The sequence below is a fragment of the Zingiber officinale genome, chromosome 3A (assembly GCF_018446385.1).
Source record: "Zingiber officinale cultivar Zhangliang chromosome 3A, Zo_v1.1, whole genome shotgun sequence".
Classification (NCBI taxonomy): domain Eukaryota; kingdom Viridiplantae; phylum Streptophyta; class Magnoliopsida; order Zingiberales; family Zingiberaceae; genus Zingiber; species Zingiber officinale.
Window position 1 is genome coordinate 6842354 of NC_055990.1, and position 144179 is coordinate 6986532.

Here is a 144179-nt window from a genome sequence, read left to right on the forward strand (position 1 = left end):
AAGCACTTTTGTCATCTTAATCAGATGGTTGTGATGAACCCTGAACATCACTGAAGTGCAGTAATCCTCATCACCAAGGGAATGTATGGGGTGAGAGAGTCTCGAACTCTCGACCTCAGGATGACTCATCAAGCTATGAGACCTACGCGCTAGCCAACTGCGCCACCACCCCCGTTGAAATTATGTAAAATATTTAAATATATATTTTGTTAAATTAAGGCACATATACATTAAATTTTAGCCGGTGGGATAAAGGACCCTTTTTATATAATTTTAGATTTTACTTATTTAAATGTTTAATGAGTTAGTGGTTTTGATCTAAACTTTTGTTTTATCTAATACTCTGTGATGGAGCTGACTAATAAGAATAGGGTAAATTATCTGTCAAATAAAAATATCCTTTTAAATTTTTTAACTCAGATTAGTAATATTATTAAATTAAAATAGAGTTCAACAACTAATAAAATAAAAGAGATAAAAAATTACTTGATTACAATTGTTAGCAAATGAAAAGCACTAGAAATTTTTTTTTTTTAAAGATAGAGAAGCATCCTTAGAAATAAATTAGAAAATTAATACAAGAGTTGTTGAATATTTACTAACTCTTTTTATAGGTTTTGGAAAATATTATTCGTAACTTTATCGAAGTTAAAATTGTTTGATAATTTTTTTAAAATAATAATTAAAATAAAATATATATTAATAGTATTATAATAATTTATTACTCGTTACCAAATTAGTTAACATAAAGTGACATTGGTATAAGATAAAGTTATTTCAACATGACTTAATTGGTCATCGTTTTCAATTGTAAAAATAATCATTAACAATATATGAAATTATCTTTTTAAATTTTACTAATAAAATTAAATATTGTCCAGGGCATGGTTGAGTTTGATTATTGTGGATGAGCAAGGGGTTGAATTTCAAAAAAGTCAAGAAAAATATTATTCCCGCAGTGATCAATTACAGTTTCACGATTTACCTTTTCATAGATGGTCACGAGACCTGCTATGTGAATCGATAGGATGACAAATTTCATCTTTTGCTACAACTAATAAGATTTTTAATATTTATTTTTTAAAAAAAAATTAAAACTCACTTTTTTCCTGTCTAGGAACTCAAGAATAATTGAGACGCCCTTGGGTGTGAAGTTTGGGTTCGGCAGCTGCCTCAAGTCTGCCTTAGTCATATATATATATATATATATATATATCTCCTTTCCGTTGGATCAAAATTTGAGAATTTTCTTTCCGTGCTTCTTCATCCTTGACCTCCTTAACTAATCCACGCATTGTGCAACTGATTGGAAACGATAAGGCTTCCATTTTTCCTGATCATATTTGAGTGGGATCAGCGAACAAGGCTGATGACAGCCGAGGTAGTGGATGTGAGAGACCCATTTAATCTCTATAAAAATTTTCATCAGCAATTACCAGGGGCGTAAAATTCTCAAAAGATCATTTAACTTTTAGATTTTCTATATACACTTATTTATTATTCTGCCACCCTTTCAGTTACTATGTCATTTTAAAGGATAACATTAGTACGACGTTGGATTTTAAAAAATCAACACATAATAATTATAGAATTTATGCAGACTAAATTGGTGCTAATTTTTAAAATGGGAACTATCTCTTCAGAGATTATAAAAGATATTACATTAAAAATATTCTTATTATTGGTTGACTTATATTTCTTCTAAAGTGGATCTAGCTTTGATAATTTTAAAGTGGATCCTGTTCTAATAACTCTAAATAAATTCAATATATGCATTAAGATACGAAGACTTCTTATTTAACGATACCGAATGCACTTCAATTGAAAAAGAAAATATTTCATACTAACGGATTCAGGTTCATAACCATGGATTCCAATGCACGAGATCTTACATCACTTATTGGGTTCTTGAAAATCCATTATATATATATAATCTATAATAAAATTTACATCTATATCCTTAATTAAATCTCGTTCAGTATAAAATGTCTTTCAAAAAAAAAACTCTCTTTATTTTATTGGGAAGATCTTCCCATTTTTCATTGCTAAAAAAAACTCCGCTCAATAGTGGCGGTAGAAACAAGTAATGTCAAAACAAGATGAATCAACCTAATCAATATAACATAAACATTTGATCATTCACTTTTAGTCAATTCTAACACAACTCAACAAGTGTAGAAGCTTTCAAATTATGCATTACATCAAGTTTATAATGTACCAATTCATATTCTAAAGTAACGATGTCTCAATCTATGAAATTTTCAGGATAAAACTTTATTGAAAACTTGCAAATATAATCATGGTTAATTAGTCAAATGAATTTTTAGGATCTAAAGTTGCACTAAGACAAAAAGTTCTACTGATGACTTATTGAAACAAGTATTTAACTCCATCAAGATAAAATCTATAGTCGCATTAAAAATATCAAATTGGTAACGATGCTCAATTGTAGCTTGCTGACAGAAATGATTGACTTATATAGGCAATCAAGGTTATACACATCAATTTCATTTCTCAAATAAAAATTTTTCACTTCATGAAAAGAAAAATCTTCTTATCTGTAATCTCTAGTTCTTGAAGGATAATTTTGATAGTAGATATACATTTAATAATAGTCAAAATGTCTTCAAATTTTCAACATAGAATATATGTCGTTCTCATAATTTTATTCATTAAGTGCAAAATTAAATGAACACAAATTTAAAACTTGACATATTTCTATAAATCCCTCTAACTTCAACCTTATCTCTTCCATTAGGAGAATGATCACAAAGAACTTCAAAATATTTACGAATTGCAGTGTACACTGGAAAGAGTAAAACAAGAAATAGAGGGGGTATTATTGTAGATAGTTTGTTAAAGGATGAAGTTGTAGGAGTAGTTAGAAAAGGGGATAGAATTATAGCCCTTAAGATAATAGTAGCGAAAGAAACTATGAACATAATTAGCGTATATGCACCACAAGTAGGATTAGATGAAGCTACCAAATTAAGGTTTTGGGAGGACTTAGATGAAATATTACAAAATATTTCACCAAATGAAAGGATTTTAATAGGAGGTGATCTAAATGGGCATGTTGGAGTGAAAAATGAGGAATATGAGAGAGTACATGGGAGCTATGGGTTTGGAACGAGGAATGAGGAAGGGAAAACTATATTAGATTTTGCGATAGCATATGACCTTATATTAGCTAATACGTTTTTTTTAAAAAAAAAAAACACTTAGTCACATTCAAAAGTGGGAATAATAAATCGCAAATTGACTTTCTTATGGTTAGGAAGAAGGATAGAAAGATTTGTAAAGATTGCAAAGTCATCCCTAGAGAAAGCTTAACTACTCAACATAGGGTAGTAGTGTTGGATATGTAAGACCGTGAGATTCGATAGAGGGGGGGTGAATATCGATTCGAAAATCTCGAGTTAAGACGCAGCGGAAAAGTAAAGAAGTAAAGAGATGAACACTGTTGATTTTTACTTCGTTCGGAGCCTGTGACGACTCCTACTCGAAGGCCCGTACTCCTTGAGTACTTTCGTTGGGCAATTCACTAGCAATTCGGATAATTACAATTTACGTACAAATATTGCTAATGAAAAGAAAGAAAACAAAGCTAACCGACAAACAATGAATTAAAAAGAGAGCCGGAGTGAGTCGTCGGAGCTTTGTGAACGTTGTTGGAGCGCAGAGCAGTAAAGTGATTGGACTCAGAGTTCTCAGAAGACTCATTTCTTGAAGCTCCTGCCTGGGGCTTCTTTTATATGCTGCTCTGGGCACCTGGATCCCTTCCGGGCGCCTGGAGTGTGACGTAACACTCCCAACCAGCATGCTCCAAGTGTCAACGTCGTCCTGGGGATAAAATTTGCCTCTGGGCGCCTGGATCCCTTCCGGGCGCCCGGACTTCCGGGCGCCTGGAGCCATTCCGGGCGCCCGGACCCTCACTGTTCCCTACCTGCAAAACAGTGTTAGTCCGAGGCAAATAAACCCTGCAGCACAGTTTGTTAGCACATTTTTACAGATACGCTAAGTAGTAAAAATTAGCATCAAGAGTATGACTTAGATTCCGTCTTTCCGAGACCGGAATCTAGTCACGATCTCGACTTAGATATCCGAAATGGATCTAAGCCGGATCGACGCCTAATGTCCCGCGCGGGATCCTCACGGTCACTCCCTCCGCGACTTCACCTCATGGCCGAGGGCGTGGTCGCCCGTCGGCCGATCGGCATGGACCAGCGCTTCGAGCCCGTCGACCCGCTTGGACTTCTCGCCAGCTATCCGGTCAGCCCGTCGACCTAGCTGGACTTCTCGCCAAGCGTCCGGTCAGCCCGTCGACCCGCTTGGACTTCTCGCCAGCTATCCGGTCAGCCCGTCGACCTAGCTGGACTTTTCCTGCACACTTGATCAAAGTGTCAGACAACAACACAACTAACTTAACCTATTTGTCATTCATCAAAACCTGGGTTAGACCGTTAGTGCTGCACCAACAATCTCCCCTTTTGATGGAATGACAACCTGGTTAAGTTAGTGAAAGCATATGTATGAAACAACATGCATTTGTGTGGTTTTAAAGTCAGTTTGTGTTTTCAAATTGGTTTAGCTAACTTAACCACCTAACCCTTCTCCCCCTTTGGCATTCATCAAAAAGTAAGCAGGGGTAAACAAGCAAAGTGTAGAGTAATAAAAAGTTTGCATAAAAAAATTCAAAGATATTGATAAAATTCACAGCAAAAAAATAGTCAAGTTGACTTGGGGGAGTTTAAGCTTTTGAAAATTTGTTTAAAGCATTAGCTTTTAGCTTTTAGAAAGCTAGCTAAGTTTTCATTTTCAAACACAAGTTTTCAAAAACCAGAATTCCAAAACTAAGTTTGAAAATTTTATTTTTCAACACTAAGTTTGTAAACGATTTAATTTAAAACTTAAGTTTTGACAGTGATTTAAGTTTGAAAAAATCTAACTTTCATAATTTTTAACACTTGATAGAGTAAAATAATTAAATCTAATTTTCAAAAATCAAAATTTTAAAGTTCAAAAGTACTAGTTTCAAAACCATTGTTTAAAATACTTGAAAAGTTGAGTTTTCAAAAACTAAGAAAAATGGATAAAAGGTTTGTGATTTAAAAGAAACAATTTTGAGTTGATTTAAAAAATTTTCACAATTTTAAGCAAGTTGATTTTGAAAATTGATTTTTAAACTTTGATTTTCAAAACTAAGTTAAATCTAATTTTCAAAATCAATTTTCAATAAAAAGTAAAACTCAATTCTTAAAAGCAACTTAGTTTTATAAGAGTTAGTTTTCAAAAGTAGGTTTAAGAAATTTTTAAGAGAACATTTTTCAAACGAAATTTAAAATATTTTATATAAAGGAAAATTTTTAATTAATTCCTCCCCCTGAACCTGACATAACTTTAACCAGCTGTCTAACCAATTAGGTACTAACTAACTATCAGAAGATAGTAGCTTTCACTTGGTTAGTCAGATTAAGTTAATTACAACCAGTCAGTGTTTGACTTGACTGATGAACTTTAATCTGATTAATATCTGAATTGTATTTAACGTCCAGACTTATGTTGATGCACTGAAATTAGCATCTTAAGTCCAGACAGTTGGCCTATGCATCTCACCCCTTTCTATATTTATCAAACACAAGCAAGGTAAACCTAAGGTGTTGGTGAGATGCTCAAGAACTAGACCTATGGGCACATGCATTCTAAGGATTCAAAACTAGTCTAAGGCCAAAACTGTTTTTGAAAAATCTAAAAATGGAAAGTTTTGAAAACAAACAATTTTAGCCTATAAGTTGGTAAAATCATTTTTGAAAGTATTTTTGAAAGATTCTAGCCTATTAAGATAGAACATATTCAATGTAAGTTTGAAATGCTACTAGATAAATCCAAAATATTTTACAAGTAGTGTAGCTACAGACATAGGTCATCACTAAGGCTACTGAGATGATGAAGGGGGTGGTCCAGATCCCAAGGATCGAAGAAGTGTCATCAGCTCAGTGTGTCGGGTGACTCCGGCAGCTCGTAACTCGGCAACCTCTCGCCGCATGTCCCGATGAAAGTCAGAGTTCTCCTGTTGGAGACTCGCCATAGCTCTCTCTAGTCCGGTCATACGGTCGGCTAGAGTGCGGGGAGCGTGTCGTGGTGCTCGAGCTGGGGGTGGTGGTGGAGCCAGTGCGGCTTCCTCTGGAAATAGTGCAAGCATGAATTCGTCCACCTGTGCGTCTGGATCGGGCTGGTGCTGTGCCCCCCTCCGCCAAGACATAGTCCCGTCATCTCTATCTATGTGGATGCCGGCTAGAGAAAAGTTTCGAGCGGCTATAACATCAAACTCGGTCATATGGGCAACGTCTCCCCTAGTGACATCAATGTGCAGCGAGGACATATAGGCTGTCAGAACGTGACCAAATGGTATATGGACTCGACTGTCAGTCACAAATCCAGCTGAATGGATAATGGTGGAGAAGATGTGAAGGCTAATGTCAATGTCTAACCTATGAATCAGGGCATAAAGTAAGAACGAATGGAATGGGCGCATCACAGCGATGTCCCGAGTAGTCAGTGGTAAAATGCAAAGGACTACAACCCTATAAAGAGCGTAGTCCTGGACTCGCAGTTCTACTGACCTAAACTGTGTCACCGTGGGATCTCTCTCTCCCCCGAAAAAATACGAATAGATCGTATCGAGAGTAATATGTGAGTAGGGATCGTCGAACGGTAGATCTCTCGGAGGATAGCACAAAAAGGAGCAAGTAGATGGACGCAACTCTAAAAACTCTCGGATAGTCGTAGGGGAAAATACGATATCAGTGCCTGCTGCCCTAGTGGTATAGGTGAAATCGTCTACTTTTACTAGGTTATTGCAAAATTCGGCACATAGACTTATGTTTATTGGACTGGTACATTCGACAAGGTTCCTTAAATTATAGTGGCCTATAACCTCTAAAGCAGAGGGACATGACCTAAGGAAGAACGCTCTATCTATGCAGGTAGTCCTAATGGCCTTATAAATGGTGGACTCAAATTTAATCCTAAGTTCGTCTGTGGGAAACCTAGGGTCTGTACTAGCATTGGAGGGTCCAGTATTTGTTCGTTTCCTACGTATATAAAGAATATTAGAAAAAATTTAGAAGAAAAAAAATTTTGAGAGGGGAAAGAATTTTTACCGAAGGAGCCATCGAAAAATATAGATTTGACGACCTCGGTTGAATCGCAACAGCGTCTTCACCGCAAGAAAATTTTGATTTAGAGTACTTTCGCACTGAGGTTCAAAGTGAACCTTGGCAAAAGTGAGAATGAGTGGGGCAGAGGTTGGGGGCGCCTGCTGCCCCTTATTTATAGGGGACTCCGGGCGCCCGGATTCCTTCCGGGCGCCGGGGTTGATTTAGGGCGGGGCGCCCGGATCCCCTCCGGGCGCCCCGGAGGGGAATACCAGGGGCGCCCGCCCCTGGTTTTGGACTGACAAATTTTTTTTTTTTTTTTGGGTTTTAGGTTTTGGAGTTAAGTTTTAAAATTAAAATTTTGAAATTAATTTAAGTTTTAAAATTAAAATTTTGAAATTAATTTAAGTTTTTAAAATTTTGAAATTAATTTAAGTTTTAAAATTGAAATTTTGAAATTAATTTAAGTTTTAAAATTGAAATTTTAAAATTAATTTAAGTTTTAAAATTTTGAAATTAATTTAAGTTTTAAAATTGAAATTTTGAAATTAATTTTTAAATTTTAAAATTAATTTTTTGAAATTAATTTAAGTTTTTAAATTAAAATTTTGAAATTAATTTAAGTTTTAAAATTAAAATTTTGAAATTAATTTAAGTTTTAAAATTGAAATTTTGAAATTAATTTTTGAATTTAAAATTGAAATTTTGAAATTAATTTAAGTTTTAAAATTAAAATTTTGAAATTAATTTAAGTTTTAAAATTGAAATTTTGAAATTAATTTAAGTTTTAAAATTTAAAATTTTGAAATTAATTTAAGTTTTAAAATTAAAATTTTGAAATTAATTTTTAAATTTAAAATTGAAATTTTGAAATTAATTTAAGTTTTAAGATTAAAATTTTGAAACTAATTTAAGTTTTAGAATTAAAATTTTGAAATTAATTTAAGTTTTAAAATTGAAATTTTGAAATTAATTTAAAAATTAAAATTTTGAAATTAATTTAAGTTTTGAAATTGAAATTTTGAAATTAATTTAAGTTTTAAAATTGAAATTTTGAAATTAATTTAAGTTTTAAAATTAACATTTTGAAATTAATTTAAGTTTTAAAATTGAAATTTTGAAATTAATTTTTAAATTTTAAAATTAAAATTTTGAAATTAATTTAAGTTTTTAAATTAAAATTTTGAAATTAATTTAAGTTTTAAAATTAAAATTTTGAAATTAATTTAAGTTTTAAAATTGAAATTTTGAAATTAATTTTTGAATTTAAAATTGAAATTTTGAAATTAATTTAAGTTTTAAAATTAAAATTTTGAAATTAATTTAAGTTTTAAAATTAAAATTTTGAAATTAATTTAAGTTTTAAAATTAAAATTTTGAAATTAATTTAAGTTTAAAATTGAAATTTTGAAATTAATTTTTAAATTTAAAATTGAAATTTTGAAATTAATTTAAGTTTTAAGATTAAAATTTTGAAATTAATTTAAGTTTTAAAATTGAAATTTTGAAATTACTTTAAGTTTTAAATTTGAAAATTTGAAATTAATTTAAGTTTTAAAATTAAAATTTTGAAATTAATTTAAGTTTTAAAATTAAAATTTTGAATTTAATTTAAGTTTTGAAATTGAAATTTTGAAATTAATTTAAGTTTTATTCATCTCACCCGATCTATATTATCAATCAAGGAATCCTATGATTTTGTGAGATGAAATTAGTTTGATTACAGAGTTTTGTTTTAACTTGTGTTAGATTCAGATTTAGTTTTGGTTTCCACAAATAGGCATTCTTCGGATAAATTTCTAAGCTTGGTGAGTCACATGGACATCATTAGAAGTAACCAACCTTTCGAAGTTTTCCGAATAGTCCTATCCACGGAACTTAGTACTAAATCTTTGTCTAACTGGTTAGGATTCGTTTAAGGGTAGCTTCGGTCAGTTCCACTTGGCCAAATGCACCAGATCGAAGCCATATCTTTCTAGACATGCGATGCCCAAGCTTCCCTAACGTACTATCATCCAAAAATTTCACCAGTACCATGAGTTAAGTTAAACTTGGTCTCTTTTTAACTAATCCTAATTACCCTGCCGGGTTAGTTTGTTTTGGGTTACCCTGTCGGGTAGGTTAGTTTTGGATGTGCCAGCTATTCTGGAGCCTCCCCCTGAATTATTGGTCATTAATTTAGATTTTGGGTTTGTGTCGATTCTTTTTGTAGTTATAATCAACTTGGTGATAATCTAAATTTTGTTGAGTTTTGAATTTTGATTTTAATTTAGATTTATATTTTAGTTTTTGATCTGATTTATTTAAGTTTATATAATGTATTTTATCTTTAGGTATATAGAATTGATTAAGTCCTACTTGCGTGGTTAAGCACGCTTTCGGGACCCAAGCTTGTTTAGTTGCTTTGTGTTGGGTTAATAATGATTTAAAGGTTTTGTTTGAATTTGACTTATATCCAAGTCCGGTTTTATTATAGCATGCCTTTTGGTTATTTAGAATTAAATCTAAATTTTTAGATCTTGTTGTGAATTTTTCCAACAATTCTTTTAACTTATTAATTTCATTTTTTAATGATAAATTCTCCTCCTCAAGTGTTCGATCTTGAGTTGGATTCGAATTTTTTAATTGTTCCTTGAGGTTTTGATTTTCCTCAAGAAGCGATTTATTTTTATTTTCCAATTTAACTAATTTTTTATTTAAACACGAGATAATTCTAAAGAATTTACGATTTAAGTTTAGGTATACCTCTTCGGAACCTTCGGAAACGAGTGCGGACTCGTGGCTCGATTCGGGTTCGGACTCATCTTCCAATTCCTCTTATTCGTCTTCCGTTTCAGCTTCGCGAGCCATCAGCGCGAGGTGACTTTGGTTCTTTTGCCTTTCTCCCTCCGATTCGTCTGAGGAGGAATCGTCCCATGTTGCTTTGAGGGCTTTCTTCTTTGTTGACTTTGGTTTGTCAAGTTTCAATCTTGGGCATTCGTTCTTGTAGTGCCCCTTTTTGTTACATCCGAAACATGTGACATTTCTTGAGTCGGCTGGCGAACTGATCTTCTGAAGATCCTGTTTGCTGAAGCTTCTCTTTTTCCTGGTGAACATTTTCCTTACCAGGTTCACCAGGTGTTCTTCGTGATTCGGGCTTGTTCTTCTTTTCTTTAGAGGAACCTGCAAATAAAGCTACACCTTTCTCGACCCCGGCGTTAGTTTGCTCATGAAGTTCTAATTCACAAAAGAGTTCATCCAATTTTAATTTAGATAAATTTTTTGAAATTTTGTAGGCATCTACGATTGATGCCCACAAATTGTTTCGCGGAAAGGCATTTAACGCGTACCTGATTAAGTCTCGGTTCTCCATTTGGTGGCCTATCGCGTGGAGACCGTTGAGGATATCTTTGACCCTCGCGTGGAGCTGACTTGCCGTTTCTCCTTCCTGTATTTTTATATTAAAAATTTTATTTAACAGCAAATCTCTTTTTGTTACCTTCGCGTCGCTTGTTCCTTCGTGCAGCTCGATTAGTTTATCCCAAAGCTCCTTAGCGTTTTGATGCGGTCCGACCCGGTTCAGTTCTTCTCGTGTTAGTCCGCAGTGTAGAGTATTGATGGCTTTGTTTTCAATTGATGCCTTTTTCTTTATATCATTTGTCCAGTCTTCAGGGTCTACTATGTTCCCGGAGTTGTCTACTGGAATTTTGTAAGCCCTTGTGACGCTCATCCATTGGTCGTAGTCTGTCTTCATGTAGACCTCCATTCTCCTCTTCCAGTACGAAAAGTCATCCCCGTTGAATAGGGGAGGACGTACTGTGCTGAAGCCTTCTTGTTGAGACATCTTATCCTGCACACACTAAATTAACTGGAAAACAAAATCCCAAGACTTCGTCTTGGATTAGCAGTGCGGGAGAAATAGAAACTCTAAGTTGGTGTTGTACCAATTTAGATTTTAAATGCAACGAGAAAAAAAATCTTCCAAAAAGATAATAATATCAGTTTTGAATTGTTAAAAAAAATGATTTCACCCCTTGGTGGTTGCACCAAATCAGAGCGGTACCGGCTCTGATACCACTTGTAAAACCGTTAGATTCGATAGAGGGGGGGGGTGAATATCGATTCGAAAATCTCGAGTTAAGACGCAGCGGAAAAGTAAAGAAGTAAAGAGATGAACACTGTTGATTTTTACTTCGTTCGGACGACTCCTACTCGAAGGCCCGTACTCCTTGAGTACTTTCGTTGGGCAATTCACTAGCAATTCGGATAATTACAATTTACGTACAAATATTGCTAATGAAAGAAAGAAAACAAAGCTAACCGACAAACAATGAATTAAAAGAGAGCCGGAGTGAGTCGTCAAGCTTTGTGAGCGTTGTTGGAGCGCAGAGCAGAGAGTGATTGGACTCGAGTTCTCGAAGACTCATTTCTTGAAGCTCCTGCCTGGGCTTCTTTTATATCTTTTAGATGCTGGATCCCGGGCGCCTGGAATGTGACGTAACTCTCCCAACCGGCATGCTCCAAGTGTCAGCGTCGTCACGGGATAAAATTTGCCTCGGGCGCTGGATCCTTCCGGCGCTGGATCCTCCGGCGCGGACTTCGCCTGGAGCCAGCACCGGACCCTCATTCCTACAAGCAGTGTTAGTCAGGCAAATAAACCTGCGACAGGTTTGTTAGCACATTTTCTGAGATACGCTAAGTAGTAAAAATTAGCATCAAGAGTATGACTTAGATTCCGTCTTTCCGAGACCGGAATCTAGTCACGATCTCGACTTAGATATCCGAAATGGATCTAAGCCGGATCGACGCCTAATGTCCCCTTCCCGGGAACGCGTCCTCACAGTCACTCCCCTCCAGTGACTTACCTCACTTACCTGCCAGACGTCCGGTCAGCCCGTCGACCCGTCTGGACTTCTCGCCAAGCGTCCGGTCAGCCCGTCGACCCGCTTGGACTTCTCGCCAGCTATCCGGTCAGCCCGTCGACCTAGCTGGACTTCTCGCCAAGCGTTCGGTCAGCCCGTCGACCCGCTTGGACTTCTCGCCAGCTATCCGGTCAGCCCGTCGACCTAGCTGGACTTTTCCTGCACACTTGATCAAAGTGTCAGACAACAACACAACTAACTTAACCTATTTGTCATTCATCAAAACCTGGGTTAGACCGTTAGTGCTACCCGCACCAACAGGATATACGCCTTAAACATAGTATCAATAGAAAGAAAATATATACAATTCCTAGAATTAAGTGGTGGAAGTTAAAGGATGGGAAGCAACATATATTTAAGGAGAAGATAGAAGTACAAGCATTAGGTGAAATATATGATGACTCTAATACAACATGAGATAAGATGGTATCAAAGTTAAAAATAGTAGCTAAGAGTGTCCTCGGTGAGTCAAAGGGGCATGCACCGCTAAGTAAAGAATCTTGGTGGTGGAATGAGAAAGTACAAGAGAAAGTGAAGGAAAACGAATAGCTTATAAGGAATTATATATTTGTAAGAATGAGGAAAACTTAAAAAAATATACAATAGCCAAGAAAGAAGCTAAGAAAGTGGTGAGTGAAGCAAAAAATGAAACTTTTGAATGGTTATATCAAAAATTGGATACAAAAGAAGGGGAAAGAGACATTTATAGAATAGCTAAAGTGAGAGAAAGAAAAACAAGAGATCTTAGTCAAATAAAATGTATTAAAGATGAATGTAATAGGGTATTAGTAAGCGATGGAGAAATAAAAGAGCGGTGGAAGAGGTATTTTCATCAACTTTTTAATGAAGGTTTAGGAAACCAACTTAACTTGGGTAATTTAATTAGGTCAAATGAGCATCGAAATTTTAATTTTTATCGTAGAATTCAAACTTCAAAAGTAAAACAAACTTTAAATGAGATGCACAATGGAAAAGCCGTTGGACCAGATGATATTCCGATAGAGGTGTGGAAGTGCTTAGGGAAACAAGGTATTGAATGGCTTACAAAATTATTTAACATGATATTGAAAACGAAAAAAATGCCTGATCAATGGAGGATAAGTACTCTAGTTCCCTTATATAAGAATAAGGGAGACGTACAAAATTGTGCAAACTATAGGGGTATTAAACTAATGAGTCATACTATGAAACTTTGGGAAAAAGTAATAGAAAAAAGATTAAGGAAGGAGACCACAGTGACAAAAAATCAATTTGGGTTTATGCCTGGAAGGTCGACAATAGAAGCTATACATCTTCTTAGACAATTAATTAAAAAATATCGGGAGCAAAAACAAGATCTACACATGGTATTCATTGACTTAGAAAAAGCGTATGATAGAGTCCCAAGAGAAATTATATAGCGAATTTTAGAAAAGAGAGGTGTTAGCGTAACATATATTGAACTAATTAAGGATATGTACGAGGATGTAACGACCAGAGTAAAGACTTCAGGCGGAGTAACTGAAGCATTTTCAATAAAGATAAGGTTACATCAAGGATCAGCTCTAAGTCTCTATCTTTTTACACTAATTATGGATGAACTCACTACGCACATTCAAGACACAGTACCGTGGTGCATGTTGTTTGCAGATGATATTATTTTGGTAGATGAGACACGTGAAGGAGTAAATGCTAAGCTAGAATTTTGGAGGGAAATACTAGAAGGGAAAGGTTTTAAGCTTGGTAGATTAAAGACAGAATATATGGAATTTAAGTTTAGCAATATTAGAAGTAATGAAACAATTGTTAAGATAGGAGAGGACGAGTTGCCTGGAACCGAGCGATTTAAATATTTAGGATCATTTTTACAAAATGATGGAGGGATTGAGAGAGATGTCTTACATAGAATACAAGCAGGATTGGTGAAATGGAGGGGAGCGTCGAGTGTTTTATGTGACCGTAAAGTACCCCTTAAACTTAAAGGTAAGTTCTATAAAACCGCAGTTAGACCTGCTATGTTATATGGAGCTGAATGTTGGGCTATGACTCGAGCACACGAGCAGAAGATGAGAGTTGCAGAGATGAGGATGTTAAGGTGGATGTGTGGACATACGAAGATGGACAAAATAAGAAATGAGAGCATTAGAGAGAAAGTCGGAGTTGCATCTATTGAGGGAAAACTCCGAGCGACACGTTTAAGATGGTACGGACATGTACTTAGACGACCAATAAATGCTCCAGTTAGGCGATGTGAAACTATGATAAATATGCATATCAAACGAGGAAGAGGAAGACCAAAAAAGACTTGGTTAGCAACAATAAAACAAGATAAAATTTATTTAAATATAGATGATGATATAATAGGAGATAGAGCTCAATGGCGTAAAAGGATTCATACAGCCGACCCCACCTAGTGGGAAAAGGCTTGGATGTTGTTGTTGTTAGTGTATATACCTATCAAACTTTTTTATTGAATCATAATTAGAAACCCTAAACTCCAACAAGTAGGTCTTATTTATTGTAAATTAGCAATCTAATTTTCTCCACTTCCAGAATCACATTCTCCAATTACCAATATATATTCAATTTCATTTCTCTATACAGTATGTAATTCAACAATGCGCTTGTAGAAAAAGTGACAATATTGTCTAAATGAGAAAAGAATTCTTAAATAACATTTTTGGCTGAGAACCCAATGTCAATTATAATTGATGGGCAAAAAAATGTACATAATATGCATAGGGATAATCTTTGAGAAAAAATATATAAAGTTTATTCCATGCGCCACACATATTACTATAACATCATCATATCCTTGGTCTCTTATTTTCTTAACTTGGAGGTCGAGATTAATAAGAATATTTTATATCTCTTTTTTTAAATTTAACGAGGTAATGTCACTAGCACTTTTAATGGTAAAAAAAAAATCTGTCAAAATCTCATGATTGCTCACAAACCTCAAGATAATAGTCATTTGGCTCTCGTTTGAATATATCTTGTGCTTCATCAATAAGAATACATAAGCATTGACCTCTAACTTCTCACAAACTATCAGTTGTATTTTATTGGTCATAATATATAAAATATCTTTTTGAATTTCTAGAGTGATATATTGAAATTTTTTTAGAGCATTCTCAAGTACAATTTCATCAATTTTTGTACTCATTTTTGTAAAAGTCTTTGCCAATTTAAGAAAATTCTCACGATTAAATGAAGATAGAAATTCATTGTTACCTTTAAAGGCACAACCTTAAAATGTTAGTCAGCAAACAGTACAAATGAGGACCTCAAACGCAAATGATTTTTCTTCTTTTCCTCTTTAGATTGGGCATGCATCACATTATCAATAGGGATACAAACGAGCTGAACCGAGTCAAATAGTATTAGGCTCGAGCTCGGCTCAAGCTTGGCTCGAGCTCGAATCGAGCTTTTATCACAAGGCTGGAGCTCAGCTCGTTTTAGAATTATCAAGCTCGCGAACAGTTCGAGCTCGGCTCGTTATTAGCTCGATTATCAAAGTTAACAAGTCTAACTCGTTAAGCGAGCTCGGGCTCGTTTTCAGGTTCGTTTTTGGCTCGTTTTAAAGCTCATTTTAAAACTTATTTTAAGGCTCGTTTTAGAGCTCGTTTTTTTGACTCGTTTTAGAGCTCGTTTTTTAGGCTCGTTTTAAAGCTCATTTTTTTTTACTCACGAGCCTATAAACGAACATGTTCGCGAGCTCACGAGCCGAATATCCGTAAGCTCGAGCTTGGCTCGATAAAACTGTTGAACTCGACTCGATAAGATAAACGAACGAACTCGAACGAGCTTTTTACCGAATCGAGCTTTTTTCCGAATAGCTCGCGAACCGTTTGGTTCATTTACATCCCTAATTATCAATATATTATGAGGGTCTCATCAAATTTTCAATCCTTCTCTCATATATAGTATGAGGCGAAGAAGTTGCAGAATCAATATGAGCAAGAAATGCACATATTTCCAATTGTTGAGATATTAGATGAATTAGCATCATTCAAAAAAAAGAAAAAAAATAATAACAAAATACCTTATTTGTTGAAGGTGAATATTACAACAAACGAAATTTCTAAAATCATTTTTTCTGAAATCGACGATTCTGACTTCCAAATTTTGTATTTGGATACTCCAATATATTTGGTTAATAAAGCCTTATTGATGATCAATTAAACAATGCGAAGAGAATGATGACCAAGTCGGGCACACCAAGTTAGTTTATTTGTGCGTTCACTAATAGAAGCTTTGATTGAAGAATTTTGAAGATAATAAAGAATATTTTTTATTCCCCATAAACACAGTGGTATTTATTTCTCTATCTTTTATAAAATAATGATTACGATGAAATTCAAAAAAGACATTGTTATCAAGATAAAACTAACATGTGAAGAGCAAATATTCAGTAATAATAGATGAAATCTAAAAAATGTTGTGCTTGTGAAAAGTATGATTTGATAAATGAATGTATATCTTTCCCGGATTAGTAATTTATAAATATGAGTCATCGCCTACGTGTATCATATTCGAGCTATAATACGACATTATTTCTATACAAATATTATAGTTTGAAGTGACATGATAAATTGTTCAAGTATCAATATATCATTTAATAAATGAAAGCTATGATAGTTTATCGAGAGTAAGTATGGACGAGTGTATTTTATGATGTACTTATTAGATAGTTAATTATCTTAAAACTAAATTACCACTGGTAAAATTTGTATTAAATTATCTAAGAGATTGAGTACTAATATGTCTGACTCTAAGATAAATTTTAGTATAGCAAAAGATTAAAAAAATGGCTAAGAGAGAATGAATGAAAAAATTAAAAGGAAAAAAAATTTGGTGGAAAAATGTCGTTAGTAGAAAATCTTGTGCAAATGGCAGAAGAGACCAAAACAATCTTGTGCGTGCAAGAGAAAGAAATCTTGTGCGTGCAAGAAGAGACCAAAACAATCCAAAAGCCAAGAAAGTTGAATAAACGGCAGTGATGATGATGCGAGACGTTGGTGGTGGCCACAAGATCGGATGCAAATGGCAGCATGAGTCTATCTCTTGAGCCGTTACAAGATAGCTGTCGATCGTGTTTTATATTCTAAAAAGAATAATGAAAAAGAAACCATGTAAAATATTATACCGGATTAATATCATTTCAAATAAAATCCCTACTTTTTCATATTTTATATTAAATTGAATCGGATTAATATCTATTTTTTTATTGGTAACATAGTCCTATTTTAAAAATCACTACTTTCACCTTTACACACAAGAATATAAAAAAGTTTATTTAATAAAGCAACAAATATAATTTTATTTTATAATAAAATTAAAATGTTTTTTTATTATTTTTAATATTCCTCCATCTATATATTTCCCTTCGTATTTTTATATCATCATATATGATTATTTATCCATCGTGAAATGTAAGGCTGGTCCTGGACTCGGAAGGATCCGGTGCAAAAAAAAAAAATCTTTTAAATTTTGTGAATGTCAATAAATGCATAATGACAAGGATACAAGAAATGTCATTGAACTACCATTTCAAAGTAGAGCAATAATCTGGTTCACCAACCATAACATTTTTTGAATTTAATCATAAGTTATCATTTTTGTTGCAACCTTAAACTTTTACCATGAGGTCTGCATATCTACAAGGTGTCAAACAGTGAGACTTCATGAAAGTTTGCTAGTTGCTATGAATAAATTTTCTCAAGAGCGGTAATTAAAGTATATGGTCAAAATGAATTCCACCAAAATATTGGATTACTAACCAACTGTATTACTATGTTTGTGTAATATATCTTGTAATACCTAAATCACATATTCATGGATATTCTATCCTTGTCCGTTTTCCCTATAATGGCACAATGCCTAGCCTTTATTACCCATCTTAATTACTAGAAATCCAAAAACCATATATTTTATAGAATAAAATACTTTAATTTGATGTTGGACCGACAATCAATGGAAAGTATAATCCAACCAAATATATTTAAGCAAAACAATAGATGCATAAGTAGAAATAGAAACCTGATACGCCAACTTGATGCTACGATAGTGGCCACGAAGCCTAAAGGTGACTGAATTTGTGATGATGGCGCTCGAGATCACTAGGGTTCTTGACTTCGCGTGACCAGCGCGTTGTCTACACCCAATAAAGCATGTCAAGCCTTCAGCGTCGACGTCGATGTGGCCGAAAGGTTCAAAGAGCAAAAGGCGACAAATTAGGTTTAGCCGTTTACGGAAATAGAAGATGGTGGAGGAAGAAAATGTCCTGGATACTTTTATAAAAAGAAGACCATAACAATTTGTAATTCATAACTACATCATTTTTAATTAAATTTTTTTCACTGATACAAGATTGTTTGTTAATATTAAAAAAATATATAAAAACTTTATTTAAAAATAAATAAATGGGGCCACCAAGAGATGGGGCCATGTGCGGTGGCCCCACATTGACCACCTCTAGGCCGGCACTAGTGAAATGGATATCTAAAAAATCAATTACATTAAGTATTCGTGCAGCATAAGGTGAACAATATATTAAAACTATATATGATATGCTACTCCCCTTACGTCGTACACTCCATGAGCACCCAATGTAATTGATTTTGTTTTTATTTTTTTTTTAAGCTCTCGGTTATCTCAATCAGATTTTGCTTTTATGATTTAGGGGTTGTGTTATAATATTAAGTGCAAAAAATTTAAGTATACATAGGATATACAACTTAAGATAGGTAACATATTAAAACGTTGTATATATAATTTTAAATGCACATCTCATGTGCAAAGTTAGGGCATTTCCAATGGTCAAACCTATTAATAAGTTTTTTTGTAGTTCCTAATATATCATATCAATGTCACATCGTAAGTATAAAAATCTCATAGAGCATTTCTAATGGTTAAACCTCTCAATGAGCTTGTTTGTAATTTCCACATTATAAATCACATATTTTTATTTATTATTTTTTCATTTAATATCTCTATATGATTTTCATTTCGTATTTTAATTCATTATGATCTTTAATTTAATTTATTTATAATTAATTAATTTATAACTTTTATTTAATATTTAATTAACTTATCAATTTAATTTAATTATAATCATTTGTATATTTTCTAACTTATCTCAAATATATTTATTTTTTTTTTAAAATGTCACTTTAATTATTACTAACTATTTATGAAATGAAACATTATAATTAAATGTTTCATCAAATATATATATTTTTTAATTATTTAGAAAGAGTCAATCGTGCACATTAATTATTGGCTTAGTCTTCGAGAGAAAAAAATAAATTTGAAAACTCAAACCTGCTCTTGAATTAAAAACCCCAAACCTCACCTACACAGTCATAAAAGTTTTTTTTGTTGAGATTTTTCAATTTTACAAACCTTTAACAAAACTTGCATTGGAGATTGATATCCTGCACATCTTTATATAAGCGGATCTGACGCTGCCAAAATTAATTTTTTTTAATCCCCCTCTCATATGCATGCAACTCTCTTCTCTCTCCTACATGCAAGACGGTACTGATTTTTATAAACTAACACTAAGGTGGAACTGGTAGTACCAACACATTTGCACCCAGCACTAACTGTGGTGTTGATTTGTAGCCAGCTCTAACATTGGAGTTGGTTTGTAAAAACTAATAGAAACCAACTCCAATTGTGGTGTTGGTTTGTAGCTAGCACCAATACAAACCAGTTTCAACTATGGTATCGGTTTGTACAAATCAATATCACTGTGGAGCTGGTTTACAGAAACCAATTCCAATATGTTGGTACTGGTCTTTAAAGACTAACTCCACCTTGGTGCTGGTTTATAAAAATCAACATCATTTTATATACAAGAAAAAGAAAAGAGTTACACATGCAGATAAGAAAGATTAAAAATTTTAATTTTGATCATGTCAGATTACTCAATCGCTCACATTAATGAGTTATATATATAGGGCCACTAAAGCACTACAAAATTTTGAGATTTTTCATTAATTTTCTTCGTTGGGTTTGCGACGCAATTTAGAAAATTGATATTAATTTTCTAGTGAATTTTAATCCTTCGATGGGATCACATTACTCAAGTTGGCATTTATGTCTTTACATGACCATGCTCATATTATTCCCAATAACTTTGTTCCCAATATTTATTCATTGAATAAAGTAGCATACAATACAATCTACTCGTAAAATGCTTATCCATGCTCTTATTCAATCAATTAGTTACGAAAATTAATTTTCAATCATCCCTACATTAATGAAAATTTTAGAAAGTTTTGACAAATCTCACATAGAGTTCTATCTGAAAAGCTATTGCATTAGAAATGATAGCTTATGAGTTAATGTAGATGAGGCAATATCCTATCCAAGATAATCTCGTATATTAGGACGACATATAATTATAGTAAGGGGAGCCATCAGAGATCAAGTGTCCAAGTATTTCTATTCTTCATTTCTCTAGAGGTGATCGGCTCAGTCTTACTAAAATTTATCATTGGCCACCAGAGTAAATTCGAGAAGTGCAAATGAGTCATGAGGGCAGCCAAACCATGAGTAATTTGAGTGTTACAAACATTTATTTATATTGTGTGGGCACTCGTTACTTGGAAAACTAGTTCTTCCGTTTTACCATCACACCAAACTCTAAGGGGCAAAGGAGCCATCTAGAGTGAACAGCGTTAACTTAGCATTTGGACTTAGGAAGATAATTAGTGATTAAAGCTCCAGAGAGAGCTTCATGAGTCCAAGGAATGAATGCTTGGGATATTAATTGTTCATAGGATATGTCAATATGGTTAAGAATGAGTAGAGGATTCAATCCTAGGAAATTAGCACATTTATTTCAAGTATGTTAACACTGGAGTATATTTCCATGAGGCATGAAATGAGATCCAATTATATGAGATATCAAATAAACTAATACAATTGGTGCATTTTAGTTTGGCATATACAACCAAACAAAGTTTTTTTACCAAACCATATAAGTTTCTAAAATTACTAAATCACGTAGGTTAGTTTTAAAATTATCAAATCACGTACTCACTTCTTATTTTGCCCTTAATCAATTGACTGATAAAAAAAATCAATCGAAGTGATTTCTATTTAAAAATTAGTTGACTGATTTTTAATACCAATCGAATCAATTTCTCTTTGTGCTGATGTTTTGAGCAAATCAGTCAACTGATAATGAAAATTAGTTGAATCAATTTGCTTATGTATCAAAGTTGATTTTGGACAAAATTAGTTGATAGACTAACGATCTCAGATTGACATGAAATTAGTTGTTCTATGTTTGGCTAGTCCTCCTGATTGTATTCATACTCTCAAACGTCAATTTGACCCAATATATTGAGAGTGTTAGGACCAAAAGAATTCAGTTATCTCCATAATGATATGATATTGTCCACTTTGGGCTTAAGCTATCATGGTTTTACTCTTGGGCTCTACCTAAAATGTCTCATACTAATGGAGATATCTTTTTCTTATACACATGTTTACAACCTTGCAACCCCATGATCGAAATGCACATGCGAGGAGGGGTGAATCACGCGGTTTTAATATCTTTTTTATTTTACAAACAAGAGTACGTAACGGAAAAGAAGTAGACAGAAATGAAAAAGACACGAACACAAGAATTTTTACTCGGTTTGGAGCCTTCGACGACTCCTGCTCCAAGACCTAGGTCTCGCGAACCTATCGATAGGTAATCCACTAAATACCTCTTCCAGAATCGTCGGAAGAGGGGATCGAGTAGAAAAGAGTCAGAGAAGTGCAACACACTACACTTCCCGTTTGTAGAAATTAAGTACAGAAATTAATTCGTTACCAAATACTATTTGTAGTTGGTCGGCTTCAGCTCGGTGTTTGGGCAGCTTTTCGGTGGCAGTCAAGCGTAGCAAAGTAGTAGCAGACAGCAGCAGCAAGCCGGAGCAGTTGGAAAGTCATTCAGATGCATAGAAGCTCGTGTAGAAGTTGATGATGATGTTTTGGGAGAAACATCCTTTTATTGAGCATGGAAGGCGCCTTCCATAGCTTTGAAGGTGCCTCCAATGTAAGAAATCTGATCCCGAACCACTAGCTCCTTATCTGCGACAAAGTCTGAATTTTATCTTGCAGAATGCGTCTTTCATGGCACTAAAGGCACCTTCCATGAACAGTGCGAAGGCATCTTCCATACCATAGAAGGCGCTTCGGGCATTGTTCACCCGAGGCCTTTTGTGCTTCTTTTGTCCTGCAACAAGTGTTAGTCCAATAACCTGCAAGATAATGTTAGCACAATAATAAATAAGAAGTAGTAATTAGATCTTGTCTCCTCGAGACTAGGATCTAGTTAGAGTCTCAATTTAGGTTTCCGAAATGGATCTAAATTAAACTGATGTCTACTATCCCTTCAAATAGGGGTGCGCCCTCACTTAGTCACTTTCTTCCAGTAACTTACCTCTACTTACTAAGTGTAGAGTTACTTCCAGAATCACACATCCAGACTTCGGGAATTAAATATCCCGACCCACCAGAATCGCACATTTGGTCTTATCTAATCGAGAATCGCACATTCCAACCTACCAGAATCGTACATCCAGTTTTCTCCAATTGAGGTCGCACATCCCACGCTAGAATCCCACATATGGACTTCAACTTGTCGGGAATTGAATATCCCAACTTGTTGGAATCACACACCCGGTCTTCAACCAATCAGGAATTGAACATCCTGACTGGGTTTAGTCAACCCTACACACTTGATAACAAGGTTAGACTATGACAACACCTAACTTTACTCGCTTGTCATTCATCAAAACCTGAGTTAGACCGTTAATGTAAATTGCACCAACACCCCCCCCCCAAACAAAGGACCACAGGGTCCTCCTTAAGCATCGAGCTACTCTTAACTTTCTCAGAGCCTCCTCTCGAGCATCGGGTCACTCTTGACATGCTCAGGGTCTTCCCTCAAGCATTAGGTCATTAACCTGCTCAGGGTCCCCCCTACTTCGTTCACGATTTCACCCACATAGTTCAATCTTGGATCATGGCTCTGGCTCATGCTTCTTCCGACGGTTAGTCCGATGAAGAGTGACTCGACTCTTATACCAATTGTTAGGACCAAAAGAATTTAAATATCTCTACAATGGTATGATATTGTCTACTTTTGGCCTAAGTCCTCATAGTTTTGCTCTTAGGCTCTACCCAAAAGGGTTCATACCAATGGAGATATCTTTTTCTTATAAACTCATGACTTTCACATGTGTTTTCAATGTTGGATTATGTTTGCAACCTTGCAACCCCAACAGAGAGCAATGATTTTTTAAATACAAATATGTTTGAAAAATCTAATTTGTGTTTAAAAAATACTGCTCTTAATATATTTGGTTAAATTAATGTTTAAAGGAATGAATATAATAAGAAGAACTAAAAGAACACATATTAACTAGTTCGTGTCAATCTGAGAATGTTTGGTCTATCAGCAAAATTGGCTGATGGACCAAATATCCTCGGATCGACATGAAACTAGTTCTCATGTGTTTCGATAGTTCTCCTGATTATATCTATGCTCTCAAAATTAATTTGATCTAATATGTTGAGAGCAGTGATTTTTTGAACATGAATATGTTTGAAAAATACAATTAATATTCAAAAATACTACTTTCAATATATTGGGTCAAATTGATATTTAAGAGCATGGATATAATAAAGAGACCTAAAACAAATACATAGGAATTAGTTTCATGTCAATCCGAAACATTTGGTCCATCAACCAGTTTTGCCCAAAATCGACTGATGGACCAAACATTCTCAGATTGACATAAAACTAGTTCCTATGTGTTCATTTAGTTCCCCTTATTATATTCATGCCCTCAAATATCAATTTGACTCAATATACTGACAGTAGTGATTTTTTTCAACACAAATTAGGTTTTTCGAATATATTTGTGTTCAAAAAATTATTGCTCTCAATATATTAGATCAAATTAATGTTTGAAAGCATGGATATAATCAGGAGAACTAAACAAACACATAGAAATTAGTTTTATATCATTTTGAGTTGTCTAGGTCCATCAAACATCTATTTGATCCAATATATAGAGAGTAGTGATTTTTTTTAACACGAATTAGATATTTTGAACATATTCATATTAAAAACATCATTGCTATAAATATATTAGGCTAAATTAATATTTGCGAGAATAGATATAATCAGAAGAAGTATACGAATACATAGAAGCTAGTTTCATGTCAATTTGAGGTCGTTTGTGATGGTCCTAGTTTGGCCGACATGAGGAGGTGAATTGCATGTAAGTTTGAATTTAAAGCTTCTATTGCTTGTAAGGGACACAAGGAATTTATTTGGTTTGCAATATGGGTGGTTGCTAATCTAAGGAAAAATTGAGATCACTAAAAGTTCCCTTCCTTGGAGGCGAAGAAGCCCCTTACATCATTGAAAGAACAAACAATTAAAAATGAAGATTACAGAAGTAGTGTGTCGTTTTGAATTCCAAGGACTAGGGCTCTATTTATAGTCCATATGTCGAAATAGCCATTTTGATGATGTGGCACTCCCAAGCGCCTAGACCCGATCCTGGCGCCCCCAGCGGTGCAAATTTATCAGCTTTGCAATGGCTTGGGGATAAAATTTCATCCCCGCCCGAGCGCCTAGATTGGTCCAGACTCCTAGAGTGTTGCTGATGTGGATCCAAGACCTATCCACACTGCAATGGTTTCTAAAAGGCAACTTGATCGGTACCAGGGTGGTCTGGGTGCCTAGAGTTCGGGCACCCAGACCTAGTCCAAGCGTCTAGATAAGTTAACTTTGCGCTAACTTGTCCGGCTTCTGCTCTAGTAGCTTAGGTAATTCTCCAGCCATCCAGAGTTGAGCTCACCATAATCTAATTCAGGCCTTCTCTCCTCGAGCAGTCTTCCGCTTCGGCTTCTCGTCTCTCGGAAGCACCACATGTGTCCTTCTCACTCTACCGGTATACTTTTCCACAGCTTCTCCTTGCTCGGATGCACCGAGCCTTTTGACTCGCTTCCCATATCATCCTTCTCGCTCACTATGTCTTCTGCTCGACTTATTGTGTTTCTAAGTTCTTTCACACTTAGATACAAGGATTAAAATCCAACAAGACTTAACTTGACTTGGTTGACCACATCAAAACCAACCCTGAGTACTTACAGTTTGGTCCATCAACCAATTTTGGTCAACGACCTCAAATTGACATGAAACTAACTCCTATATGTTCGTCTACTTTTCCTGATTATATTCATGCCCGTAAACATCAATTTGACCAAATATATTGAGAATAGTGATTTTTTGAACATGAATGTATTTGAAAAATCACTGCTCTCAATATATTGGTCAAATTGATGTTTGAGGACATAAATATAATAAGGAGAACTAAACAAACACATAGAAACTAGTTTCATATCAATCCAAGGGTGTTTGGTCCATCAGCTAATTTTGGACAAAATCAACTGATGGATCAACAACCTAGAATTGATATGAAACTATCTCCTATGTATTCGGCTAGTTCTCATGATTATATTCACATCCTCAAACATCAATTTGACTCTATATTGAGAGCAGTTATTTTTTGAACACGAATTAGATTTTTTAAATATATTCATGTTCAAAAAATTACCACTTTCAATATATTTGGTCAAATTGACATTTGAGTGCATGAATATAATCAAGAGAAGTAGACGAACACATTGAAGCTAATTTTATTTCAATCCAAAGTCATTTGGTCAATCAGTCGATTTTATTAACATCTACTCGGTAAAATAAATTTTATCCAAAAATTTTATGAAAATCCATTTTAGATTATTTTTCAAAAAAGAAAATAAATGGTTCAATGAATCTTCAGCTCTTTACCGAACTAGTTGATAAGTTTTTGAAATTATTAAATCGCATAGGTTAATTTCAAATTATCAAATCACATACCTACTTTCTATTTTAGCCCTAATTAGTCGACTAATAAAAAAATGAGTCGAATTGATTACTGTTTGAAAATCAGTCGACTGATTTTTAACACCAGTTGAATCCATTTCTCTCTGTGTCGAAGTTTTGAACAAATCAGTCGATTGATAATGAAAATCAATCATATCGATTTGCTTCTGTATCAAAGTCATTTTTGGGCAAAAACTGATTGATGAATCAAACGTCCTTAAATTGACATGAAACTAGTTCTTATGTCTTTGAATTTTTTGAATACAAATTAAATTTTTCGAACACATTTATATTCAAAAAATCACTGCTCTTAAGATATTAGGTCAAATTGATGTTTAAGGACATCGATATAATCAAGAGAACTAGTCGAACACATAGAAACTAATTGTATATCAATCTGAGGTTGTTTATTCCATCAACCGATTTTATTCAAACCCGACTTTGATACAGAAGCAAATTGATTCAACTGATAATCATTATCAATCAATTTATTTACTCGAAACATCGACATAGAGAGAAATTGATTCGACTAGTGTTAAAAATCAGTTGACTGATTTTCAAATAAAAATTAATTCTATTGATTGTTTTATCAATCAACTGATTAAGGGTAAAACAGAAAATGAGTACGTGATTTGTAGGGTTGTAAATGAACCAAACGTTCGTGAACAAGTTTGGTGTTCGGCTTGGTAAGAGTTTGTTTATGTTCGTTCAATATACATAAGATTAATTAAACAAACATGCTTGAACAACTCGTTAAGCTAAACAAATAAGCTTGAACACATATGTATTCAACTCGTTAACGTTCGTGAACAACGTTCATGAACCATATTCATTAATAAAACTCTTTTCAATATGCTAAATAAACAATAAAATAAAATAAATAAAATAAATAAATTTAAATTATCAAGCTCAATAACCAATCAAACAATTAAGTTTCAAACAATCAAACAAGCTTGAATTGAGAGTTTGATAATATCTAAACGAACCAAGCTCAAGCTAAACAAATAAGCTTGAACCTGAGGCGACCGACTGCAAGGCCTTTGACGCTGCCAGCGGACACTTCAACAACCACACCGGTCGCTCTGATCGCACCGTATCCAACGGGATCCCACCATCATCCTCCATCACCAAAGAAACCGATGGATCACAGAAGCGGAAGACAGAGAATTTGCCTCTCTTTGTAATTTAAAGTGTTAGCTGAGACTTATTCAAATCTTATCGCCCGGATGAGGGACGACGGGGAAGGCGTCCGATTCGGTATCTTAACATTTATGGCATAAAAAGTTACTATATTTATTTAATTATAACTAAACAGGAAAAGTGTAATAAATATTTAATCAGTTAATTAGGAATATTAATAATAAATATTAACCGCAATTAATATTGACTTAACGTATTTAATTAAACAAACAAGTTTGAACATCTCATTAAGCTAAACAAATAAGCTTGAACACATATGTATTCAACTCGTTAACGTTTGCGAACAATGTTCGTGAACAACATTTATGAACCATATTCATTAATAAAACTCTTTTCAATATGCTAAATAAACAATAAAAATAAATAAATAAATAAATTTAAATTATCAAGCTCAATAACCAATCAAATAATTAAAAGTTTAAAATAATCAAACAAACTTGAATTAAAAGCTTGATAACATCTAAACGAACCAAGCTCAAGCCAAGCTCGAACCAAACTTAAGCCAAGCTTGAATTGAGAACTTGATAATATCTAAACGAACCAAGCTCAAGCCAAGCTTTAAACAAGCTCAAGCTCATAAAAAATAAATCAAGCCAAGCTTAAACACTGATTTCAAAAGCTTGGTTCATTTTAAGCTCGGCTCGGCTTAATTACCTTATCAAATAAGCTTGAACTCGCCAAAACTTGACTCGACTCGGCTTGTTTACCGCACTAGTGATTTGATAAGTTTAAAATTAACCATTTAGTAATTTTAAACTTATCTATATGATTCAGTTAAAAGTTGAAGATTTATTGAACCATTTTTACTTGTTTTTGAAAAATTATCTAAAATCGAATCTGATAGATTTTTTGGATAAAATTTATTTTCCCGAGTAGATGTTAGTAAAACAAACTCTTTGCAAAATTTAGAAATTCGCAAAGGTTTGTTAAATTTTGATGAATTTTAAAAATTGGCACGGCTGAGAGATAGCCTAAATCAGGTCCCATGATATCCATTTTATTTGCGTTCATTTGACTTATCATGTCCCCGGTAATCCTGTGCAACTTTGAATTTTGATATTTGGATAAAAAATTTAAGTTAAGCCTTGCATTATTATGATGCGTGCGGGGAACTTGTAAGAATATAAGTTGGAACTTGGATAGCTAAAGAAGTCAAGCAATGATATGGATGATAAAAAGTGGTTGTGCTCGTCTCTTATATCCCCGTCAATTTTTTTCAGGAGTAATATGGAGAATGTAATTCATGGGTGACTATTAGTCCTTGCAATAGTACTAACATATGAGGGAGACATTTACTTCGGTTATACCGAAATTTGAACCCTAGACCTTAAATTAATAACATCTCATGTGCTAATCACTAAATCATCCTGAGAGGACAACTCAAATGATTTGGCATGATCAATGGTGGCAAAAGACGAATATGTTTACCCCCAGCGCTCCCGCCAATCCGTCCCAAGACCAATACAAAGAAAATAAATCACGGACGACAACTAACTTTTGGAATAGTGACTAGCACATAAGGGAATGATTTGACGTGACTAAGATGACACATTTAGTGGCTTGAAGGTCAGTAAGTGATCAGAAAGAGTCGTATAAGGCAATGGAGGAACCGCAGGATGAGACATGCTGAGATGTTGGAGCAACTCTAGAACATGACTTGATGCAACCAAGTTGAAACTGTAATGGATCGAGATTCAAATTATATAAAGGATGGTATAAAACAGAAGGAATCGAAAAAGGAAGAGCATCAAGGCTGCAAGAATAACAATCGATGGAGATGCATTACATAGGCGAAGACGTAAAGAATGACATTTGAAGACAAGCCGAGGGCTTTTGTGCATCAAGGAACTAAAAAACCTGAAGGGAGAAGGCTGAGGGGAGCACACGAAGGTAAACCTTCATGGGTGAGCTACAAGAGTTGAGTGACATATATATGCATGGAGGAATGATAGAAGTCAACTTTGACAGACTAGATCATTATGATGATATGATGATCATAATTGAGAATTCAATCGATTGAACTAGTTGATGAATTAATTGATTTGGCAAGTTAGTCCAATACAGGGAGCACCACATCCAATATATGTTTTGATATATGATCGGTTTAAAGTTAGATTATCTTTTGATCTGACAAATATCTCAAGTGTACGGATAACTTGACAAAGGAAAAAAGTTTTGATAGATCAAATGATCGAAAACCAAGTAAATACTGAAAAGTCTTAGTGGATACTAAATGACAGATCTGGTAGGAACCAAATAGTAAGTCCTAGGGGTACTAGATAGTAGAAGTCCTAATAGATACTGGACCGTGGAAATCTTAGTGGATACTAAACAGTAAAAGTCCTAGTCAATATTGGAAATCTTAATGGATACTAAACAGTAAAAGTCCTAGTCAATATTAGACAGTGAAAGTCATAGTGAATCAGGTAACCAGCACAAGACAGTGAAAGTCCCAATAAATCAACATAGAGCTAAACACTTGACAAAGGTAAAAAGTCCTAGAAGTACCAAGCAAGGTAAGTTGAGTTTTGAGCAACAAATGTTATCAAAACTTACAAATTGTGTTAGTACATTTTATGCACTAACTTCGTCGCAGAAATCTACTTGGTATTTCAGATGACCGTAATGAGTATGATTCGCTATACAAATTCAAACAATCAAGTTTAGGTACATTGGCAATGACAATTGGCCTTCCTAATAAATAACAAGGCAGAATTTTAGGCTTTAAACTTGTACAGTGTAAAACTTTTCAAATAATTTTCTAAATCATCATCCCTCTATACAATTTGAATTTTTCAAATATTATTGAATAACTAAAATATGTACAGTGTGTTCTTCACAAGGTAGTTCCTTTTTTTTCAATATTCCTATTTCCATACCTTGATTGCACCATCTCTGCTACTTGAGATCAAAACCCTTTGGCTCAACTTGAGAGATGCTAACGAAAGCACAGAGTCACGGTGACACCCAGCAGAATCAGTGGCTGCCGTGGAAAGGAATGTCTTCTGAGTCAACTTAGTCGACCGCTTGTTCATCTCCTGCTAGACATTTAAGAAAAGATTTAGCAATTTACTTGAACAATCAGGCAAAGCTCAAGCCACGCATCAGCACCAGGAGTTCCTTATCACCCAAGAAAAGAACCATTAATTATAAACTTAAATTTTTAGTACCAAGAAACTTCATAATCACATTAGTTATTCTTCTGACGTGGTAATCCACAGGACAAATTTAATAACCAAACTTGGGATCTACTATGGTCTTTATCCCCTTGCACAATGCAGATGTAAAATTAGTATTCCCTCTAGTTTTGCATCAAATATACAATGTGGATCAACAAATCAGCCTAAATGCTTGCACCATATCAGCATATGTGCCAGCGAAGTTGATCTCCCTTGATACAGTGATTCTTTTCCTATTGGATTACATGCATATTGTCAGGTAAGCAACTTTTATTGGCAATATGCATAGAAGCACAAATGGTCCAGAGAAACAACTTGGAAATAAAAGCCAATCTTCAAATACAATGCTACTGCATCCCATGAAATAAGATTTAGTTATAGTCAAATTTCAACATAATAAAATTCCTAAGATTTAAGTATTTCAGATATTTTACTTGAAAAAGAGAGAATGAACCATTCATGAAACTTGACTGTTCATCTAAAATACTGCAGTAATCAGAAGTTAATGGTAAGTGAAGTTGATGTATAAATAATACTTACTGAAATGTCCAGGAAAGAAGTACAAAGAAACAACATAAACTCGAAAATTACCTGAACAATTTGCACACCAAAGCTAGACCTAATATCATAGTACCCATCATTTCCTACGCCTTTTGTCCATGGACCACAGACACAATAACTATGCTCAGGACTGCAAATCATGAAAAAGAATAATGTAAAACAAAAATAAAAAAATTCACACAGGAACAAGAAAACCCAATGGATTTATTTGAGAACCGTGTATGATCCCAGTAACGTATTGTCAAATCTGCACATCCAGTCAACAGATCTCCCCCAGGTAATGGAAGCAATGATCGAATACCCTGAAGACGAGGGGCTGGTTCATTCAACTCGTCAATCCTATATTTGGAATTGATATTTCTTTTCCCATATAATTGAGAACTTTGCTTTCTAGAAGGCCTCTCTGTCGCTAGAGAAAAATGGGTTGATTCACCTTCGTGCTCACCACTGGCTACTCTCAACACCTGCAAATTTATTTGAAATACAATTATTCGTAAATGCAGCAAATTTTCTTCATTTAACCATCAGGAAGTTTACTATATCATAACTTTTTTTTTTGCACAGGGCAAGTGATACCACATTGTAACTTGCCAACAGATAACAAGGACAAGCAACTCTACACCATTTTTAGGGAAAAAGAAAGAAGGCAAATATCTAGAGACTAATGTTTACATGAGGAATATGAACAAGATCTGGAAAAATATCTAGTCCTTCCAAAGGGTACAGAACTCCAAAAGCCATATGAGGAATCATCCTCTTGTCATATTCCTATAATTATACAGCTGTTTCATTTTAGCAATATGGACCAGCTACAATTTACTCTGATTGATCTGACTGGCATTCTTTTGTACAGGTAATAGATTGGTTCAGGCACCTAGAACCAACCTAAGATTATGAGTTGCATAAAATAGTCTAATTGTGCCAATGTAGGATTGATTGGCATAAAATATTCCATCTCCAATCAAATGGTGAGGAGGGTGGATGTCTGAGGTTGGGCTCCATAGGGGTACAGGCTATCATTTTATTTTGTTTGGATGAGGGATAAAAATCATTGTGCAACTACATCCTAGAACCTCAGTGCCTATATTCTGCTTCTAATTGTAGTGATCCAACCATATCTAAAGCCCTTAATATGGTATTCATTTGTGTAAATACTAGACTAATGAGAACTTCTAGTATGGAGGTATTCTGCAGTAAAGCTGGGTCTACTTGGGTGGGGAAAGGGGAGGAAAGTAACATAGAAATGTATATCAATGATTCATGTACCATATGCAATTCGGTGAGCCTAAAAAGAAATAGTCTAAAACAAAAGCTTGATATACCATACTCAAAGAAGACGGGTTGGTGGGTGTCTCAAGTTTCTATCCACAAAAGTGAGTCAACTATCGTTTATCATGTTTAGGTGAAAATCGATGAGAAACTTTATCTTAGAAAGCTTAGGGTGCATTTGGTTTGTGCATTTTCCATTTTCATTTTTTGAAAAACGCGTGTTTTCTAAAAAATAGAAAATGACTTTTTGACATTTTCTATTTTTTCAGAAAATGCTATCTATTTTTTTAGAAAACAGACATAGAAAATGTAAACCAAACAAAATTTTTCATAAACACGCATTTTCCAAAAAATGAAAATGGAAAACGTACAAACCAAACGCACCCTTAGTGCTTACACTGCATCTGATGGTAATATCAAATGAAGGTTTCTACAATAATTCATTTAGAAATTAGTGCATTCAGCTTTTACATGGTAAACAAGGACTAGTAATGCTTATAAACAAAGTAGAAGCTACTGAAAAACCAGTAACAAATACAAAGTAGTACTGATAAATATAGTAGTGCTAGTGGATAATTAATATTTTTTTAAAAAAAAAACAAATGTTAGAAATCGACACTTCAGATAGAAAAAGTCAAGAAGTAACTTCTAAAAGGAACATGAAGCTTTATTGTGTGTTGCAATGCATGGTCAAGATTCTAATGTAGAATTGCAGCACTTGTTTACTTTGACATACCACAGAGGAAAAGTGAGTGGTCTTAAATACCTGATGACAACTTCCGTTCTCAGCATTCCAGAGGGAGACTTCATTACTTCCAGCAGCAACATAAACTAATGGCCTTGTCACAGCAGACACTGAGTTCAATGGTGGAATTAGTAAGCATAGCTTCTCCACAGGGCAAACCATGGGATATTGCCATGAGTTCACTGGCAGAAGGAACCTGAGATCCCAGAGTGTCAGAACACCTCTAGAAGAACCAGATACAAACCAGTTTCCACATTGACCCATTACAAGAGATGAGACATATCCTTCATCTGGAACAGCTTTAAATGTCCAGGCATCAGAATTTGCCCTTATATCCCAGAGATGAACTCCACATCTCTGGGTGGTGAATAAAACAGTCTGACTAATGCTACTATCTATACTAGAGCAGTTCAACACACTAAGAATCGCACCTTCACCAATTTTTCTGTTCTGGATATCAGCAATACCAGAATACTTTTCTATTACATTACCGAACCCTCTACTTATGTAATTTACAGAAAATAAATGAATCGTTCCATCGCTTGCACCAACAACCACTTGGGCAGTGCCTCGAAGCATAGCTGTACATAAAGCTCGACAACCATCTAGAGAATATGTTAACCTAGACCTAAAAGAGATGTCCTTTTCCAATTTCCTAGTATCCCATATCTTAACAGTCGAATCATCAGATGCACTTATGAAAAAAGTGTGGTCATTTGATACAGTTACATCGTTCACAGAAGATTTGTGCTCCTGGAGATGTGCAACCAGAACTCCACGTGGTTTCCATCCTATATCAGGAACTGAAGATGCTCTTGCAAAGGTAGATAATCCACTTAACTCGGACTGTGAGGCGTCATTCAATGAGCTTCCCTTCAAAGCATCATAAACAGTTATATCCTGAAACTTACTGGTAAGAAGTGCAGATTGCTCAGAGTCCCGGGATACAACATCAGCTTGTTTTTGAACTTGTTTGATGTTGGTGCTGATATTTAAAAAAGAGCTTGAAACCAGTTTGGGTGGAACTGAATTAGATAAGCCAAATGGCTTGTCGAGAGGTTCCAACCGCATGCTTGAAGCAGCGACACCTTTAGGGTTCCATTGACATGAAGATTCAGGACCAATACCAGATGCAAGTTTATCGAGACTAACATAGTACAAGGGAATGCCATCACTAGGCCCATCACAAAGAGAAGTATTAGCTGCTGTTACCTGTGGAGATGTGAATGTAGAAAATTGTGTTTTTTCCGAATAAACAGAATCTCTTATATCCATTGAGCCAGAGATCTGAAAAGATGTCCCTGTTCTTACAGCAACATCCTCCACGACAGGTAAAGATGCATTCAGTGTTGTACTGTTGGCATATTTTCCACTTTGTAAATCTGATTCTCTTTTGACAGAAATATTATTGGATTTCACTTCTCCTGAAACCTTCCTAGTGTGTTCAATAGTTTCCAACTGATTTGAATATGTTGATGAATTATACCATATCCTCCTTTGTCTTTCCAACATGTCAGAACTCCTTGCATTTTCCAGAACTTGATGGTATATTACTTTAGAGACTGGAGGCTTCAGGCATGAAAGTAGAGATGTTTCAGAAGATAAAGAAGTTGGCACCCTATCTAAAAAAGGGAGTAAGACTGGAGAAAGATAAACATGGGAATCTACTGGCCCCAAACTCTTGCTACTAGCAGCAATGAAAGTAACGGCTGATCTTCTAACCCAATAGATTGGATAACATAACAAGGGGAAAACTTTCTCAATCAACCCAAGAAGCATCCTTTTTCGTAGGAAACCACTTTTGCATAATATGGACAAACAATCCAAACCATTCACAATTACAACCTCCATTTCATCACTTAAAGCCTGCTCAATGTATGGTAAAAGATATTCCTCAACACTCACTTGGCCAACAAAATAGCAGAAAAAAATTATATGTTTATAGAAAGCTGATTGAAGCTGCTCATCTCGATCATTGAGAAATGCTGGAAGAATGGGCAATAGGAAATCATTACTATGCTTCTGACCGAAGAAGTAACATAGATGGCCAATATCCTGCATAAGAGCTCGACGGACATTTGGAGTTTGCTTTGGACCCATTACCAGCTCTTGCACAATTTCAGCTAACAATCTCCTTAATTGCATAAGCTGACTGTCAATTCTGTAGCCTCGTTGCTTACTCGGTGATTCCATAATAAGAGGTTGTGATTTTTGTGCTATAGTTGGTTTACCTAGAGGCCCTCCACCAGCTATAGTCTCAGCCTGAATTAAAAATCTATAAGAAGACAACGCAATCTTAGAAATATTACTAGCATAACAAATTCTAACACTCTCCTCTGGATCATCAGGAAGCATGGAAAGCATTGGAAATATATACTCAGGAAAAATCATTGCATCACTAGGAGGGAAATCTTGGACAAGAGTTAAAATGTCACACAATGTTTCAAGAGCAGCACAGCGAACAATAGCAGCTGGATCAGAAAGCATTGCAATAACATATGGAAGGACATGTTGTAGACGATCTTCATCATCAGTGTACAAGGAAGTGGTCTTCAGTAGGAGGAGACCAGCCCTTCTGAGTTGTGGCTGTTTCACACTTCTTATGCAAGAACATACTAATGATGCAATCAGGACCATGCCATCGCAACTGTTTTTGTCACCTGACTGTGGAAAAGATGGCATGCGGTATGTATCTGTCTGGCTATCATAAACATCGATCAAAGAGTCCAGATCACCTTTCAAGATGTTTCTTAGAAATAGAAAATCTTTCTGCTTGTGCCCTTGGAGATCATTTGATGGCTGATCCTTCAAGGTCCTTGATTGCTTAGAAAATCTAGTGCAGTCAGTCTCAGAATCATTAGTAGACAAGATTGTAGCATTCTTCTGTGTTACATCACTGTGCACAGAATGATTTATTTGTTCTACATCCCTCAAGAGTGAAGTGATATCTCCAACAAGCTGAACCTGGCCTGGAATTGTACTCTTCCTTGATCTGCTTCTTGCATCCCCTCTAGCCAAAAGCATACTTTGAGTCACACCTTTAATATTTTGAAAACCTTCTTCGTCTGTGAGTTTGGGAGATGCAGATGAGTCAAGAATGACATCATCTGATGACCTGACACTCATCATTTGTGCATGAATCTTATGGAATGCTCTTTCAATTGCTGCAACCTATGGAAGAACCAAATGGCATCTTTTTACTAGAATGAAATTTAAAATAGATTGCAATTACAGTCAATGGAGGAGGCTTTCTCACCCTTGCATCTGAATCAAGCGGAACCAAATAAGAGAAGAATTTGTGAAGGGATGGTGAGAAATAGCTTGGAAATATTGAAGATGCATAATTTTGCAAGTAACTTTGACTTGATAACCTTGCATTTGGATTTAACTGAATCATATGAAGTATCATTTTCTGAATACCTTCATCTTGTATCTACAATAGTTATAAATCAGATAAGTTCTAGTCAAGAAATGTTAAATTATTTAACCGTATGCAAGCTATTAAAACAAATAGATGATATTAAGAGGAACGCACTTTGAAGCAAAAAAAAAAATCACAAATGGAAATCAACTCAGAGTCCAATTTTTTTATAAAAAGAAAGGAAATAGTACATAAAATGGAGGGAAACCTTAATAACTTGAATGGATGCCTAAAGGTGTACCTTTTCTAGGCACTGACAAGGGTCATATTGCCCTCGCCGATATGCCAGTAGCTGGGATAACTCAAATAATGGTTGTCCCTCCAAAAAAAGTTCAGCAATAACACATCTGAAAGCAAAATACAACAGAAAATCTCATTGCCCATTTACAGGATTGAGTTAATTGTTTGTCCATTTAAATCATTTAACTAGAAAAGGAGATTACAGCCCAGTGGAGGTGATAGATATATTCAGTACGCAGCTAAAGTGACAACCACCTTATACCAGAAATTTATACTACATCAGCATGTGATACATTTAATTTAATGTCTACAGATCATTCTTACCTAGGCATCCTAGATTAAACTTACACCAAACTCACCTATCAGATTGAAACATGGCTTCATTGAAAACTTGGCTGCAACATACAAAATCCTACACTTATCTCATATAGAATAGTCATCCTACTTTTACTTTTTTAAAAATTTAAAAAATAAAGAAATACAAAAACAAGATTATTGATTTTCTCATCATCCTATTTTGCTGGTTAATAATTACCAGGACTAAGCCTTAGAGGGACCATTTAAAAGTTTCCTTTATCTACATCCACAATCAAGATCAAGTTTTCCTGTTGTAGGATGAACTAAATAAAGTTCTCATATAATCTGTAGATAATGAAAAAGGTCATTGAACCACTCACTATCTCTGAGAATTGTATACAAGTGACAAAATTGTTCAAATGAGGCCAAATCCATCAGTAAATTGGTAATTGAGACAAAGTGATAGCACCGACATAATTATGCCCTAGAACCATGGGGGGAGCACTAGTGGGCACAAAAAAAAAGGTCTTGGTAAGAGAAGTACGTGAAGTCATTGTACTTTATGATAGAACCAAACTATCTTTATAGCATACAAAAAAAAGGAAAGAAATTTGCATTACATTCATTCAAATTTGTTCCTATTTATCCCAGATCACCTCCTACAATTGCTAAAATAGATCAGCCTAAAATATTTAAGAATAGGTGCTTGTTCATAAGATAATTAAAAGGTCATTCCAACTCTTCACTTCATTTCACATAGGTTCCTATGAAGCTAGAATTCTTAGAATCCTAAGAATAGGTACCACGTGCTGGTGCAGCTTGGCTCCAGCGATATGAAACAACAACTATTGAATGTGTATAGAAAGAAAAATGGGGAAAAAACCCAAAGAAAATGATTAGAGATAAAGAGTCCCTGAACCATGCAATAGTTCCCATGGCTTAAAATCTCAACTCATATCGGAGTTTCAGTTCATGACCGGAACTATATGGTTTTAGTACCGTATCATGCTGTGCCGATATGGTTTCGGTATTTTTTAAATATAAAATATATTGATTAAAAAATAATCTAAATGTTAAAAAATATAAAATATAAAATAATAAAATAATTTTTAAAAAATGGAATTGCGGCGCCTCCATATGGTAAATAAATAATTTATTATATATTTTTAGAATTAAAACAAATATATATATAAATGTTACCCTGCTCACCCATCTATACCAACCCATGGCCACCTAGAGTTAAATTATTTTTTTAAAAAAAATTAGGGTTTAGTGTTTAGGCTAAAGGAAGTGAAAATTAAAAAAAAAACACTAAATGCCCACGGGTTGCCCATAGATGGGTGAACATGGTAACAAAACATTCTCTCTCTCTCTCTCTCTCTCTCTCTCTCTCTCTCTCTCTATATATATATATATATATATATATATATAATGGGATAGTTTTATTAGGGTTTAATTAAGCATGTTTAGATTCTCCTATTTATACCTAGGAGTTGATTAAAATTATTAACCTAAGGTTTAATAATGGTGCATCCCATGCTCGTCCCCACTACGACCCGTGAAGGTCGTGGTGGCCTTTGCTACCTCCGGCAGCCCGCAATGCTAGTGCCGGGCAGGAATGCCAAACCCGTTTCACCCAGCACATAACAAAATTTTAAACCATGATAATTCCATTTTATCTTTTCTTCATCACTCCAACCCCTCTTTACTTTTTTCAGCCTCCTCTAGCTTTTTCTTACTGTTCCTGCATCCAATCATCCCTATTTAGAATATGCCTATATATAGGGATCAAGACTACTCTATAGAGAAGAAATTCAATCTATGGACCACTCTAGGTCTTAATAGTGATCATAGATGAAACCCTTGTGCAAGAGACTTCTCATCTCTTTTCTTCATCATCATTATACACCTCTCATCTTATTCTACCCTTTTCTTTCCTTCCCAAAATCCCAACAACTCCAAGCCCTCATGTGAAAGAAACTTGTATCCTCTCTTTAGATAAAAGAACAATAAACCTAAATGTATGATCTAGTAGGTCAGTGAGGACCATTGTAGAATTGAAACATGAAAACTGGATTAGTCAAAAGCATAGTATAAGGTGCCGACATGACTGAAAAATAATGTAGACATCAACTAAAATAATTACCATGCCAGCATAGGCAAAATGTAGATAATCTGCATCAACAAATTAATATAATATACCTTCAATACAACACTGTAATATCGCAAATGATTTCATAACGAAAATGGGGTTTCAAAGTTGATAAGTAGTATCATGACTTCAGTTAGCTATCCTCAGATTAACCTCACATCTAATAAAAGAAAATAAAGACATATGTTGACTTTAGGAATTTCTTGAAGGTATAATGTTTTCGTGAATTACAAAAACTGAAATGGTAGTCTGACAGCTATGTTGTGGCTTACCGCCACCACTATGCCTTTGGGAACTCAATTAATGTATACAACTCTAATGGAATTAATTTATACAACACAGCTGAGATGATGCAACTAACTTGAAGAAAATAAAGATAGTGTATTAAGTGAAAAACACACATACCCCAAGGAGAAAATGTCCATCGATGGTTTTAATGGTGCATCTGGTACAACAGGTGACTCACCTCCATGATCATAAAACCTCTAAAAGAAGAATAACAGATGTACATTTCTCTCTTATAGAAGATTTAAACAATAAATGTAAAAATTTATAAATATGAAATGAAAAATAGGACCATAGGAAGTACTTCTATCGATTCTTGGGAGTTCAGTCATGAAACTTAAGAAAATTTTGAATCTCCAAGAAGACAGACATGAACATGCCCACTCATACATTACAGAGAGCTAAGTTATTAAAAGGTACTTCATCAGATTTAGAACACTAACATAGATGTTAAATTGATGTCTTTTTTTGCTTTGGTGTCTTATTCTCAAGTATCATCCCCAAAAAGAAAATTGTGATCTTTTCATGCACGTAATGAGAGATACGAACAAGGAATCTCTTCTTCATATAAACATTATTTCATAAGTTCATTAATATAGGTAGTTCTCACAATGCTTTAATTATCCATGTAGCCACTACATCTTCTCCAAAAACTACGAGTATAATAGGAAATTCATATAATAGTGCCATCCTGAGATTCTCATATGCTCTTATGCATCGCATGTCCAGTTTTTAAAGGATGATTTCATTGTCAATACTGGTCAAAAAGAAAAAACTTTATATGAATGTATAGGACCACATGATATTCATCAAATCAACTTGTTATAATGTACAGCAATTAGCTTAGTACATTAAGCAGCCTTCACTTTCTTTCATCCTTCTAGAAACTTCCGACATGTCTCCGACAAAGGATTGAACTAATGGTGCATAGATCCTATGGGTGTTGTGCAGTCCTACAATGGGAACATCAATTGACAAAAGGGTTAGTTCTCTCCTTCAAAGACCGAAGTTACAGGGTGCATACATTGACAAACAGGTCATCCTAAGACCATCCTCTTTCTGATTTGCTTATGCAGGCATGTTTATATGATTTTTTCAAGGATGGTTTCATCAATAATATCAATCACTAAAAAGGGATCTTAGATTAGTTGATAAAAACTATATGGAATTTCATGCAGCATCTTGTTACAGTGCATGACAATTCGGTCTAGTACATTCATCACCTTACCCTTCCCTTTCAATTTTGACCAAACCTGCAAACTGTTTCATTCTCAAGGCTATAATGAGAAATCACCTAATACTCAAGCCTCAAAATATCTTGATAAAATAAGTGTATGGTCCAACTATCTCTAGGCCAACAGCATCCCCTCTTTCAACATCTGAGCCTCTCTGCTCTTCTCACTCACAAATTATCGCATTCCTCTTCATCATCATTAACCTCAAATTTAGACTAATTTGAATCATCATTGTTGTCTACTGCTACCACAGCACAACTTCCTCCCCATAGTCACTTAGGAAATCATGATCTTCATGTACTCTAATTTTAACTTGGCTAAGACAGCCACATAAAGACCCTTCATGGCCTCTAACATGTCCATCCCTACCTATCTCCTCTGGCTTTGCTAAAGTCTGCAACTGACTTGTTAAAACAATTATTTTACTTAAAAGGCCTTACTTAATTCTTCAAATTTTAAGGCACTTGGAGGCCTCTTGAGCTTGTTTGGATCCTTATAGAACTTCGATTTCGATGGTTTCCCAGTCATTTTTTCTGATTCATCTCGATACTTCATCAAAAGCTCGGAATCAACTTTTTTGGGTGCCAGCCTTAGAATTCTCCCTCTTCATCTTGAGGGATTGAAATCAGGGTTTCAAAAGGGGTAAGGAGAAGCAAAGACCTAAAGACCCCAGATTATCTCTGCCCTAGTGTTGTGATCAGGTTGACACCCACATGGATGCTCCACAAATTCTCCAAGAGGAAAAAAAAAGGTCTGAGCTCATAAGCCCACAGGTATAATTCAAAAAAAAATTCAGACGATATTATCCATTAATCTATCCATTAAGTACACACATGGATACTTCATCAATCTATCCATTATCTTCTATGATCTTCCAATCAAATAAATTTAAATAATGAAAGAAAAATAAATAAATTATTTTTTAACTTAATTAAATAAATTTTTATTTAATCAAAGTGTCGCATCAAATTTAATTGTTTCTTGACATTTGAACCAAGCTAAGAAAAGATACAAAAGATAAAAAGTTTGGCACAATCTTACCGAATCATAGTTTTCCCATTGCTTGCTTGCATAATCTTTTGACATCATAAAAGTCAAAAAAAAAAAAAAACTGCGTGAATGTTTGATATCAAATTTTATCCTCTTTTTTTTTGCATTTTAAGATAATTTTTTAAAAGTTTTTAGATACTAATTAAGCTATGTTAAAGTAATATTTAAGGTTCACAGGTTGAATGGAAATCAAAAAAAAAGGTTAGGTGGAGTCCATCAAGTAAACATGTGGATTAGGAATAAGTGGAGACTCAAAAACACTCTCCTCCCTTCTGTCCCTCGATCTCTCTTTTGTATATTTCATCAATTCCTATGCTAAATCCAATGTCGTGCCGATTGGCAAGGGGAACGACAAATTCTACCTATGCCGACTGACACAGCACTTCAAACCATGATACTATCTTTAATTTAAGAGGTGCTGAGAAAGAAATCCATACAGACCATTCTAAAGATTCTCGCCAATTTTGTCTTTTAAAGATAGACTCTCTTACAGATAGGCATCAAATTCAATCCAAGTGTTGCATCATTAAAGTTTCAAAGACATTGTAATAGTATTATGTCTTTGTGATTCCTATCAAGCATCTTTTTGGTTTTTTTACTTATGGGATTGTGTTTTTCATGTAGAAAGGCAAGCATAGATATTTGGGCATAAGAGTTAATAATTCTATATTAAAGTGTTATTGGACATAAGAGTTAATAATTCTATATTATAGTCTATGATTTGTCCACGTGTTTTATTTAGTTATTGGGTGTTATATATAATAATTCACTTTCATGAATACAAAAATACAATATTCTTTCACAATTCATTACTCTAAGAGCCTAGCTAGCCGTATCAATCTATAACAATTTTTTATTTTAGCCTAAGAGGACTCAAAAAGTACTCCCATTTTGCCCACTCAATCTTTGTTCCATGCATGATACATTCATCAATATCTACTCCTATGAAATATACTTGATGACACTACTCCATTTTTCCTTACAAGTATAATATAGTTTAAAGACTATGATTGTTTTTCACAACTCACTTGTTCTTATCCTAAACCCAAACCTCCACGTTCATTACACCCTTTGATAAATTCAAATCTGTCTTTTAATACCATTTGATGAAACTTTTAATCACAAAGATCGAAGATGCTAAAAAAGCATCAGAGTAGTACATAACTAACCTCAGGTGCAAGATAACATCGCCTTCTCCCACCCGTGTCAAAGAAGAATGAAAAATCAGAAGGGTCATCATCTGGTATATATGTTGGCTTGAAAGACGCAAAGTCAGCAAGATATAACCAATTCCAAGAGGTGACTAGGACATTCTCACACTTGATGTCACCTATTATTAACAAAACACCTCATTTATGAATATTTCCAACATGGGATTTTCAGAGCAAGACATTTTCCTTCCGGCAAAAAGAATTGTTCTCACCATGGCAAACTCCTTTATTGTGACTCTGCTCCACTGCACAAAGTAACTGCACATGCAAATAAGCTAGGTTCAGACCCATATTTAGAAAGGAAAGTGGCACACTCAAGGTAAAAATGGATCAAAAAGCGAGCATAAAATTTCATAAAGCTATCAATTTTCAGGTGGGAGAAGAAATTTTATCTCAACAAAAATGTATTAATAAAGATGATTAATCACTTCATGATGAATGACAAATTAAGAGATACCTGAAATGCAAGCCATTTTTTCTCAATAAGGCTGAGGAAGGGTCTGGTACTCAACCGATCATGAAGGTTGCTGAAGAAGTATTGCCTCAAAAGATAAGCCGCCTTGTCAGTTTCCAGCCAGAACTATATGCCAACTTGGAAGCTTAGAAACAATGTTGAAAGAGAACCAAAAAAAATTTAAAAAAAATAAAAACTAGAAGGAAGAAGAAGCATAAGGCTGCATGAAAACATTTATAAGGCTTAACTAGGCAAGCAACTATTTTCTGCAATAGAAATGAAAAAATTCTTCATTTGTTCACCCAATAAGTATTAATTTCCTCATACAGGTGATTAGACAATGTGAGAATTCTATATCTATATATAGGCAGAAAATATTTTATAGACCGAGATACGATAGAGTAGCTAGTTTCTAATAAAAATTAAGAGAGTGTTTGGCTGAGCTTATAAGCTCTCTAAAACAGCTTATAAGTTGTTTTGGAGCTTATAAACTCTTTAAATTTGTTTGGTAAAATTTTTTTCAAACAGCTTATAAGCTGTCAAAATAAGCTATTTTGAAGCTTATAAGCTGTTTTTAAAAAAGTATAGAAGACCCTACTTTTTAAAAAAAGATCTTATTTTAATAATTTTCTTCTCCAAAATATCCTTATATAATTTCATAAATCTTCATTTTATCCTCCATAAATTTTTATAAACCTAATATCTCTCTATCTCCGTTGACTTCTCTTCCAGCGTCGTGTCATCTTCTCCGCCAACGCCTCTTTCCAATTTTCTCTCCCCCAGTGCAGAAATTCACCCAAAACCCTCTATTAATAAAAAGCCCAAAATCCTCTATTAATAGTATTACACCCTTTTTGATAATTTTATTAATAAAAAGATCTTATAATACCAAACACATCAATACCTTTAAATTGATTGTAGTAAGTACACCCAAACACTTTAACAGCTTATTTTTAAAATAAGACCTAACAACTTATAAGCTCCTAAAACAACTTATAAGTTGTACGAGCTTATAAGCTGTTTTTAATAAGTTAGCCAAACACCCTCTAAATCGAGATATGATAGAGTAGGTAATTTCCAATAAAAAAATTTTTTAGGGTTTTTATTAGAGAAGTCTATTATTTTACAAAGAATAAGTCGTGATATCAATAATCAATCTATAAAAAATCTCATGCATTAGACAAGCTTTTAAATTAAAACAATTTTCAATTTCAACATGGTATCAAAACTGTAATCTCTTTTCTTTCTCTCTCCAACTCCATCTTTTAAAATCTCTTTTCTTTTATTCTTGCCAATTATAGGCTTTTCCCTTTTTTCTCTTCTTCTATTTTTTTTCCTTTTCCATGTGATGCCTTTAGCCAAAACCTTAAAGCTGCAAACTCATAATTCCTCTTCTTCTCTTCTCCTTCTCTCCTTATCAGAGCTCATAATTATTTTGCTCTCGTACTTGATGGTTTTAATCCTCTCGTATGTTTAAATTCATCTTTATATCATGTTTTACAAGTAAGGATCTATTTTGAGTTCATTACAATTTTTCCTTCATTTATGGCATTATTTCTTAAAATGTGAACTTAGTTTTGTAGGAAATCAAGATGAGCCATGGACTCGAGCCGAATTGAACCAATCTTAGCCCAAGGCTAGGGTTAAGGAGAGAGTTTGCTCAAGATTAAAAGAGATCTGGCTCAATTGAGGGGTTCACCTCCTCAAGTAATCAATGGTTCAATCAATCAACGGTTCACAACTTGGTTCAATTTGGAGGGGCCCACAATTAAAAGCCGATTCAATTTAGAGTCTGGTTCAAGATCGAGGGTTGGTTCAAGTGTTGAAGGGGTTCATCAAGGAAGAGATTCGGTTCATCATCCAAAGGTGGTTCACAACTTGAGAGGGTTGGCTCAATCGGAGTTGGTTCATCTTGGTTCAGTTCACTTGGAGAAAGGAGGTCAGTTCAATTGAAGCAAATCCAGTTCATCTCATGGAGAACTCACACAGCCCCCTCATCCGGAGAGGTCACGCATGCCTCCTCCATCCAAGCTCACGCACCTCATCTCCCTCATCAACTGAACGCCATCACTCTCCTCTTCCATCCCATCTCACAAGGAAAATCGCATCTCCACCCCATCTCTAGCGGCCACCTTCCTCCACATCAAGCTCTCGACCCAATTGGGAAAGGCTCCATCGTCATCCACCTCCGGCCACGCCATCTCCACATCAAGCCCTCGGCCCGATTGGGAGAGGTGCCACCACCTCATCCACCGGAGCTCTCGACCATATTGGGAGAGACTCCATCATCGTGCACCGCCGTCGGCAACTACATCTCCATCAACCGGAGCTCTCAACCCGATTGGGAGAGGCCCCATCATCATCCACCTCTGGCCACGCCATCTCCACAAGCCCTTGACCCAATTGAGAGAGGAACCACCGTTCCACATCTCCGACCATCCATCATCCGCAATCCCAAGACTCCTCCACAAGCTTCTTCCAATACTTAGAGATCTCTAGTGCTTGGTTTTCCATTTAGTTTTTTGATTGTAATGTGTTTGGTTTAATTCCCCTTATATTACTTTCATTTCAGTCAATGCATTTTAATTCATTTAATTCCAACAATGATTTAGTTCATTTGAATGTTATTGATGTTTGTTATTTGGTAGGAATGCAAGTAGGTTAGATTAGATTAGATTGCAATGTTTTCATTACTTTCACTATGATTATAGTTTAGTGTTCATGTTTGTAGTTTAGTGAATTTACATACTTGTCAATTGCATTTATTTCTCTTTACTGCCCCTAGCTTTAGCATCTGAAACACAGACCCCCATTAAAACTTGATCATGAGATTATCATACACCACTGCATTTTGAGTTGCCCTATATTGCACTAGAATAGAATGTTGGGTATTGAATTTTACTGTATCATGACAATACAATTATTCAGATAACAAGTGTTATCATCCTCCTTTAAAGAATTCTCTATGTCGGCATGCGTTACTTTAAATACACAAGCATCTTACTTCACCACACCTTATTTAAAATTTAATACTAGAAGATAAGGATAGAGAATTTCATACTCAGACATTCCTTCCAATCTTTAAGTTAGTATCCAAATTTATATTAAATCCTGTGTCTGAATTATGTAAAACCCTATGTCTGAACTTGTGTTTAAATCAATGCATGAAAATTCCAATTTTGTCATTGAAACAGTAAAACTTAATTTGAGGAAGAAGATGGTTATCTCTAAACTAATGGAAGTCTAAGAATCTAACCCAGATCATAAGAATGAGTTTGATGTCAAGAATGCATTTTTGCATGGAGAATTAGAGTAAGAAATTTATATGGAGGTATGAACAGAATCTGAAAATAATTTGGAAGTTCAAATAATATAAAAGTCTTGTATGGATTTAAGCAATCACCAATCGCATGATTTGCAAAGTTATAATCATCATGGAGTATAGAAAGAGCCAAGGGAATCACCCTTTGTTTATTAAATACTATTTTTCAAAGGGAGTCACAACGCTTAGCATATGTTGATAATATAATTGATCCTGTCTGAAATCTGCGAAGACGTGCGCTGGCTTCGGTGAACGATGCTCCTCGCTGAAGATAGCATGCTGGAAATATGGAAGAAGCCCTCCGCGACCCTACGCACAACGAGACAAACCAACAAAGCGTTAGTGACCTAAGACCGGGGTGGGGATCCCTGGCTAGGCCCTCCGACGCTCAAGTCAGTTTCTCTCTCAAAGGTGGAAGAAAGGAAGAAGAACAGTAACTAAAGTGAAATAGAGTTTAGATGCTAGAACTTGCGTACCTTGCCAACGGAGAGGATGAGGATCCCCCTTTTTATACTACCTCATGTGACCTCCATAGTCGTGAAATAGTCCCCGGTTCGTTAGGGTTTGTTAGGAGATGAAGTCATCTTCTATACTTCGTGCAATAATCCCTTAAAGAATCATTTTTGTACCCCAGATATACCTCTTTTGTCGTTTGTGACTTATATTTGTGATGGGGACACGTCATTATAATTGAAGAAGCTTCTAGAAGATATTTCCCGCCAAATATGCTAGGTTGTTATATTTTCAGTCGGTCCTTTAAACCGGTCGCATATATAATAAGAATATCATTTGTTAGGTGTGTCTCGACCGGTCGTTCAAGTCGGTCGCATATGTTAAGAATATCTCTTGTTGGTCATGTCTCGGTCGATCGTTAAGACCAGCCGCATATATGAGCTCATGAGTACATGCTTGTTAAGAACCATATATAAAACTAAGTGTCTTTATGCTCGGACGGGCTTTGCTCGGCCGAGCATATATGAGCATGTGGGTGCTCGCTCGATCTTCAATCGACCGATGATATGTTGAAACTATGCATAAGGATAAGTGTCTTTATGCTCGGGCAGGTTTTGCCCAACCGAGCATATATGAGCATGTGGGTGCTCGTTCGGTCTTCAATCGGCCAATAACATGCTGAGAACCATATATAAGGCTAAATACTTTTATGCTTGGGCGGGCTTTGTCCGGTCGAGCCGAGCATATATGAGCACTTGGGTGCTCGCTCGGCCTTCGATCGACCGGTAATATACTAGAAGTAATACATAAGAAGTGCCTTCACGCTCGGGCAGGCTTTGCACGGTCGAGCATATATGAGCATATGAGTGCTCGCTCGGCCTTCGGTTGGTCCGTAACCTATTGAGAATCATATATATATGGCTAAATGTCTTTATGCTCAGGCGGGCTTTGCCCGACCGAGCGTATATGCTGGGAACCATATATAAGACTAAATGTCTTTATGTTCGAGCGGACTTTGCTCGGTCGAGCATATACGAACACGTGAGTGCTCGCTTGGTCTTCGGTCGGCCGGTAATATACTGAGAATCATATATAAGACTAAATGCCTTTATGCTCAGGCGAGCTTTGCTCGGTCGAGCATATACGAGCACGTGGGTGCTTGCTCGGCCTTCGGTCAGCCGGTAATGTACTAGAAGTAATACATAAGGCTAAGTGCCTTAAGCCCGCCCAAGTGTATATGAGCACATGGATGCTTGCTCGACCTTCGGTCGACCGATAATATGCTGAGAATCATATATAAGGTTAAATGCCTTTATGCTCGGGCGAACTTTGCTCGGTCGAGCATGTATGAGCACGTGGGTGCTCGCTCGTCCTTCACTCAACCGGGTATGTATCTTTCCTATCTTTCTCGACCTTGACCCCTCCTTCACTCTCCAGGCCAACCTATCATAACCCGTATCAATAATAATGGCAGAAAATGAGGTGACACATTCTAAACAAGACATTTTTATCTTCCAATATAAATATATTACAAATCTCCTTGAAGAAAAAGGTAATGCACCATGCAAGTCAGCAAGTAGTGCAATAGACTTGGAATGGCATAAAAAGTAGTAGTAGATAAGGAAACGTATCAATGCCCAGTAGAGAAAAATTATTGATCTAGCTCATGCACAACCGGACATACATAGTTGAAGTAATTAGTCAATTCATCCATAACCCAAGAGAGGTTCATCTGCAAGTAGCCCACCAAGTATTGTAACACTCAAAGGAACACCATGAAAGGGATTCTAAGGATATTTTGTTTAAAAGAAATGAAGGTGCTAGAGGTATATACGGATACTAATTATGCTAGGTCAATGGTTGACAGCAGGTCAACCACAGAATATTGCACCTTTCTTGGTGGTAACCTTATGACATGGAGGAGCAAGAAACAATATGTTGTAGCGTCGTCTAGTGCAGGGGCATAATTCTGAATAATGGTTCATGATGTGTGAACTACTTTGGTTAAAAATCACCTTAGTAGACTGGAAGATCAAGTAGAATAGCCAATGAGACTTTATTGTGACAACAAAATTGTGAGTAGCATAGCTCACAATCCAATACAACATGATCGAATGAAGCACATTAAAATCAACAGATGCTTCATCGAGGAGACTAGGGAGAGAGTTGATTTGTACCTCTTACATAACTACACATGGACCACCTGCAGATATAATTACTAAAGGGTTAAATAGCTCAATGTTTCAAAGTATTGTATCTAAGCTAGGAATTATAAATATCTATTTCCTAACTTGAGGGGGAGTGTAGAAAATCATCATTTTATAATCATATATAGGTTGACAAAATTCCATAAATTATGGGATATGATAGGTGTAGCCAGTTTCCATATAAATTGTTTAGTTTGTTTTACAAAAGTCTATTAGAGTTTTTAATGATTTTATCAGAAAAGGGATGAGGATCCCATGTAGTAGACAAGTTTTAAAGTTAATAAATTTTCAATTTCGACAAGCAACTGCACTAAATAAAGAATGAGTTCTTGGTAAAATTCTAAAATACAAGTAACTGAAAGTCAAAACTTCCTACTGTCTAGTGTTATGCTATGCTACAGAGATAAATTCCAGAAAGTTGGCACATATTGACAAGAAATTGAGTAGTTAACCATTGAGAAAACAATGCTCACTTGGAATGGCCAAACATGAGGATGCTGCACGGATTGGAAGATATCCCTAATCTGAGCCAACCTCCTCTCGTATTCCTAAAAAATCAGGCGCATCAAGTAGCTCGCTTTGAACAACAAGCTCAGTAAAACAACGAGAGAACGTGAGGGAAAGAAACCCTGAGGTCGAGGGGTTCGCCGCGCTTGAAATAGACCTTGACGAGGACTAGGCCCTCGTCGTGCTTGCAGAGTATGGATTTGAAGAAGCGTCCACGGCCTAGGAGCTCCACTAGCACCAGATTATAACTGGAAGGAAGGTCGTGGAGGTAATACTCCGACGCGGACACCTGGGTCGTCCTTGCGATCTTATTCCCCATGGCTCCACCACCTACCGAAAAAGCAGCTCGGACCCTCCGCGCCGCTCCTTTCTCCTCCTCCTAGTTGTTTCTATCTGACGGGCATTGAGCATGGATCCCCAGACGATGCGAGAATGGAGTGGATTAGGGTTCTGGCACGCGGGTTGATTCTTAATTTCAATCAATGCACCAGAAGCAGGAGCAATTGTTAGAGAATCCGTGCCGCTCTCCCATCCACCACGTCGGCGTCGCGTCGGCGTCGCCGCTGCTCCGGCGGCTTCTCCCAGCCTTAATGGAAGGAACGACCCGGGGCCCTCTCAACCTGGATCCTTTGGCAACAAGTTACGTCTTGTTCAACAGGTATCCAAATACGGATGGCACTCGATGAACCAGGTAACAGTGGACCGACTGATCGCGCCGTAGTTAGATCGAACGCGGATACCTAGTGACGCCATCCCAGGAGGCAGTTGTATGGCACTCGATTACGTTCATCCCAACGCCCTCATAAATTTATCTCAGGTCAACTAAAACACAGACGACTATTAGTCTTTGGAATAATGACTAACACATAAGGGAGATATTTATCTCGACTTTGCTGAGATTCGAATTCCAGATCTCATTATGATAACACTTCATGCGCTAGTCACTAGACTCATCCGAGATGAGTTGTATTGCACTCGAGCAAGTATGACGGTAGAACGGATCTTCAGGGTTTAGGGCAATAAATGAAGCGGATTTTAGGTTAAGCAAAGTTCAAACTTCGTTTTCTTTAATTATTTTATTTAAATTATAAAGATAAAAATATGTTAAGTAAGTTCAATAAAAAAAAAATATTTATCCAAACTTAATGAAATTTTTTAATATAAATTAAATTGAACATTCGTACAAATATGATAATATTTACACCAAATGTCTTTTATCTTCTGTGTCTCACTGTGATATAAAAGAGGTAAATTAGTTACATCTAAAGGGAGAGGGTTATTTATCATTTGAACTATTGTTTATTGATATAAATTTATTATTTGAAAACTAAATTAGATTGAATATTGGAATAAAAATGATAATCTTCATTTCAAATAGTCTAATATTATCGGTCCACCAACTAAATATAGATATATAAATAGTGATAAATATTTTTATCCTAATATAATAGTCATTTATATAAGAAAGGTTAACATGATTTATAAAATATAAGTTTGAACCCAATCAAATTTAACTCAATTTTACACCAGATGTTCTATAGAGCGAGAAAATTAAATGTATTATTTCTCTGTATAGTAAGATGCTCGTCGATTACTTTATTACCGTTTAAATTTTAACTCTGTTTTATTTGTGATGATAAAATAAATTTATTGGCAATATTTTGTTTTCTTTCACCATCATTTTACATAATAAAAAATAAAAATAATTGTGGAGTAAGTTTTAAATTACAATTCTAGTGTTTTTTTTAATTCAGTTATTTAATTTACAGAGTCCCCAGAAAAATTATATGGAGAATTTTAGAAAAGAGATATGTTAGCGTAACATATATTAAACTAATTAAGGATATGTATGAGAATGTAACGACTAAAGTAAAGACTTCAGGTAGAGTAACTGAAGCATTTCCAATAAAGATAGGGTTACATCAATAATCAGTTCTAAGTCCTTATCTTTTTACACTAATTATGGATGAACTCACTGCGTACATTCAAGACACAGTACCGTGATGCATGTTGTTTGTAGATTATAGGGCAATAAATGAAGCGGATTTTAGGTTAAGCAAAGTTCAAACTTCGTTTTCTTTAATTATTTTATTTAAATTATAAAGATAAAAATATGTTAAGTAAGTTCAATAAAAAAAATATTTATCCAAACTTAATGAAAATTTTTAATATAAATTAAATTGAACATTCGTACAAATATGATAATATTTACACCAAATGTCTTTTATCTTCTGTGTCTCACTGTGATATAAAAGAGGTAAATTAGTTACATCTAAAGGGAGAGGGTTATTTATCATTTGAACTATTGTTTATTGATATAAATTTATTATTTGAAAACTAAATTAGATTGAATATTGGAATAAAAATGATAATCTTCATTTCAAATAGTCTAATATTATCGGTCCACCAACTAAATATAGATATATAAATAGTGATAAATATTTTTATCCTAATATAATAGTCATTTATATAAGAAAGGTTAACATGATTTATAAAATATAAGTTTGAACCCAATCAAATTTAACTCAATTTTACACCAGATGTTCTATAGAGCGAGAAAATTAAATGTATTATTTCTCTGTATAGTAAGATGCTCGTCGATTACTTTATTACCGTTTAAATTTTAACTCTGTTTTATTTGTGATGATAAAATAAATTTATTGGCAATATTTTGTTTTCTTTCACCATCATTTTACATAATAAAAAATAAAAATAATTGTGGAGTAAGTTTTAAATTACAATTCTAGTGTTTTTTTTAATTCAGTTATTTAATTTACAGAGTCCCCAGAAAAATTATATGGAGAATTTTAGAAAAGAGATATGTTAGCGTAACATATATTAAACTAATTAAGGATATGTATGAGAATGTAACGACTAAAGTAAAGACTTCAGGTAGAGTAACTGAAGCATTTCCAATAAAGATAGGGTTACATCAATAATCAGTTCTAAGTCCTTATCTTTTTACACTAATTATGGATGAACTCACTGCGTACATTCAAGACACAGTACCGTGATGCATGTTGTTTGTAGATTATATTATTTTGGTAGATGAAATATGGGAAGAAGTAAATGAAAATTAATAAGTTTATGCACCTTACAAGCTTACAAGCTACCTCAGGTAAGACTTGAGTAAATGCTCAATATCTTGCAAGAGGTTCAATTCCAAGTCTTATAACAAACATCGGGTGCGCCTTGGGCCCCATTGTCACGTTTGCTAATAAGAAGGAATCTTTAGTACAAACTCCATTTTACAGCTAGTGGAGCATCTACTTTAGAAAAATAGAGCATTATTTGACAGGACAACACTACAATAGCTAGTGGAGCATCTACTTTAGAAAAGTAGAGCATTATTTGACAGGACAACACTACTTTATACAGAGCAGCGCGAATCTTTGGGTCCACCATGCTTATACTTTAAAGTTGTCCATTCTGGTTACACAATCCTGAAGGAGATACGCAGCATGTGAAAGTTGTTTGTTGCATTATTCTAATGCGGGGTACCAGTCGTTCCACCAATTATCTTTTTCTCGGCACTTATTGTATTCTTGCCTTTTGAGGGAATGGATAATTCTGAGTTGTTGCATTGCATTGACAGCTCGGATGGCAGCCCTTTGCTCAATAGTGTGCAGATCTTCTGTGATTTGGTGGAACTCTTCTTGTGGGATTGGTTTCCCATGTCTTGTGTTAACCTTTCTTTGGTATTGCTCAGCGAAATCAACAGGGTTTGGACCATCTTGTTCAGCAACTCCTGAGCTTGCGGATGTGGCTGGTTCTGGACTTCCTTTATAGCTGGTACCAGTAAAGTGAGTTGATCTAGGTGCTGCTCCGGCCATTCTGAAAATATTAACACGTGAATTAGATGAGATAAAGAATCAGCTACCTGATTATTTTTTCCGTCTATATGTTCGAATTGCACCATTGGTCCAGCTCCCATAATGTAATCAGTAAAAGAAATCCATCGAACCCTAGAGGGTTTATGATTTGTCGTTTTCCAAAAAAATTTATAATTGTCGGGCAATCTGTTCTAATTAGAAGTTCAGCTTTATCTAGGAAATAAGTTTTCAGTGCTTCCATAGTGTTCATAACAACATATAACTCAGCATCTATTGTAGATTTCGGTGGATTAAACTTGCCGCTATAATAAGCACAAATCTTTTCTGAGGAGACAGGGTCAAATTTTTTTCTTTTCCCATTTGCAAATACCACCCCAACCATCCATGCATCCGTTTACTTCTAGAATCATATAGCATTCTGGTGGAGGTATTTCAAGGTCTGGTAACTGTCGTACCTTGGTCTTGAGTTGATGAATCAAATCTCAGTCCTGCTGATTTAATTTTCTTTCTCCATTTGGGGACGTCTTAGCATATAAAGACCCAAGTAGTTTACCTAAGTTAGGTATGTAATTTCTGGCATAATTCAAGAGTCTTAGTCATGATCTCATCCCTTTGGTTGTCTTGAGCTCATTATCATTGAAGTCCGCAATCTTTGTAATTACATGGGGTTGGAGTTTAATTCTGCAATTTCCAATAATAGCCCCTAAGAACTCAATTTCGAAGACTGCAATTTTCATCTTCGTAGGGCTTAAGATTAATCCATTCTTCTGGCAAATGTTCAACATCCTTTGAAGATGTTGTTCATGACTTCTTTCATCTGGAGAAAATACTAGGATGTCATCTATATAAACAGCAATGAAATCTTCTGTACCTCTAAAGCATGCGTCCATCTTTCTTTGAAAAACTGCTGGTGCGTTTTTGAGTCCGGAAGGCATGACCAGCCATTCGTATAAACCATCAGGGACCCAAAATGCAGTCCATTCAATTGAATCGGGATGCATGGCAACCTGGTGGAAACCGCTTTTTAAATCAAATTTAGAGAAGATACAACTGTTACTGACCTTCTTTAGGATGGTATTGATATCCGGTAGACTGTATTGGTCCTTATGCGTGATATCATTAAGACGCTTGTAATTGAATATCAGTCTTTCCTTTCCTTTCTTTTCTTCCTTTGTAATGGGGTCAATAGTTGTACCAGAATTCACGATTATGGCGGTCGTTCGGTGTCAGCTCTTACTGGGTCAAATTATCCCCAAATTCAGTAGGGCTTTAACATGCTTTGTGAAGGCCTCATTTTGTATAGGAGTTAAGTGCTTCAATGGACGGTCTTCTATAATAAATTCTGGATTTTTAATATCCAATTGACACACAATCTGATTTTTCTGCCAGTGTTGCAAGGGGTTCTCCCCAATTGTCCCTTGGTCCTTTAATTTTCGTAGAAAAGGACTAAATTTTTGCTCAAATGATTGGTTTCTTGCCCCAACTGAGATGTGAACCATTTCCTTTATTTAGATATATTCTTCCTCATCCAGCTCCAATTCTTCAATAGCTGTATTTACAGAGAGTAACGTATTAATGGTTGTAAGATTTTTGTAAAATGTTACCGTATTTCCTTCAATTCTGAGTCCTCCGTGCATGGCTCTTATAAAGTTGCACCCGATGATAAATTGTATATTATCACCCAAAGTCATTGGAAAGCTATAAGTATAAGGGATTCTGAAAATATTATCACCGATAATCATTCGGCCACTTTTCATCTTCATTTTTGTCGTTTACTGAGAATTAACTCCACTGAAGCTTACTATAAATGTATTCTGTTCCAGAGACTCCTTAGGGACTGATCGTTGATCTACGCAACACGTTGTAGCTCCAGTGTCCAATATTGCTTTCAATTTGAATTTTGAAATCCCTGGAATGTCCATTTCAACCGTTAGATTATATAACATGTTTTTTACCAACCTGGGACTTGGATTAGAAGTTACTACTTCTTCTATTAACATGTTGGTTGTTTCTTCTTCTTCTTCTAGGTCATGAAAATCCTTCTGCAGTTTTTGCTCCAACTGTATTGCTTCCAGTTGAGACTTGTAGTATTTGACCTCTTTCTGCAACCTTTTTATTTCTTCTTCGCACCATATAATAGAGTTTCGTTGCTCATATATAAGGTTAATAGGGTTGAATGGTATAGCAGGAGCGGGAGTAATTGGTACCTCTTTATTGAAATAGTATGGCGCGCAAAGGTTGCATACTGTAAGAAGACACTCAGGGCAATGCATCCTTGCTCTTTGTAGAGTTGCTCGTTTGCAACATGTGCACATATGAGATTGAGGGGCAAATATCCTTTCGTTGTGCTTCCATTGATGTAAGCAATTTGATTGTTCTTCCGATAACCGAATCTGTTGTCGATAACCCCCATCCTCTAGGCCAAGCATATATATGGAGTTTATTTGAAGAGTTTGAAGGGATTGATGTACCTCATATATACTATCTTCTCCTTCAGATAGGCTAAAAATAGAGTCACTCTAAGCTTCTCCTTCTTATACTGAGAGTATATCACAATCTTCTGGAAGATCTAGCTACTCAAATATTGCTACTCTTTTTACATTCCTTTTCTCATTAAGGCAATCTCTTGCGAAGTGCCCTTCTTGTCCGCACAAGTAGCATTTACATTTTTTGTTTCTTAGTAAATGCTTTCTTTTTTCAATTCTTGCATGAGAGCTGTGGGGTTTACCTTTATAAGTTCTGGATTGTCGCACACCCATCTTCCTTGTTTCGGATTTCTGATAATAGCCTGAGATAGGAATCTGGCTATAGAACATAAGGTCTTTTAATGATCTTTTAAATGTTGCATCCTTACATTCTTGTTCTAGGAACTTGTGAGCAAAAATGATTCTGGGTAGCAATCCTACCGTAAGGCTAGGGTGTTTTACTTCAAAAGCTGTTTTAATCATGTTTCTAAGATCTCCAGGCATCTTAAGCCAGAATTTTTCTGATAATTCTGGTCCTGCATATAACCATCCCGTTTTAGCAGCTAATCTCATGTAATCATTGATGTACTGAATTATATTCTTCACATTGTCACAGGAGAGTTTTTCAAGATCCCTAAAGGCAGAATTTTGTATTTCGGTAGATCCTTGGGTTGGGTCTTCTGCTGAAAATACTCTTCTCATCTGGGATATCACATTTTGAGTTCCTTCTCGGCCTTCACTAATTGTTATCAAAGCATCATATTCTGTTGCATATGTCATTCGCCATTGGATCCACGTAATTTTTTCTATTTCACCTAAGAGGTTCTCAATAAATTCAACCTTCTCCTTTGCATCTGAAAATGATTGTGATGCCACAAAGTTTTTTGTTATAGACTCCCATCTTGAGAAAGCATCATTAAAAAGATTTAGTTGTTCCGGAATTACAAATAATGCACCACTTTGCTGCTGTACAGAGGGGAGCGTCCATAACTCATTATTCATTCCTCCCTTGAATTTAGCTTTTGGTGGCTGCTGCTCATAGACAGGCTGAAAAGTCGGAGGATTTCTTGTTAAATCATCAGCCGGGGGGTATCCTGGGGGACCCATAGCTGTATCTGTAGGAGGGCGATATGGGGATATCACAGTGCTAGTAGAATAAATTTGCTCTGTGGTTGGTGATACTTCTTCCACTAGCCTTCTTAAACAAGGATACTCCATTTCTACATTGGCAGCGACTAGTTCTATGAATTTGTCGCATTCCTGAGGGTTTAATTGAATAAATGTCTCTTGCCTCCCACCACCTTCGCTTGCAAATGGGTTGGTCCAATGATCTTTAGAATAAGGAGAATTATCCCATTGTGGTGGTTGCTGCCCACTGAGAGTGGATAAATATTGTATATAGTCCAAATAAGAATCATCAAGATCCTGATAATTAAGAGTAGGGTCCATGGACCGTGGTACAACGACCCCTGAGCTTGTATCCACTGCATGGTCTTGCTCAAAATTACTTAGGAATGAATCATCTTGAACAAGGACTGATGTTGTTTCCTTGGGCATTAAGAGGGCAAATATATCTTGTGAAGTAAAATACTGTGGATCTTGTGAAGTAAGAGCTTGGTCCTTTTCTGGGATTAAAGGTAGCTGATTTTGAGCTTCAGTTGATCCGAACCCTTTGTTTCCTCTTTCTGTGTGACTAAGATGAGGAACTTCATAAACCTCCGGGATAGCTATTTTTTCAAGTATTAACTGTGCTACCTTCTGCTACTGAGAAATATAAATCGGGAGATTAGTTCGTTTGAATAGAAGTACCTGAACTTCTCATCTATAATCAGAGTCAATGACTCCAGCCCCAACTTCAATTCTAGTTTTCCAAGCCAGGCCTGATCTTGATGCTAATCTCCCATAGTATCCGTATGGGATTTCAATTCGTAGGCCGGTGTGGATTAAATCTCGGCCATAAGGTTCTATGACTGCTGCATGACTTGCTGAGATGTCAAATCCTGCTGATCCCTCCGATTGCCTTAAAGGTGTAACTGCATTTGGAGTAATTTTATTTATGAGAATATATGGTTCGGTTGTTGAAGAATACCTTTCACTTGCGGCTATAGATTCTTCTTTTTGTGAGTTATTTGTCTCACCAACTTCATCATCCCATCCAGTAGGAGGGATTTCTGGAAAAGAAGGAATTTCTGGGATATCATAATTGACATAGTAGTCAAATTTTCCACTAGGTTGGCCGAGAGTATCCCATCTTCCTGTCTTATATTTTGATTTTTGCTCCTCATAGTAATCATCAGCTTCCCCATCATAATAGACATAGACTCCTGGTTTTGTTTCTATCAAAACTGCTAGTATCTCTTCATCTTTGTCATTATATTTTGATTGTTTTGGTGTTAGGGCAGCAGTATAGTTGTTGAAACTCAGTGAAATTCTTCCGTTCATCATGGTTTGACTATTACCTCCGCGGGTTGCATTGGTGTTGAAATTTGAGTTGGGTTTATTACCCAATTTAACCCTTGTAAACTTCTTGTTGACAATCTTCGTCCAGGGAGAGCATTTACACCATGAGAGGTTAAATAGTCCATGACTCCCTGCACTTCATAGGCAAATCCAACATTAGGTGTGTTAGAAAGCCTTCCTACCATACCTCTGGTAATTAGCAGATTAGCTTCGCTATTTTGCCAAGCTTCATATCCTCTTGTAAGGATGGAAATCTGAATATTTCTGTAGAAGTCCCCAATAGTCATTATAACCTCTGGGATCACATAGATCATTTGACTTCCTCGTGTCAGATCTACTTCCATTGTTGCTAAAATAGCTTGATCTCCTTGCCATCGATTATCTCTAAAGACTACCAGCGCCATGGTTCCTTCATATTGCCTGTGTAGGATTTGAATACGTACCTGGAGCACTCCCAGGTGAGTGTATTGCATGCGACTTCTTCGTAAATGAGCAAAGCTTTCTTCTTGAATGAAGTTTCTATCAACCTGGTGATTATCTGTTACTAATATTGCTTTTTCTGATCTGTGCACATAAACCTGATGATGCGCGTCATCTCTTCTGGAATGATATAGTACCTCTGCAGGTACTATGGATGCTCGCTCTTGCATTGAAAGTTGTAACTGGGCTTCTGGTTCTAGTTGTTGTTCAAGGGTATATCTTGTGGTTCCTCCACCAGTAAGTTGGCGCTCAATCCGTCTTGCTGCTTGTTGAGTGTTATAAAGGTGTCGCTGATTCCTTCTGTAGCTTCTTATTTGATCTTCGAATAAAGGTGTAGTAGCTACCTGTTGTTCAATTCTGGTGGCAGCCATGTACCTTTTAATTTTTCCTGCTCCTGTTTTAGGATTTTATATGGATCCTTGAATACCCTTAACTTTCCTGGCTTTTCCTTGGGTTTAGAAGGGCCAAGAGATAGGTTCTGGAGTTTAGAAATTAAGTCTTGTGGGAGAGGAGTGTGAGGAGTGTTTTGTTTTCGAATCTCCTATTGGATTTCCCTTAAGGTTTCAGCTATTTGGGTAAGTAAATGGATTTTGGTGTTGTTTTGCTTAATAATAGTAGCGATTCCAGGCGTTACACCTTGAAAATCACTGGGTTTAGCAAATCCAATAGAAGGGGTTTCTATGGGTTCGGTGGATGAAACAGCTTCTCGATAAGAAATAGTATTTCTTGCAGTAACAAAGGTGCTCATAAAAACTTATCAGAACTTACAGGGACTCTTGTTCTTCAGGCGAGGGGTAGTTCCTTCCCGGAGAATCTCATACAGATGTGCCCTTGACTTCTTCAGGCCTCCTTGCCTTTCTTTATCAAGTTAGGATATGCCCTTTTGCTTCTCATGGTTGCATAATGCCAACAAGCTTAAAGAACTAGAGTATGACAAGCTAAACTAGAATCTTGGAGGAAAACACTAGAAGAGAAAGGTTTTAAGTTTAGTAGATTAAAGACAGAATATATGAAATTTAAGTTTAGTAATATTAGAAGTAATGAAACAATTGTTAAGATAGCAGAGGACGAGTTGCCCGGAACCGAGAGATTTAAATATTTAGGATAATTTTTGTAAAACAATAGAGGGATTGAGAGAGATGTCTTACATAGAATACAAGCAGGATGGATGAAATAGAGGAGAGCGACAAGTGTTTTATGTGACCGTAAAGTATCTCTTAAACTTAAAGATAAGTTCTATAAAATCATAATTAGACTTGCTATGTTATATGAAGCTGAATGTTGGGCTATGACTCGAGCACATAAGCAAAAGATGAGAGTTGCAGAGATGAGGATATTAAGGTAGATGTGTGGACATGTAAGGATGGACAAAATAAGAAAAGAGAGCATTAGAAAGAAAGTCGGAGTTGCATCTATTGAGGAAAAACTCTGAGAGACACGTTTAAGATGATACGGACATGGACTTCGACGACCAATAAATGCTCCAGTTAGACGATGTGAACCTATAATAAACATGCATATCAAACGAGGAAAAGAAAGACAAAAAAAGACTTAGTTAGCAACAATAAAATAAAATAAAATTTATTTAAATATAGATGATAATATAATAGGAGATAAAGTTCAATGGCGTAAAAAGATTTATGCAACCAACCCCGCCTAGTGGGAAAATGCTTAGTTGTTGTTGTTGTTATTTTAATTCGTCGAGCGAATTAATTTAACTGATCGACTACATAAAACTTTTTCACCGATAAATTTAGAAGTGTAAGCATCTTGTCGTCCAATAGCTAACATTTATAGTAGAAATCATCATATAGCACGTCGTAATTTAGATTCAAACCATGATGTTGGAGCATTGTTATCGCTGCACCGTACTCTAGGCACCGATGTGGAGAAAAGTAATATTAAATAAAAAAATATGATTTATTATTAATTATTTTATTTTTAGTTGGCATTAAGTAGACGGTTAATTCTGGGAGTGACAGATCCAGTCTTATAAAATTTTTTTGCAGTGGACAATCTATCAGCCCAATATACTTAGGTCAACCGACCATTAAGAAAAGTCTATCTGTTAATTCGTCTAAGCTATGACTCAATCTTTAAATGTTGAGAAAGCTGAGAAGACTGTTGGTCCCCATGGTTATTTTGATGTGATCAACCAAGTAAGATTAGGTCTTGTTTAATTTTGATCCCTGTGTCTAAGTGTGTAGGAGCTTAGGAGAACAGAAAGTCGAGCAGAAGACGTAGCTAGCGAGAAGGACAACATGGGAAGAGAGCTGACAAGCTCGGTACGTCCGAAGGACGAAAGAGCTGCGAAAGAGTACACCAATGGACGAGAAGAACGTGCGCGATGTTCGAGGGACGAGAAGCCGGGGCGGAATCCTGCTCGAGAAGAAGGTCAAAAATTGGATTCGAGTGAGCCCTATTTCAGTTAGTCGCAATCACCCAAACTATCGGGACTTCGGAAGCTAAAGTGAAGACAAAGAAGTACTGGAAAAGCAGCTGGAGGTGCCCTCAACAACTGTTGAGGCGCCTCCGCCCTCACCAGAGTGAGGGCGCCCTCAATGCCTTTGAGGCCTCCTTCAACTGGGTCAATCTGATCGTTTGCGCGCGGATAAAGTTTTATCCGCTTATCCACTTGGAGGCACCCTCAACCCCTTTGGAGGCGCCCTCAAGACTCAAGATATGATTTCCAAGAGCTATATAAAAGTCCCTGGAGCTAGAAAATTATTCAATCAACTCTGTAATCAATTCCTAGCAACTCTTGAGCTATTTAAGTGTGTAAAAAACTTCTCCGCCTTCAGAGAAGGAGTTTCTTAGTGCACTGTTCAACCGCCTTAGATTAACAACCATCTAGGTTGTAACCAAGTCAAATTGCTGAGTCTCTTTTCCTTCTTTTTATGTTATTTGTTTTTATTTTATTGTTGTTATTTTAAAGTTGAAAGTACGAGGAGGGTAGTTTTTATTTTGCAAGCAATTCATCTCTCCCCTCTTGTCGGCCCCGGTGCACCAACAAAGGCGTCCTACCGTTGCATTATTGCCCCAAGGGTTGAAAATTTTTAATTTTTTTAGTTAGCGTTTTTTTGTTAATCGTTTGTTAAAGAGAATTCATCTGTTAATTTATTCGAGGTTGGAATTCAATCTTATATGCTTGAGAAACTAAAAAGGCATCCAATTATTGTACCATTATCCTCCCGTTTTTATTTTATTTATTTATTGTTGATAATTCAGATATTCAACTCTTTAAATCAACTAATTTGGAGGATGATCGACCCAACTTCACAAAAAATTTTCATTAGCTACTTTAATAAATCGAGAAGCGCTATTATCTTATTGGAGTAAAAATTTTATAGTATATTATAATTAGAATTTGATACTTAATGTCTGATTAACTGTTTAAAAACATTCCAGATCCTTTGGACCGCTTTTTGTGATCCAGAAGATGATCCCTTGATATGAATTGGTGGGGATGATCATCCCCTGTTTGCCCTCATTTAAAAAACCTAATCACTGTGTAATGAAACGGCTTGCTTTTTAAAATTTAGACATTATCAACTGAGGTATATCAAATCAAAATTTTACATAATATGAAAAATAATAAATTCGATATATTAATTTTGCATAAAAACTACATTAGTCAATGTTATGGCAAAGTGGTAATTTAGCGGCCATTGGAGTCAATTCATTTTCAGGAATCAAACGGCGTCAAGCCAGTAAAACTATCTGCGTTAAAGCTACACGATGTCGGGAAGCGCCGACGGCGGCCCACCGGAGGTGACTTTGGATACCTCCATGGGACCTTTCACAGTCGAGGTACTCTCCTCCTCTTCCCGCTACCTGTCTTCTTCCTTTCCGTTCCGTCTATGCCCTACGACTTCTCTCCGACATCGCTTCTCTGTTGGATCTTAGATGTATTACAAGCACGCTCCGAAGACTTGCAGGAACTTTGTTGAGCTCTCTAGGAGAGGTTATTACGACAACGTCAAGTTCCATCGGATTATCAAGGTGCTTTCTCATCCTTCGTAGTTTGATTGTGATGGGATTTTGATTGTATTTTTGATTTTTCGTCTCTAATACCTTTTCATTGCTATTGTAGTCAATGGCCTTAGTCCTCGTATTTTCCCTTTGTTCTTACCAGTCCTAAGTTTGACGATGAGATAAAACCTGAGTTGAAGCATACTGGAGCGGGCATACTATCAATGGCAAATGCTGGTCCTAACACAAATGGTAGCCAATTTTTTATAACATTGGCACCATGTCAGTCATTGGATGGTAATGATTTCCTTTTGTATTTTTTTTTTCAAAGAGGAAAACTAACATCTGATAGTTTCTCAGTATTATGTTATGCTACTTGAATGATGTGTAGGCTTAGTACTTATTTGTTCAATTCTTTAAGTACGTGAAACAAACAGTGAGTACCAACTTCTGAGATTGACTATACATATCTTATTTTGCCATTAAACTCCATAGAAGACTCTATCACTACTAATACTCACTTATTTTAAGTTATTTTTAATTGTGGCAAGCAGAGTTGTCTTAAATCTCCTATTATGCTCCCACCTGAATTTCCAATTATTTTTTTTCTAGAAAAGACTAGACCAAAAGTCATTTGGCCTACCCATTTTATGTATTTCTTAGCCAGTACAAGGCTTGTGAAAAGAATTGACCAATTCTGCAGTGTTAAGTAGGTTTTATCTTGAATGTGACTGGATGGTAAGTTCATCTAGAATAATGCAAACTATTAGAACTTGAATTGACCCTTGGTATATCCTATAATTACAATATTATAATTTATTGACACTTTCAAATTTTAATAGTTGTACCCCAAGAAACAGAGTAAAAGTACTATTTTTCAAAATAACTACCTCTTTTGTTATAATTTACTTTTTTTAATGACAACAATAACAACAACAACTAAACCTTTTCTCACTAGGTGGGGTCGGCTGTATGAATCTTTTTACGTCATTGAGCTCTATCTCCTATTATATCATCATCTATATTTAAATAAATTTTATCTTGTTTTATTATTGCTAACCAAGTCTTTTTTGGTCTTCTTCTTCCTCGTTTGATAGGTATGTTTATCATAGTTTCATATCGCCTAACTGGAGCATTTATTGGTCGTCTAAATACATGTCCGTACCATCTTAAACGTGTCTCCCGGTAGTTTTTCTCGATCAACGACTTCTCTCGAACGCCTCTCTCTCTTATTTCATCCTCGTCCACACCCTCAACATCCACATCTCTCCTCACTACTCACTTTCGCTACAAGCTACTTCGACATCATTTCCTATTCCATATAACAGTCTACTCACGATTTTATGAACCATTTAAGTTTAAGAGATACTTGTATCACATAAAAACGCTCATTTTATGCATTTCAGATTCTACTGTCTCTCAATCCTCCATCATTTTGCAAAACGATCCTAAATATTAAATCTCTCGGAACTCAGCCTCCCCTATCTTAACAATTGTTTCATTACTTCTAATATTGCTAAACTTAAATTCCATATATTGTTCTTTAATCTACTAAGCTTAAAATCTTTCCCTCCAGTTTCCTCCAAGATTCTAGTTTAGCATTTACTCGTTCACGTCTACCAAAATAATATTATCTCGCAAACAACATGTCATAATAGTCCAATGCGAGTTAGCTAATCGTCCATAATTAGTGTAAAAAGATAGGACTTAGAGTGATCCTCGATGTAACCCTATCTTTATGGAAATATCTTACCAAGTCTTTACTATAACATCCTCATATATAGTTAGTTTAATATATGCTACGCTAACACCTCTTTCTAAAATTCTCCATATAATTTCTCTGGGACTATCATAAGTTTTTCTAAGTGTGTGTATAACTTCTATCGCGTGTGTGTACAAATCGATACATTTCCTTCAACGCCGTCTCTTCCTTAATCTTTTTTTTTCTATTATTTTTCCCAAAGTTGCATAACTCATTAGTTTAATTTATAATTAGTCAGTTTTCGTCTTCCTTGTTTTTATAAGAGAAAGAGTACTTCCTCCATGATCAAACATTTTTTTTGATATCAACATCATGTTAAATATTGTAAGTCATTCAAGACTACTTCCCCAACTATCCATACCTCTATCTAATATTATCTGGTCGGCTTTTCATCAGCGTCTCATTTAAAGTTTGTTTTACTTCTTGAATTCTACGATAAAATTAAAATTTCTATGCTGACCTACTTAAATTACCTAAGTTAAGTTGGTCACCTAAACCTTTATTAAAACGATACCTCTTCTATCACTCTTTATTTCTCCATCGCTTACTAATACCCTATTACATTCATCTTTAATACATTTTATTTAGCTAAGATCTCTTGTTTTCCTTTCTCTCACTTTAGCTATTCTATAAATGTCTCTTTCCCTTTGTATCCAATTTTTGATATAACCGTTCAAAAGTTTCATTTTTTCCTCACTACTATTTTAGCTTCTTTCTTGACTATTGTATATTTTTTTAAGTTTCCTGGTTCTTACAAATATATAATTCCTTATAAGCTATTCGTTTTTTCCTTCACTTTCTCTTGTACTTTCTCGTTCCACCACCAAGATTCTTTACTTAGTGGTGCATGTCCCTTTGACTCACCGAGTACACTCTTAGCTACTATTTTCAACTTTGATACCATCTTATCGCATGCTGTATTAGAGTTATCGTATATTTCACTTAATACTTGTACTTCTACCTTCTCCTTAAATATATTTTGCTTTCCATCCTTTAACTTTCACCACTTAATTCTAGGAATTGTATATATTTTCTTTCTATTAATACTATGTTTGAGGCGTATATCCAACACTACTACCCTATGTTGGGTAGTTAAGCTTTCTCCAGGAATGACTTTATAATCTCTACAAATCTTTCTATCCTTCTTCCTAACCATAAGAAAGTCAATTTGCGATTTATTATTCCCACTTTTAAATGTGACTAAGTGTTCTTCTCTTTTCTTAAAAAACGTATTAGCTAATATAAGGTCATATGCTATCACAAAATCTAATATAGTTTTCCCTTCTCATTCCTCGTTCCAAACCCATAACTTCCATGTACTCTCTCATATTCCTCATTTCTAAATAAATGTCAAGTCACATATTTTGTAGCAGTTGAATGACCTTCACATGCTTACTAGAAATAGATAAAATTGTCTAACATAGCACATAATGATATTATATCCAATGAGGAACTCAACCTATATATTCTAACAACCATATAATTGTTACATGTTACAATTAGTATGATACCTCACTGACTTAAACTAGTGTTCTGATTCTACATCACCACACAGATTATTTCTTTACTATAAAACTCTTATGTAGAAACCTAATGATCAGCAAGCAATTTCTATCATCATCATTTCTATCAGTATGATTGATTTCTACTTGAATATCCAAATCATCAATATTTTGACTAGTTTTTGTACTAGAATGACCATCCTTAGTACTATTCATATTTTCACTACAAATGAATTATGAATGTGACTTTCACAATAACTATTAGTACTAGAAATAGTAATATTAATATCAATTTCGAAATGAAGATAAATGTCAATGTTGTTATTAGTGTTCTTTTTCCAGATCCAATATCATTGCATTTAAGACTTCTTTTTCTTAAACCTTCAATTCAAATAGCTAGGAGGTTATCAAAAGCAAACTTTGATCCATCCTTGCTTGTATTTGATGTCATCTAGGATATGATTGCTACAAGAAATCCTGGGAAATTTTATTAAAATATCTCATCTTATGTCTTAGAAGATATGCTAGTCATATTTTTTTAAAAAATAGTTATAACTGGAGACATTATTACAGAGTTTTAGGGATTTAACATAATCATCAACAAATGCCACTTGAACCCTAATCCTGAAATTTATAGTGTTGACCTTTTTAATCAATATTTTGGTTGATTATTTCTGAAGAAAGATATCAATTTGGTTGCCCCTAAAAAATTGTCTTCCCTAAAAGGATGTTCCTTTTTGAGTTCAACATTTTCTCAGTCCTTCCAGTGTATTTGAATCCTAAAAAATTATTTTCAAATGTTGTTGGTAGAGATGTTTGATTGTGCCAGCTATGACTTGTTGCTATGTATTTTGGGTCCTTGTGAAATTTCTATCAACTTCATGGATTTTGTCTTGTGATTCAAACCTTTGATACTTGGTCTCTTCATTCTTCCCCTTCATACATGTATCAAAGACAATTATTCCAATACAACACCAAACACCCTTGTTTATCACATGTGTCAAGAATGAGCATGTCATACTCATATCCATGTTTGGGTTGGGCACTTATATCCAAGTAAATATAACTTAGAAAAGAATGAAGATCTAAGAACCTCAACATATCTTGGTAAGTTTTTTTTGCGCATCTAGTGTGATGAAAGTTAGCATAGCAAAAAATTGTCTACATAAAATAAGCCTACATTCATGAGCACTCTTTAGTCCATACATGTTGGAATTCTACATTAACTACCATATGAAACTAGTGTTGTTTTAATATTAGCTCAAGTGAGATTAAATAACTTTTAATGAAAATGAAGGCAAAATGTAGGTCTTGGTGATATTCAAATTGAAATTATAGGAATTTATTAGATCATGGTATAATTTGGTCAACTAATTGAATAAAATTTTGATAATTAACAATGTTTAGTTGTAAAGGTATTAAGTTGATCATAATGTCTTGCGAGATCATCATGTCCCTCGTAGGCTCAAAAGTAAACTTTATGGGACTCTTAGATGCTTTCTGTACTTTATGGATCATTGTGTTTGCAGTTAGAAAGCAACATATACAAAAAGGAAATATAGCATAAATGAAAATGTTAAGTTTGGATATGCAGAGTTACTAGAAAGTTGAAAATAAGAATACTAATTTTAGAGCAATAGATCCAATAGATGATAAAATAAGAGAAAATATGTTGAGATGATATACATGCAAAGTTCAATGGTGGAATGGAAAATATTTATATAGCCAATCCCACATAGTTGACACAACCACAACTTGTTGGTACCTACAAGTAGTTGAGAACTAAGGATAATATCAAATAGTTGTTACAGTCTTATAGGATCTACATGCAATTGTTTTAGAAGGGGAGCCTTGGCGCAATGGTAAAATTGCTTCTGTGTGACCTTGTGATCATGGGTTCAAGTTGTGGAAATAGCCTTTTGCAATGAAGGATAAGGCTACATGCAATAGACTCAATATGGTATGATCCTTCCCTAAGATCCCACATTGGCGAAAGCTTCGTGCACCGAACTGCCCTTTTTTATTTTATATATGGATGTAGTGGAAGAATACTTCAATTCTTAAATTAACTTTCGTCCCTTCTTAGCTTCATTATCTTCTAAACAAACAGACATGGGAGTTCTCTGGCTAACAAGCTCAAAACCACTATATGTAAGTGGGAGAAAAGGGTTCCAAATGTCAAAGACATTGACTAAATAAATTGCTGCCACAAGATCCTCATGTTGGCATGATTTCATGATCTCTCCAGTTGGTGGAACAGCTAAGTGGCCAGCACAATAGCAAGCAACTGACTACTTTTATCCCCAGATGCAATCCCAAACTAGGCTACATGACAATAGCTACCCTTTCCCTCTATTCTCATATGTAATAGAAGTGTAAACTAAGCAATGGATTACTTGCCTCATGGTGGCAACGATATTTTTGAGGATTATTTGCTTTTTCGCATATACACTGATATCTATAATCAGTGTTCACAATTTGTTTCTTGACCAATCACAAATTTCCATCTTAAAGATAAAGCTATTAAAAGGATTTCTCAGGGAGTATGTAGTTGGCTCGTTGCCTAAGTGGTAAGTGGGAGTCTAGCACTTGACATTGAAAAAATAAGATTGCCATAAAGAAGTCACAATTAATAAATATGTTTGCATAATGATAACAAACCATTTCACATTGCAATCAAGGAGAAACAAAAATCACAATAAAACATATTATTCATAGTCATAATCCAAATTTGCAAAAAAAAAAAAATTGAATGCATTATTATACAATGAATGAAAAAGAAAAAGAGATAAGAGAGGAGGAAAAACACACCTAGGACCTAGGAAAGGAAGGAAAAGATGACTAAAATAGTTGCAAGTTGTTGATGGTGGGTGAAAAATGGGAGGCGGAACCTTAAAGTCACATGGGTTTGGAAGCTCGACTCAAGGGGTGTTGGATGGGTTGATGGGATAAATTAAGGTTACTTTCTAATATCAAATGGACAAACAACTTATGAAAAAAATCCTTTAAGTAAATTGCTTGTGTCATCTAGGCCACTTTATAAAAGGCTCACCTAACAGGGGATCACCTAACTACTATGAGAAATGGTCCTTGGCCTAAACCGCTTTATAAAAGAGTCACCTAACAGGGGACCACCTAACTACTATGAGAAACGTTCCTTGGCCTAAGCCACTTTATAAAAGGGTCACCTAATAAAGCGGCTGCTTAGCCACTAGGCGAAAGTGTCCCTTGTTGAAACCACTCTGCCTTTTAGAATAATTTTATTGATAAATTGTAAATGTGAATCTCTGATAAGTTTGTTAATATGATTATTTATTTCTTTATTTTTTAGTTTGTTATTATGTTTGCTTTACTATTTTGGATTATTTCTTTTATGTTTTGAATTTTTATTATTTTTTCATATGGTTTGTGCTTCCATAGGAAAACATACAATTTTTGGAAGAGTTTGCAGGGGGATGGAAGTTATTAAACGTCTTGGAAGTGTGCAAACAGACAACAGTGATAGGTGATTCTGAGATTTGCCAAATGATTTAATCTGCATTTTCATTGCAATTCACACTTTGCATTAGCATATATGTGGATACTGATAATCATATTCATTTAATTGTCATCCTGCTTCCTCTTTAGCTGAAAGGAGCTATTTTTGTCTTCAGACTCCTGCAATATTGTTAAAAATTGCACCCAAGCATTTTGTTTTTAATGGAATCATGAAGTATTTAACTTTTTGCACATACTGATGTTTATAAATTGGTGCTTTGTAGATCTTCTGTGAAATGCATTTTTTAAACTATGACAATGGAAATCACACCTAATTTATCCATAGTAATTACTAGTCATAATTTCTATTGGTTATTCATAGCAATTTGTGTCAGTCAATAGACAACTTGTAGGGACCACCTAGAGTTTAAATGCCCAATTTCTATTATTCAGAAGTTTCCTCTTCAAATGAAGGAAGTGCCTGCTATTGCATGGCTGGAAATTATCCTTAGTAGATTGCAAGCCATAACTGTAGGTGTGAAGAGGTTACTTGAAAGAGCTTCTAGTCTAAGGATGAAACCTTCCTTTGCTTTCAAAACCTTTTAGTGTTCCTTTTGGCACTTGAGTAAGATGAAAAATTATTATGAATCTGTTCTTGCATGTTTTTAATGCCAAAAGTTCTATAAAAAGGACTTTTAAAAGGAGCCCTAAGAGTCATCTGCAAGGACTTGTGTCAACCAAACACTCATAAATGTCAACTAAAATTCAAAATATTGTAGAATTTAAATGACTGACTAAAGGAGGGGTGAATATATAACTACAAATATATTTTTTGTTAAAACACACTTATATACTTAAATTACATATTAATCCAAAGTGTGTGTGTATGTGACAAGATATGGACTGTCATAGCAAGCAAATTAGTGGAAACCCTTCTCCATATGAAATTAAAAAAGATGCACTTTGTGCAATCAATGTTGTAAATGGCGGTAGGTGGTAGCGGGGTGATTAGTGACTGTCTGCCGCCTCGGCCACCTAGGCGGTTGAATTTATTTTTACTATTTTTTATACACAGTATTCTAAAAGGCAGATGTGGCAGCCGCCTAGGCACGAGGCGGACCAATTCCGCCCTTCTTTTGTTAAAGGGGCGGGTTAAATTGCGGAATTAATTGCGTTTTAGGGTTAAAAAATCATTGGATTTGATTTCAAAACACCTGCCTCCTTCTACCTTGAACCGTCACAACCGCCGCCGCCGTTACCGCCCGTTGTTGTCGTTGCCGCCATTGTCACCACCCGTTGTTGTCACCCACCCCTGTCATTTATGTTAGACTTTTACATATTTCGGATTAGAATATCGCCTGGATTGACATGACATCTGCGAGGCATTGGCACGCCGCGACGTCTCCAGAGGCGTCACCTAGTCTCGATGACGAGTCCGGACTCGTCGTGCTCGAAAGCGTTGGAGAGCCGACGCCGGCAGGGCTCTCCAAGAACAAGACGTTCGACACCATTGGACGATGCACTTCAGTCGATCGTGTCAACAAAGCAAAAACCTTTTTTTAACTTAGAACCTTATATTAATAAAATTAATTAACTCCTAGCTATAATTGAGATAAATTTAATATATATTTATTTAAATGTTAAATCAGGTTAATATATTTTAAATGCGATCAGCATTTGAGGAGTTGTTAAATCAGGGATCAACTTTTTAAATGTTAAATTAGCTTTATGGGATCAACTTTTTAATATATATATATATATATATATATATATATATATAGAGAGAGAGAGAGAGAGAGAGAGAGAGAGAGAGAGAGATTGACTACTTGATGCGCCTCCAATGCATTGGAGGCACCTTCAGTCGTTCTCTTTTTTTTTAACGGAGTTGAGGCGCAATCCAGGCGCCTTAACTCATTATATATATTTTTTTTTAAATCAAAATTTTCTTAAAGAGGAACACTATACCCTATAAGCATTAAAATTTTTAATCTTGAACACTATAACCCAAGAGAAAGCCTGAACCCTAGAGGAAAAATCTTATTAGCTTAAATTTATTATAACTCAACCCTTAAATCCTAAAATCTTAAATCCTAAATCTATATAATACACCCCATGAGCATCTAAAATTGTTAATCTTGAACACTATAAATCAATAGGGAAGTTTGAACTCTAGAGGAAAAATACTCAAACTCATTATAACCCAACTCCTAAATCCTAAAATTTTGAACTCTAAATATACCCCAAAAAAATAAGCAAAAAATAAAAAAAATAAAGAAATAAAGAATTGAGGTGCCTGGATTTGATCCGCCTCAACAATATTAAAAAAAATAAAATTCCAAGGCACCTCCAATGCAATGGAGGTGCCTTGGGTGCGCATGAATCCGCAAGAACGAGTCCGTATATATATATATTGTTAATATTTTATATGTTAAAAATATAATTTTAAATCAGATTTTTAGTAAGTGTTTTTTAATTTTTTTGATCTTTTATTTAATTATTGAAGGTTACTGGCGGAAAATGAGAAACAATTGGAGGTGAAATTGAAGCGAAATTCTAGTGATATTATTTGAGATTATGGAGTGTTGTATCACAAATTAAAAAGAGATTGGATGAAGCATCATATTACGGGTATTGTAGGACAAGTTGAAGCATGCACTAAAGCATCTGATGAAGACAAAAAAAAAAAGAGTAAGAACTTATCTTGAAAATAGCAAGAATAAGAAGTGAGAAAGGGTGGAAGAACTAAAAGAATAAAGGATGGAAGTAAATATAGGTATTGATTTAGAGGATGAAGATTGTCAAGTGGAGGGAGATTCTTCTAAAAACAAATCGAAGCACCTCGGGCCTATTGATAAGTGGGCATCCACAATCGATTCAACAAAGGCAAGACAATTAAACATTAATGATGCATTGAAGTTAAAGTTTACAAATGATGTGCATGAGTACGTTGCAAGATGGATTTATGTTGCGGGGATTCCTTTTGATGCAATTGACAATCAAAGTTTAGACAATTTGTAGAGACAGTTGGTCAATTCGGTCCGGGCTACAAACTTCCAAATTAATATCTTCTAAGAGAAACACTTTTGAAACAAGAAGTTAAGAGAACCAAATTATCTTTGAAAAAACATGAAGAAGGGTGAATGAAAAATGGATGTTCAATTATGACCGATGCATGGACAGATTGCAAGAGGAGAAGCATTATAAATTTATGTATTAGTTGCAAACTAGGCACTTCATTTCTTGTTTTTATTGAAGAATCCATGGAGTCACATACCAGGGCTTACATCTTTACGTTTGTGAAAATATACATCAATGAAATTAGTCTTCAACATGTTGTTCAAGTAGTGACAGACAATGCGACAAACAATATGGTGGTTGCGGAGTTGTTGAAGGTTACACAACCTTAAAATTTTTGGACTTCTTGTGCGACTCATTCAATCAACCTCATGCTTAAAGCAATTGAAAAACTACTCAAGTTTAGAGGAATAGTTGAGAAAGCAAAGGCCTTAACAATATTCATCTATGCACATCATAGAACTTTGACTATTATGAGGAAATATACCAAGAAGAGGGATATTATGATGCTCGAGGTGACTAGATTTGCTACTTCATTTTTGACCTTGGAAAGTCTCAAAGACAAGAAAGATCAATTGAGACTTATGTTTACATCCGAGAAGTGGAGCAACACAAAATTAAAGAATAGTGTGAAGGGGAAAGTGGTAGAGGGCGGAGGCGACAGTGACAAGTATCTCTATTTGGAATGCTGTTTCTTTAGCTTTGAATGTTTTCACCCTTTTAGTGAAAGTTTTACGCCTTGTTGACAGTGATAAAAACCCTCAATGACCTTTTTATTTGGTGCACATAAACAAGCCAAGGAAGAGATTAGAAAGACTTTCAAAAAAGAAGAAAATATCATCCCTATTTTGCAGATTATTGATGAGACGTTTAAGGATAGATTTGATAGTCCTTTGCATTATGCCGCTTGTTGAATCCGATTTTTTGCTTCAAAGATCCAAGCATACAAAATGACATCAATGTTATGAATGAGTTCTTGAATTGTGTTGAGAGAATTTTTTCTGCCGACGAGAACATACAATTCGCCATTTCTAATGATGAATTGTTGAAGTATAAGAGTAAATTCGGAAACTTTGGAAGAACAATGGCAGTCATGGCATATGAGAAGGTGGATGTGTACCATGACTTTGATTCAGGTACATCTCTTTAGTCTTTCCTTTATTTTGATTCACTAACATGCATGTCTCTTTTACCTATTTTTGGATTTATTATTTCTTTGTCTCTTTACTTGTTTAAGTTGGATGGTGGTCTAATTATGGTGATGACACTCCAAACTTGTAAAAAATAGCAATGAGATTTCTCTCTTTGACAAGTAGTTCACTGGGGTATGAAAGAAATTAGAGTCAATTTGAACGGGTAAGTAGTAATTCATAAATTATGTTATCTATTCTTTTTTTTTATTAGTTTTTAATAATTTTCTAATTGTTTAGATACATACTAAGAAGAGGAATAGACTCGAGACCTTAAGATTGAATGATCTTGTATATGTCAAATTCAACGCCAATCTTATGAAGAAGAAAAGTAAAAGAGAAATGGACAGAGATTTGCTTCTATCCTCTCAAGCTAGTGAAGCTTAAGATTGACTTATTGATGGTGGTGATGAAGGTCGAGCCTCGGGCAGATGAAGTGCTACAACTAAGGAGAAGCACCAAGAACATCTACATTAGAAAACTTGATGAGGATTTAGATATATCGGAGGAGGAAAATGAAGATGTTGATTTTGAGTCTGATGATAAGAGGATCATGGATGTAGTTGATGGTGCATGTGTAGATGATTTAGAAATTAGTTATGTTGAGTTTAATACTTGTTGGTTCGTTGTCACGTTGAGTTGAAATTTTAAATTTTAAACTTGGACTTTTGGTATAAATAGCGATATTACTTTTTAATATTAATACGGTGATGAATTTTTATTACTTGTTAGTTGCATTTATATTTTTTTTTTTTGTACCTTATATAAATTGTATTGTATTGGATGAAACTTATGTATGCATAAAAGAATTCAATTGCCTAGACACTGCCTAGACAGTCGAAGTGGTCCGCCCCACCACCGCCTATTGCCATTTACAACACTATTTATACATAATATTATAAATAATCATTATTCTTTATAATATTTACTTTTAATAAAATATATTAATTAAAAATTTTAAAAATAATCTAAATATTTAAAAATAATATATATATATTTAAATTATATATATATATATATATATATGAGATAATTTTATTAGACTTTAATTATGTATATTTAAATTATCTCAATTATAACTAAGAGTTGATTAAAATTATTAACTTAAAGTTATTTAATTAAATTCTGACTTACAAGTTCTCACTTACCTTGTTTCAGCTAGGCGACAACGCGTCGCCGGAACCTCACTATGCGACAGGCCCAGAAGCGTCGTTGAGCTCGGGAGATGCGTGTGGACGGGTCGTTGTGCTCGTCACCTGGCTCGGGTGACACTTCCAGACTCACGCAACGTGTTCGGACTCGTCGCATGACCCAAGCAACACGTTCGGACACGTCGCGGTGGCAAAATGGCAGCAGCGGCGACAGTTCTAGGTTAGTTGTGGAAGGAGGTGAGTTTATCCCCTAAAGCACTGCCTTAGGCAAAGCGGCTGCACCTGCCTAGGCGACCGCCTCGGCCGCCATTTGGAACACTGTTTGCAATATCAAGAGAAGTACAATAGGCCCCAATCAGGAGCATGTTGTTAGGTAAGTGGGATTTGCTCCCATATAATCTTTTCTTGGTTATTTTTTTTTTCTTTTTCTTTTTTGCCTAGTATAATTTAATATTTGGAAAAAATTGGTTATTTAATATATAAGATCCAAGGAGATGACGTTGACATAAAGGAGTGCTTACAGGATTTCGTAGAACATTTTTTTTGGAATTAATATCAGTTTCTTCGTCAGAGGGAATGGAATTGGTTGCGTTGGAGAGGGATAGAGGATCATGCATATGTCGAGCGGTGCAGTTTTGCTGTTTGCTTGGTCCAAAATGTCTCTGACTGAAGAAATTTGAACTTCGGACGAATCCACAAAAAATTGCTTGCCCGAAGGTGTGCCTAGCGTTGATATAGTATTGAAATTGTATCATTATGGTCAAAGGCCAATCCCAAGCATGGAAAAAACTTTAAACCTTGATTTTTGTTTTATTTTCCTAGTAAATAATGGTAATATTAGGTTTGAAGAAATTTTAAACTGATACCCAAGCATGGAAAGTTCATAGATTTGGACTAAAGGTTTGAACTTCATTCATCTTCTCTTTGCTATACGTTTCTTAATATTGTGGTATATCTCTTACCTTACTCATAGCTTAGTGGAGATAATGATTGCCAATGTTCAAAATCTTATTCTGAGTGAGGGTTCTGGTTCCTGATCGGAGCGAGATGATGAGGGTGTCATGCTGGATGTACTGACGCATCATGCCTGAGGTACCAAGAAGAAGAAAAACCAGGGAAGAGAAAAGGAGGAAAATGATTGAAAACCTAACCTAACTTCCTTGCTGCTGCCTCATGCCACAAAGGCAAAGAAGAGAGGGAGCAGCAATGTGACGTTGAGAAGATAAGGGAAATGAAGAAATCATGAAGAAGAAAAGGTACACAACTGGATGCCTGAAGAAAAGAGGTCATGGTTTAGTCAAGAAAGTGAAGAAGTGAAGACAACAGTCACTTACTTGATTCTTCTTCACTTCCGGCTGCCTTTGATTCCTTCTTTTTTTGGCAGCAAGGAGGTTAGGTCCTCAAGCAAAGGGGTCTGCTGTGTCGCCTTCCTCACAGAATCAGGTAAGGATTCTTAAGTGAAGCATCAAGCACCTTCATCATGGAATCAAGTTAGGACCCTCAAGCAAAGTGTCCACTGCACTGCCTTGGCCACTGAAGTGATTCCAACTGGTTTTGTGGTCTTCAGTTGCTCCGCATGCTGGTTGGCAGGCAGAACAAAATCTTTTACCCATGCCAACTGGTTGGAAATGATATTTTATTCCATGACAACGGTAAATCAGCAAGGTTCTGGAGAACCGACTGTGAAGCACCAATTTTCTTAACCTAGGGGATATATATATTTTTTTAAGTATTTCATAGGGGCTTAATATCAACACAATGAATGAATGGCCCAAAGGAACTAATTTTGGCACACTGTGCACAAAAATTAGGAATTTTAACTGGAGAGCTTTTGGAACAGGAGCCATTCCTTAACCTGTCATAGTGCAGACAACTGGATGGATTTACTTTTTCTAACTCACAGCAATGTTGGGGCACCATACTATTTTCTTATATGTAGTGCATGAGTTCCATAATCTGAATGCATCAAATATGCTAACTTTGTAAATCATGGATCCTCTTCTCTTTATTATTATTAAACTGTGAGTTTCATCAGATTATCTTATTGGTAAGTTGACCGGTGGCATTCATTGGAGATTTGAAATTCACTAATAATGTGATTAATTTATTAGAAAAGTGGCACATCCTATGGAACATCTGTCATGTGATCAAGAATTTAGGGTCTCTAACTAATACTCTCGTACCATGCACTTCCATTTTATGAAACGCCTGTCATACCCTTTTTTTCCTTATTTATTTAGTGTATCTTTTGCTAAATCAGGCCAATACATGATGTGAAGATACTAAGAACAGTAGTCGAAGATTGAAGTGCTCAAGCTGCAAGGCAAAGGTACCGGGAGACATTTCTGTTTCTTGAGATTTCTCCTCTGTTATTTTGCACATTACATTTTTTAATTTATTGAGATTTCATTTGTCTTTCTTGTAATGTACATCAGGAAAATCCGAGAAGCATTTTATGCTGCATTAACATGTGCCAGATACTATGCGCGAGTGGCCTTGTAAGGTTGCCAAATCATGGAGCCTTGAAATTCTATTTAGAGAACTTGTTTTTAAAAATTTGCGCAAAAAAATTTGCTGTTTAGTTTGGAGGAAAGTGTAGACCAGGCTATGGTTTTATTGTATTCTTCATCCGAGACACACAGTGCAAACGAACTCAATTTTATCAATTTTGTTCCAGTACTTTTCTTTTACACTTGGTATTTCGTAAACAGGGTCATGGTCCTATGCCATCCCGACATATTTTGATCTCGGAAAAATAAAATCTCATTTTGAGTGGTAGCATCTCTCGATGGCACTGATTTTGTTTTTTGACATTTTCTTAAAGGACGCATTTGGATTTTAGAATTTTTTTTACCGGATGCATTGTACTTTTATTATTCATCAAAGGGTGTATTTTTTTTTAAAAAAACGTTTTTTTATTAGAAAAAAAATCTTTTGCACTCTCGAGCGGCGGCCCGAACGACTTGGTTGCTCGCCTTTGGGCTTGTTTGCACGGTCGTTTTGGCAATGCAGTCACTTTGATGGCCCTGACCATCTTCCGCTCTCTCCTCCTTCCTTTCCCTTTTCCGTAACTCTTATATCTGAAAGTCGATATCAAATTCATGCATCATCGTCGTCCTACAAATCAAGTAACTAATCACAAGGAGTGGACTCGATCGGGTGGTGCTTAATTTGATCATTGAATGACAAAGATGGTGTGGCGAAGGCCAAATTTCCCCCGCCGACAACGCTGCCACCGAGCTGAACCGCTGGCAATGCTGCAGTTGGGGTCGAATCGTAAGGTTGTCGGGGCGTAAATTCTCAAACCTTGTGCAACTCATCCCACCACCACTTGCCCTCTCGGTTGTAGTTATTTACCTCCCTCGTGATAGCCTGGGGTTGGGTGCGGCGGGAGTGCTGGGAGAGAGCGATTTCGCCTTTTGCCACATAAACCGCCACAAGCCTGATCAATTCGCCTCCAACTCTGTCTCCTTCGCATCTCTTCTGCCAACAATGACGAAGTACGTAATCCAAAAAATTTTTATTAAAATGGTCATGTCGTCGTGCATCATCGATCGGATGAAATGTTGTATATACGATTCTCACTAACATTCGTGCATGCTTAGTTTATGTTAGAATGAAGCAGCGATGAACAGAGCAAGAGCAGGTACGAACAAGGTCGACTCAAGGTATAGACCATTAAGGCTATGCCTATATATATATATATATATATATATATATATATATATATATATATATATATGAATTTAAAAATATATGAGTTTAAAAATATATGAGTTTAAATATTAAATATTTAAAATTATAACTAAATTAAATAAAGTTTACTCCAGATTTATTTTTATTATTAATTTTATTTTTTATAGTCAAATTATAATCGATCAATAATTTTAAATTGGTTAGATTTAACCAATAATTTTTAATTTTTTATAGATTAAAATTAAATTTGATTATTTTTATTTTTTTACTCGTAATAAACTTAATTGATAATTTTAATTTTTGAATGTTAAAGTTAGATTTGGTTGTTAATTTATTTTAATTTTTTATTAAAATTTAATTCATAATTTTAAATTTTTTGCTAATAAAATTTAATTTACTAATCAAAATTTAGTATGGTTAATAGTTTAAAAATATTTGTTGGTTATATTTAATTAATATTATCATATAAAAATATTTTTGGAAGTCAAAATATATTCAATATTGTACTATCATTTTCTTTAAATTTTATTGTTCTTTCTTTCTTCAACTTCATTATCAATGTTTATATTATTACTCATGTGTCTTTACTCTTCCAGGAGACACACTTTTTTATTTTTAATAATTCCTCATTGATATTTAATAGCTAAATATTTTTAGCTAAATAAATTTGATTAATGATTTATCAAAATTTAAAATTGATAAAAAGATAATTTGATTCACGAAACTCTCTTCTACTCAAATTTATTATCTTTAGGTCACATAATAATAATTTTATTGAGTTAAGGGAGTTATGATCATGGAATGAGAAGTATCTTGCCAATCTGAGCACTGCTCTCCATCATCCTGTGAGCATCAGCCGCTTCAGACAGAGGAAAGGTCTCGCATACAATAGGTTTCACCTTGCCCGCGGCAATGGCTGGCCAGACGTGCTTCTCCACCTCCGCGACTATCTGGGCTTTATTTTCACTGCTTCTATTTCGCAGACCAGCAGCTGTTCAAACAAAAAAATCAGCAAGAACAATCCACGTCAGACAACTAAGAACATAGCATGTCTCCCATAAGTTAGTAACATTTAACAAAAATAAAACAGCAAGACTATGAGGTTCCTGATAAGATGACGTTGTCTAGCAAAGCAACCATATGTTTGAATTAGAAACGAATAATTTTAAGAACATAGAAGACAAAAATATATATATATATATATTACAAAATAGTTGAGGTTGCTACTTGGATCGCCTCCGCCAGAAAATATCACTAGTCAAGCATAGACCTATTACATATATGAACAGTGAAGACTTGCATCTGATCTGCTACCAACATATTAACTCATAACAGGATTGGGGATCTATGAATGACATTCGAAGGTTGAGCAAAATTTAACAAATTATTCCTGAGCAAGTCCGACATTAGCTGTAGATATACTTTCTATATGCTTTTGAGAAAATTTACTGACAACAAGGGTAACTAGGGGCAAATACCTCTAATACTTGGACTATTAGTCTGTTCCCTCTATCTGGGATACGGACATTCCGAGTGGACACTCAGCGACTCAATTGATCACGTGTACAGTTGTTCAAAGTAGTTGTGTTAGACACTTAGTTCTACATTCGTGTAGTGTTGTAGTGTAAAATACTCATTTGAGTCCACACAGACAAGTTATATGTGCCCGAGTTTCAAAACATTATAAGAATCAAGTAGAATAAGAGAATGAACACGAAATGGCAGAGAGGATACATTGAATGGTAAGGCGCTTTGCCAATAGACAAGACAGATTTACGTGTGTCACTGCTCCTCCCATGAAACCAATGATAAAAAGTCTACCATCAATAGCCAAGCTCTCAAGATTTTTCTGCAAGTACGGACCACCAACATTATCCAATATAACGTCTACACCTGCGTAACAGATTTTTACTGGTTTTTAGATAGCTGCATTGCAACGCAGCTTGGTGTAGTATCAATGGCATACCCTTTCCTCCAGTTTCTTCCATCACCCTTGCAACAAAATCTTCTGATTTGTAATTGATGCAAACATCAGCGCCAAGATTTTTGCAAGCAGCCAATTTTTCTTCAGTACCTAGAATCCAAATGAAGGACATGGAATATTTTCTTAAAATTCAGTAAATAGACAAACCTCTAGCCTAAATCCAGCAACCCCATGAATAGGATCAAAGCTTATTCCTTGATATTTCTACGACTACGAGATAACCCATTATGCTTCATCTTTATTTTATTTTCTTACTCATCAAAACTGATTAATAATTAGGTGAAATACTATAAAAAAAATTGTTCCAAGTATTGTCAAAGGTGGTCAATACATACATGCCACGATGTTTCTTCATGGTTGCCATATACGTTCATGCTACAATATGATTTCCTTCATACAAGGTAAATTTTCTGTGTACACTATCGTACCTGCCGTGACAAATACTCTAATTCCAAGGTGTTTAGCAATCTGAATAGCAAAGGTACCAATTCCACTAGATCCACCATGAATCTGGAAGTTCAATTGCATATGATGAGTAATAGGGAAACACAAAGATAACTACCAGTGTGACCTTATCTGTTTATCCTAGTTCATGAGAGTTTACAGTTCTTTTCCAGGATTATGAGGAACTTTATCACAAAGAAGAGCACTCAACTTCTAGTAGTCAAATGAAGCTAACAAAAATTCTGTCATGGTCACAAGAGATTGAAATGATTACAATATTAGAGGGAAAGCCTATGGATAAAATTTGTTCTCATTGCTAAAAAAATAAAGGTATTACAATTCCACCTTCTAACAGAAAGTTCATGTGGTCTTATAGTCAAATGTTGATGGATAAGTTTGTATACAACTTATAAAGCAAGTTCATCGAGACAATGATTCCTTTGATATTTTGGATTTGGTTTTCGCTTACAAGTGTGCTTTAAAGATAACAAAATAAACTGATCACCTGCCTCTATGCATGTTTGACAACGATAATGTCACTTATTTTTTAAAAATTTCTCCATGCAGTTGCTACACAAGCAAACAAAGTGATTTGATTTTGAAATTTCAAATATTTGAAATATTCAATTAATTCTTCTGCAATATGAGGAGAAAAATGAATAACAACCCGACAAGAACACAAATTTAGTAGGTTTTCATAGTTCATAGGTATCAACTACCATTAAGTCATTGAATGTAGTTCCAAACATAGGCCATGCAAATCTACTAATCTTTTACAAACTAATTTTTTTTTTATATTATCTAACTCATTACATTTGGAAAAAAAAAAAATCTCAGCTGAATTTGATTTTGGGTCAAAACAAGGTGATTTTATTTTGGGGAAAATAGAATTAAACCTGAGTTGAACCTTAAGACCCCAAATTTAAGTAGGAGAAACAAGAAATTTGATTGGATGCCAAACAGGAGCATACTTAAGTCTGGTCCCAGAAGGATGCATTAGAGAAAATCCACCTAGTACAAACTAGCATTAGCTGATTTGGCCAAAGTTAAAGACAATACCTAGTGCATTAGTGCCCTTAAATTTTCAATTGTTTAATTCTCAAGACATTCTTGTTAGTAGGAAGTCAGTATTCTTCTCTTCTCAACATATATCTCACTAATCTAATCAGCAACTGAGGATAGCACCATAAGAGATAACATCTAAACTACACCAAATATCAAGAATCCTACATAGCAACATATGCCAACATATTACCTATTTCCTAAATAATGATCTAACTATCCGTCAATCAAATGCATTTCTTCCAATCAGCTTAAAGAAACAACAAACAACTAAGATTTCATATTTCGTATTGAACCTTCAAGGACACACCAAAGGCTACATATATAAAACAATACAACAAAGAATTGAGAGAGATTTACTAATAAGGTCTCCCCTGATGACAATCGGCTGATCATGAATACAGTTGACCAAACAGTGCATGCAACTTCAGGAAAACTAGCTGCATCTCTCACGGACACTCCTTCTGGGATGGGAAGTAGCTACCCAGAAGGTACTGCTACCTTCTCCGCATATCCTCCTCCACTTAGGAGGGCACATACCTGCAGGATGGAGCGAACTAGGTCATATGTTATTCACAATTCATTATCAAAATTTTGATCCCAAAACTGAGAATAAGACAATGAAATGACGATAGGCACCAAAAGCACCCAAATTATGATTCAAAATCAAGGTAGATCTAAAGGAGACAAATAACAAAGGGCTTGTTACGCCAGAAACCCAAACTTAGCCAGAAACTGAAAATTGACTACTGACCTAACTTATTAAACGAATTCTTGCAAGAAAATTCAATCAAATAAATGAAGACCAACAGAGCCAGCAATCCACCAGGGAGGGTCAACATACCTGATCACCAACCTTCCAGCGCGTAACGGACTTGCCAAGTGCGATGATCTTACCAGAGCATTCGAGGCCTGGGTAAGGGCTTGCGCCTTTGGGCAGCGGGTAAAAGCCCTCCCTCTGGACTGTATCGGAGCGGTTGAGGGCGGAGGCTTCCACCTGGATGAGGACCTCGTTGTCACCGACCGCCGGATCGTCCACCTCCTGCACCTGAAGAACCTCGGGGCCGCCGGGGTTCGTGATCACCACGGCCTTCATCTCGATCTCGCAGCCAAGAGTGACGCTGTTTGACAAGACAAAATGGCAGAAGTGCAGTCGAACTGCGGAAGTAGACAAAATGGCAGAAACTGAAAATTGACTACTGACCTAACTTATTAAACGAATTCTTGCAAGAAAATTCAATCAAATAAATGAAGACCAACAGAGCCAGCAATCCACCAGGGAGGGTCAACATACCTGATCACCAACCTTCCAGCGCGTAACGGACTTGCCAAGTGCGATGATCGTACCAGAGCATTCGAGGCCTGGGTAAGGGCTTGCGCCTTTGGGCAGCGGGTAAAAGCCCTCCCTCTGGACTGTATCGGAGCGGTTGAGGGCGGAGGCTTCCACCTGGATGAGGACCTCGTTGTCACCGACCGCCGGATCGTCCACCTCCTGCACCTGAAGAACCTCGGGGCCGCCGGGGTTCGTGATCACCACGGCCTTCATCTCGATCTCGCAGCCAAGAGTGACGCTGTTTGACAAGACAAAATGGCAGAAGTGCAGTCGAACTGCGGAAGTAGAGTCCTGGAGCCACCGACGACGGCCACTTATTTGTAGGAAAAGATTAACAAAGATTTGTTTTAAAAAAAACATTTTAGTAAATTAAGTTATAATTGTCTAAATCAAGAAGTAAAGTGCGGCCGAGTGATACAACATATCTGAATAAAAAACAAGAGCAGATCCTCTGGGCAAAAAAAACTTGGCTCAGAAGCACTTTTATCATCTTAATCAGATGGTTGTGATGAACCCTGACATCACTGAAGCGCAGAAATCCTCATCGCCAAGGGATTGCATGGGGTGAGAGAGGTTCGAACTCTCGACCTCAGGATGACTCATCAAGCTATGAGACCTACGCGCTAGCCAACTGCGCCACCACCCCTGTTGAAATGATTAAAAATATTTAAATATATATTTTGTTAAATTAAGGCACATATACATTAAATTTCAGCCCGTGGTATAAAGGACCTTTTTATATAATTTTAGGTTTAACTTATTAAATGTTTAATGAGTTAGTGGTTTTGATTTAAACTTTTGTTTTATCTAATGCTCTATGATGGAGCTGACTAATAAGAATAGGGTAAATTATCTGTCAAATAAAAATATCTTTTTAAATTTTTTAACTCACATTAGTAATATAATTAAATTAAAATAGAGTTGGACAACTAATAAAATAAAAGAGATAAAAAATTATTTGATTACAACTTAAGTAGTTGTTAGCAAATGAAATGTACTAGAAAATCTTTTTCTTTAAAGATAGAGAAGTCTCTTACATGTTCAAAAATAAATTAGAAAATTAATACAAAAGTAATATTTACTAGGTCGAGTTCTTTTTATAGATCTTGGAAAATATTATCTGCAGTTTTATCAAAATTAAAATTGATTGATAATTTTTTTAAAATAATAATTAAAATAAAACATAAAATATAAAATATAAAATATATATTAATAGTATTATAATAATTTATTACTCGTTGCCAAATTAGTTAACATAAAGTGACATTGGTATAAGTTAAAGTTATTTCAACGTGACTTAATTGACCACTATTTCCAATTGTAAAAATAATCATTAAAGATATATGAAATTGCCTTTTTAAATTTTACTAACAAAATTAAATATCATTGGGGCATGATTGAGTTTGACTATTGTGAATGAGCAAGGGGTTGAATCTCAAAAAAGTTAAGAAAATATTATCCCCGCAGTGATCAACTGTAGTTTCTCGATTTACCTTTTCATATATGGTCACGAGACCTACTATGTGGATCGATAGGATGACAAATTTCACTTTTTGTTATAATTAATAAGATTTTTAATATTTATTTTTTAAAATAAAATTAAGACTCATTTTTTTTCTGCCTAGGAACTCAAGAATAGTTGAGATGTCTTTGGATGTGAAGTTTGGACTCGGCAGCGGCCTAAGTCTACCTTAGTCATCTCTAATGTGGTGGTCGCCGCTGTAGTGTATATATATATATATATATATATATATATATTTTCTTTCCGTGCTTCTTCATCCTTGACCTCCTTATCTATCCGTGCATTGTGCAACTGATTGGAAACGATAAGGCTTCCATTTTTCCTGATCATATTTGAGTGGGATCAGCGGACAAGGCTGATGACAGCCGAGGTCGTGGATGTGAGAGAGAGGATACAAGAAGATGGAGGTGCGATTGTGGGGCTATATATAAAATGACGAGGGCTCTGTTTAAAATTATTTTAATGGGTCTTGACCCATTCAATCTCTATAAAAATTTTCATCAGCAATTACCAGGGGCATAAAATTATCAAAAGATCATTTAACTTTTAGATTTTCTAAATACACTTATTTATTATTCTATCCCCCTTTTCAGTTACTATGTCATTTTAAAGGATAACATTAGTACGACGTTGGATTTTCAAAAATCAACCCATAATAATTATAGGATTTATGCAGACTAAATTGGTGCTAATTTTTAAAATGCGAACTATCTCTTCAGAGATTATAAAAGATATTACATTAAAAATATTCTTATTATTGGTTGACTTATATTTCTTCTAAAGTGGATCTTGCTTAATTTTAAAGTGGATCCTGTTCTAATAACTCTAAATAAATTCAATATATGCATTAAGATGCGCAAACTTCTTATTTAACGATACCGAAAGCACTTCAATTGGAAAAGTAAATATTTCATACTAATGGATTCAGGTTCATAACCGTGGATTCCAATACACGACATCTTGCATCACTTATTGACGATGTTCTTGAAAATCCATTATATATATAATCTATAATAGAATTTACATCTATATCTTTAATTAAATCTCATTCAGTATAGAATGTCAAGTAATCTTTCAAAAAAAAATCTCTCTTATTGGGAAGATCTTCCCATTTTTCATTGCTAAAAAAAACTCCACTCAGTAGTGGCGGTAGAAATAAGTAATGTCAAAACAAGATGAATCAACCTAATCAATATAACATAAACATTTGATCATCCACTTTTAGTCAATTCTAACACAACTCAACAAGTGTAAAAACCTTCAAATTATGCATACATCAAGTTTATAATGTACCAATTCATATTCTAAAGCAACGATGTCTCAATCTATGAAATTTTCAGGATAAAAATTTTATTGGAAACCTGCAAATATAATCATGGTTAATTAAGTCAAATGAATTTTTAGGATCTAAAGTTGTACTAAGACAAAAAGTTCTACTGATGACTTATTGAAACAAGCATTTAACTCCATCAAGATAAAATCTATAGTCACATTAAAAATATCAAATTGGTAACGATGCTCAATTGTAGCTTGCTGACTGAAATGATTGACTTGTATAGGCAATCGATGTTATACACATCAATTTCATTTCTCCAATAAAAAATTTTCACTTCATGAAAAAAAATTCTTCTTATATGTAATCTCTAGTTCTTAAAGGATAATTTTGATAGTAGATATACATTTAATAACAGTCAAAATGTCTTTAAATTTTCAACATAGAATATATGTCATTCTCATAATTTTATTCATTTAGTGCAAAATTAAATGAACACAAATTCAAAACTTGACATGTTTCTATAAATCCCTCTAACTTCAACCTTATCTCTTCCATTAGGAGAATGATCACAAAGAACTTCAAAATATTTACAAATTGAAGTGTATATACCTATCAAACTTTTTTATTGAATCATAATTAGAAACCCTAAACTCCAACAAGTAGGTCTTATTTATTGTAAATTAGAAATCTGATTTGCTCCACTTCGAGAATCACATTCTCCAATTACCAATATATATTCAATTTCATTTCTCTATACAGTATGTAATTCAACAATGTGCTTGTAGAAAAAGTGACAATATTGTCTAAATGAGAAAAGAATTCTCAAATAACATTTTTGGCTGAGAACCCAATGTCAATTACAATTGATGAGCAAAATAATGCACATAATATGCATAGGGATAATCTTTGAGAAATAATATCTAAAGTTTATTCCATGCGCCACACATATTGCATCATCATATCCTTGGTCTCTTATTTTCTTAACTTGGAGGTCAAGATTAATAAGAATATTTTATATCTCTTTTTTCAAATTTAACGAGGTAATGTCACTAGCACTTTTAATGGTAAAAACAAATCTGTCAAAATCTCATGATCACTCACAAACCTGAAGATGATAGTCATTTGGCTCCCGTTTAGATATATCTTGTGCTTCATCAATAAGAATACATAAGCATTGACCTCTAACTTCTCACAAACTATCAGTTGTATTCTATTGGCCATAATATATAAAATATCTTTTTGAATTTCTAGAGCGATATATTGAAATTTTTTTAGAGCATTCTCAAGTACAATTTCATCAATTTTTGTACTTGTTTTGTAAAAGTCTTTGCCAATTTAAGAAAATTCTCACGATTAAATGAAGATATAAATTCATTGTTACCTTTAAAGGCACAACCTTAAAATGTTAGCCAGCAAACAATATAAATGAGGACCTCAACGCAAATGATTTTTCTTCTTTTTCTCTTTAGATTGGGCATGCATTACATTATCAATAGGGATGTAAACGAGTTGAACTGAGTCGAACAATATTAGGCTCAAGCTTGGCTCGTTTAAGTTATATTCGGGCTCGAGCTCAAATCGAGCTTTTATCACAAGGCTCGAGCTCGGCTCGTTTTAGAATTATCAAGCTCGTAAACAGTTTGAACTCGGCTCGTTATTAGCTCGGTTATTAAAGTTAACGAGCCTAACTCGTTAAGCGAGCTCAGACTCATTTTCGGGCTCGTTTAGAGCTCGTGTTTGGCTCATTTTAAAGCTCATTTTTTGGCTCATTTTAAAACTCATTTTAAGGCTCGTTTTAGAGCTCGTTTTTTTGACTCGTTTTAGAGCTCGTTTTTTTGGCTCGGTTTAAGGTTTGTTTTTTTGGCTCACGAGTCTATAAACTAACATGTTCGCGAGCTCACGAGCGGAATATCCTTAAGCTCGAGCTCGAAATCGAGCTCGAGCTCGGCTCGATAAGATAGACGAACGAACTCGAACGAGCTTTTTACCGAATCGAGCTCTGAATAGCTCGCGAACGTTTGGTTCATTTACATCCCTAATTATCAATATATTATGAGGGTCTCATCAAATTTTCAGTCCTTCTCTCATATATAGTATGAGGTGAAGAAGTTGCAGAATCAATATGAGCAAGAAATGCACATGTTTCCAATTGTTAAGATATTAGATGAATTAACATCATTTAAAAAAAAGAAAAAAATAATAACAAAATACCTTATTTGTTGAAGGTGAATATTACAACCAACGAAATTTCTAAAATCATTTTTTCTGAAATCGACGATTCTGACTTCCAAATTTTGTATTTGGATACTCCAATATATTTGGTTGATAAAGCCTTATCTTTAGATATGAATATCTTATTGTTGGTGCAATTTTCCTAAGTCAAAGTTGACCAGGTTGACTAAGCTTGAATTGACTAAGCTTGAGTTGTAATGTGCGAGTTTCGATATTTGACAATATATAAAGATTGTTTTTGTTGGAACCCCAAGGTTGTTTTGGTGTGATCAACAAGTTAAGTTAGGTCCTGTGTATTTAACCTTGTGTCTAAGTGTGCAGGAGCTTAGGAACACAGGTACTCGAGTGGAAGACGCAGCTAGCGAGAAGGACGGCACGCTGTGCGTCCGAGGGACGAGGCGCTGCGGAAGAGTACACCGGCGGACGAGAAGGAAGCGCGCGGTGGTTCCGAGGGACGAAAGCCGGAGCGGAAGATTACTCGGGGAGCAAGAGACGCAGCTAGCGAGAAGGTCGACGACCGAGGGACGAAGACTGCGGATGAGTACGCTGGCGGACGAGAAGGAAACACGCGGCAATTCCGAGGGACGAGAAGCCGGAGGGAAGCATGCTCGAGAAGACCGGAAGTTGGGTTGGGTGAGCCCTGGAAGGCCGAGATCACCCAAACGAGCGGATCCGGAGCGGAAGAACCGGACCGAGGGACTGAAGCAGAGGGCCCGGATGAAAAGTCAACTATGTTGACTTTCGGAGTCCGGGGCGCCCGGACCCCTCCGGGGCGACCCATCCGGCGCCGGAACGCGCCCGGACCAGTAATGTTGACCAGATCGAGAATTATCTCGATCGAACGTGGGGATAAATTTTATCCTCTGTATGCCGGAACCTTTCAGGCGCCCACCAAGGCTATAAACCTTGGTCCGAAGCTTCATCGCCGTAAATTGTAAACAACACTTGTGTGCTTCCATTTCTTTTATTAGCTTCTTTCTTTTGTGCCTACACTGCTGTAACGAGGCCTCCTGAAGGAGGTTTTAGTGCAACAATCTTCCTTGGATTAACAACCTCCCGGTTGTAACCAAGTCAAAACCGTGCCTCGTTCTTATGCTTTATTTTCGCTTAATCTATTCCTTTTCAAGTGTTAGCTTAATTGTCCGAGAAAGGGTTGTGTTTTACTCAGGCTATTCAACCCCCCTTCTAGCCGGTCGGTATCAGAGCCGAGGCGCTCAGGAGGACTAACTGCCGAACGAAGCAACAAGATGGCCGGATCCAACATCCACGCACCAAAATTCGAAGGGGACTTCGCTAGCTGGAAAAAGCAAATGGAGGTATTTCTTGAAACAGATTATGATTTATTACTAACAATGGAATTTGGCTATGAAGCACCAGAGGGCAAAGCAAGAAATCAATGGTCAAAGAAGGAGCAGGCTGACCACGTGGGAAAAAAGAAAGCGGAATTCATCTGCTAAGTGTACTTCCAACACAAGAAGTCAATCGAGTTGGTACCTACAGCTTTGGGATAAATTCCTTGAGTTACACGAAGGAACATCCGAAGCCAAACTTGCAAGACGGGATTTACTTCGTAACCAGCTTACAAACCTCCGATTTGAAGAAGGTGAAACAATTGCACATCTACACTCGAGGATTCAGGAACTCATCACCAGACTTACGAATCTCGGAGAAGAGGTAAGTAACCGAGATTCGCTAAGGTATGCCCTAAATTCCTTTCCTAGAAACTCAAAATGGGCATCACTAGTAGATGCCTTTTACATTTCAAAAAATCTAGAAAAAATTTCATTAGATGAATTATTTTCAACTTTTGAAGTGCATGAGTCAAGATGTGCAGGTCCGAAGGAGCCCAAGAATAATGTCGCCCTTAAAGCTTCGAGAGACGAACCTGAGTCAGAATCTTCTCTCGACGACGAGGAAATGGTAATGATGGTAAGACGATTTAAAAATATTTGTAAATCTAGGAAATCTAACCATCCGCAGGGAAGAAAGAAAAGAACCATCCGCTGCTACCATTGCGATGAAGAAGGGCACGTCAAGGACAATTGCCCTAAACTGAAGAACAACGGGAAGGACAAGGGTAAGAAGCCTATCCAAAATCGCAAGGCCCTAGAAGCGACGTGGGACGATACGTCGTCGGAATCGAAGTCAAGGAGTTCTCCGGGCTCGCGTTAATGGCGAGTCATCAAGCCGAAATGAGCATCGAAAGCATCAATGAAGGGGGAGCCACGTCCGAAGAGAGCAGCAGTTCAGGGGGAGATACCGACAACGAGATCGACAAGGTAAGTGAGGTACGATCTCTTCCTCCTAATAAAATGTTTAAATTCATTAAAATTTTAACAAAAGATTGCTGCAAATTAGAAAATGAAAATAAAAATTTAAAAGCAATATTAGCTACATCTTGTCCGTTAGAAATGCTAGATAAATCAAATTTAGAAAATGAAAAATTAAAATTAGAAATTCAAAATTTAATTTTTCAAGTAGAAAATTTGAAAAACTCTGCTTGCTCATCTAAAACCAATTTTAGAAGGTTCAATAATTTGAATTGGTATTATAGATATCACCAGGGACAAATTAAAAATATCTCTAGAAAATATGTCCCTAAAAACTTTTTAGTTAATCCAGTAGGTTGGAACCTATATTGGGTTCCTAAATCATGCTTAAATTAATTTTAAAAGTAAAATTAGCGCTTTAAGTGAGAAAATTAAATAAAGAATTTCTTTATGAGGCTTTGTCCAAGGAAGTGGTTGTTACTCCAATAACCAAGAAGGCCTAGTGCCTCGCCACGACCTGGAAGCCAAAATATTGAAATAAATGTTTAATTAACTTACTAATGAAGCATTAATACAAGAATTAATTAGTGCTTGAAAAAGGTTATTCAAAATATTTTATTTCAATTTACCTACTTAGAATTTTGTTATTTTTATATTCTCAAAAATTATTTTTTCCTAAGTTAAGAAATTTTTTTTGAAACTAGAAATCTCAGCTTTAATTACTTAGAAAATTTTCTAAATTTCTTAAAAACTTAGATTTTTTTTGAAATATTTTTTCTAAGTCTTTAACCCTTAGATTATTTTTCTTGGAACCCCATTTTTTTTGTGATCAAAGGGGGAGAAGGGAAAGTATAAGTCTAGGGGGAGGTAGGGGGAGGTAGATAGAATTTAATTTTTTTTCTATCTTTTTGCACTTAAATTGCAATTTAAGTTAATTTACTTAATTCAATTTTATGTATATTTTAACCCTAGCTTAACTTGGGTTGATCACACCAAAAAGGGGGAGATTGTTGGAACCCCAAGGTTGTTTTGGTGTGATCAACAAGTTAAGTTAGGTCCTGTGTATTTAACCTTGTGTCTAAGTGTGCAGGAGCTTAGGAACACAGGTACTCGAGTGGAAGACGCAGCTAGCGAGAAGGACGGCACGAGGGACTGCAGAAGAGTACACCGACGACGAGAAGGAAGCGCGGTGGTTCCGAGGGACGGGAAGCCGGGGAGGAAGCAACTAGCGAGAAGGTCGACGACCGAGGGACGAAGACGGCGGCGCCGGACGAGAAGGAAACACGCGGCAATTCCGAGGGACGAGAGGGAAGCATGCTCGAGAAGACCGGAAGTTGGGTTCGGGTGAGCCCTTTGCGCCGAGATCACCCAAACGAGCGGATCCGAGCGGAAGAACCGGACCAAGCGGGACTGAACGGGCGTCCCGGATGAAAAAGTCAACTATGTTGACTTTCGGTCCGGCGCCGGAATCGACCGGCGCCGGACCCTGAGCAGTAAAGTTGACCAGATCGAGAATTATCTCGATCGAACGTTGGGGATAAATTTTATCCCCAGTGCCGGAACCTTTCAGCGCCCACCAAGGCTATCACCTTGGTCCGCTTTACATCGAAATTGTAAACAACACTTGTGTGCTTCCATTTCTTTGATTAGCTTCTTTCTTTTTGTGCCTACACTGCTGTAAACGAGGCTTCTCCGCCTGAAGGAGTTTTTAGTGCAACAATCTTCCTTGGATTAACAACCTCCCCGGTTGTAACCAAGTCAAAACCGGTGCCTCGTTCTTATGCTTTATTTTCTGCTTAATCTATTCCTTTTCAAGTGTTAGCTTAATTGTCCGAGAAAGGGTTGTGTTTTACTCAGGGCTATTCAACCCCCCTTCTAGCCGGCCGCATCGGTCTTACAGTTTTGACAATGTATGGAGATTGAAGGAGCAATCGCCCATTTGGGGAGATTGGTCAAAGTTGACCAATTTAATGTGAAGAAGAGTCAAGTAGGTCAAGGTTGACCGGATACTTGACTGGGAAGTCCAATGGGAAGGTTAGAAGAAGATGAAAATCCAAGTGGATTAATCTCGATGAGACACTTGGTGGGAAAGTCCTAGTGAGTGAAGCCAGGTAGAAGGAAAATCCTAGTGAGTGAAATTAGGTGAAAGACTTAGTAAGTGAAGCTAGGCAGATGAGAAATTCTGGTGAATGAAGCCAGGTGAAAGCCCTAATGAGTGAAGCTAGGCAGATGAGAAATTCTGGTGAATGAAGTCAGGTGAAAGTCCTAATGAGTTAAACTAGGCAGATGGAAATTCGGGTGAGTGAAGTCCAGTGAAAGCCTTAGTAAGTAAGGCTAGGCAGTAAGAAAGTCCTAGTGAGTAAAGTCAGGCACATGGAAATCCAAGTAGGCCCAAGAGGACCAGACACTTGGCATTGAGAGAAAAATCCAAATGGGTCAAAGCATTGACCGAAATTTAGTGAAGAAATCCCAACAAGTCAAGATTAACTAGATGTTGAGTTTAAGAGCCCTAGACTTGAGTTAGGTAAGTTAGGGTTGGTCAAGTTGATCAGAAGATCAATTGAACCAGAGCTCAATCGATCAGCCGATCGATTGGGAGAGTGTTGTGAGAAAAAGTTGTCTAAACAATCGGGTGATCGATTGAGAGTCATTTTCGCGAGCATAGAGAGGTTCCCAATCGATCAACCAATCGATTAGTCGATCGATTGGGGTTGGATTTCTCGCGAGGTTGCGAGGAAACCTGAATCGATTGGTGAATCGATTTCAGGTATTTCTAGTGAAAAGCATAGAGGCACTTTAAATCGATCGGTCGATCAATTTAAGTCTCCCTAATCAATCAGCCGATCGATTAGAATATGACTATTACGTAGGTAGCAAGCTTTGGACGGTTAGGATTGTGTTGATCTGACGTGGTAATCAATTGGGAGCAGACTCAATCGATTAGGAGCCCTAGGAGCACAGAGTATTAAGCCATTGGCAAGCTTTCTTCTCTGCGGACTTCTCCCGATACTCTTCATCGAGCTCACATCTCTTCACGCTAGTTCTTGGAGGTTTTTGGGGGCAAGTGCTACTACACTTTCAAGGTTTAAGAGGTAATCTACATCAACAAGTTCAAGCAAGAAGAAGGTTTTATTTATATCCTTGTGTATTTTTTTCTTGCATGTGTTGTATCTTGTTGTGAGAGTCTTGTACGAGATTTCTCCACCTCCGGTTGTATCCAAGAAGGAGTTTTTTTCTTAGTGGAGAGTACTCGTGCGTGTATATCCTTAGATTAGTCATCTCTTCTTGAGGTGGATACCAAGTAAATCTACTTGTTATCATTGAAGAGCTTGGCTTCGAGTTTATTCCGCTACACATCATCATCTACGAAGCAAACAAATTGTTTCGATATTTAACAATATATAGAGATTGTTTCGACAATGTATGGAGATTGTTTTGAGTTTCGATATTTGATAATATATAAAGATTGTTTTAACAATGTATGGAGATTGAAGGAGCAATCGCCCATTTGGGGAGATTGGTCAAAGTTGACCAGTTTAATATGAAGAAGAGTCAAGTAGGTCAAGGTTGACTGAATACTTTACTGGGAAGTCTAACGGGAAGGTTGGCAGAAGATGAAAATCCAAGTGGATTAATCTTAATGAGACACTTGGTGGGAAAGTCCTAGTGAGTGAAGCCAGGTAGAAGGAAAATCCTAGTGAGTGAAACTAGGTGAAAGACTTAGTAAGTGAAGCTAGGCAGATGAGAAATTTTGGTGAATGAAGTCAAGTGAAAGCCCTAATGAGTGAAGCTAGGCAGATGGAAAATTCTGGTGAATGAAGTCAGGTGAAAGCCCTAATGAGTGAAGCTAGACAGATGGGAATTCTGGTGAGTGAAGTCAAGTGAAAGCCCTAGTAAGTGAGGCTTGGCAGTAAGAAAGTCCTGGTGAGTAAAGTCAGACACATGGAAATCCAAGTAGATCCAAGAGGACTAGACATTTGGCACAGAGAGAAAAGTCCAAATGGGTCAAAGCATTGACCGGAACATAGTGAAGAAATCCCAACAAGTCAAGATTAACCAGATGTTGGGTTTGAGAGCCCTAGACTTGAGTTAGGTAAGTTAGGGTTGGTCAAGTTGATCAGAAGATCAATTGAACCAGAGCCCAATCAATGAACCGATCGATTGGGAGAGTGTTGTGAGAAAAAAAGGGCCCAATCAATCGGGTGATCGATTGAGAGACATTCTCGCGAGCATAGAGAGGTTCCCAATCGATCAACCAATCGATTGGGCACCACCAATTGATCAGCCGATCGATTGAGGTTGGATTCCTCGCGAGGTTGGGAGGAAACCTGAATCGATCGGTGAATCGATTCCGAGTATTTCCAGTGAATAGCATAGAGGCGCTTTAAATCGATCGGTCAATCGATTCAAGCCTCCCCAATCGATTAGCCGATCGATTAGAATGCGTAGGTAGCAAGCTTTGGACGGTTAGGATTGTGCTGATCTAATGTGGCAATCAATTGGGAGCGGACTCAATCAATTGGGAGCCCTAGGAGCACAGAGTATTAAGCCATTGACGAGCTTTCTTCTTCGCGGACTTCTCCCGATACTCTTCATCGAGCTCACATCTCTTCACGCCAGTTCTTGGAGGTTCTTGGGGACAAGTGCTACTACACTTTCAAGGTTTAAGAGGCAATCTACATCAACAAGTTCAAACAAGAAAAATGTTTTATTTATATCCTTATGTATTTTTTGTTAGGACCAAAAGTAGCTAGAGGGGGGGGGGGTGAATAGCTCGTCGCGTTCGCTCGGTGCTCGGCGTTGCTTGTTCCTTCAAAGATGTGCAGCGGAAAATACAGAAACAAATACAACAACGCTAACACGGTTGGTTTACTTGGTATCCACCTCACAAGAGGTGACTAATCCAAGGATCCACACCAACACACACACCCTCCACTAAATAAAACTTTCCTTTATGGTAACTACTAAAGGCGGAGAAGCCCTACAAGACTCAATACAAGAAGAGAGGGAAAGGATACAAGAAATACAAGCTTACAAGCTTACAATGAGTACAAAACCCTAACCCTAGCTTCTCTTCTTGGCTTTGATCCGCCTCTTGACTTGGAGAGCTTCCAAGATCCTTCAAGAACTGGCGATCTGAGCGTTGTGGAGGAGTTGGCGAGAGCTCTGGAGTGAATCAGTGAAGTTCTTGCCGCAGCCATCGAACGCCTGCAGCTATAAACGATGTCAACGGTCGGATCCCGATCGATTCGAATGTTCCCAATCGATCGGGGAGGCTTTGGATCGATCCACGGATCCATCCAGAGCGCTTATCGAGCGGCGGATCGATCCACGGATCGATCCGGCGCTTATCGCGCGAAGCAGCATCGATCCGATACCTCCGATCGATCCACGGATCGATCCGAGGCTCTCTGTTCGCTGGGACAGCACTGGATCGATCCACTGATCGATCCAGCACTTGATTTTTGTCCAAAACCAAGTCCCAAACCTCCCAAACCAACATCCGGTCAACCTTGACCTGTTGGTATGTCATGCCTAGCATTTAGTCACTCCCTTGACCTGCTAGGACTCCCTTACCAAGTGTCCGGTCAATCCCTTTGACCCACTTGGACTTTTTTCTGTGCCAAGTATCCTGTCAATCCCTTTGACCTACTTGGACTTCCCAGCACCAGATGTCCGATCATCCTTGATCCATCTGGATTTTCCCTTGCCTGGCTTCACTCACCAGCTCTTTCACCTAGCTTCACTCACTAGGGTTTTCCATCTGCCTAGCTTCACTCACTAGGACTTTCACCTGGCTTCACTCACCAGGATTTCCATCTGCCTAGCTTCACTCACTAGGACTTTCACCTGGCTTCACTCACCAGGATTTCCATCTGCCTAGCTTCACTCACTAGGACTTCCTTCTGCATGGCTTCACTCACCAGGACTTTTCTTCTGCCTGGCTTCACTCACCAGGACTTTCATACTGCCTAGCTTCACTCACTAGGTCTTTCATTTTGCCTAACATCCCAGTTAGGACTTCCCAGTCAAGTATCCAGTCAACCTTGACCTACTTGACTCTTCTTCAATCAATATCTTATTGTCAAACATCTAAACCCAAACCAAGACTCAGCTTGGTTACCCAGGTCAACCTTGACCTGAGGGATATTGCACCAACAATCTCCCCCTTTTTGATGTTTGACAATACCACAATAACACTTACAATCCCATATGTAAGTTAGGCTAATCCCATAGCCTCCTTCTTCATGCCACTAGGTAATGAAAGCATAAATTAAGCTCTTCATTCTCCCCCTAAGAGGGCAAACTCCCTCTAGGTAATGAAAGCCTAACTTACTCCCTTTCATGAGTCCTTTCATTCTCCCCCTATGACTTTCCCATAGGTAATGAAGGACTAAGCTTAACCATACATTCTCCCCCTATTGGCACACATCAACCCATCGTTGGACACACATCAACCTATGCTCCAATTCTGGGCACACTTCAACAAATCCATTTGTTGAAGACTCTCCCCCTGAAGAGTTGCTCATCGTTGTTCACAACATCACTCGTTGTGATCAACACGATAATGAAGGTCCCATACCCTTCATTTATCCTTAACTTCTCCCTCAATGTAGACAACTACTCAACCTTGAGCATTACCTACCACTTGAATGTCCACTTGAAATAATGAGGATATCCACTCCCCATTTCTCCCCATTTCAAGTTTAAATGCTCAACCTTGAGCAAGTTCACAACAGAAGGTTAACCACCTTCCAAGGTTCATGAAAAATAATTTTCATGTCTTTAAAGAGTCCCTCCCCCTAAAGACATGGTGGTAACTTCTGTCATTGCACCAACAATGACTTGGAATCCCTAAACCTTTAGGAAACCCAAATTTAGAAGTTTTGAGGTTCAAATATTCAAAATTTGAAACAACCTCAACCTAAACTTCTACTTAGTCTTCGTTAACCAATCCATCCTTGTTTTCAACATGAAAACACCCTTTGTATGTATACAAATGTATTTAAGGGGTTTGGAATGGTTACCTAGACTCAAAGAGGTTCAAAGATGCTGAAATCAGGCATTCCCAGCCAAAATCAGCAACTTGGATCGATTGGAGTTGGGTTCCAATCGATTGAACCTTTCTGAATCGATCCACTGATCGGATCTCCTGATCGATCGGCTGATCGATCCAAGCTTGCCAATTGCTTTGAATCGATCCATGGATCGATTCAGAACTCCAATCGATCCATGGATCGATCGAGTCGATAGTTGCTGAAATTCTATTTCAGCCGAAACCCCTAGAAAATTCTACAAAAATCCAAAAATTATGAAATTTCGTGTAGACATTATTTAGGGCATACTTAATCATAGAAAAATAGTTTTCTATGAAAATACATCATATTTTCAAAGATTGACACAAACTTGAAAACTTGCAAAAACTTTAGTGTTTTCTTCAAGTTTGTGTCTAACTATTCAATGGTGATTACTATCAAAAGATAGCCTTCACCAAGGTTTTCCAAAATATTTTAAAACATTTTCAAAACCAATATCCCATCATGTTCCTTGGGCATAATGCACATGACTTGTACATTAGCTTTCCCAATGATGGGAAAACACATAACTATGTGTTTTGATGAATTTAAAACTCAAAGGAATGCACTAAATCAACATCTTGAGCTTTGTTCATCATCCTAACATCTCACTTGTATATAATATGCACTAAAACACATACAAGTCACCTTAGAGGTCTTTGTGAGATGTAAAATTTGGTTTTGCCCTATTCTAGGGATCATGCATATCTATCTAGGCATTTTAGAGATATTAGACATCCACCCAGGATGTCACTTGTTAATAAGTGTCGTTAAATGCCATTCGTCCTTAATTACAAGGAATTAAACTTAATGCATGATTATGTTATGGCATACATCAAAAGAAAATAATTTTTCAAAAGAAAATATCCTATTACTACATGATGTATGAATGTCATGACATGATATTTTTGGATTTTTCATAATAAAACGTGAATGCAAAAATAGACATGATGTCATGGCATATGATGGGCAAACAATCATGACAAGGTTTAGCATAAATAAAATATACCTAGATTTACTATCTAAGTATCCTTAAAGTCTTAGCTAAACTTACAACTTAAACCTAGATTGCCCTAAAGTGCTTCAAGAGAGTGCCAAAACCTAAATTGGCATTTCTAATTTCCTTGATTTAATGTATGCCAATTGAAAGTAAACATGTCCTCAAATATTGGCATATTCCATTTTTCCTCAAGAGTAGCACTTTTAAATTAAGGCTTAGTTTGCCTTTAATTTTCTAAGAACATACCAAAATCCCAACTTGGTAGTTCTTGTGTTTTCTCAAATTTGTGCCATTTAAGATTAAAATCAATTCTTCCACCATTAGGCACATTTTACTCTTTCAAGGAGTAATCAATAGGTCCATTTCATTTTCAAAGGTTAACTAAAACCTTGAAAATGCTCCTTGAGTGTCAATTTCCTCAAAGTTGGGTTAACTACCCTTCTAATCGGAGTTGACACTCTCTAACCCATCTATGGGGTAGAGAAGATGCTCCTAGGAACCCAACACCTATTGGTGCTCCTTGGATGCTCTAGGTACTCACTAGGGATAACTTCCCTAGATACCTTCCTAGTGACCTTGTTGGGCTTCTTAGAAGCCTTGGTCACATTTTCTAGGTCAACTCTAGGGATAACCTCCCTTGTGACCTTGTTTGTGACTTTCTTAGACTTCTTAGAAGTCTTAGTCACATTTATTACAAAAATACTCTTAGGGATGACTTCCCTAGCATTTTTGGCTTGACCACTCGACCTAGGGTTTGTTCCATAACTATATGGAACTCTATGGTAAGAGGGCACATCCTTCTTAGCCTTTGGTTTGTATCCCAAACCTCTATGGCCATTGGATGGCTTTTGTACCCCTAAACCTAGGTTATGCTCATTTTGCCCTAATAGGATATTTTCCATCCTTTTTAGGGTCTTTTCCATTTTATCAAGCCTTGATCTCAAGACTTGATTTTCTATCACTAAGTCCTTAGTTTTTGGTTTTTCATTTGATCCATGAGCATTTTTGTTTCTAGGCTTGTATCTTACATCCTTAGAGTTATCGCCTAGGTTTTTACCTACATTCCTAGCCTTAGGGATAGTAGTTTTGGCATGTAGGGCCACATGCTTTTCCTTAAAGCCCTCATGCTTCCTATTCTTATGGTAAATCGCATTAAAATGATAAAAATTTGACCTAGCATGCTTTTTACCATTTTGCAAGGGAATAGGCTCAACGAAAGTTACCTTCCTTTTTACCTTGGAGGCTCCCCCTTGACCAGTGCCTCCTTGAGCCTTGACCATCTTCTTCCCCTTGGGGCATTGACTTTGGTAATGCCCTTTTTGTTGACACAAGAAGCACACAATGTGCTCCTTGCTCTTCTTTGTCCCGGGGGTGGTCTCCTTGGGCTTCTCCTTGCCCTTTTGTGCCACTTGGCCCTTCTTCTTGGCCAAGTTGGGACACTTGCTCTTATAGTGCCCATGTTCCCTACACTCAAAACATATTATATGTTTTTTATTATTAATTGAAATATTTATACCTTCTTGTATAGGGATGGCACTTGCTCCTCCATTTGATATTTCTTGAATTTCAGAGGTGGCACCATCTTCTTCTTCTTCACTTGACCCGGATGTAGAAGCTTCTCCTTCTTCTTGATCCGGTGTCACCAAAGATTGCTCCCCCTCAATCCTAGAGGTGGAGGCTTCATCATCTTGAATATGAAACAAGGAGTATGCTCCCTCCTTGTTCCCTTCGTTGCATTCCCTTGAGGATGAAGCATCTTGGATTTCCTCTTCTTCGGAGGTTGAGCATCTATCAACCTCGGAATCCTCCTTTTGGTCTTGCTCCAAAGAGTCACCCTCTTTGGATTCTTCATGATCTTGTACAGTGGAGGGGATCTCTTCATGAAGCTTGGCCAATTTGCTCCAAAGCTCCTTGGCATCTTCGAATTCTCCAACTCGAGCCAAGATGTGGCTAGGCAATAAGTTGACCAGAAGCTTGGTCACTTTGTCATTTGCCTCGCCCCTTTGAATTTGCTCTGAGCTCCATCTGTTTTTCTTTTGAAGCTTGCCCTTGGAGTTCGTTGGAGCTTTGAAGCCTTCCATTAGAGCAAACCATTGCTCTATCTCCATCATAAGAAAGTTTTCGATTCTTGATCTCCAAGAATCGAAGCTTGCCGATGTGTATGGTGGAGCCACCCTTGTGTCAAATCCAAGTCCATCTTGGAATTGCATCTTGAAGTTGAGCTTGATAAAGTCTTGAACTTGAAGAATTTGCTTCAATTTCTTCACCCTCTAGCTTTTCTTGATATGTTTGCCCCTTCCGCGGTGATTCCGGTGAAGAGAAACCTTGCTCTGATACCACTTGTTAGGACCAAAAGTAGCTAGAGGGGGTGAATAGCTCGTCGCATTCGCTGTTCCTTCAAAGATGTGCAGCGGAAAATACAGAAACAAATACAACAACGCTAACACGGTTGGTTTACTTGGTATCCACCTCACAAGAGGTGACTAATCCAAGGATCCACACCAACACACACACCCTCCACTAAATAAAACTCTCCTTTATGGTAACTACCAAAGGCGGAGAAGCCCTACAAGACTCAATACAAGAAGAGAGGGAAAGGATACAAGAAATACAAGCTTACAAGCTTACAATGAGTACAAAACCCTAACCCTAGCTTCTCTTCTTGGCTTTGATCCGCCTCTTGACTTGGAGAGCTTTCAAGATCCTTCAAGAACTGGCGATCTGAGCTTTGTGAGCGTTGTGGAGGAGTTGGCGAGAGCTCTGGAGTGAATCAGTGAAGTTCTACCGCAGCTATAAACGATGTCAACGGTCGGATCCCGATCGATTCGAATGTTCCCAATCGATCGGGAGGCTTTGGATCGATCCACGGATCGATCGAGCGCTTATCGACTCACCGGATCGATCCACGGATCGATCCGGTCATCAATCGATCCATCGATCGATTGGGACCTCTGATCGATCCACGGATCGATCCGGAAGCTCTCTGTTCGGCCGGATCGATCCATCGATCGATCGATCCACCGATCGATCCAGCACTTGATTTTGTCCAAAACCAAGTCCCAAACCTCCCAAACCAACATCCGGTCAACCTTGACTGTTGGTATGTCATGCCTAGCATTTAGTCACTCCCTGAACTGCTAGGACTCCCTTACCAAGTGTCCGGTCAATCCTTTGACCCACTTGGACTTTTTTCTCTATCGTGTCAATCCTTCGACCTACTTGGACTTCCCGATGTCCGATCATCCTTGATCCATCTGGATTTTCCTGGCTTCACTCACCAGCTCTTTCACCTAGCTTCACTCACTAGGGTTTTCCATCCGCTAGCTTCACTCACTAGGACTTTCACGACTCACCAGGATTTCCATCCGCCTAGCTTCACTCACTAGGACTTTCACCGCCTACTCACCAGGATTTCCATCTGCCTAGCTTCACTCACTAGGACTTCCTTCTGCATGGCTTCACTCACCAGGACTTTTCTTCTGCCTGGCTTCACTCACCAGGACTTTCATACTGCCTAGCTTCACTCACTAGGTCTTTCATTTTGCCTAACATCCCAGTTAGGACTTCCCAGTCAAGTATCCAGTCAACCTTGACCTACTTGACTCTTCTTCAATCAATATCTTATTGTCAAACATCTAAACCCAAACCAAGACTCAGCTTGGTTACCCAGGTCAACCTTGACCTGAGGGATATTGCACCAACATTTTTTTTCTTGCTTGTGTTGTATCTTGTTGTGAGAGTCTTGTACGAGATTTCTCCACCGCCGGTTGTATCCAAGAAGAAGTTTTTTTTCTTAGTGGAGAGTACTCGTGTGTGTATATCCTTGGATTAGTCATCTATTCTTGAGGTGAATACCAAGTAAATCTACTTGTTATCATTGAAGAGCTTGGCTTCGAGTTTATTCCGCTACATATCATCATCTACGAAGCAAGCGAATAAGCACAACGAGCTATTCACCCCCTCTAGCTCCGGAGTGACCGAACACTTATCTCATCTCATACATTAATATGCTATTCGCATATCTATTTCCTTTTTCCTGGATCTTGTTAATATAAATAGAGGATGACCAATGATTATCGTTAAGAAAGGAAATTGATGGGATTTAGACACTTATAATTGGAAGACTTTCACTAAATTGATGTTGCATTGTAGAGACTAGGATTTGAAGTGCTTTCATTAGTTTGATGATTTCTCTTCTTAAAGAAAGAGGATATCAATATCTTTCCATTCTTTGCAGTATATAGATGTTCTATTTTGAAATAATTCAAATTATATCCCTAAACAAGTAAAAAAATAACAATCAAATAAATATATAATAGTCAATTAATTTGGCTCAACTACACAGATGAAAAGAAAAAAGAATAAAAGACTTACCTTTTTTTTGATGATCTCGATTAGCTCCAACAACAAGAAAAGGCAAAACAATGGCTGCTCTTGTTGGAGAGAGGAAGAAGACTTTGGTTGCTATCCGTAAGTTAGAAAACAATAAAATGAAGGGAAAAAAGAGGATTGCTACTCTTGAGAGGAGGAAGAAGAAAAAAGAGTTGCTATTGGAGAAGAAGGGAACAAATAACTAAACTACGGTTGGGAAGAAAAAAACAAAGAAAATGAAGGAGAACAAGAAGAAGTCAACGCGGGGAGACTTGCTCGTGAGGTGATGGGAGTGAGGTTGCGTACATGGAAGAGTGGTTCATGCGTTTTCCATTTTCATTTTTTGAAAAACGAATGTTTCTGAAAAATGATGTTTGGTTTATATTTTCTACGTATGTTTTCTAAAAAATTAGATAGCATTTACTGGAAAAATAGAGAATATCTAAAAGTCATTTTCTATTTTCTAGAAAACGCATATTTTTTAGAAAATAAAAATAAAAAATACGCAAACCAAATGCACTCTAAGTTTTCTCAAAAATTCTCTAACTCATTTTAAATCGATTGAACTAGTTTAACCTAATTAAACTTAATTCGATCATATCTTGGCCAAATCAAGTCCAAATCAGTCTCAGTTTAGACTAGCATACTCTTTATCTTCGCATCTACTTGATGGATTTTGTTCGACCCCAATCTGATTTTAATCTATCTCCTTCATTTTGAGTCAGCTTGTTTATTTATTTATTTTATTAAAAAATTCAATACTTAACAAAAACTTATATAGATAATTATAAAAAAGGATTGAGTTATAGCCTAGCCTTTACATGCATCCATCTCTGACAGCTATGATCTCGTAGCTGCTACGATATAATATTAACTAGTGTTGACTATAAATAAATTATCTACATTGTAGCAACTATGATTCATAACTGCTTATGTTGTCCAATATTAACCAAACATGAAGTATTCATACTGTAGCAACTATATATGAACTGTTGTTACAACATAATGTTATTAGTATTGATTAAAGTTGAAGTGTCCATATTGTAGCAATTATAATCCCGCAGCTATTACAACACTGCCTAATAAGGGTATTTGAAATAAAAAAGCACTAAAGCAAGATGAGAAGTTTTTTTATAATGGATAAAAAAGACAGATCAAATCTTCTGTTCCCAAATTTCTCTATCCCCGTGTCCCCTGTCGATCGGACAGACCAGATTATATCTTAAGACATCATGACATCTTTAAGATGTGTGCAATATCCTCGTGATGTGCAAAGCATCCTTGAGATGTAATCTAATCCGTCTGATCGACAAGGGGACACGGAGACAAAGAAATTTGGGGACAGAGGATTTAATCTCTCTAAAAAAATGCACCCTTAAGGGTGCTCTTTTAATTTTTGTCTATATTTGTTTGTGTAATATATAATTGGAGTTTAACAAATATTAAATTTAAATAATCACCTATACACACACCCATCTATAAGCATCCTATGAGCACCTACCTAGTGTTTTTTTTTTATTTTCACTTCCTTTAGCTTAAATATTATACCTTAAGCCTTAAAAAAAATAACATTAGGTGTTCATGGATAAGTGTGTAGGGTAACATTTCACACATATATATGTTGTGTACAAGGTAACATTCACACACACACACACACACACACACATATATATATATATATATATATATAGGGATTTGATATGTCACACCATTAAGCCGCACACCTCATGAACCCCTAAATTATTATTTTATTTTATTTTTTTGTATTTAATACTATAATCCAACCTCCAAACTCTAAAAGCAAAACCTGATTCACATAATCGGGAGAGCTCCAAAAATAAAATAAAAATAATAAAAATATATAAAAAGATATGTTGGGCGTGCCCAGCACCGACGCTTAGCGTATCTTTTTCACGCGCGTGCGCGTGTGTGTATATATATATATGAGCGACATCCTACATGGTCATCTGACGTGGCTTTGAGCAAAATTTTTTAATCTCTCTCATTTGCTTGTAACAACTTTTTTCTCTTTCTTATTAAATTTAAATAAAATTATCTCTCAATTGATAAACCAGCTACTGCTATAGTGTTATTTTTTAAAAACTAGCACTACCTTGGTGCGGTCTTTAACTTGGTGCTGGTCTTAGGTGGTATTGGCCTTCAAAGACCAATACCAAGGTGATACTAGTTTTTAAAAAATAGCACCACAGCGGTGGTGCTGGTTTTTAAAAATCGGCACCACAACTTAAATACACCAACCACCGCTATGGTGTTGCTTTTTAAAATCAACATTACAGTGCTTGTTGCATGCAATCAAAGGAGAGAGAATTTTATTTTAATTTAAGAGAAAAGAGAAAAAAAGTTATATGCAGATGAAAGAGATTAAAAAATTTCACTCAAAGCTGTGTCAGGTGCCCACAAAGAATGTCATCCACGGTCGCTTATATAAAAGTGTGCAGGATATCATTTATATATATATATATACACTTTTGTTTTGCTACAGACATTGTGCTGCGGACTTCGCCCACAACAACATTCATAGCTTTTTTTTTTTCTTGCTGATTTTAAAAGCTCTTGACTATATCAATGAGATTTTATTTTTAGGGCTTAGAGGTTAAGTTATAATGTTAAGTAAAAAACAATTTAAACTTATTTTTTTTAGGTGAGTATGGGGGGTACGACGTATGATATGTAAGGTAACATTTGCTCTATACACCCCGTGCACACTTCAAACAAAAATTCGGTTTAAAAATTTTTGTGTGCTAATAGTATAACAAAATCCATAAACCTTAAAAGGTAAAATCTGATTGATATAATTAGAAGATTAAAAAAATCATAAAAAAAAAAGCTATGCACATTATCGTGGACAAAGTCCATAGTACAATGTCCACACGACAAAAGTGTGTGCATATATATACGGTTTTGCTATCTTAAAGGCCTTATGCTGCACACCTCATGAACACCCAAAATTTTTTTTCGATTTAATTTTTTTTATATTTAATATTATAACCCAACCCCTAAACGTTAAAGATAAAATCATTTTTAAAAAATAAAAAAAATCAAGAAAAAAGGGAAAAAATGAATTGCACTTGTCCATATATATATATATAAGTAATTGACATAAAAAAATTGTTCCACGACGGTCAAATAATTTAACACTTATAATGTGAAATCTTATTAATCGATCCATGTAACAAAACAAACAAGTCCAAAGACTTATAAAATGAGAGCACTGATTAGGGGTACAAATAAATTGAGTCAGTTTATGAATTTTTTGAGTCGGTTAGAAAAATATTCGGTTCATATTTGAAATTATCGAATTCAAGCAAAACTCAAATACGTTTGATAATTTTTTTTAACCGAATTCGAATCCATAATATTTTATTCAAATATTCACGAGCCGCTCGTAAGCAGAACTTGAATCAAATTCTAATATTTTACACAATTTTAACTTAAATATATTCAAATTAAAGTTTAAATAATTGAATCTGAATTCGAATTAACTTCAAATCATTCAAATCAAACTCGAACTTCAATTTTTAATTTTATTTTGAATCGAACTCAGTCAAAATTATTTATATTTTTGAAGTTTAAATTTTAAAATTTGAATTTCCATTTGTTTGTACCCTGTCAATGGTGAAATCTAGTTCACTTATTGATAAAAACGCAATAGAACAATTCAGTGAAGGTGATGAAGGCTTATAAAAAGGGAGCAATTGGAATGTTTTGTAGCCAATACTTCAACTATATTTTTGTAATATTTAGAGCTCAATTCTAATACTTCTCTCCCTCATTATTATATGCTTAATCGTACAACTTGAGAAAGGTTGTAAGTTTTCTTTAGTTTTAAAAAAAATAAGAAAGAAAATATAAAAAAAAACTATGTAGTAGTAATCAATTGAAGGATCTTAGGCCAAGAAGTGTGTAAAATAACAATGCTCTAAAGATGTTGATTAAGATTTACCGGAGTGGCGTATTTTGATAATAATTTAAAATTAGAAGGATAAAGGAATAACAATCCACAAACTGTGAGGGTGCGTTTGGTTCAAGTTATGGTATATAACCTTAGTTATGTGATTACCAAGTAATCACATAACCAAGGTTATAGGGAATAAAACATAACTATTGGTTGTTTGGTTCAATTTAGGTAATCTAGTAAAATCTCGTTTGTTGGGAGGTTTTAGTACATAACCTAATGTAATATTTTACCATATTACCCTTGATTTAATAATGATAATATTATATTATATTATTAATATATATATATATATTAAACTTTTTGTTTATTATTTTATTTTTTTTATTTATATATATATAAAATCTCGTTTTCTCTCTCTATATATATATAAATTAAACTTTTTGTTTATTATTTGACCTCACTACAAAAAATAGAACAAAAAATTTATATCAGTAATATTATTGAAAATGTAACTTTATAGTTGCTAGCTATGCATTACATACATAGTAAGGGACATCAAAGGCAGTGGAACAGCTAAAGAAATGGCTGAAGGTACAAATAAATCCTACACGCAACAATGCACAACAATGATACGATAATTTGAAAGTAATTAAGAATATACAACAACCAAATATTGGTGTTTCAACAAGGCTCAATTAGATCTATTTTGAATTTCCGACAGCAAAGGCAAGAACTGAGAACAGAAACTCATGAATCTGCCTCTCAACATGATCATTTTCAAATGCCCAGCCTAGCTCAAACGCCCAGCTCGGCTTGATAATGTCATCGACATCGACACAAATCGTCTGGTGATGATCAACAGTGTACTGCCCATTCTGGTTCGATAGCCTTCCACGTTTGAGGTAACAACACACCCCCGTATTGTGCTATTGCGGCGGAACAATCACATTCGGGTTCAGTGGCTAACAGAGATCAAGGGCTGAAGACTCGCCTGCAAACAAATGTCCCAAGAAGGAAAATCTAATTAGTGAGTAAAATGATGATTCTGGGATTAGAGTGGCTTAATTTAAGTTTAATTAATGATTGTGGTACCTTGAAATCCTGGAGTCTTCGCCATTTCCATCTTCCAAGAAGGAAAATGTATTTGCCACCCTTGGCAGAAGCATTTCATTACATCCTGTTCAATCACCGAGCGCATGAAAACAACCTCATCAAGGTATCAGAATATCAACTGTAATGGCTAGTTTAATGATGTGTCTGAAAGTAAGGATGGCGTAGGGCTTCATCAACACTCAAGCGATCCTCCTACAAGACAAATAAATTACAGATGTAAATATGTGAAGGAAAGATATCAACACAAAACAGAAACAGAAAGTGTGAAAGCTATTGAATGAAGTAGGAAAGATACTATGTAGTTAGTACAATGTAGCACAATTTAGAGGAGGATATCCTATGAAGAAGATTATTGTGTTCGAGCAAAGATTTCACATCAAAGGATGCACAAGATGAGCTAAAGAATAAAAGACCAATGAAATGCAAAAAATTCTTGGGATTTTCATCCAAGAATAACTGATTTGGATCATGTTGATTGATGACAAATAAATATACATTTTTCCTGCATGTAAGTTAAGAGGCAAATGACTTACAGGATGTCATACTAACAACTGACGTACTAATCGCAATGCCCAGGCATCTTAAATCTGTGGAGAATTTAAAAGCATAAGAGGAACTAATTCTAATTTAATCAGTAATTAGTAACCATAAAAATTCACTGCAGCATATAACTTCAGGCTGACCCGATTTTAAGGGGATCTCTACTTTTCACTTGAAGAGAAAAGAACTCTACAAAACACTTCCAAGAAGCAGGCGAGACATCAACCTTGATTGAAGGAAAAAGATATTATCTTACTAGTGTCGTACAAACTTTATTCTCATGATTTTCATTATATATCTACAATGTATGTCATCAATAAGCATAATAATACCAACTACTAAACATCAACTTTTATCACAATCACATTGCTATTCTAAAAAACATGACAAATAATTATGGTTGGTATAGAAAAAAGTGTGAAAGCAGACACCATCGGGAGGTATATTGGATACGAACAAATGAGAATGAACAAATGAGAATGATGGTAATACAGGGCTTACATGGTCTTTTCTACCACCATTTGGATAATGATTTGGAGATATCCCAGGAATTAAAATGCACATTTCCATGTACAATCTCAATCTGAAACCAAAACATACAAGTAATATATTCAGAACAAATGGCAATGATCATGATCACTCAAAATTGCTATGGATATTAATACAGTCAAACATCAATGTTTTTTTTTTTTTTTTTTTTTTTCATTTTCTTGCATTTCAAAAACATCAGTAGCAATCAATGTAAAAAAATAGACAGGTTTACCTATTGTTGATCAACTAAGGAAGCACAATGATCTGAGTTTTACATTTTCCTTGTGAGGCAGGGAACACACGAACACGGGATGGGTTTTAGTTTGGGTTTTCTAGCGTCGGTGGCAAATTGATATTTGATAAATTTGTAGGGTTATTTTTGTCACAATCGATAAAAATTGGAGGTTAATTTTGTCTAAAAAAAATTATTAACCCCAGAATCAAGAAAAACCTCGCTTTCCTGAGTTTTCCACGTCATGCATGCATTATGACTTCGGAATCGTTGATTATCTAAATTAAACAAAGATTTTATTGATAACCTTAAATAGATAATCAAAATTATCGAGTATAATCCCGAACCGTCCTCAGGGTAGAAAGAGATGGAATCCAAAATAAAGTTTGCAGTGTCATTAGTGTCATTTTGACCCATAACAATCTGCTATTTTTTCTCGAATTATACGACGTGCATTTTACTCGCCTCCGACCTCGGAGAAGAAATCACGGCGCGACAATGTCGACTCGATGCAGCATCCGCGCCATTTGGATCGTCAACTCGCAGGACGCCATCGTCTTTTCCAGGTAAATCGGCGTTCCTTCCGTTTTCACCTTTTCCTCGCCACTCAATCTTAGGGTTTTCTTATTGATCTTTGTAACTTGAGTATTCCTACTTACCTCAAAATCGTCTTCCTTCTTTCTTTTTTTTTTTTTCACCATTTTGAAGGAGATTCCCGACGGTGGAGAAGAAATGGCGTTCGGCTTGTGCTAGAGAGGTTGATAGTTTGCAGAATAATGGATACAACTTTCAGCATATGCTTCCGTCAGATCTTGAATTTGCTTCCGCCTTTTCAGATAGGAAGAGGAGGTAAAATCTTTGGCGATTAACTTTTTCTTTAATTGTATACGAATACTAAAATTCGTTGATGCTCATCAAATAATTTTAATCGTCCATCTACGTGCAATTCGGGAGACATTTGGTCATTTCTATATCATTCCATTCATCATGATAATTCCAAAATTTTGTTTGCTTTCATCCTAGATTGTTCTTTTCTTTTTAGATCTGCAGTAGTTAATGATATATGCGAGTCTATAGACTATTTGAGTGGATTTTCTTGCTCAGGGAAGGTTCTGCTCAAGGTTTTGGCATCCGACTGCCACAGTCAACTCGAGGATCTGATTCTTGGGTTGATGATCCAATCACTCGTCACATAATATCACTTTCTATCACTGGAAAAGATGGCGAGACTGAGTCTTTGGTGTGGCCATTAATTCTGCATGTAAAGGGAGGGTACTATATTATCATTTTACCTCTGGTTTTGCCTCAACAACTTAAATTATATGAGAAATTGCATGGAAGAGCTGATTGTGGAAGTTCGGGATTGGAGGAGAACAACCTTTCTGCCCTTCTATTCAATCTTCCATGTATTACAGGGTAATGTAAGTTTTATGGTAAATAATAATTTCTCCTTTCCATGTTCAAAACTTCTGTCTATTGCAGTGCTTGAATTGGTGATGTTTTTTCTTTCACATGTAGTACTTCTTAATTGATGTGGTAGAATTGTGATCTTATCTTTCATACCACAGTGATGAGAGATTGTTTTTGTCATTTAATATTTAATACTATTATATTCAGAACATCTCAAACCTCAGATGAACAATCATTTGTGCCGGGGAAATTAGCTTGTGTTGATGTAAAGTTGCTCCATTGTAGGAGTGATTTTAAACAAGTTTTAGATACATAGTGTAGCAGAGAGAAGTATTGTTAAATGGCGAAATATGAATCTGCTATGAAAGATGTTCTCGAGGTAGGTAGGTGTTATTTGAACCAAATATGATTTTGTAATTTGGTAAATTGTTAAAAGGTTATCCTACATCAGAAATTAGATGGGTTAAAGATGGATCAGCTTAAAATTAATAAATTCAATTCCATGAAATTCATTTGGTAGATCCGCTTTCAGTGTTCATTCTTTTCTTCCAACATGCTTGGAAATTAGTTAAATTTCATTGGATCCCATCAATTGGCATGAATGTTTGGCATGCTCACAAATTCTTGTTTTTGCAGGGCAGTTATGGTTGCACACACTATAGGGGACATAATTACTGGCGACTTTTTAGATACTGAAGTCATTAGTTCATCTTCCTCCGTAGGAGGTTTGTTGGACTCAATTACAGGTAGTATAGGCATATCAGGGATTTCAGCTAGGGCAAAACCTATTGCAGCACCTGCTACTGCTTCAAGTACTTTAGGTGCTTCTGCTGTTAGTGTAGCAACAGATGGCTCCAGAAACACTTCCAGACCAATAGACAAAGATGCACTGTACACTTTTATCAGTAGTTCGATACCCTTTGGTTGGTACTTTTAGTTATGGTATTTCTCATCTCAAAATTTTCTGTATCATAATTCCCTAGTTTGAAAATTTGGATGGTTTTCATGACAAAAATATATGTTTTCCTGTGGTCACATCTGATATCAGGTACGCCTCTTGACCTAAACTTCTCAAATGTTTCTGCAATCAAAACCCAAGGGTTTTCTTCTTCCGAACTACCACCTATAGAACTCAAGCAACCTACCTGGAAGCCATATTTATACAAAGGAAAACAGCGAATATTGTTCACAATTCATGAGACTATAAATGCAGCAATGTATGATCGTGAAGAAATATCAGATTCTGTTTCAATTTCAGGGCAAGTAAACTGCAGAGCAGACTTAGAAGGACTGCCTGATGTCTCATTGCCTCTAAGTGGACTGAAGAATGCTAGGGTTGAAATATTATCATTTCACCATTGTGTTCAGGCATCAGGGCATGGAGATGATAAGCAATCTATAATGTTTTCTCCACCAGTTGGGAATTTTGCTTTGATGTATTATCAGGGTTTATGTGTTTCTGATCCACCAGTGAAAGGTTTCTATCAGTTATCAATGGTTTCAGAAGATGAAGGTGCATTTTTGTTCAAGTTGCGTTTGATGGAGGGCTACAGAGCTCCCTTCTCTATGGAGTTTTGTACTGTTCTCATGCCTTTTCCTCATAGGAGGGTAGCATCATTTGATGGAAACCCTTCTACTGGAACAGTTTCAATGACTGAGCATTTCATGGAATGGAAAATTGTTACAACTGGGCGTGGTATAACTGGTAGAAGCATTGAGGTGACATTTTCTGGAACGATCAAATTTCATCCAAGGACAACGCAAAGAGGCTTTTCGCTTCCTAGGTTTTCTAGGGATATAATTGAGGAAGATAGTGACATCGAGGAAGACGCCTACAACAATGCTCTAAATATGGAGGAAAATTTAATGGAAAAAATGAGTAAGGAACTTGAGTCAGTTGATCTGGAAGAACCTTTTTGTTGGGAAGCATACAATTATGCAAAAGTGAGTCTTCACTTTCCAAATGCATATGTTGATTATATTATCTTTTGTTTGTTTGGTTTTTCTTTTTATGTGATGACACTTGGACAGTTAAAATATTGCTCAATATACTTGCACTAATGTCTTATTGCATGGCATCAAAATTTATAATTGTTAAAGATATATGTATTACATGCCCTTTTGCTCTAAGAGTTTTCACCATTAAATTTTGCTATTACTTAGCTTTTGAAATGAATTTTTATGTTGGGGTTGTCCGGTGCATATCTTAATGCAAAGCAAGGTTTAAATCTTGATTAGTGTTAGAGTTTTATACTTTGATTTTCAATACCATATCAATGTTTCGATATACGATGCCGGTGAACAATTAAAAGGAGAAGGAAAGAGACGAAAAAGAACAAGAAAAGAATACATTTATATTCCTAACTCCCATATAGAATCGTACAATTTTAACCTTGTATTGCATGAACAAGCATTAGGCGAAATATACGGTGATTCTAATACGACATGGGAAGGGGAGCCTCGGTGCAACGGTAAAGTTGTTGCTGCTTTGTGACCAAAAGGTCACGGGTTCGAATCCTAGAAACAACCTCTTGCAAAAACAGGGTAAGGTTGCGTGCAATGGATCCTTCCCCGGGACCCCGTATAGCGGGAGTTTCGTGCACCGGGCTACCTTTTTTTTCCTCTAATACGACATGGGATAAGATGGTACTAAAGTTGAAAATATTAGTTAAGAGTGTACTCGGTGAGAATATGCACAAGTAAGGAATCTTGGTGGTGGAATGAGAAAGTACAAGAGATAGTGTAAGAAAAACAAATAGCTTATAAGGAATTATATATTTATAAGAACGAGGAAAACTTAAAAAAATATACAATAGCTAAAAAAGAAGCTAAGAGAGTAGTGAATGAAGCAAATAATGAACCTTCTGAATGGAGAAATAAAAGAGCGATGGAAGAGGTATTTTCATCAACTTTTTAATGAAAGTTTAGGTGAGTAACTTAACTTAAGTAATTTATGTAGGTCAAATGAGCATAGAAATTTAAATTTTTATCGTAGTATTCAAATTTCAGAAGTAGAACAAGCTTTAAATGGGAAGTAGCACAAGCTTTAAATGGGATGCACAATGGAAAAGTCGTTGGATCAAATGATATTCCGATAGAGGTATGGAAGTGCATAGGGAAACAAGGTATTGAATGACTTATAAAATTATTTAACATGATATTAAAAATGAAAAAAATGTCTGATCAATGGAGGATAAGTACTCTAGTTCCCTTATATAAGAACAAGAGAGACGTACAAAATTGTACAAACTATAGAGGTATTAAACTAATGAGTCTTACCATGAAACTTTCGAAAAAAGTAATAGAAAAAAGATCAAGGAAAGAGATCATAATGATTGAAAATCAATTTGGGTTAATACTTGGAAGGTCGACAATAGAAGCTATACATCTTAGACAATTCATTGAAAAATATTGGGAGCAAAAACAAGATTTACACGTGATATTTATTGAGTTAGAAAAAGTTATAATAGAGTTTAAGAGAAATTATATGGAGAGAATTTTAGAAAAGAGAGATGTTAGCGTAACATATATTGAACTAATTAAGGATATGTACGAGAATGTAACAACTAGAGTAAAGACTTCAAGAGGAGTAACTGAGGTATTTCTAATAAAGATAGGGTTACATCAAGAATCAGCTCTAAGTCCTTATCTTTTTACACTAATTATGGATGAACTCACACATTCAAGACACAATACTGTGGTGCATATTATTTGCAGATGATATTGTTTTGGTAGATGAAACACGTGAAGGAGCAAATGCTAAATTAGAATCTTTGCAAGAAACACTAGAAGGAAAAAGTTTTAGACTTAGTAGAATAATAACAGAATATATGGAATGTAAGTTTAGCAATGTTGGACATAATGAGATAATTTTAAGATAGGAGATGACGAGTTGTCTGGAACTGAGAGTTTTAGATATTTTTGATCATTTTTGTAAAATGATGGAGGGATTGAGAGAGATGTCTTACATAAAATATAAGAAGGATGGTTGAAATGGAGGAGAATGTCGGATGTTTTATGTGATAGTAAAGTATCTCTAAAACTTAAAGGAAAATTTTACAAAATCGCAGTTAGACCTGCTATGTTATATGGAGCTGAATGTTGGGCTATGACTCGAGCACATGAGCAAAAGATGAGAGTTGTAGAGATAAGGATGTTAAGGTGGATATGTGGACATACGAGAATGAACAGAATAAGAAATAAGAGCATTAGACAGAAAGTCGAAGTTGCATCTATTGAGGGAAAACTCCGAGAGGCACGTTTAAGATGGTACAAGACTTAGATGACTGATAAATGTTCTAGTTAGACGATGTGAAACTATGACAAATATGCATATCAAACGAGAAAGAAGAAGATATGGTTAGCAACAATAAAACACGATAAAATTTATTTAAGTATAGATGATGATATAGTAGGAGATAGAGCTCAATGGCGTAAAAGGATCCATATAGCCTATCCCATCTAGTAGGATAAGGCTTGGTTGTTGTTGTTGTATTGCATGAACAAACATTGAAAGATAATAATAAACATCACTTTAATTTAACATACTTTGTAGCATATCTAAGGATGTTGAATGTTAGAATGACAATATACTCATCAACATGATTACTACAATTACAGTGGATACGTAGTTTTGAGTTTTAGTAATTTATTAGAATGATACGTTTTAATCATGTTGCTTAGTACAGTATGAGATTTCAAATCATGATACAAAGTTCTTGCTCTTCGCTTCAACCTTCTCTTCGCCACTAAAGGGATGGAATCTGGAGTATCTTGTTTGGTCGATTATCAGAAAAATAGTTTTTTATCCTTTGAATTAGCTGCAATACCACATCCATATGGATGCAACACCAATCCTTTCATTAAACCTTACGAGTGATCATAGACATAATATTCACATTTGTCTCACTTAGATGCAGACACAACAAATCCACAGTGATGTTTTTGCTATATAGTTTTAGGGTTCTTAAAATGAAGTTTGGATTCACAACTAGCCCATGATTTCCAGACAGTCAGGGCTTATATTATGCAATTGGGTCTAGGCATTATGCCATTTACAGTAGCGAACTTGGCACTTGATCAGTTCTTTGGAAGTTGGTTATAGTTATTCCTATTTATCGATCATCTATTAATCTTTATCATTTTAATCGAAAGTCTCAAATCCTATCGCATAGTTGCTTTGTAGGAATAGTTTTTATTTCTTCATGATTTTTTGGGAATAATTATTCCAGTGTTTAGTTGCAAAATGAACATGGAATACCAATTCTCCCTCTCAATCATTCTTAGCTATTCCTTGTGTCTAAACTTAGAAATATTGCTAACAGATTATATTTGTTATTCCAACCAAAAGACTAGGTGAGCTTAAGGGCAAGTTTCTTACAGCAAAAGAGCTTCTTTAGATTCCCCATGTGCTATTTTTGTTTTTTTTTCATTGGGTGAATAGTATGATAGGAAAACTAATAATCTAAGATTTGGAACATGGAGTATAGGAACTCTCACTGGTAAATCAATGGAGGTAGTAGATATGATGATTAGGAGAAAAATTAATATTTTATGTGTACAAGAGACAAAATGGACAGGTGAGAAGACAAAGATGATAGAGAACTCGGGTTTTAAGTTATGGTACACTGGAAAGAGTAAAGCAAGAAATGGAGTGGGTATTATTGTAGATAGTTTGTTAAAGGATGAAATTGTAGTAGTTAGAAAAGGGGATAGAATTATAACCCTTAAGATAATAGTGGCGAAAGAAACTATGAACATAATTAGCGTATATGCACCACAAGTAGGATTAGATGAAGCTACCAAATTAAGGTTTTGGGAGGACTTAGATGAAATATTACAAAATATTCCACCAAATGAAAGGATTTTAATAGGAGGAGATCTAAATGGGCATGTCGGAGTGAAAAATGAGGAATATGAGAGAGTACATGAGAGTTATGGGTTTGGAACGAGGAATGAGGAAGAGAAAACTATATTAGATTTTGCGATAGCATATGACCTTATATTAGCTAATACGTTTTTTAAGAAAAGAGAAGAACACTTAGTCACATTCAAAAGTGGGAATAATAAATCGCAAATTGACTTTCTTATGATTAGGAAGAAGGATAGAAAGATTTGTAAAGATTGCAAAGTCATCCTTGGAGAAAGCTTAACTACCCAACATAGGGTAGTAGTGTTGGATATACGTCTCAAACATAGTATCAATAGAAAGAAAATATATACAATTCCTAAAATTAAGTGGTGGGAGTTAAAGGATGGGAAGCAACATATATTTAAAGAGAAGGTAGAAGTACAAGCATTAGGTGAAATATACGATGACTCTAATATAACATGGGATAAGATGGTATCAAAGTTGAAAATAGTAGCTAAGAGTGTCCTCGGTGAGTCAGGGTGCCCAAGAGTGTACTTGGTGAGTGAAAAGAGTGTGCAATGGACAACCTATAAGTTATTATCCACTTGTAAGAATGGAAAAAAAAAAACTTACAAAAATATATAGTAGCCGAGAAAGAGACCAAGAAAGCGACGAGCAAAGCTAAGAATGAAACTTTTGATATAGGTAGATTAAAAGAAGGGGAAAAAGACATCTATAAAATAGCTAAAGCAAGAAAAAAACAAGAGATCTTACCCAAATAAAATATATTAAATATGAATATAATAGGGTACTAGTGAATGATGAGAAAATAAAAGAGCAATAGAAGTGATATTTTCATCAACTTTTTAATAAAGGTTTATGCGATCAATTTAACTTAGGCAATTTAAGTAGGTTAGAGGAGTATAAAATTTATATTTTTATCGTAGAATTCAAACTTTATAAGTAAAATAAATTTTAAATGGGATGCAAAATAGAAAAGTGGTTGGACTAGATATTCTAATAGAAGAATGGCCTAGGGAAGCATGATTTGAATGACTTATAAAATTATTTAATATAATATTAAAAATAAAAAATATTGAATTAATAGAGGGTGAGCACTCTAAATCCCTTGTATAAAAATAAAATAGACGTATAAAATTGTACAAATTATAGGGGCATTAAGTTAATGAGTCATACCATGAAATTTTAGGAAAGAGTGATAGAAAAAAAATACTAAGGAAGGAGACTACGATAATCGAAAATGATTTTAGATTCATACATGAAAGGTTGACAATATAAACTATACATCTTCTTAAACAATTAATTGAAAAATATTGGGAGCAAAAACAAGATCTACATGGTATTCATTGACTTAGAAAAGGCGTATGATAGAGCCCAAGAGAAATTATATGGAGCATTTTAGAAAGAGAGGTGTTAACGTAGTATATATACTAATTAAGGATATGTATGAGGATGTAACGACGGAGTAAAGACTTCAGCAGAGTAATCAAGCATTTCCAATAAAGATAGGGTTACATCAAGGATCAGCTCTAAGTCCCTATCTTTTTACATTAATTATGGACGAACTCACTGCACACATTCAAGACACAGTACCGTGGTGCATGTTGTTTGCAGATGATATTATTTTGATAGATGAGACACGTGAAGGAGTAAATGCTAAGCTAGAATCTTGGAGGGAAACACTAGAAGGGAAAGGTTTTAAGATTAGTAGATTAAAGACGGAATATATGGAATTTAAGTTTAGCAATATTAGAAGTAATGAAACAATTGTTAAGATAGGAGATGACGAGTTGCCTGGAACCGAGAGATTTAAATATTTAGGATCATTTTTACAAAATGATGGAGGGATTGAGAGAGATGTCTTACATAGAATACAAGCAGGATGGGTGAAATGGAGGGGAGCGTTGAGTGTTTTATGTGACCGTAAAGTACCTCTTAAACTTAAAGGTAAGTTCTATAAAACCGCAGTTAGACCTGCTATGTTATATGGAGCTGAATGTTGGGCTATGACTCGAGCACATGAGCAGAAGATGAGAGTTGCAGAGATGAGGATGTTAAGGTGGATGTGTGGACATACGAGGATGGACAAAATAAGAAATGAGAGCATTAGAGAGAAAGTAGGAATTGCATCTATTGAGGAAAAACTCAGAGAGACACGTTTAAGATGGTACAGACATGTACTTAGACACCAATAAATGCTCCAGTTAGGCGATGTGAAACTATGATAAACATGAATATAAAACGAGGAAGAGGAAGACCAAAAAAGACTTGGTTAGCAACAATAAAACAAGATAAAATTTATTTAAATATAGATGATGATATAATAGGAGATAGAGCTCAATGGCGTAAAAGGATTCATACAGCCGACCCCACCTACTGGGAAAAGGCTTGGTTGTTGTTGTTGTTATTGTGGGTGAATAGTAGGACTGAAGCAACTGGGATGATATTTCCCCAGTTTCACCTCATTTTGTTTCTGCCCAAATCAGGTGGAAAGGTTAGTATGGAGGTGTTTCTGCCTATTTGAATTCCATGTTTTTTAATAAAATTAAATATTCAAACACTTCTATAATGTTCTTCATTATTCAATTTAGGTCTCCGGGGTTATGGTGTCATGGTAGGACATCCAGGTTATCATCTTGGCACCCACGATTCGATCCCCGACTATGGCATATTTGCAGGAATTTTTCCTCCAAATGGGGCGCACAACCAAAGATGCTGGGCTTCGGACTGCTCGCTGCACGCGATTCCCGATTTACCCTGGTGGTCGATGGAAAAATTTTGTGGGGCCGGGCTGGTTACCCTAGGACTAGTCAATGAAGCTAACTAGGTTTATCATTTTTTTCATTATTCAATTTAGGAAATTTAAACCTTTTCTCTTTTTCTTCCCTCCAAGGAATCACAAATTAGGAAAATGTTTCCTTTCATTTCCTCCTACCTCTTTTTCCTTAGCTCATTCCGTTTACTAGTCTTTTCCCCCATAAAATTCTAACCTACGATTTCTAAATGTGGATCAATTTTCAGTATGCCAACATCTAAAATTTTAAACTATGAAGCGGTGTTATGCAGCCATCAACCAACCATTATCTCAAAAAGCTTATCCCTCTTGACTTCTTTTTGGATCACCTACTACAATAAATGGTTGTCCATCACACAATTGCTTCAATCAACTTGATTTGGGCATGTTGGCACTCAAACAAAACTTAATCAATATTTGATTTTGACCATTTCTTAGCATGGTTACAGCTATGAATTCTCATCCATATAAACATAATTTTCAGGTATCATTTAAGATTCTCGGAGGCACACTGTCTGAAATGTCAATAGATTCAAAATCTGTAAGTGTTTTTTTAAATTAGTTCATCTAGCATTAAATCTTGAATTTCCAAGGACTTCCATGCATGTTGTTTTGTTATCGGAATTATATATTTGGAAAATGCTATATGTCTTGAATAGAATTTATGAGTAGCACCATAATAGTGGTCTCACATTTGTTTTTGTAGGGTCTTCAAAATTTTCAGGGTATATTTATTCACAAACATGCTCCTAGCATTTACAGTTAGGTCTCTTCTAACGCTCTCACAATAGTGATAATACTATGTAACCAAATTGTTTACAGATACTTGATCCTAGTACCTAAAGACTTAGTTAGCAATTTTCTAATTGATCATTATAGCTGATCAATGACATGGCAATTTCATTGGATTGCATCTCTCTGATAAAGTGACAATTAATTTTCCTGTGTTTTCTTCCTCTCATGAAACATTGGGTAAAAAGATGTGCATGCCAACTAGTACAACTTCATTGGCTTTGTAGGAGTGTATCCCAACTAAGTTATTAATTTTTTAACCTAGAGGCTCTCACATATAGGTATGCTTATCGTCATATACTCCACCTCTCTATTTGATCTGACTAAAAATCTAGTTGTTCTCGCTCTTCCTAGAATTTAATTACTCCCGTAAATGGATTTGGTAGTTCAATGCGGATCTCCTACCTTTGTGAATCTGCCTAGTCAACATTAGTGTCTTAAAATTTGAACATTAGTGTATCAATTGGTTTAGCTCAGTGTACCATTTTTCTTGTTAATATCAATTGCATGCTTTCACTGGAAGATAGAAATATCTCTCCATGAGTGGCCACTTTTGTGCCATGGAAATATCTCAGATCATCTAGACCTATGATGTCAAAGTGCTAATGAAGATAGATTTTCAGGCTTTTGAACCCTGAGAAACTTATCATCATCTATGATAATATCATCCACACAGATAATGATAAGAATGCACTTCTCAACTAGATTGGTAAAATGAAATACTCAATAGACACTTCTGATCATCTTAAAGTGTAGGAGAGCCGAATTAAATGTTTCAAACCATCGCTCTTTGGAGCTACTTTAGATTATATAAGGTCTTCAAATTACATACTAGACCACTTGGCACTAATATTTACATTTAGTTTCCTCACATGGTCAAACTTAATCATTCCCTAAATTTACTAACTTGGAAAAAATGTCTTTGCTTTAGCAGAATTAATCATTTTCTTAACCAAGTGTCTATTTTCACCTGAATGGTTTAGTTCCATGCAATCTAATTTGAAAATGAACCTCCAATTATTGTCAAGTGTATATTTTCTTTTTTCTGGATTTGATTTTAGTTGTTAAAATTTAGAACAGTTTAATGTGCAAAATTTTGCTGAAGAAATCTAAAGTTATAAGATCCAAAACTTGTGAAAATGATTTACAAAAAAATGTGACTCAACGCAAACATACAAAAAAACTTTGGTTTTTTTCTGAACCACATAGTAATTTTCCGAAATTACTAAATCGCGTAAGATAGTTTCAAAATTACTAAATTACGTACTCATTTTCCGTTTTACCCTTATCAGTCGATTGATTTTTTGGATTAGTCGAATCGATTTTGTTAAGTGCCGAAACATCAAAATTTTGAGCAAATGTTGACTGATTTTTTAAATCAACTAATTTACTTTTTTAATTTTTTTTTAATCAAAGTCCAAATTACTTTGAATTGACATAAAACTAGTTCTTATGTGTTCGACTATTTATCCTGATTATATCCATGCCTCAAATGTCAATTTGACGTTTGGTACATTAGTCAATTTTGCCCAAAACTGGTTGATGAACCAAATAACCTCGGATTAGCATGAAATTAGTTCTATGTGTTCGTATACCTCTCCTGTTTATATCCATACTCTCAAATGTCAATTTGACTTAATATATTGAATGCAATAATTTTTTGAACATGAATTTAATTTTTCAAATATATTCGTGTTCAAAAAATCATTGCTCTTAATATATTGAGTCAAATTAGGGTATGAATATAATCAGGAGAGGTAGATGAATACATAGAAACTAGTTTAATGTCAATCGAGGTCGTTTGATCCATCAGCCGATTTTATCTAAAATCGGTTGATAGATCAAATGACCTCGGATTGACATGAAACTATTTCCTATATGTTCATCTATCTCTCCTGATTATATTCATACCCTCAAATATCAATTTGACTCAATATATTGAGAGCAATGATTTTTCGAACATAAAAATATTTGAAAAATTCAATTCGTGTTCAAAAACATCCGGCTGATGGACCAAACAACTACGAATTGACATGAAACTAGAATCTGTGTTCGTCTAGTTCTCCTAATTATATCTTTATACTCAAACATCAATTTGACCTAATATATTAAAAACAATGATTTTTTGAATTCGAATTGGCTTTTTCAAACATATTCATCTTAAAAAAATCTTTGCTCTCAATATATTGAGTCAAATTAATGTTTGAGGGCATGAATATAATCAGGAGAGGTAGACGAATACATAAGAACTAGTTTCATGTCAATCCGAGGTCGTTTAATCCATTAGTCAGTTTTGCCCAAAATCGGTTGAAGGATCAAACGACCTCGGATTGACATGAAACTAGTTTCTATGTGTTCGTTTACCTCTCCTGATTATATTCATGCCAGCAAACGTCAATTTGACTCAATATATTGAGAGCAAAGATTTTTTGAACACGAATATGCTTGAAAAAAATCAATTAGTGACCAAACGATCTCGGATTGATTTAAAACTAGATCTTATATGTTCGACTAGTTCTATTATATACATGCCCTCAAACATCAATTTGACATAATATATTGAGAGCAATGATTTTTTGAATACGAATTGAATTTTTCAAACATATTCGTATTCAAAAAATTGTTGCTCTTAATATATTGAGGGCATGAATATAATCAAGAAAGGTAGACGAACACATAAAAACTAGTTTTATATCATTTTGAGGTCATTTGATCTATCAACCGATTTTAGACAAAATCGGCTGATATATCAAACGTTAAATTGACGTTTGAGGGCATGGGGAGAGATAACCGAACACATAAGAACTAGTTTCATGTCAATATGAAGTTGTTTGATTCATTAACCAATTTTATCTAGAATCGACTTTGATTAAAAAAAGAAAGCATATCTGACTGATTTAAAAAATCAGTTGAATGATTTGCTCAAAATTTCAACGTTTCGGTACAGAGCGAAATTGATTCGACTGATTCAAAAAATCAGTCGACTGATAAGGGTAGTACGTGATTTGGTAATTTTAAAACTATCCTATGCGATTTGGTAATTTCAGAAATTTACCTACGTGGTTCGATAAAAATACTTCTGTAACTCAACCATCTTGACTTGAGAAGTTTTATCCAAGACGGCTTGGCTCCACTTATATTTTGTTCACTTTCCAAATTTTATTCTTGTGTTGGATTTGTCATTTTTGTTTTATAATCTAGACTATTCAACCTGATTGAACATTAATTTGAAGTACAAAGTGTATGCCATCAAGCTACCTGACTCAATTTTGATTAAAGTTTTATAATCTTGAAAATCTTAATTTCTGCCCATCCAACTCGGGAAAACCAAAAACATATCCCCTGTATTATATTATTATATTAAAATACAAGTAATTCAAGAAAGGAACAAAGAAAAAATGGGTTCAACCATAGCCCACTCTGAAATATTACAACCTAGACAATCTTTCCCATTCTCCTTTTTTTTTGGTTTCCTTTTTTGTACACGGCCTCAAATCACTCAGGAAATGTTTGAATATGATAGCCAACACATTATTTGGTTATCTTCTAAGCATAAGGCAATGAATATTCAGTTGTAATGTTTTCATTTTTGAACACTTGCCCTTGGTAAAAGTAATTTCATGATACAAATGGGGCTGGGAAAGCAACCAATAGTAATTTAGATGCTGAATAAAGTTTGAAAAAGCTTCGTGGGAAGTAACCTGTGAAGATCTAAAGAATGCTTTCCCATACATTTTATCTGTGTACAATTCAGTAACTAAAGTGTTTGCTTTCTTCTTGAAAATCACGTCTTGGTTGTTTTTCCTTTTCTTTTCACTCATTACTTTATGTTGTTAGTTCAGTGTCTGTAATTTGATTGATTTATGGCATGCTTGGCTTGCTGCCAAGTAATGATGCATTAAAAGCAAATGAATTTTCATGCACAATTATGTTTGTTTATATATGTTAAAGGCATAGTTGATGTTTATATATGTTAAAGGCATAGTTGATGACTATGCATGCGTGTCTTTACTGCTTTAACATAATCCACTAAAATTTGCTGGATTTATGCTACTCTTGACTTATATTAATGTAAGTTCACATAAGAACAAACCAAGGAATGTTACATTATGATGTTCATAGATTGAAAATTTGTATGAGATTTTACTAGTTCAGGTGCATTAAATTGGGATGCTTGATTGTGACTTAAAAACTTCGCTAATATTTTGAAATTGGCTGAAGGAGGATCAGTAATTGCTGAATGGGTTAGAAGCCTGGAGCAGACTTGAGTTTTTTGTTACTTAAAACATTCAGCTGATGTTTTTGAAATTGGTTGGAGGATTGGTAATTGCTGAATTGATTAGAAGCCTAGAGCAAACTCTAATCCATTCTAAGTTGTATATTGATCCCCAAGCAAATAAAAGAAATGATTATTTTTTTTTTTTGTGGATTCGTCTTTATTCTATCTTGCAAAAATGTAGGGGCGTTTCAGGTGTGTTCACTTTTGTTACCTTCTCTGTTTGATTTTCATGGCACATTAGTATCACACTGCAATAGTTTTCTATTAGTTATTCTGCTCATATTCTTGTATTGAGCTGTTGATCTTTTTTAGCTTAGATAGGGATGTTAGACATCATATTTCTTTGTCTATGGAAAGAATAAGTCTGTTATTGCTGTGTGTATTTTTTCTTTATTAAATGGTTCAGGTAACTGGACGCAATGTATGATGCAACACCAACATTTAATAATCTCATAGGGTGAATAAAATTCATAAAGAGAAATACTATTATGGAAAAATCGACATTGGGGATCAAGGTCATTTTTAATGGCTCCAAAATAAAATTTTAAATAAACTAGAATTATTAAAGGGAAAAAATAATCCTATACTGAAAAAGGATTTACCTAAAAGGGATTCAAGCAAACTTGGAATAAATCTCCTATTCTTTGTACAAAATAATTACCAAATGGAAAATTATGTTAATTAACTAGTTCACCTAGACAGAAAGATCTATCAAAATATTTTTTTAGAAAGCCTAAAATTTAATTTTTAGTTTGCGTTGATGAATTTTTTTTTGTCTGCATGCAATAATTTTTCAGAAATAGTGAATGCAATGGAACTTGTGTCATTCTGTGTGGTATATTTGTGAGATCTAACAGATATATGTATGCCACCATCTGATGTGTTGGTTCATGAACATGCTAACATAATTGCAAATATGAAGTCAACGTGTGCAAAAGCTCCATTATCACTGTGGCACAAGTTTATTGATTCCTCGTATGCATGCAGGTAAGCATTTATCCAGCTGTGAAAGCGCCAATTGAGCTCTCTATGCAGGTAGCTTCTGTTGTTTTTGTCTCTGGAATTTGATTTTTTTTATTTAGTTAAATATTGAATTCTTAAACTGGAAATAGTCATCAACATTACGTGGCAATGATTCTGAAAATGATTGTGCTTCAGCTCTTTTACCATATGTATTTAGTGGGTATGTAAACTATAGCAACAACCTTATGAACATGAATTTTAATTAGATTTCAATGGTGGGATAAAATCCATCGGGCTGACCTTAAATTATTGTATTTGCCATTTCTTTGTTTGTTAATGTTGGTACTTATTTTGAGGGTATAAATGCCTCATATATGTGACCAATCTGTTTGTTCCCAACTTTCTGGGGGAAAAAAAATGTAATGTTTCCTTGTAGATTCAATAGAGTAAGAAAAAGCTTTCATAAATACACTTGACATACTTTTTATTTAGCATTTCTGTATCAATCTGTTGATGTAGTCAAACTGAAGACCTCGTTTTAGTTTTTAAGTTTACAATCTCGCGGTTAATGATTCCATTTATGCGACAGCAGCTGCCTATCCCAATTGTTTCTTAAAATTGACGAGTATATCGTTATGACAGGCTTCCTCTGGAGACTACATACTGTGGAACACTTTAGGAAGATGTCCTTCAGCTATTTCACCCAAAGTTCAATGATGCTTCCCATAAAACTCGGATGTACATGAGTCAAACCCTATAGCAGTGTGCTATGGATATCATGTGCTTAGATTTGGTGTATCAAATATTGCTTGATAGTTTCTTGCTTTGAAATACTTTTGAAGAATTTTCATCCCAAAAGCTAGCATGATCTTTCTTGAATTGAAATACTTTGAAGTGTTAGTTTTCAGCCTCAGAGCATGAAATGAAGTTGTACAATAAGTGCTTTCCCCATTATTTATGATTTAATCTCACTTGAGCCGTTTAGAATCGCAGATCAAACTAAGACCAACACAAGTACTTAAAAAACAAAGGGAAAAAGGATTAAAGAAAATATTGTGACAATTTGAACAATATAAAGTAAATGACATGGTGGATGATTGGGTCCATGGACAATGGTGTAAGAGTATCTCTATCCTATTTAAAAATTTTATCTTAAAATTTAGATAAGGTAGATAAAATTTTTTTGTATCACTATACTATTTAGTTTTTAAATTTTATATTTATGGATAATATTTTTCAAAATTTAGGAAATCAATTTCATTCCATAAACATTATAGAGGAGAGTCTCTCCCTTAAACATTATAGAGAGAGTAAAAAAATAAATAAATTGATATATGGTATAGTGAGAAGTAGAAATTTAAATTTAATAAAGTAATTTTTTATATTAAATTATACATTTTGAATAAAGAAGTGGACAGAGCCGTTTTAAGATCCCGTGAGGCCTAGGTAAAAAAAGAGTCTTTTAATATATTTTTGATTTTTTTCTCATGTCTTTTTTTATTTGAATTTGGGATTGACAATGAAAATTTTAATTTTTTTAAAGTAAGATATTAGTTTTATATAAAATTTAGTTTTCTCACTAATATTTAGATATTTTTATATCATTAATAACACTGTTAAATTATTTAATTTTTTTAAAAATATTAGTGAACGTAAATAAAACTTTATTAATTTTAAATTTGAAAAAAAAATCTATTAAGCATTTTGTTGGTCTCGGTGCGGTCGACAAGAGGGGGTGAATAGTCCACAGAAATAATATCACCCCTTTCTTGGATTTTGATTAGTAAATACAATTATTTAAATAAAAAATAAATTGAATAACTAAAATAAAGAAGAGGGGAGGAATTACTTGGTTACAACCTAAGTGGTTGTTAATTTAGGACTTTGAAAGTGCTACACTAGGAAAACTCTTTTGTTGAAGGCGAAATAACCTCTTACAGACGTTGACAGCTTAAAAAGAGAGACTAGGAAGTAATTACAAGACTTGTAGTTTAATTCCTAACTCTAGGAATCTTTTTATAACCTATGGAAAAACCTATTCATTACTTGGAGGCGCCTCCAAGAGGATAAACTTTTATCCTCAACTCAACAGTCGCTACTAACAATTATGCTTGACTAAAGGCGCCTTCGCATTGTTCATGCGAGGTGCCTCCCAAGCCATTGGAGGCGCCCTCCATGAAGCCGATGAGCCTTCCTTGCAAAGGCACGAGGATGCCTCCAAGTCTCTTGGAGGTACCTTCCATGAAGCAGATCATCCTCCGAGTTGATCTTCTTTGTGTAGGTGATGCTTCGATTAATCGGAATTGAGCTCACTGAACCCTGTTAGGTTCGTTTTGGTGCTAGGGAGGGGGGGGGGGGGGGGAATAGCTTGTCGCGCGTCTCGTTCTTGCTTCTTGGTGATGATGTGTAGCAGAATGAACAAAAAACAAACTTTCAACGCTAGCACAAGAGATTTACTTGGTATCCACCTCAAGAAGAGGTGACTAATCCAAGGACCCACACGTGACACACACTCCACTAATCAAAACACTCCTTCTCGGTCGCAGCCAAAGACGGAGAAGCCTCGTACAAACTCACACAACAATATACAACACCCACAAGAAGAAAATACAAAAGATACAAATGAAAACTCTTTTTTCTTGCTTACTTGTTGCTTGTTGTTGCCTCTTGAACCTTGGAAGTGTAACTATACTTGTTTCTAAGAGTTTTCAAGAACTAGCTGTGAAAGTGTGGAGAAGCTCGCTGAGATCGCCACTGAGATCACACTTTAGTCACTGGAGAGGAATTACCCGAAGAAGACGCTCACCAACGGCTATAACCTACGCAACGGTCGGACCCCAATTGATTGAATGACTCTCAATTTATTGGGGAGGTTTTGAATCGATCACCTAATCGATTCAGAGCACCCTCTGTGCTCTCTGGAAAACGCCTGAATTGATTGCTCGATTGATTCAGTCTCTATCGCGTGATTTCCAGCTTCCCAATCGATCGACTGATCGATTGGAGGTTTCAATCGATCAACTGATCAATTTAGAAGCTCACTGTTCGCTGAGAAATTCTCCCAATTGATTGACCAATCGATTGGGGAAGTTTTGATCGATTACCCAATCGATCAAGACAGTTTCTACACAAAATCGTGTCAACCAATCGATTAGCTGATCGATTGAACCCCCCAATCGTTTGTTCAATCAATTGGCAAGAAAAAAAAAGTGTAGAGCTTAAAATGAGCTTCGTTTCGCATCCGAGATCACCTCATTCCGATATCCGAGTCAAAAGTTATGGCCTTCGGAAGTTTACTACGTCCGAACTTCCTAATTCTATGTCAACTCCCTATTAGACTTACGACTGCTAAGTGTTTGGTCAACTTTTGACCCATCTGGACTTTCTGTTTGCTAACTTCTCGTTGGACTTCTGATCACCAAGTGTGGTTCTCCTTGACCCACTTAGATTTACCGTCTCGTGTCAAGTGTCTGGTCCTCCATGACCCACTTGGACTTCCTTCCACCAGATGTCCGGTCACTCTTGACCCATCTGGATTTCCTTGTACCAAGTATCTGATCAATTCTTTGACTTACTTGGACTTCTAAATACCAGGTGTCCAGTCAACCTTGACCCATCTGGATTTCCACATGCATGGCTTCACTCACCATGTCTTTCCATCTGCCTAGCTTCACTCACTAGGACATCCCATCTGCCTGGATTCACTCACCAGGACTTTCACCTATCTTCACTCACTAGGGTTTTCACCTGGCTTCACTCACTAGGATTTTCCCACTGCCCGGTTTCACTCACCGGGACTTTCACCTGCCTGACTTCACTCACCAGGACTTTCACCTAGCTTCACTCACTAGGATTTTCTGATTGTCTAGATTCATTCACTAACTCTTTCACCTGACTTCACTCACCAGGATTTCCCAACTGCCTGGCTTCACTCACCAGGACTTTCGACTGCCTAACCTCCAGTTAGGATTTTCCTAGTCAAGTATCCATTCAACCCTTTGATCTACTTAACTCTTCTTCACATCTAACTAGTCAACCTTGACCAGAGGGGAATTGTATCAACAATCTCCCCAAACAAACGATTGCATCTGCAATCTCCATGTATTGTCAAATATCGAAATCCAAACATCAAGCCTCAAGTTTGAGCCAACTCAAGCTTAGTCAACGAGGTCAACCTTGACCTAGGGATATTGCACCAACAACTCTGACCTTCTCCTCGAGCAGACTTCCTCCCGACTTCTTGTCTCTCAAATGTCGCACGCGTCCTTCTCATCCACCGGTGTACTCTTCCGTAGCTTCTCGTCTTTCAAATGTACTGAGCTTGTTGACTTGCTTCCTGCACCATCTTTCTCGTCCGCTGCGTCTTCGACTGGATTTCTTGTGCTAACATGACCTAGCTTAGCTTAGTTGATCACATCAAAACTACCACAAGATACTTACAATCTTTTCCTTTTTGATGTGCATCAACCCGAATTAAAGTTAGAGTTAAAACAAAAAGCAATATAATAAATAAGTGAAGAAAATTTCAATGACACTAATTATTTTTATAGGAATAAATTTTCAATTATTTTGCATCTCTCCCTTAAAGTAGGTCCATTTCTCTCTCTTTGATCATATAAAAAAAAATAAGGAAAGGTAAAATAAACAGTTAGAAATTTTTGAAAATTTTTATAGGGGTAAATAACAAGAGCTACTAGTAGGCTGATATTTTTCAGAAATAATTTTCAAAAATATTCTATTTTTACTAATTAATCTTTTGATTTGATAAAAATAATTTAAAATTTACTTTTTGATTTTGAAAAATCTTAAATTTTTTTTTATCAAATTTAAAAAGAATAAGCTAGATCAGTAGAAAAATTTTCACAAAAAGATATTATTTAATCTAACAGAAATGATTTATTTCAGTAGAATGACTTAATTTTTGAAAATAAATTTTTAAACATATATTTTCAACTCTAAAAATTTTATTTATTTTTCTGAATATGTTTTCTTAAATTTTAATATTTAAAATTAATTTTTTAGAAAACAATTCATAAAAAATTTATTATTTATCAAAAAATTATGAATAAAATTTTTGTCAACATAAAAATTACTGTTCTATTAGTCTAAGAATTTTGAACAAAAATTTCAAAGAGAAGATTAAAAAATTTTCCAAGTCAAACAATTTCTATCCTAATAAAAAATTGGGAATTCAATCTAGAAAGGATTTCTGAACCCAATATAGATTCATACCTACTAGATTTACTAGAAATTTTGGTGGTACATAATTCCTAGGAATTTTCTTTATTTGTCCCTCATTATTTCTAATGTAATAGTTAATTCTACCATAGTTTCTAAACCTTAATTTTTGAAAAATATTTAAGCATGCATAGTTATTTTTCAGTTTCTTCATTTGTACTTTTAGTTTTTCATTTTCTATTTTTAACTTATCATACATTATAAAGGATATGAATTTGCTAAGTTTAATTTTAGCTTAGCATTTTCATTTTCTAATTTTAGCATGTTTTTGGAAAGTATTTTAATAAATTTAAAAGATTCTTTAGGAAGTAAGACTCGTACCTCACTTACCTCATTGTCTGATGCTTTGTCTTTATTGCTGCTTTCTTCTACAGATCCTCCCCCAACCCTTTCGTCGATGCTCATTTTTTGAGGAACTTTCGTCGTTCCTCTGGTGGTCTAGCATTAGGGCTAATCCAGCGTACTCTTCTAACTCTGATTTTGATGACAACAATTCATCCCATGTTACCTTGAGGTTCTTGTACTTCAATTTTGTTGGTCTTTTGCCATTATCTTTCTCCTTCTTCTTTAATTTAGGGCAGTCGTTCTTGATGTGTCATTCTTCTTGGTAGCTGTTCTTTTGCTTCGAAGGTATTTTTTTTGTCTGCAACTTATTAAATTTATGAGCTTTAAAAAATTTATTAAAATTTCTTACCATTAAGGTTGCCTCGTCTTTGTTGATTGATGCTTTGGAGTTTGGATCGTCCGTTCTTGCTTTCAGGGAAATTGTTTGAGTTGGCTTCTTCTTTAATTCTGTATATCTAGATTCGTGAAGTTCTAAAGTCGAAAATAAACTTTCTAATGAACTTACCTCTACATCCTTAGAAATGTAGTAAGAGTCAACTATGGACATCCATTCTTATGTTCTAGGGAAAGCATTCAAAGCGTACTTTAGTGAATCTCAATTTGTTATATTTTTTCGAGATTGTGAGTCTGGTGATTACCTCTTTCAGTTTGGTATGAAGTTATGCTACTGACTCTCCTTTTAGCCAGAGGTTCGTCAATTGGTCCCGGAGCAGGTCCTGTCTCGCGAGCTTTGTTTCGGATGTTCCTTCGTATAGCTCCAGGAACTTACCCAAAGTTCCTTTGTTGATTCGTAGGTGTTGATCCTGCTGACTTCTTGAAGTGGCAGCATACTTAATAGATGGAATTCGGTTTATCCATTTGTCATAAAGTCCTTTTGCTCCTGTGTCCAAATGTATTCTTCTTTTTCTTTGCCTTTTTGATCTTTTGGAACTACAAAATCGTATTTAATTATTAATAAAATCTTAAAGTTAGTTTAAAAAAATACCTCCATTTACTTTTTCCATAGGGTGAACTCCCCCTTAAATTTCGGCAAGTAGATACTTGGTACGACCATCATTTTGTTTGCTTCGTTTGGTGGTTAGTCCTTCTGAAACGTCTTTACTCTGATGCCACTTGTTAATCCTGGTGTGGCTGGCAAGAGGAGGCGAATTGCATGTAGAAATAAGATTACCCCTTGCTTGTTCTTTGAACTTTGATTAGTAAGCACAATTCATTTAAACAAAAAATAAACTGGACAACTAAAATAAAGAAGAGACAAAGAATTACTTGGTCACAACCTAGGTGATTATTAATCTAAAGCTTTAAAAGTGCTCCATTAGAAAAACTCCTTTGTTGAAGATGGAGTGACTTATTACAGATGTTGACAGCTCACAAGAGAGACTAGGAAGTAATTACAAGACTTGTAGTTCAGTCGTTGTTTAATTCCTAGCTCTAGGGGTCTTTTTATAGCCCCTGGAAAAATCTATCCATTGCTTGAAGGTGCCTCCAAGAGGATCTCGGGTTCTTCCAAGAGGACAAACTTTTATCCTGAACTCAACAATCGCTGCTAATGGATAAGCTCGGTTGAAGGTGCCTTCACGCCTTCAATAGATTCAACAGTCATTCGAGGCGCCTCCCAAACCATTGGAGGCACCCTCCAGAAGCAGATTAGCCTTTCTTGCGAAGGCGCAAGGGCCCCTCCAAGCCTCTTGGAGGCGCCTTCCATGAAATAGATCAACCTCTGAGCTGATATTTTTCGCGTAGGTGATGCTCCGGTTAACTAGAGTTGAACTTGTTGGGGTTGCAAGGTTGCAAACATAGTCCCATATTAGAAACACATGGGAAAGATCATGGGTTTATAAGAGAAAAGATATCTCCATTGGCATGAGGCCTTTTGGGGAGAGCCCAAGAGCAAAACCATGAGGGTCTAGGCCCAAAGTGGACAATATCATGCTATTGTGGAGATATCTAAATTCTTTTCGATCCAACAATTGGTATCAGAGCCTTGACTGCCAGAAGGTCTAACCGCCGACTGTGCACAAGAGCTATGGTCTGATTGAACCATGTGGGTACAATATTGACCTCGAACAAAGAAAGTGGAGGCTCCTATGTTCGGATCAAGAGGACCAGACACCAGGCAGGAAGTCCTAGTTGCGGCTAGGCAAGGAAGTCCTAGTAGGTCGGGTGGACCGAGGGGCAGGAAGACCTGGTGGGTCGAGGATCAGACGTGGGAAGCCTATGGTCCTTTGTTTGAGGGGGGGGATTGTTGGGGTTGTAAGGTTGCAAACATAGTCCCATATTGGAAACACATGGGAAAGATCATGGGTTTATAAGAGAAAAGATATCTCCATTGGCATGAGGCCTTTTGGGGAGAGCCTAAGAGCAAAACCATGAGGGTCTAGGCCCAAAGTGGACAATATCATGCTATTGTAGAGATATCTAAATTCTTCTCGATCCAACAGAACTCACTCAAATTCAACTTTGACCATCTCCTTGAGCAGACTTCCTCCTGGCTTTTCATCTCTCAAACGTCGAGTACGTCTCATCCACCGATATATTCTTCTGTAACTTCTCGTCCCTCGAATGTATTGAGCCCGTCGACTCGCTTCCTGCACCATCCTTCTCGTCCGTTACGTCTGCAGCTCAAATTCTTGTGCTCCTAAGTTCTGCACACTTAGACACAAGACATCAAACATAAACATGACCTAATTTAACTTGGTTGAACATATCAAAACTATCACGCATTTTACTTTGCGTTGTATGGATAAAAAATCTCTGATTCATGTTATTATCGAGGAAGAAAAAGAAAGAACGAGAAAGAAATATTATCGGTGAGGGAGGAAAAGGGTGTTTTCTTAAAGTATCACCGGTGAGAGAGCATAAATATACAGAATTGCTGATGAAAAAAGAAAAGGGGGCGAAGCACTAATAAAAGAAAGACTAGGATTTTTGAGAGATATTGAGAGGGAAATAGTTTATGAGGTTTTATAATGTATATAATTAAATAGAATAAAATCTGGGCTAATTGTAATTATGAGAAAATAAGATTAAATAGAATAAAATATTGGTTAATCGCAAGTAAATAAGGATAAATATAAGGTATAAATAGGAAGTTAATTCATTGATAAGATGTAATTAATGAGTTAGAATAATATTTATTAACATGTATGCTATAATTAATTAATATTAAAAACCTAAATTAACTTTTACTAATATCTTTATTTAATTATTTAATCAATGAGCTTTAATAAAATTGGGGCCGACATAGATCTTAAACGCCTATGTCTTGAGCTGGACTCGGAAGTGGGAGTGGAAGTGGGTGTGGATGTTTTAAGTGGTAGGGTACTCACATATTTAGGTAACGTTTAGTTAAATAATGGGAATGACTATGAGTATGAGTTTGATAATAAGGTGAAATAGGAATGGGAATGAAATGAAATCTAACTAGTTATATGATTTTGATTTATTCCCATAAATTTAAAAATTATTTTTAAATTATAATTCCAAATGTACAATCCAAATACTATTTTTTATTATCATTTCATTCTCTCTTTCTTAAATCCATCAACCTAATATTTCCTCAGACAACGAGTGTTTAATTTTTATGCTGGGTCCTCGTACTATTAGGCCGTTTGTTATATTCTTTGATTTATGATGATTCAAACGAGTTGGATATCTAGATGAATATTAGGTTAAATTTGCTTGAAACTTGTTAGGGCCTAACCGTCCCGGACTAATCGGAATAAAAGTCACTTGTTAGGGCCTAACCGTCCCCTTCTCGGACTAATCGGAATAAAAGTCGGATGCGTGGATTATAAAATGTCAAAATTGTGAAACCCTAAAACCTAATTTATTAAAATGTCATGTTTTAAAACAAATTCTTTATAATCTTTTAATCCGACGGTGGGACACTCGTCCAAGACTCTACTTTTGCCGTTCGAATAGCAATTTTACCACTTTGTCTCGTCTAACAGCGTCACTCTTTGCTGCGAGATCGAGATGAAGGCGGTGGTGATCACGAACCCCGGCGGCCCCGAGGTTCTTCAGGTTCAGGAGGTGGAAGAGCCGGCGGTTGGTGACAACGAGGTCCTCATCCAGGTGGAAGCCTCCGCCCTCAACCGCGCCGATACAATCCAGAGGAAGGGCTTGTACCCGCCGCCCAAGGGCGCAAGCCCTTACCCAGGCCTCGAATGCTCTGGTAAGATCATCGCAGTAGGAAAATCCGTTACGCGCTGGAAGGTTGGTGATCAGGTATGTTGACCCTCCCTGTTGGATTGCTGGCTCTGTTGGTCTTCATTTGTTTGATTGAATTTTCTTGCAAGAATTCATTTAATAAGCTAGGTCAGTAGTCAATTTTCAGTTTCTGGCTAAGTTTGCGTTTCTGGCGTAACAAGCCCTGTGCTATTTGTCTCCTGTAGATCTCTACCTTGATTTTGAATCATAATTTGGGTGCTTTCGGTGTCTATAGCCATTACATTGTCTTATTCGCAGTTTTGGGATTAAAATTTTAATATAATGTGTTTAATCATTCTTCTTTTTTTTTTTTGAAGTTTTGGAATCAAAATTTGGTTCTGCATTAATTGTGGATGACATATGACTAGTTCGTTCTGTCGTCTTCAGGTATGTGCCCTTCTAAGTGGAGGAGGATATGCAGAGAAGGTAGTGGTACCGGATGGGCAGCTACTTCCCATCCCAGAAGGAGTGTCTGTGCGAGATGCTGCTAGTTTTCCGGAAGTTGCATGCACTGTTTGGTCAACTATATTCATGATGAGCCGATTGTCATCAGGGGAGACCTTATTAGTAAATCTCTCTCAATTCTTTGTTGTATTGTTTTACATATGTAGCCTTTTGTGTGCCCTTGAAGGTTCAATACGAAATATGAAATCTTAGTTGTTTGTTGTTTGCTTTAAGCTGATTGGAAGAAATGCATTTGATTGACAGATAGTTAGATCATTATTTAGGAAATAGGTAATATGTTGGCATATGTTGCTATGTAGGATTCTCGATATTTGGTGTAGTTTAGATGTTATCTCTTATGGTGCTATCCTCAGTTGCTGATTAGATTAGTGAGAAATATATTGAGAAGAGAAGAATACTGACTTCTACTAACAAGAATGTCTTGAGAATTAAACAATTGAAAATTTAAGGGCACTAATGCACTAAGTATTGTCTTTAACTTTGGCCAAATCAGCTAATACTAGTTTGTAATTGGTGGATTTTCTCTAATGCATCCTTCTAGGACCAGACTTAAGTATGTTCCTTTTTGGCATCCAATCAAATTTCTGGTTTGGCCTACTTAAATTTGGGGTCTTAAGGTTCAACTCAAGTGTAATTCTATTTGTCCCAAAATAAAATCACCTTGATTTGATCCAAAATCAAACTCAGCTGAGATTTTTTTTCCAAATGTAATGAGTTAGATAATATAAAAGTTTTTTAGTTTTACAAAGATTAGTAGATTTGTGTGGCCTTTGTTTGGAACTACACTCAAAGACTTAATGATAGTTGATACCTATGAACTATGAAAAGATACTAAATCTGTGTTCTTGTCTGGTTGTTATTCATTTTTGTCTTTGTAAAAGATACTATGAAAAGAACTGCAAACTCTCATGAACTAGGATAAACATATAAGCTTACACTGATAGTTTATCTTTCTATTTCACTATTACTCATCATATGTAATTGAACTTCCAGATTCATGGCGGATCTAGTGGAATTGGTACATTTGCTATTCAGATTGCTAAACACCTTGGAATTAGAGTATTTGTCACGGCAGGTACGCTAGTGTACAAAAAAAATTTACCTTGCATGAAGAAAATCATATTGTAGCATGAAATGCTGACACATACACACATATGGCAGCCATGAAGAAACATCCTGGCATGTATGTATTAATCGCCTTTGACAATACATACGTGGCACAAAAATCTTTATAGTATTTCATGTAATTATTAATCAGTTTTGATAAGTTAGATAATGAAATAAAGATGAAGCACAATTATGATCAATTAAGCCACTTGGGGACTTGTTAAGAGCAATAATGGGTGATTTCGTAGAAATATCAAGGAATAAGCTTTGATCCTAGTGATGGGGTTACTGGATTTAGTCTAGAGGTTTGTCTATTTTCTGAAATTTAAGAAAATATTTCATTTCCTTCATATGGATTATAGGCACTGAAGAAAAATTGGCTGCTTGCAAAAATCTTGGTGCTGATGTTTGCATCAATTACAAATCAGAAGATTTTGTTGCAAGGGTGATGGAAGAAACTGGAGGAAACGGTATGCCATTGATACTACACAAAGCTTGTGTTGCAATGCAGCTATCAAAACCCAGTAAAATCTGTTATGCAGGTGTAGACGTTATATTGGATAATGTTGGTGGTCCGTACTTGCAGAAAAATCTTGAGAGCTTGGCCATTGATGGTAGACTTTTTATCATTGGTTTCATGGGAGGAGTAGTGACACAAGTAAATCTGTCTTGTCTATTGGCAAAGCGCCTTACCATTCAAGGTATCCTCTGCCATTTTGAGTTCATTCTCTTATTCTACTTGACTCTTAGAAAGTTTTGAAACTCGCAAACATATAACTTGTCTGTGTGGACTCGAATGAGCATTTTACACTACACAAATGTAGACCTAAGTGTCTAACACAACTATTTTGAATAACTGTACACGTGATCAATGGAGTTGCTGAGTGTCCACTCGGAATGTCCGTATCCAAGATAGAGGGAGCATGCAAATAGTCCAAGTATTAGAGGAATTTGCCCCTAGTTGCCCTTGTTGTCAGTAAATTTTCACAAAAACGTATAGAAAGTATATCTACAGCGAAGGAATAATTTGTTAAATTTGTTCAACCTTATAATGCCATTCATAGATCCCCAATCTTGTTAGAACTTAATATGTTGGCCAGTTGCAAGTCTTCAGTGTTCATATATGTAATAGGTCTATGTTTGACTAGTGATATTTTCTGTTGGAGGCGATCCAAGTAGTAGCCTCAACTATTTTGTGCTATTTTTTTTGTCTTCTATGTTCTTAAAATCATTTGTATCTTCTTCAACCAGATGGTTCCTTTGCCAGACAACGTCATCTTTTCAGGAACCTCATAATCTTACTGCTTTATTTTTGCTAAATGTTACTAACTTATGGGAAACATTGGCTATGTGCTTAGTTATCTGACATGTGGACTGTTCTTGCTGATTTTTTTTTTTTTTGGTTTGTTTTAACAGCTGCTGGTCTACGAAATAGAAGCCTCGAAAATAAAGCCAAGATAGTCGCTGAGGTTGAGAAGCACGTCTGGCCAGCCATTGCAGCAGGCAAGGTGAAGCCTATTGTACACGAGACCTTTCCACTCTCTGAAGCTGCTGATGCTCACAGGATGATGGAGAGCAGTGCTCATATTGGCAAGATACTTCTAATTCCATGATCATAACTCATAAGAGGATTCAGCATGAAGTCTGCTAGAGCAAATCAACACATCATGTAGATCTGTTGAAGCTGTCATGTCATATATAATGAAACAGATTATAGACTTGTGGAATACACTAATGTCATGATTGAATGATGTTTGTCAACTGAATTCAAAATAATAAAAAGTGGATGTGAAAAAATTACTTGGTGGATCTATGTGAAAAATTTAAGCAGGTACTTAGAATGAATTGTATTATTACAATCAACATAAACTTTATAAAATAATATAAATTTTATATTTTAATTTAAAAAAAATAAAATTCATAGAAATTCTAATCTTTATGACTTGTTTTCTTTTTCACTCTTAATTATTCTGTTTAACAGAAATATTTAGGCAGCGATTGTAGTTCTCCACACTTCTTTACTAATGTACTTATTCTTCTATTGTGTACCCTAATTTTTCCATTGTTGTATTTTTTTTCCTAGTTTAGGGAAATTTAGATTCTCTTGCATTTATTAAATGTTTTACATATGAAATTCTAATCGATATATGCATAGGGAATATAAGCGAACAGATGCAAGTACAAGTCTGCTGATCATAATTGTCACACGTTTATGCTTCTTCACCATATCCAGGGCTTTTGTTTTGAAAAATCCTTGACCAGGATATTTAAGTCTATTCTTTATTTGCTACTTCAATTTCCTGTCTTTGGTTCTATATATATTGAAGTCACATTGTTGGATCACTACTAGTACTTTGATAAATAATGAAACTAGGTACAACTGTCTGCAGATGAAACTCTGTTCTGTTGATGTAGTCAAACTGAAGACCTCGTTTTAGTTGTTAAGTTAGAGAGATTACAATCTCGCAGCTAATGATTCCATTTTATGTGACAACAGCTGCCTATCCTGGCCTAGGATTGATGAAGTTGATACTGCACGAATGATTGTTCTAATATGTTCGAGGGTCAATTTTTAATTGATATAATATGTTTTGCTGGGTGTCTAACATCTCCATATAAAGGCTGCTGTGCTAGGACAGCTTCACCTTTTCTCCAACAGCTGCCTATCTCAATTTATTCTTAAAATTGATGAGAGTATATTATTGGACAGGCTTCCTCTGGGGACTACATATTGTGGAACACTTTAGGAAATGTCCTTCAGCTATTTCACCCGAAGTTCCATGATGCTTCCCATAAAACTCAGATGTACATGAGTCAAACCCTATAGCGCAGTGTGCTATGGATATCATGTGCTATAGATTTGACGTATCAAGTATTGCTTAATAATTTCTTGCTTTGAAATACTTTTGAAGAGTTTTCATCCCAAAAGCTAGCTTGATCTTTCTTGCATCGAAATACTTTGAAGTGTTAGTTTTCAGCCTGAAAGAGCATGAATTGAAGTTGTACAATAAGTTCTTTCTCGAGTCTTTTATGATCTTATTCGGAAACTGAGTCAGAGAAATCGTCAGATGAGATGGATAAAATGTTGACTGAATTACGACGTCCTGGAGGGGGATATGTTGAGATGACTTTTATGTTGATCAAATCGTCAGAAGTCCTCTGGTCAACGCTACCTGCAACCAGTGATCGGGTTGCCCGGTCCCTGATACCCCGAGGCTCGAGGCAGATCCAACGAGTATATAAGTACAAATCAAGACGCATAATAATGACATGAATATAGAGTGAGTACAGAGAACATACCTTAGCCCAGGGGGGTGCCCTCGGATGGGACGCTGCTCGAGTGGTCGTGACCCGGAAGAGCAGATGACTCCGAGTCAGATGAAGAACTGGATCTGACGACGCCTAGCCGAGCACGACCTAGATCCGGCTGGAAGATGATACACAGATTGGCCTATGACATCAGCACGTAGGTCGGGATATGACATCGGCACGCAGGCCGAGATAGGACACTAGCACACAAATCAAGATAGGATATCGGCACACAGGCCGGGATGTGACAGCGGCATGTGGGAAGGAATAGGATCTCGGCACGTAGACCGGACTATAACAACAACCCGAAGGCTAGACACAAAGCACACAATTCGAAATATAACTGCAGCTTGCAGGCCGATACACAATGATGATGACACACAGATCGAGATTCAACCACAGCTCGAAGGCCAAAACATAGTAGTGATGTGCACTATGTTGTAGCTCGGGATACGACACACAACTGGATCAGCACGAGGGTTAGCATACAACAACGACAGAATCGGAACCGAGGCGAAGTCGGCACATGGACTATCGACACATGGAGGAGAGGGAAGAAGGGAGGAGGTGGCGACCGGAGTGCTTGTCGGTTGGAGGAGAGGGAGAGCAGAGGACGGGAGTGGCCGGTATCAGCGAGGAGAGGAGTGTGGAAGGGAGAGGGAGGTTGTGGTCGGTGTCGCGAGGCGAAAGAGGAAGAGGAAGGTTGTGGTCGGCGTCACGAGGCGAAAGAGGAAGAGGAAGGCTGTGGCCGGCGTCGCAAGGAGGAGAAGGAAGAGGAAGGTTGTGGTCGGCGTCGCAAGGAGGAGAAGGAAGAGGAAGGAGGTTGTCGTCGCCGGCAGCCGTCGCTCGACGGTGGCGGCCAGAGAGGAAGCTGCCCCCCTCCCATTCCTCTTGGCGGCAGAGAAAAAACCAAGCCCCCCCTGCTGTGCGTACAGTGCTCCCCTCAAAAGCCGTAGTTAGCAATTGACCACAATGCCCTCCCCCCTCCTCTTAATTTCTTCTCTGCCCTTAACTTATATCCACATCACAAGTCTCTCCCTCAAGTCTAGTCGAAGGAGGCGCATGCCCGACTGACTAGAGCCAGTCAAATGAAAAATAGAATTGCTACTGAATGCAGAGTCATATCGAGGGCCTGTCATATAACGTCGAATGAGCAGCTGTGGCGATGCCGAGTTGAACAGGGGATCGAAAGGCGAGCAGGCGACCGAGCGACAGTAAACCACGACCGAGAAAAATGTCAACCAAGTGATAGTAAATCGCGACTGGGCAATCGAACAATGGCGGTTGGGCAATAGGGAGAAACCTGAGCTGGTGGAACGACAACAAGTGAGGGGTTCCAAGGGCACGATCAAAAAAATGCTGACCGATCGACGGTAAATCACGACAGGACAATCAAATAATGCCGACCTAACAATCGAAAAATGTTGACCTGACAATCGAAAGATGTTGACTTGGCAATCGAAAAATGCTAACCCAGATCAAAAAATACTGAACGAGTCGAAAGATGATGAGCGAGCGGTATCAAACGCGCGGTCGAGAAAATTTTAACCGAGCGACAGTAAGTCGCAACTGGGCGATCGAATGATGTTGACCTGACAAGCAAAAAATGCTAACCTAGCAATCGAAAAATGCTAAGCGGGTCGAAAGACGATGGGCGAGCGGTGTCGAGCGCGTGACCGAGAAAATATCGATCGAGAAACAGAGATAATGCCATTCGAATGAAATGAGAACGGGCGAGCGATGTCGAGTGCATGATCGATAAAATACCGACCAAGCGACAATAAATCGCGACCGGACCATAGAGAGAATGAGGGACGAACAAAGCCATGAGCGCGATTGATAAAAATGTCGGCCGAGTGACAGTAAATCGTAACCAGGCAATAGAGAGAATGATGGACGTGCAAAGTCATAAGCGCGACCGAGAAAAATGTCAATCGATAAAAAGAGAACAACCGAGCAGATAGCCAAGCGACACTGATTGATCGACTAATAGAAGGACAATCGGGTGATTGAAAGAATGCCAAGTGGGCGCGAAGCCTGTGCGCTAGATAGACACGGAACCTGAGACTAAATGAGAATAGGAGCAGAGTCCGTGGATCGAGCACGAATGGGAGCAAAGGCTCTGTTAGCCGAGTCAAGCGTGGATCCCAAGAGACTGAAAGCGACCAAGAGCAAAGCCTGTGGACCGGGCGTGAGCGCGATTAGAGCCTGTGGATGGAGCACGAACGGGAGCAGAACAATTGGGTGGTCATGCGAATGTCAATCTAGGAGGAAAGCGGGTATCGACCGAGCAGCAAATGCGGGGCAGAGCGATGAGTGAGATGTGAGGGACGAGTTCCGAGCAAAGCGGCAAGGGAGGCAAGAGCGGTGGGTGCCAGGCATAGCGGTGATTGAGATGTGAATGGTGGGTGTCTGGCAAAGCGACAAGTAAGTCGCGAACGATGAGTGTCGGGCAGAGCGGCGAATGGAGCGAGTGTGATCAGTGTCGGGTAGAGCGACGAGTAAGCAGTGAGTGCCGATTGAGCAATAGTGGTGAGCAAAAACGTGAATGGTGAGTGTCAGGTAGAGGGCGACAGGAGCAAGTGTGATGAGTGTCGGGCAGAGCGGCGAGTGAGGCATGCCCCTGATTAGGGAGTAACTCGACCGATTAGTAGTTGGGAGTGAGAGCCTGACCGGGAGGTCGTTGGTCGCGAGAGCATGCTCGCTTATAACTCGAACTAGGGTGAGAGTCTGGAGGCGTGAGAGTATGCTCACTTATAACTCACACTGGGGCGAGAGTCTGGAAGCGTGAGAGCATGCTCACTTATAACTCGCACTGGGGTGAAAGTCAGGAAGCGTGAGAGCATGCTCACTTATAACTCGCGCTAGGGCGAGAGTCTGGAGGCATGAGAGCATGCTCACTTATAACTCGTGCTAGGGCGAGAGTTTGAAGGCGTGAGAGCATGCTGACTAGGGCGAGAGTCTGGAGGTGTGAGAGCATGTTCACTTATAACTCGCACTGGGGCAAGAGTCTAGAGGCGTGAGAGCATGCTCATTTATAACTTGCGCCGAGGCGAGAGTCTGGAGGCGTGGTCAAGAAGTGATCTGGAGGCCTGACCAGGAAGAAATCCGGAGGCCTGACTAGGATTTGACCTGGAGACTTGACTAGGAATAGATCTGGAGGTTTGGCCAGGACTTGATCTAGAGGTTTGACCAAGACTTGACCTGGAGACCTGACCAGGAATTGATCTGTAGATCTGACCATAATTTGATCTGGAAGTCTGACCAGGAGTTGATCTGGAGGTCTTACCAGGATTTGATTTGGAGATCTAACCAGGAGTTGATCTAGAAGTCTGACCAGGAGTTGATCTGGAAGTCTGACCAGGACTGGATCGGGAAGCTTGACCGAGAATTGGCCTGGAAACCAGACCGAGAGATCGTTAGCGATACTCTGATCTGAGATCGGTGGTGATACTCTTATCCGAGGTCAGTGGCGACAGCTCAACCCCGAACGGGGGAGATAAGAGATCAGATAAGCTGGTCCGAGACTAGTGAAGACTGCTCGACCCCGAACGGGAGAGATAAGGGATCTGATCCGATAGGCTAGTCTGAGACCAGTGAAGACCGCTCGACCTCGAACGAGGGAGGTTAAGCCCATAGAAGCAAAGCT

General features: G+C 36.1%; 3 protein-coding genes, 1 long non-coding RNA gene, 4 other non-coding genes and 1 pseudogene across 11 annotated transcripts in view; 3 read left to right on the plus strand and 6 right to left on the minus strand.

Moving 5' to 3' along the window:
* LOC122054543 overlaps nucleotides 1-76 on the minus strand; it is an 84-nt gene extending 8 nt beyond the window's left edge. The window contains exon 1 of the small nucleolar RNA XR_006132828.1: nucleotides 1-76. This exon is cut by the window's left edge and continues 8 nt beyond it. This is a non-coding gene — a small nucleolar RNA (small nucleolar RNA snoR114).
* A 10-nt stretch (nucleotides 77-86) lies between these two features.
* Nucleotides 87-172, minus strand: TRNAM-CAU. Its single transcript is given in 2 exon segments — nucleotides 87-122; nucleotides 135-172. It is a non-coding gene; the product is annotated as a tRNA-Met (tRNA).
* Nucleotides 173-29879: 29707 nt separating this feature from the next.
* Nucleotides 29880-50426, minus strand: LOC122051106 (serine/threonine-protein kinase VPS15-like). Of its 4 annotated transcripts, none has more exons than XM_042612065.1 (12): nucleotides 49898-50426; nucleotides 49743-49817; nucleotides 43291-43413; nucleotides 43046-43091; nucleotides 42792-42952; nucleotides 39458-39537; nucleotides 36605-36710; nucleotides 36199-36375; nucleotides 32964-36113; nucleotides 31145-31392; nucleotides 30959-31058; nucleotides 29880-30226 (listed from the first exon to the last, which is right to left on the minus strand). In XM_042612065.1, exons 1-12 carry the CDS (start codon nucleotides 50093-50095, stop codon nucleotides 30056-30058), a joined length of 4635 nt encoding a protein of 1544 aa, XP_042467999.1. In that variant the 5' UTR covers nucleotides 50096-50426; the 3' UTR covers nucleotides 29880-30055. The 4 variants fall into 4 exon arrangements, with proteins under 4 accessions (XP_042467999.1, XP_042467998.1, XP_042468001.1 ...); XM_042612064.1 differs by having other exon boundaries at nucleotides 29880-30229; XM_042612067.1 differs by lacking the exons at nucleotides 49743-49817; nucleotides 49898-50426 and adding an exon at nucleotides 46752-46769 and having other exon boundaries at nucleotides 29880-30229.
* Nucleotides 50427-63226: 12800 nt separating this feature from the next.
* On the plus strand, nucleotides 63227-77835 carry LOC122051107. The gene is made up of 6 exons (XR_006131324.1): nucleotides 63227-63283; nucleotides 69671-69755; nucleotides 75151-75516; nucleotides 75715-76586; nucleotides 77404-77472; nucleotides 77579-77835. It is a non-coding gene; the product is annotated as an uncharacterized LOC122051107 (long non-coding RNA).
* A 1705-nt stretch (nucleotides 77836-79540) lies between these two features.
* LOC122051108 lies at nucleotides 79541-83969 on the minus strand (annotated as a pseudogene).
* A 160-nt stretch (nucleotides 83970-84129) lies between these two features.
* On the minus strand, nucleotides 84130-84212 carry LOC122054538. Its single transcript, XR_006132823.1, has one exon. It is a non-coding gene; the product is annotated as a small nucleolar RNA snoR114 (small nucleolar RNA).
* Nucleotides 84213-84222: 10 nt separating this feature from the next.
* TRNAM-CAU lies at nucleotides 84223-84308 on the minus strand. Its single transcript is given in 2 exon segments — nucleotides 84223-84258; nucleotides 84271-84308. It is a non-coding gene; the product is annotated as a tRNA-Met (tRNA).
* A 25840-nt stretch (nucleotides 84309-110148) lies between these two features.
* LOC122051109 (AP-5 complex subunit mu-like) lies at nucleotides 110149-126761 on the plus strand. Its single transcript, XM_042612068.1, has 8 exons — nucleotides 110149-110310; nucleotides 110453-110593; nucleotides 110849-111160; nucleotides 111791-112077; nucleotides 112203-113098; nucleotides 120305-120361; nucleotides 125879-125926; nucleotides 126497-126761. Exons 1-8 carry the CDS (start codon nucleotides 110243-110245, stop codon nucleotides 126569-126571), a joined length of 1884 nt encoding a protein of 627 aa, XP_042468002.1. The 5' UTR covers nucleotides 110149-110242; the 3' UTR covers nucleotides 126572-126761.
* Nucleotides 126762-135355: 8594 nt separating this feature from the next.
* On the plus strand, nucleotides 135356-139032 carry LOC122051112 (quinone oxidoreductase PIG3-like). Its single transcript, XM_042612071.1, has 6 exons — nucleotides 135356-135667; nucleotides 136037-136216; nucleotides 137108-137189; nucleotides 137584-137691; nucleotides 137764-137922; nucleotides 138638-139032. The coding sequence occupies exons 1-6, from the start codon at nucleotides 135416-135418 to the stop codon at nucleotides 138832-138834; spliced, it is 978 nt and encodes a 325-aa protein (XP_042468005.1). The 5' UTR covers nucleotides 135356-135415; the 3' UTR covers nucleotides 138835-139032.
* The last annotated feature ends 5147 nt before the right edge of the window (nucleotides 139033-144179 follow it).

Coding starts and splice junctions, on each gene's coding strand:
- LOC122051106 (XM_042612064.1), bottom strand. CDS start 50,095: ATGGGGAATAAGATCGCAAGGACGACCCAGGTGTCCGCGTCGGAGTAT. Junction 36,711..39,457: donor ATGGACATTTTCTCCTTGGG/GTATGTGTGTTT, acceptor TTTTGCTTTCAG/ATGTGTTATTGCTGAACTTT. Junction 36,114..36,198: donor CGCTTGATTCAGATGCAAGG/GTGAGAAAGCCT, acceptor GTTCTTCCATAG/GTTGCAGCAATTGAAAGAGC.
- LOC122051109 (XM_042612068.1), top strand. CDS start 110,243: ATGTCGACTCGATGCAGCATCCGCGCCATTTGGATCGTCAACTCGCAG. Junction 110,594..110,848: donor TTTTCAGATAGGAAGAGGAG/GTAAAATCTTTG, acceptor TTTCTTGCTCAG/GGAAGGTTCTGCTCAAGGTT. Junction 112,078..112,202: donor CAGTAGTTCGATACCCTTTG/GTTGGTACTTTT, acceptor ATCTGATATCAG/GTACGCCTCTTGACCTAAAC.
- LOC122051112 (XM_042612071.1), top strand. CDS start 135,416: ATGAAGGCGGTGGTGATCACGAACCCCGGCGGCCCCGAGGTTCTTCAG. Junction 137,190..137,583: donor TAGAGTATTTGTCACGGCAG/GTACGCTAGTGT, acceptor TATGGATTATAG/GCACTGAAGAAAAATTGGCT. Junction 137,692..137,763: donor GGAAGAAACTGGAGGAAACG/GTATGCCATTGA, acceptor TCTGTTATGCAG/GTGTAGACGTTATATTGGAT.